Source organism: Exophiala spinifera, assembly GCF_000836115.1.
Source record: "Exophiala spinifera strain CBS 89968 unplaced genomic scaffold supercont1.11, whole genome shotgun sequence".
NCBI lineage: Eukaryota > Fungi > Ascomycota > Eurotiomycetes > Chaetothyriales > Herpotrichiellaceae > Exophiala > Exophiala spinifera.
In genome coordinates, this window is record NW_015622523.1 from 112663 (window position 1) to 234558 (window position 121896).

At 48.8% G+C, this 121896-nt stretch overlaps 37 protein-coding genes and 1 pseudogene across 38 annotated transcripts; 20 read left to right on the top strand and 18 right to left on the bottom strand.

Moving 5' to 3' along the window:
- Nucleotides 1–9977: 9977 nt before the first annotated feature.
- Nucleotides 9978–12520, bottom strand: PV08_11879 (uncharacterized protein; the record flags this gene model as incomplete). Its single annotated transcript, XM_016386187.1, has 8 exons — nt 9978–10458; nt 10564–10811; nt 10868–11275; nt 11333–11614; nt 11699–12101; nt 12168–12289; nt 12376–12399; nt 12455–12520. 8 exons carry the CDS (start codon nt 12518–12520, stop codon nt 9978–9980), a joined length of 2034 nt encoding a protein of 677 aa, XP_016229995.1.
- Nucleotides 12521–12868: 348 nt separating this feature from the next.
- On the top strand, nt 12869–14326 carry PV08_11880 (uncharacterized protein; the record flags this gene model as incomplete). Its single annotated transcript, XM_016386188.1, has 8 exons — nt 12869–12909; nt 12955–13136; nt 13188–13300; nt 13352–13468; nt 13521–13593; nt 13665–13768; nt 13888–14108; nt 14161–14326. 8 exons carry the CDS (start codon nt 12869–12871, stop codon nt 14324–14326), a joined length of 1017 nt encoding a protein of 338 aa, XP_016229996.1.
- Nucleotides 14327–24115: 9789 nt separating this feature from the next.
- PV08_11881 (uncharacterized protein) lies at nt 24116–24736 on the bottom strand (the record flags this gene model as incomplete). Its single annotated transcript, XM_016386189.1, has 1 exon — nt 24116–24736. One exon carries the CDS (start codon nt 24734–24736, stop codon nt 24116–24118), a length of 621 nt encoding a protein of 206 aa, XP_016229997.1.
- A 1459-nt stretch (nt 24737–26195) lies between these two features.
- Nucleotides 26196–27161, bottom strand: PV08_11882 (uncharacterized protein; the record flags this gene model as incomplete). The annotated part of the gene is made up of 1 exon (XM_016386190.1): nt 26196–27161. One exon carries the CDS (start codon nt 27159–27161, stop codon nt 26196–26198), a length of 966 nt encoding a protein of 321 aa, XP_016229998.1.
- Nucleotides 27162–28524: 1363 nt separating this feature from the next.
- Nucleotides 28525–29995, bottom strand: PV08_11883 (uncharacterized protein; the record flags this gene model as incomplete). The annotated part of the gene is made up of 6 exons (XM_016386191.1): nt 28525–28887; nt 28941–29348; nt 29399–29597; nt 29649–29673; nt 29733–29800; nt 29853–29995. 6 exons carry the CDS (start codon nt 29993–29995, stop codon nt 28525–28527), a joined length of 1206 nt encoding a protein of 401 aa, XP_016229999.1.
- Nucleotides 29996–31406: 1411 nt separating this feature from the next.
- PV08_11884 (uncharacterized protein) lies at nt 31407–33211 on the top strand (the record flags this gene model as incomplete). The annotated part of the gene is made up of 5 exons (XM_016386192.1): nt 31407–31417; nt 31473–31542; nt 31590–31670; nt 31718–32068; nt 32120–33211. The coding sequence occupies 5 exons, from the start codon at nt 31407–31409 to the stop codon at nt 33209–33211; spliced, it is 1605 nt and encodes a 534-aa protein (XP_016230000.1).
- A 1807-nt stretch (nt 33212–35018) lies between these two features.
- On the top strand, nt 35019–38230 carry PV08_11885 (uncharacterized protein; the record flags this gene model as incomplete). The annotated part of the gene is made up of 2 exons (XM_016386193.1): nt 35019–35997; nt 36045–38230. The coding sequence occupies 2 exons, from the start codon at nt 35019–35021 to the stop codon at nt 38228–38230; spliced, it is 3165 nt and encodes a 1054-aa protein (XP_016230001.1).
- A 907-nt stretch (nt 38231–39137) lies between these two features.
- On the bottom strand, nt 39138–42005 carry PV08_11886 (uncharacterized protein; the record flags this gene model as incomplete). The annotated part of the gene is made up of 1 exon (XM_016386194.1): nt 39138–42005. The coding sequence occupies one exon, from the start codon at nt 42003–42005 to the stop codon at nt 39138–39140; it is 2868 nt and encodes a 955-aa protein (XP_016230002.1).
- A 2564-nt stretch (nt 42006–44569) lies between these two features.
- On the top strand, nt 44570–46642 carry PV08_11887 (uncharacterized protein; the record flags this gene model as incomplete). The annotated part of the gene is made up of 2 exons (XM_016386195.1): nt 44570–45846; nt 45895–46642. 2 exons carry the CDS (start codon nt 44570–44572, stop codon nt 46640–46642), a joined length of 2025 nt encoding a protein of 674 aa, XP_016230003.1.
- Nucleotides 46643–46822: 180 nt separating this feature from the next.
- On the bottom strand, nt 46823–47764 carry PV08_11888 (uncharacterized protein; the record flags this gene model as incomplete). Its single annotated transcript, XM_016386196.1, has 3 exons — nt 46823–47011; nt 47097–47250; nt 47289–47764. 3 exons carry the CDS (start codon nt 47762–47764, stop codon nt 46823–46825), a joined length of 819 nt encoding a protein of 272 aa, XP_016230004.1.
- Nucleotides 47765–48881: 1117 nt separating this feature from the next.
- On the top strand, nt 48882–49727 carry PV08_11889 (uncharacterized protein; the record flags this gene model as incomplete). The annotated part of the gene is made up of 1 exon (XM_016386197.1): nt 48882–49727. The coding sequence occupies one exon, from the start codon at nt 48882–48884 to the stop codon at nt 49725–49727; it is 846 nt and encodes a 281-aa protein (XP_016230005.1).
- Nucleotides 49728–50357: 630 nt separating this feature from the next.
- PV08_11890 (uncharacterized protein) lies at nt 50358–51230 on the top strand (the record flags this gene model as incomplete). The annotated part of the gene is made up of 1 exon (XM_016386198.1): nt 50358–51230. One exon carries the CDS (start codon nt 50358–50360, stop codon nt 51228–51230), a length of 873 nt encoding a protein of 290 aa, XP_016230006.1.
- A 964-nt stretch (nt 51231–52194) lies between these two features.
- On the top strand, nt 52195–55407 carry PV08_11891 (uncharacterized protein; the record flags this gene model as incomplete). Its single annotated transcript, XM_016386199.1, has 1 exon — nt 52195–55407. The coding sequence occupies one exon, from the start codon at nt 52195–52197 to the stop codon at nt 55405–55407; it is 3213 nt and encodes a 1070-aa protein (XP_016230007.1).
- Nucleotides 55408–58167: 2760 nt separating this feature from the next.
- Nucleotides 58168–60065, bottom strand: PV08_11892 (uncharacterized protein; the record flags this gene model as incomplete). The annotated part of the gene is made up of 2 exons (XM_016386200.1): nt 58168–59123; nt 59174–60065. 2 exons carry the CDS (start codon nt 60063–60065, stop codon nt 58168–58170), a joined length of 1848 nt encoding a protein of 615 aa, XP_016230008.1.
- Nucleotides 60066–61484: 1419 nt separating this feature from the next.
- PV08_11893 (uncharacterized protein) lies at nt 61485–62790 on the bottom strand (the record flags this gene model as incomplete). Its single annotated transcript, XM_016386201.1, has 2 exons — nt 61485–61768; nt 61830–62790. 2 exons carry the CDS (start codon nt 62788–62790, stop codon nt 61485–61487), a joined length of 1245 nt encoding a protein of 414 aa, XP_016230009.1.
- Nucleotides 62791–63615: 825 nt separating this feature from the next.
- On the top strand, nt 63616–64769 carry PV08_11894 (uncharacterized protein; the record flags this gene model as incomplete). Its single annotated transcript, XM_016386202.1, has 5 exons — nt 63616–63775; nt 63830–63947; nt 64004–64322; nt 64373–64486; nt 64533–64769. 5 exons carry the CDS (start codon nt 63616–63618, stop codon nt 64767–64769), a joined length of 948 nt encoding a protein of 315 aa, XP_016230010.1.
- A 974-nt stretch (nt 64770–65743) lies between these two features.
- Nucleotides 65744–66584, top strand: PV08_11895 (uncharacterized protein; the record flags this gene model as incomplete). The annotated part of the gene is made up of 2 exons (XM_016386203.1): nt 65744–65871; nt 65933–66584. The coding sequence occupies 2 exons, from the start codon at nt 65744–65746 to the stop codon at nt 66582–66584; spliced, it is 780 nt and encodes a 259-aa protein (XP_016230011.1).
- Nucleotides 66585–67686: 1102 nt separating this feature from the next.
- PV08_11896 (uncharacterized protein) lies at nt 67687–69012 on the top strand (the record flags this gene model as incomplete). Its single annotated transcript, XM_016386204.1, has 1 exon — nt 67687–69012. One exon carries the CDS (start codon nt 67687–67689, stop codon nt 69010–69012), a length of 1326 nt encoding a protein of 441 aa, XP_016230012.1.
- Nucleotides 69013–71368: 2356 nt separating this feature from the next.
- Nucleotides 71369–71440, bottom strand: PV08_11897 (annotated as a pseudogene). Its single transcript has one exon. The product of its transcript is annotated as a tRNA-OTHER (tRNA).
- Nucleotides 71441–72163: 723 nt separating this feature from the next.
- Nucleotides 72164–73297, bottom strand: PV08_11898 (uncharacterized protein; the record flags this gene model as incomplete). Its single annotated transcript, XM_016386205.1, has 1 exon — nt 72164–73297. The coding sequence occupies one exon, from the start codon at nt 73295–73297 to the stop codon at nt 72164–72166; it is 1134 nt and encodes a 377-aa protein (XP_016230013.1).
- A 1886-nt stretch (nt 73298–75183) lies between these two features.
- PV08_11899 (uncharacterized protein) lies at nt 75184–77989 on the top strand (the record flags this gene model as incomplete). The annotated part of the gene is made up of 8 exons (XM_016386206.1): nt 75184–75387; nt 75480–75704; nt 75760–75800; nt 75862–76200; nt 76253–76479; nt 76541–76593; nt 76649–76770; nt 76822–77989. The coding sequence occupies 8 exons, from the start codon at nt 75184–75186 to the stop codon at nt 77987–77989; spliced, it is 2379 nt and encodes a 792-aa protein (XP_016230014.1).
- Nucleotides 77990–78719: 730 nt separating this feature from the next.
- Nucleotides 78720–80970, top strand: PV08_11900 (uncharacterized protein; the record flags this gene model as incomplete). The annotated part of the gene is made up of 2 exons (XM_016386207.1): nt 78720–79558; nt 79614–80970. 2 exons carry the CDS (start codon nt 78720–78722, stop codon nt 80968–80970), a joined length of 2196 nt encoding a protein of 731 aa, XP_016230015.1.
- A 1203-nt stretch (nt 80971–82173) lies between these two features.
- PV08_11901 (uncharacterized protein) lies at nt 82174–84053 on the bottom strand (the record flags this gene model as incomplete). The annotated part of the gene is made up of 3 exons (XM_016386208.1): nt 82174–83295; nt 83450–83750; nt 83818–84053. 3 exons carry the CDS (start codon nt 84051–84053, stop codon nt 82174–82176), a joined length of 1659 nt encoding a protein of 552 aa, XP_016230016.1.
- Nucleotides 84054–85553: 1500 nt separating this feature from the next.
- Nucleotides 85554–86234, top strand: PV08_11902 (uncharacterized protein; the record flags this gene model as incomplete). Its single annotated transcript, XM_016386209.1, has 1 exon — nt 85554–86234. One exon carries the CDS (start codon nt 85554–85556, stop codon nt 86232–86234), a length of 681 nt encoding a protein of 226 aa, XP_016230017.1.
- A 214-nt stretch (nt 86235–86448) lies between these two features.
- PV08_11903 (uncharacterized protein) lies at nt 86449–87171 on the bottom strand (the record flags this gene model as incomplete). Its single annotated transcript, XM_016386210.1, has 2 exons — nt 86449–87046; nt 87128–87171. The coding sequence occupies 2 exons, from the start codon at nt 87169–87171 to the stop codon at nt 86449–86451; spliced, it is 642 nt and encodes a 213-aa protein (XP_016230018.1).
- Nucleotides 87172–88131: 960 nt separating this feature from the next.
- Nucleotides 88132–88398, top strand: PV08_11904 (uncharacterized protein; the record flags this gene model as incomplete). The annotated part of the gene is made up of 1 exon (XM_016386211.1): nt 88132–88398. The coding sequence occupies one exon, from the start codon at nt 88132–88134 to the stop codon at nt 88396–88398; it is 267 nt and encodes an 88-aa protein (XP_016230019.1).
- Nucleotides 88399–89702: 1304 nt separating this feature from the next.
- PV08_11905 (uncharacterized protein) lies at nt 89703–91954 on the bottom strand (the record flags this gene model as incomplete). The annotated part of the gene is made up of 3 exons (XM_016386212.1): nt 89703–91175; nt 91284–91333; nt 91405–91954. 3 exons carry the CDS (start codon nt 91952–91954, stop codon nt 89703–89705), a joined length of 2073 nt encoding a protein of 690 aa, XP_016230020.1.
- A 1029-nt stretch (nt 91955–92983) lies between these two features.
- Nucleotides 92984–96913, top strand: PV08_11906 (urea carboxylase; the record flags this gene model as incomplete). Its single annotated transcript, XM_016386213.1, has 4 exons — nt 92984–93054; nt 93107–93226; nt 93292–96599; nt 96669–96913. 4 exons carry the CDS (start codon nt 92984–92986, stop codon nt 96911–96913), a joined length of 3744 nt encoding a protein of 1247 aa, XP_016230021.1.
- A 66-nt stretch (nt 96914–96979) lies between these two features.
- On the bottom strand, nt 96980–97850 carry PV08_11907 (uncharacterized protein; the record flags this gene model as incomplete). The annotated part of the gene is made up of 2 exons (XM_016386214.1): nt 96980–97667; nt 97723–97850. The coding sequence occupies 2 exons, from the start codon at nt 97848–97850 to the stop codon at nt 96980–96982; spliced, it is 816 nt and encodes a 271-aa protein (XP_016230022.1).
- A 694-nt stretch (nt 97851–98544) lies between these two features.
- PV08_11908 (precorrin 3B synthase CobZ) lies at nt 98545–100128 on the bottom strand (the record flags this gene model as incomplete). The annotated part of the gene is made up of 1 exon (XM_016386215.1): nt 98545–100128. The coding sequence occupies one exon, from the start codon at nt 100126–100128 to the stop codon at nt 98545–98547; it is 1584 nt and encodes a 527-aa protein (XP_016230023.1).
- An 822-nt stretch (nt 100129–100950) lies between these two features.
- On the top strand, nt 100951–101694 carry PV08_11909 (uncharacterized protein; the record flags this gene model as incomplete). The annotated part of the gene is made up of 3 exons (XM_016386216.1): nt 100951–101139; nt 101206–101413; nt 101483–101694. 3 exons carry the CDS (start codon nt 100951–100953, stop codon nt 101692–101694), a joined length of 609 nt encoding a protein of 202 aa, XP_016230024.1.
- Nucleotides 101695–102259: 565 nt separating this feature from the next.
- On the bottom strand, nt 102260–103684 carry PV08_11910 (uncharacterized protein; the record flags this gene model as incomplete). Its single annotated transcript, XM_016386217.1, has 1 exon — nt 102260–103684. The coding sequence occupies one exon, from the start codon at nt 103682–103684 to the stop codon at nt 102260–102262; it is 1425 nt and encodes a 474-aa protein (XP_016230025.1).
- A 2511-nt stretch (nt 103685–106195) lies between these two features.
- PV08_11911 (uncharacterized protein) lies at nt 106196–108132 on the top strand (the record flags this gene model as incomplete). Its single annotated transcript, XM_016386218.1, has 3 exons — nt 106196–106849; nt 106902–107022; nt 107075–108132. The coding sequence occupies 3 exons, from the start codon at nt 106196–106198 to the stop codon at nt 108130–108132; spliced, it is 1833 nt and encodes a 610-aa protein (XP_016230026.1).
- A 183-nt stretch (nt 108133–108315) lies between these two features.
- PV08_11912 (uncharacterized protein) lies at nt 108316–109851 on the bottom strand (the record flags this gene model as incomplete). The annotated part of the gene is made up of 1 exon (XM_016386219.1): nt 108316–109851. One exon carries the CDS (start codon nt 109849–109851, stop codon nt 108316–108318), a length of 1536 nt encoding a protein of 511 aa, XP_016230027.1.
- A 581-nt stretch (nt 109852–110432) lies between these two features.
- Nucleotides 110433–111164, top strand: PV08_11913 (uncharacterized protein; the record flags this gene model as incomplete). Its single annotated transcript, XM_016386220.1, has 1 exon — nt 110433–111164. The coding sequence occupies one exon, from the start codon at nt 110433–110435 to the stop codon at nt 111162–111164; it is 732 nt and encodes a 243-aa protein (XP_016230028.1).
- An 835-nt stretch (nt 111165–111999) lies between these two features.
- Nucleotides 112000–113874, top strand: PV08_11914 (uncharacterized protein; the record flags this gene model as incomplete). Its single annotated transcript, XM_016386221.1, has 5 exons — nt 112000–112414; nt 112476–112547; nt 112652–112708; nt 112816–113103; nt 113228–113874. 5 exons carry the CDS (start codon nt 112000–112002, stop codon nt 113872–113874), a joined length of 1479 nt encoding a protein of 492 aa, XP_016230029.1.
- Nucleotides 113875–114295: 421 nt separating this feature from the next.
- On the bottom strand, nt 114296–117760 carry PV08_11915 (uncharacterized protein; the record flags this gene model as incomplete). Its single annotated transcript, XM_016386222.1, has 1 exon — nt 114296–117760. One exon carries the CDS (start codon nt 117758–117760, stop codon nt 114296–114298), a length of 3465 nt encoding a protein of 1154 aa, XP_016230030.1.
- An 863-nt stretch (nt 117761–118623) lies between these two features.
- On the top strand, nt 118624–120000 carry PV08_11916 (uncharacterized protein; the record flags this gene model as incomplete). The annotated part of the gene is made up of 1 exon (XM_016386223.1): nt 118624–120000. The coding sequence occupies one exon, from the start codon at nt 118624–118626 to the stop codon at nt 119998–120000; it is 1377 nt and encodes a 458-aa protein (XP_016230031.1).
- Between the last annotated feature and the right edge of the window lie 1896 nt (nt 120001–121896).

Genomic DNA, 121896 nt, shown 5'->3' on the forward strand with positions numbered 1-121896 from the left:
TATATAAAACTTATATAATTTATTATTTATTCTTTTATAAAGAGGCCCTTCTTAATAATATTTTCTTTACACTCTTATTTTTTATCTTAATATTAAAAGTTTTTATTTTAAAGGCTCTTTATACTTTAAATAAGTTCTTTAAAGATTAATATAATACTATAAATAAACTTCTTAAGAGTGACTTATATATTCTCTATAATAAAATTATCTCTCTTTAACTTAAAAGTAAGCTTAATATATCTTTAATAAAGACTTCTAAAGATACTTCTTTTAGTTTATACTTACTATCTAGTTATAATATCTATAATAATATTTTTATTAGTATAAAAATATATATTCTATAAATTATTATTTTCTTATATATTTATCGCTAAAATATATATTATTAAATTTACTAAAGATACTCTCTCTTAAGGTTCTCTCTTATTTACTAAAAATACTCTTTTTTAAGGTTCTTTCTCACTATATAGAGATACTCTCTCTTAAGATTCTCTCTTATTTACTAGAGATACTCTCTTTTAGGATTCTCTCTCACTATATAGAGATTCTCTCTTCTAGAGTACTTTTTTATTAACTTTATTAATATAGTTAATACTCTTAATAATTAACTTAACTAAAATAATTTATTCTAAAGCGATACTCTTATTATTATATATATAATTAATATATAAGTTCTTTATAAGTAATCTTCTCTATAAAAAATCTATAAGCGAATTATTCTAAGGTTCTCTCTCTAATATATTATAATCTAAGCAATAAGATAGCCTATTAACAAGATTATTCTTCTCTTGTCTTTATTAAATACAAAAGTTATATATAGTTAGCACTTCTATTTAACACGCTTAATAATAATTCAAGAGTTTCTTTATTATAAATATCTCTAGCGCTTTATAATTAATAAATATTATTATACTAATTATAGACACTTTAAAGTAATAACATTATATCTTAAATATCTTAATAATTACTAATATCTCACTATCTTCTATATTATAGTTTCTCTCTATAAGATTTAATTTATATAAAAAAAACATAATAAGTCTCTATAGAGTATATTCTATAAATATCTTATAAACTTAATAAAGTACTTCTCTTATTATCTTTTCTAATATATTAATCTTAATATAAGATTATCTCTTAAGATTATAGTATATTAATATAAAGACTATAATAAAGTGTCTTTTTAATTCGCTAAATATATACTTTATATTTATAGTCTATATAAAAGTATCTATCTTTTTATTATTTTTTATATTCACTAGTAAATCTATAATAAGTATAATAATTTTAAAGTATTTATAAATAAAGTCTCTATAAAAGTTAATAAATCTAAGTAAGATCTAAATCTCTTAAAAGATCTTTAATATTAATTACTCTATAATTATAATCACTTTACTAAAATTCATTATAATCTCTATAACGCTAATATAAAATCCTAAAAAGTCGACCTTATTAATATTAAATTTATACTTTAATAACTTTATATAAAGTTTATAAGATTATAGTCTTTTTAATATTTTTTATATATAAATTATATACTCTATAGCGCTATTACTAAAAATAAAGATATTATTTATAAACATAATATAAATATTATTAAGAAGGCCTTTTAATGTCTTATTTATATAAGTCTAAAATATTATTAATATATTAGTAAACCTAAATAATATAATTAAGTACTTATAGTGACTATATCGCGTGCGAAATATTGTCTTTTAATAGTTCTTCTTAATAATAAATATATAGTAATATATATCTTTAAAATCTAACTTAGTAAAAATACTCTTTTCACTTAGTTAGTTAAGAATCTCTAAGATTAATAATAGCGAATATCGATTCTTATAAATTATTTAATTAAGTGTATAATAATTAATATAGAGATATAGATTATTATTCTTCTTTTATATAAATAGAATTAATGTGTCTATAGATAACTCACTAGATTATATCTATTCTTTTTATAGATTATTCTTAATATAGTTATAAAGAATATCTAGTTCTTTTTTACTAAGTAAATAAAGAGACTTATAAAGTATAGTCTCGCTCTTTATAATAAAGATCTAATACCTTATAATAATTTTTATCTCTAGAGACACTATATTAAGCTTATAAAAAATATCTTTATAGTCTTAATACTTTATAAGTAATTTAATATCTCTTTCTATAAAACTTATAAATATTATATTAGTCTCTCTATTCTCATTAAATTTAGAGATAATTATAACTCTATAAATCTAGTAATTTAGTGCTTATAGTATAGTATTAAGCGAGATAATCTCTACTTATATACTAACTTTAGAAGATATCTCTTAAGTATTATTCTCTTAATCTATATTAAGATTAGCTTCTTAAAGCTAAAAATATTCTAGAATAATATTATATCTATATATATTAATTATAGTGAATATCTATATAAATATTATATATATATCTTATATATTAATTATATAGACTTTAAAAATATACTTTTTATATATCTATATTAATTATCTATTTACTGTGTTTACTCTAAACTCTTTATCTATTAGCTTTAGCTCTATCTCTATAATATATAGCTATAAAATAAAGTTTATTTATATTTCACTATTATATAGCGCTTAAATTATATATTATTTATATATAATCTAAATCTCTAGACTTAATACTAGGGCTTAATAAAATTATACTATTAAGAATTTAAGTTCTAGTGTTACTATAGTACTTAGTGTACTAGACTCTAGTTTTTTAATTTTTAATAATCTCTTTATAACACTTATATAAGTTACTTATTCTTTAGATAATTAACTTTATAATAACTTTTCTCATTATAATTATAATAGTTTTTATTAAATAAGACTAGAGATATTATCTTTTCTATCTATTTTTTAGTGATTCTTATAAAGGCTTCTTATCTTATCTCATTATATCTAGATATACTATTTTTATATATATATTATATAAAAGTAGTGCTCTTTATATTTTTCTTAATATTAGGCTTCTAGCCTTAAAAAGAAATTTAATATAACTATTTTATCTTTTTATAATACTCTAGAATCTCTTTATAATAAATAGTAAACTTTATCACTTATTCTCTTAAGAGAATCTCTTAATATTTATATATAATCTTTATATAAATTATAGACTTTAAGCTATTAAGAATAATTTATATATATCTTTTATTCTCTATTATTAAGAGAATATTCGTTTTAATAGTCTTAATATAACTAATATATTCTTGCACTTTCTAATTCTTTCGCTATTTAGCTATATATAAATAACTAATTACTTAACTCTTATAAACTATAAGTATAATAATAACACCTTTTAAGTAAATAATATAGTCCTTTTATCTTATAAAGTTCTTATTATTATATTCTTATATTTCTTTTACTCGCCCTTCTAGATATATCGCTATAGTAACAATATATATTATATACTAATTTTCTATAACTTATAGTATTATTTAAAAAATATAGTTTTAGTTTATTTTATACTTTTAAAGGGCTTTAATTAATCTTCTATTAAACTTTAAGAGTTAAGTGAGTTTAATATATTTTAATAAGTAAGATTTATTATTTATTATTAACACGCTAATAAAACACTTATAACTTAGTAATATAGTGTTAGTAATCTCTATATATTAAGTGGATTCTATTTTATTAAGCTTATCTTTTATAGCTTAAGCTTTATATTTTAGGCGCTTTTTAACTAGAAGTCACTAAAGTTCTAAGTGCCTTATATAAATTATAATCTTCTTGTCTATAGATTAAAAAGCGCTAGATAAATCAATCTAATTAAGTTCATTTAGATTAAGGTTCTTGTTAGGAGTGCTTCTCTTAAGAGTCTCTTATACTTCTAAGTTTTTTAATGACTTAGTTTAAGGATTCTTTATAGAGACTAATTCTACGCTTTATATATTAAGTGTTATTATATTATATACTCTGACCAGTTTAGAGTGATATTTAGAGAATATTAAGAATGTCTCGAGAAACAAGTAGAGTGATAACATAATAAGGAATTAAGATATTTCTATCTAGAGATATACTCTAGTATAAGACTCTAAGCATAAGAAAGAGAAGTTTCTTATATAAGTAGCTTACATGAAAAGTGTAAAGCTTAAGAGTTCGCTAGACTATATTTATATATACTGTCTTGACGCGCGCTTAGAGATACACGCTATACTCTTTGCGTATCTATTGGAATACTTATTCTAAGTTATACTTATAATAAATAAATAGCTAAGTTCTTTTAATATAATTTCTAAATAGTTCTTATTATATTATATTTTTTCTTAGTCACTTTAAAGATTTACTTAAGACACTTTTTATAGATTATAAATAAGCTAAAGATAATTTAGATATTTTATTATATATTATTTAGGTTATTAGTCTCGAGATAATCTATATATATAAATTTAATCTATATATTGTAGTGAGTCGAGAGATAAATATCTCTCTCTAGAGAGATAGCTAGAATATAGTGGGCCCTAGGCTAAGCAAGCGTGTATCTAGGTCAAGGGGCCTAGGTAAGTGTTTCTTTTCCTCTTTTTCTTTAGACAGATATACAGACCAGACAGAGAATAGATATAAGTAGCCATAAATATCAGTAAGCAAGTACATATATATATATAATATATACACATAGAATCGATTGAGAATAAAGACTGTATACAGAGTGAAGCGCGACGACAGCGAAGTCTCAATCAAGTTTATAGTGTTCTCTACAGACTTCAGGTGCAGCGCGCGCTTTAGCGCATTGTCAAGTGTGGTCTGAAGTAAACAATTAAGTGCTGCGAAAGAAAGAAGAAGTGTTTCATAAGCGTCTCTTAGTTCTCGACTTATATTACAAGATTGACTACAGCCTTGTGCATCTGATGCTTCTCTCTTTACTTCTATTATAATATAAATATTATCTTTTATATTGATAATAATAAATAAGACCTTAGCTTAGATATTAATATACTTAATAGACTAAAGCTTAAAGATAATTTTGATCTAATTCAAGAAAATCTTTAACTTCTTCTTTTTATTATAATAGTAATCAATTTTAATATTGTCTTTATTAGTGATTCTCTCTATAGTGATTAAAGTGAATATAGAGGAGCGGACTAAGTTAATTAGTAAGGGTGATTAAACTGTTTTAGGGTTAAAGCTAGATATTGTACTGAATACTTTTAATTAAGAGGTAATTAAAGAGTTATATTTCGCTCTATTAAGAGTGTTACTATATATATAGTTTCTTGATAAGTGGGAAGTATAGAAGACAAGGTCACTAAGAATAAAGTACTTAAGTGAGTACTAGAGTAAAGTAATTATAGTCTAAAATGTATAGGTATAATTGTGAATGAAGTTAACTATATAGTAAAGCTATAAAATGATTATATATATATAGTTCTTCTTATTCTTACTTGTCTTAGTGTGTCTTAGTGATTCTTAGTGCCTAACACGCTAAGAGCCATTAATTATCACTGATTCTTATTGAGACCATCGCCCGTGGTCATGTGATGATCATTTCTCTCTTGATAGGCCCTTTTTCGCTTGATCTGCCATCCTTATTATAGACTGCCATCAATACTGTGTATATAGCCTGCACACAGGCTGATTCGTAATATAAGGTTCTCTTATAGTAAAGCTTCTATACTATAAATAATGACTTATTCTTAAGATTTAATAGGGTTATATATATCGCGATAACTCCTCTAAGATAACTTTTATTAGACTTAATAAGGCTATAAATATATACCTTTTAGAGCTCTAGCTACCCTTGTATATATTATATATAGCGCGTAACTTAAAGTGTCTATAAGCTAGAGGTATTCTATCCTTCTAGTAGGCGATACTATATCCGCAAGCTTAATAGGACTTGCTTCGGTCCCGGGTACGATCTGGATACTATTGGGTCAGGTGGTTTTTAAATGCTGTCTCCCCCTTTTTGGTCAACACACGTCGCGACGCGTTGTTTCCTTGATGTTGAAGCTGTGGACTCATCTTAGGTCACACTTTTTCAGTTCTTAACACCGAACACTATGTGAAGGTGTGAGCCCATCGTCCCGCAGGCTATTCGCCTGCGCTCTGCGTGCTCGCAGAGGGCTAGTAGGTAATAGTAACTACTTAAAAGTGCTTTGGCTAAGTTAGTTTCTTAGATACTTAACTAGTTAGATATCTAGGCACTTAGTGATGTCGCTCGAGATTTCTTTCCCTTACTTCTCTTACCGAGGTACGAAGCTCACGTCAACATCGTGCAAGTGGAAACGCGGGCAAAGCTCCATAGTTTCATTCTGGAGAAATCGTTCAAGCTGCATGTCATTACACAGACGTATGGTCCGACGATTGTCTCGGGATAACCAAATATAGCTTCGCCTGACGCGTATTATTTGTCAGAAGACATTGATGTGAAACCTACAGTCTCCCCCAATAGCTTCAGTCATCGTGTCGGGTTGTGCATCGAGGTGCTGGGTGACCTTGGACAGGAGGCGTAAGGTAGAATCAATGATGGGGCCTATGATTTCTGTGGGTACGGCACTGTTGGAGTCTTTGACCGCATGCAGCCGCGTGCATGCCTCGTGGAGAAAAGTGACATGCTCTTTCAGGTTGTGTGGTTCAGCGCTCAAACTCGGCCAGTCGGTTCCCATGGCCATCGCAACGCGTCCTTTTGGATTTGGAACGCGTTAATGACCACAGGGACCGATTGACATGAGCTACAGGCAGTTTAAAGCAATAAATTTACGTGTTTTTCAAAAAATTTTGTTCGAGCTTGGGGTGGTGTTTTTTAGACAGCCTTAACGTTCCTTCAAGATAAATCCTCTTTACCAGATGACATCCTCGAGAAGGTAGTGGCACGACTTGAAAAAGACGGGTGGGTTAGGCGGACAGCCGTTGAGGTCCTTCAATATCAATCCTCTTTGGCAGATGAGGTCCTTCTCAACCCTCAATTTTATTCTATACGAATTGGCTACGACGCAGTTTTGATGGACAGGTTCATGGATACCTCGGCGATCGTGGCTTTTCTCTTAACACCACAGAAGTGTTAAAACCTTTTCGTTCACGAGCGACGATAGCCTAGTTCGGTTTACAGAAATGCTTGAGGCAGTAAGGATACGGTTATATGTCCCTGCAAGTGGAACGGGACTCTAATTTGTTCAGACTACTGCTATTACGGTGTAGTACCTCTACTCACGCTTAAAATGTCACTCACACACGACAATACCGCAATCTAAGCTTGCGATAACGAGAATCCTAGGAGTACACTTATAAGTTCTAGTACTCTGCTGAAATACAGTTGCCTTGACTCACCTGCGCTCGCATTGTCCGGCACCATTATCCACAGTGGTGGACACTGGCATGCCGCTGTTAGTTATCCTCTCATGTTGACACAAAAATCTCAATCTGGGTGGCGATATGAAGAAGAAGCCTTTTTCCTGCAGGAGTGGAGATAAGAAATACTGTGTAGATAGAAACCGCGAGATTTCACTTCGCCCTTTAGCTATCTCATGTGCCTTCTTCTTTGGCCATCCCGTAGAGAGTAATGTCCTGCTGATAGATAACGTGGTGATTAGAGACTCAAATTTGTCCTATAGATATATAACTATCTCTTCCTTAGCGGCTGAAGAAGCTATGTGGTGACCACCGGGGCCAGAACCAGGCTGGAGGAAGAGTTATTATCGTGATCGAACGAGGCTTAATCGCACGGTGTGAGTCTACCAGAGTGGTCATAAGGCTAGGTTGAGACGACGAGAGAAAGTGAATCGTTTAGATACTCGCAGTGCAAGGGAAGAGCGTTAGACGACAGTGTCTCAATGGTCCTGCCGGGAACATTGAGCCAGTGCACCTTTGGTTGAACCCATGGTGTGAGGCTGCCTGCGCTGAGGAAGCGAAAGCCAAGGAGCATGTCGGCCCAGCCCTTGCCATCACGTGATATTTAAGCAACAGGGGGTACGCGTGCCATGGTGTCCGCCCTTACACCGCCAACACCTTCTCGTTGCGACCGATTCTCTACGCAAGGATCCACTGAAGGGCCGCTGAGCATATGTAACAGAACTGACCAGCGTCTTAATCTTTCCAACCAGCGATGTGACCTTGTTGTTGTTGTTGTACAAACCTCCTTACTGTGGTGCTGATGAATTTTGAGCGAGAACATGGCTAATACACATTGGGTTCCGGTCGTATCTCTTTTGCACACACCTTCGAAGCCCGCTTGGAATAACTAACAGTGCAATCACTATGGCATGTGTCTGTCATTGCGGGTTTCGCAGAAATCACCGACAAGGGTCAGGGACTGATTCAAGGTGGTTTCCAAGGCAGCTTAAACTCCATCTCCACAGAGGACGATTTGCTTCCGGACGGGTTCCACTTTACACTTTGCATGATACAGGATCAGATCAGCTCCTGCGCTTAATCATCCCGAAACCAAGCTTGAAAACTTAACCAAGGTAAGCCTATTCATATTATTTAGCAATTGATCCAGCTGCAAGTCAACTAGGAGAGATCCTGTGGAAGCAGCGAGAGCTGCGGCCATCCGAGACTTTGTATCACGAGTGCAAGGAGTTTACACCACAGTAAGGAGATTTATATAACAACAACGACAACAAGGAGTTTGTACTACAGCAAGAAGGCTTGTAGCATCTATAGAGGACTTGTGAAACTTGTGATCCAGGTCTGAATCTATCTATATCAGTATTCTAAGTCGCGAAGTTTTCGAGCCAACCCATCTTTCAGTTCAAAGATGCAATCTAGTATTAACTTACAACTCTTGTCCTTTGGTTTCATCGACACTCGAAGCGATGCCAGATATATATACAAGCCTGCCTTCAAGACCGCTTACCCTTCGTCCAGAGACGACCCCTCACACCGGAGCGAGATATCATTGCATAGAGCGGTCACATATTTGGCTACGAAGAGAACAGCAGTGACTTCCAGCGATGAACCGATGGGAGGAAGTGGACTAAAAGTCGAGTTTTAGGCGACTTCCTCATCTATGGAGAAGAAGAATCCACTTCAAGACAACCACAAACCTTCCACATGGTCGACCATCTAGGACAGTCAGAGGACGGTCAGGAACACATTTTTTTACGCGGTTCAAGAAGTCAAGTTTATGAAAGCGGCAGACGAGTTGCTGTTCTCATACTGCAACTTCACACCGGAAAATGAATGTAAAGCAGTGTGTCGTGGGAAACTATGGTGCGTACAAACCTGAGTCCTGCATAATACCTGTCAAGGCATGGCATAAGATGGCACAGCGCCCATTACAGCAGTACTGAGAGGTGTCAGGCATTTGAGACGCCTTTACTAAAATTGAAGGACTTAGTGAGAGATCGCGAAGGATTGCATACTTTTTCGTCCTTGACTACATCCACAATGTAGTGGATACTCGGCAACACACACACTCTCCTCTTCATTATTCCTTTGATGTGCCAGAACAGGTATTGTGTTACGAACCAGGCCTTTTATGAGGCCGCAGACCAAGCTGTGACGACAGCCACTCGGCGTTATTACCTCCGACGCACGTGAACCAGGGAGCCGAGGTCACGTGACCCAGCCAAAGACCATGGGCTCTGCTAAAGGGGACTAAGGGGAACAGAGCCTACAGAGCCCAAGAGAGCCATGGATTCTACGAGGTATATATACACGGTCATTACATAGACTTACTACGTAGTCAACTTCGTTCACGATCATACCCATACGTTTTGGTTGTGATCACTTCGCTCTTGTACTCGCTCAAGTACTTCCTTCTCCGTGGCTTCGCCTCCTATACTTCCCACTTATCAGGAAACCCATACGTGCAGTGACACCTCTGGTGGAGCGAATCGTAACATATTGATTGCACGGCTGAAAGCGAAGGGCATCCATACCCCAGTGGTCCAGCGGGTGGGGTCATTCTGTGCAGGACGATCCACCACTATCATTTTCAAACGGATGGGAATCAGATTGCTCAAGCTGAAGTTGACAATCTGCTGTAAATATAGGGAGATTTTTGCCGAGGCTGACTGATAGGCCAACACTTCACTGATAAGTCCACGCCATGGCGTCGTCATCCATCAGGTTCATGATCTGCTGGTTGCCATAGTACCACTCACTCAGGCTGTCCACATGGAAGTCTATCTCTCCAAGATCCAGCTCGTCCGCTCCAGGCAGTCCGTCGACGCCCGGACCGTGACCATCGTCTTGTAATCCAAAATCTGCTTCTGTAGTTGCGGGGAACGTCAATGTGGTTGGTGTGGGCAATGAAGATGCTGACTTTGTGGGGATAGAATCAGATTGAGAATGGTGCTGATGCTGGATCTGGTTGTCCACGCAGAGGCGTGCGGTTCGGCTGAGGAGTTCGTAGATTCGATACGGGTGGGATGGCGATGCTGGCAAGGTGGCTTCGGGCTTCAGCGATGAGGCGAAGTGCTCTATGCGGGCTAAATCGGATTGGTCGAGTTGTTGGACGGCTTGTGTGAAGAGAATGCTGAAGGGTATGAACGGTGTATGTAGTACAGCCCTTGAGGCACAATGGAATATGTCAGTCCGGGAACTTGACGATGTGATTGAATTGATAGAAAGCATATGGGATCGCCAAAGCCTTGGATAAAGCATTGGAACTCACCAATTGATGTACTTCTGCAACATGGCTGTGTTGCCCTTCCAGCTTTTCACGCTGTCCATACATTGCTGGTGGATGTCCATCACCTCACGAGCGACCGTCACACATTCTTCTGAAGCTCGATTTGCAGACTCCCCTGGTGCAGGGGCAGCTCGCAGGATCAGAGCGAGCGTAGACGAACTGCAGACAAGGTCGCAGCGCAAATACACGATCGCCATCGGATTGACATTCGGATCGAGCTGTTCAGCGTTCTGGCTATTGTCAGTCAATAATTCCTGCTATTCATGGTAGGTGAATGCAGGCGCACCATGATATCCACACGTGTCTCCTGAATGAGTTCTCGGAGCTCTAGAGCCAAAGCGTTGACAATCGTCCGCCGCTCATGATCAGACTTGGATAAGCCGCTGGGGCTGTAGAGCTGATCGTATACCTGTCCTTGAATCATGGATTGACGAGTGCGCAGAAGTGCATTCGGATTGACAGTCAACGTTATATCCCGATCGCGGATGTTAGAAGATCGGCTAAGCCGCAATGATAGTCCTTTGTCGAGATTGTAGACCAGCCAAAACAGGCTCTCTTGGCTTACTCGAAGGTATGACTCGTTCTCTCTGGCAGGGTCCTTTCGATGGTAGCCGAGTGTGAGGCAGAGATTCGCGGCATAGGAAATAAACGTCCATGCCAGTGACGACTTGGAGTTTTCGATTGCATTGAAAGCCTATAACAACAGTCAATCAGATGCAATGACCTTACCGTTGCTCTTTTGAATGCTTACACCTAGTGCCAGTACTGCAATGGACTCCATCGATTGCGGAAGAATTAGTGGAAGCCGTGCAAAGGCGTTGACGAGATTCTTCCAACACAGATTGCAATATTCATTGTATTCTTGGATTCCGGATGCAACGAAGTACTCGAATGAGATATAGGATAGGTAGCCATTTGCTAGAATGAATTCGAGATCATTGTACTCGTCCACTGCAAAGTACACTTTTTGACAAATTTCGGAGAACTTCTCGAGAGGGAGGATTCGAGATAAATTGGTGATGAGCGCGTAATGCTTGTGTACTGATGTTCATGTCAGTGCCGGAGAGACTTTATCGTCTTAACGGTACTAGCCTTTTGACCACCGCAATAATTCCACTGCTGCTTTCAACGGAGGTAGTAACGGCGAGACAGGAGATCTGTACCTGGCGAGCAGGCCACAGTCCGAATGTTGGTCCAGCACTCGACCATCCGTGGATTCAACTAATGTGCTCAAGGACGACACGGCTTGACCAATCTCGGGGTCGGAGTATCGCAAGTCGCAGTCCTTGACAACAGCCTTGACGAAGTCGACGATGTGAGAAGAAGTTTCCCAGCTGGTGGTGGTTCCCTCAGGTTTAAAAGCGGGTTGAATCTTGGGAACCGGAACTGGTGGTTCGGTCTGCTTTCTATAGTCTCCCTGGGCGTCACTAGATCTGGCGATGTCCGTACCAAAGTCCTTGCCACGGAGTAGTCGTTTGATATCCTCGATGCCTCCCGCGATACCATCAATCTTTTGCTCGCTAAAATGGATAAGTGCCAAGCATGACGGTGACCACGCATCAAAACAGAGCCAAGGAATGACTTACTATTGCGCTGAGATTAATACACGCTGCTTTGGAGCAATGATCTTTGGGGTCGGAGTCGAATGCGTGCAATCGAGCCCGGCCGATGTGCAGTTCCCACATGGTGAGGCCCGATCGCAGCCGATCTGTTCGGCAAATGCATGGTCAAAGATTCATCCGTGCCTTATTTCCCGCTCGATTGAGACTGCATAGTGCATCCAAGGGAACGTACCTTCCGAGACCGACACTGGTCGCACTTTCTTCGATGTCAGCATACACCCACGCAGAATCTTGGATGCAGTGAAGCTCACAGAGCGATGACGAATTGCTAAGCGGGCATTTGTTCGCCCTTGTCCTCTGTTTCCGCGGGAATCCATATCTGAGCAGTCTTATCTACACAAATGATTACTTGCCCAAGTATATTCCTGTCTGTTGAAAGGTCTCGGAGCCGGGTCAATGAAGGATGACAAATCGGTTTTGCGCGGGTTTCCGGCCAACCTGAGTGGACCCGCAATACAACCCTTGGCTGGGACCGTCTGGGCGATATGACTTCTAACCCCGTGCCGGCAGACTTGTCTTGCTGTATGCATAATAACTGTGAACGTTGGTTTTCAAATGTAAAGCCATGACGTAGGAACGATATTATTGAGGCGTAAATAGGCACAGTGTTCCCTTCCTGGAGGAAGGAAATCTGTGCAAGAAAGGAGATCTGTTCAAGATCCGCAATGGCACAACGCATTCTTCTCACTGGCGCCGGTGGCTATATGTAGGCTTTCAATGCCTCTGACACTGCTTCGCTAACTTCTTGTAGTGGAGGCACGATCCTCAGTCAGATCCTGTCACTCAAGGACAGTCCGATCCAAGTTAAGAACTTGACGGTCACTGTTCGCTCCGAAGAACAGGTTCAAAGATTGTCCAATTTGAGGGTTCACACCATTGCAATGGACCTAAACGACACTGAAGCTGTCAAGCAAGCTGTGCTCAGCAACAATAGTTCGTTGATGAATTGTTATGGTGAATGGGGAAACGCTCACATTCTATCAGTTGATGTAATCGTGCACATCGCGAGTGCTCTTGAACCTACAATTGCATCACACCTGATCAAAGCTCTAGGCGAACGGCGCAAAGTTAGTAACAGGGCAGCCTATTTCATTCATGTGAGAGCTCAATATTCAGTCCATAATCCAGAGATATTGATCATCCATTAGTCCTCAGTCACTGCTGTATTTTCCGAGGAAAATGGCTGGCCATTTGGAGAGGTAAGGGATACCGATCCTCTGTACGATATGGAAAAACAACTACCCCCCGGCCATCCAGTTCATGACGTAAGTCGCTTGCCTCCTATCTTAGCAGGTGATCATCCTAATTTTCCACTAGGCAAACATCCTCGTGACGGACTTGGCTAAGTCGGAAGGCGTCACAAGCCTTATTGTCGTTGTGCCTGTCGTTTGTGAGTGCCTGAAGAGCCGTTGCACGTTTGCGAGAGAACGAGGCAATTATGACTGATCAATCGATTGACAGACGGTACGGGAACTGGAGAGTTCAGGAGGATTTCCTCAAATCTTCCCTCATCCGTACGGGCTTCGATTGCCGCTAAGGTCGTGCACAAATTCGATAAGAATGCAGTGAGTTAGAAATCTCTCCATACCTAGACAATACTCGTGCGACTGAACAGATCCTGCAACAGCATCCCGCGACTACACATGTGTCAGATATGGCAGCACTATATATTCTTCTCGTCTAGAAAATATTGAAAGAGGAGGCAATTCCCACAGGTGAAAAGGGATATTATTTCGCCATGGCCCATAGGACGTCTTGGTGGGAGGTACTGCAACATCTGGCCGAGGCCCTATATAAGCGTGGCCTTGTGGACGAAGCGGAGGTGAAGATCTGGCCAAGCGATGAGATTGCCGCACAGGCTCTCGGGTGGCCACGACAGTTCGTGCGTGCCATGGGAACGTCGAGGTGAGTGCATTCCAAGTGACCGGCAGTCCACAGCCATCTGACCATATCTTAGCGGAGACATCATCCCTGTGAATGCATTCAATATTGGTTGGCAGCCAAAATGGACAGCGGAGAGCTTCCTTGGGAGCATGGACGAGGAGATCAAAGCGGTGCTGGAACAAGGAGACAAGTTCAAATCGACCTTATACAACTCTGTTCTGACACCAGCAGACAAATGAGAAGGGACTGCTACGATGTGTTTGGTTTGGGGTCTGCTAAGTGCGCGAAAAACATGGTGAGTTGCCTGTCAGAGGGTTTGTTCAAAGCTCAAAGAGTGTGAGCAAAGCGAAGAAGTTTAGACAAGGCTGTCAGTAAAACTGCCTTCCCTGGTCAAAGTCCTCAGCCATCTTGGTTCGCTCTTTCTTGCTGGACATATATTTAAGTATCGCCCTAAATGGAATAATAAAACACATAGTGTAAAGCCGCAAAATATGGCTATCAGCCGCAGAAATACAACTCAGAAATAATCAGGTGTCTTGTGAGAAATGCTTGTTCGCGTGCATAATGATGTTGCAAATCGTCGCCTACAAAAGATTGAAGAGCTTGATCAAGTCTCCCTATATCAACATAGCTATAGCACAGGAGCGCGATGAGCTGTCGTCGCTGGGTCCGCACAATGCCGACACCGTGGGGTTGACGTCTATCCTGTTCTCCATCATGTCAAGTTGTCTCCTCTCGGATGCCCCAACGGCCCCCGACACCGAGTGGTTCCCGCCCATACAGTGGATGACACTCTCGTCCGCCATATAGACTGTCTTTCAAGAAGCTGTCCCTTACCTCAACAAGAGTGTCGTGATGAATTATATGCGCGCCAACCATGAGCTCAATCTTTACAACATTGATGTCCTCTTCAACCCAAATAACACTATTCCTTTTCACAGTATTCTGAAATTTAAAGACCTAGAAAGCCACATCTAAAGCGAAACATCGTCACGCGTCGCCGACTAGGGAGACACAAAGAAGGCGACAAAGAAAGAGAGTGAAGCGTATCAAAGCACCCTGGCCATAATTGGAAGTATCTTCAACACTGTCCACGCCGGCGAGACCAGCTGTTGAACTAGGCTAAGTTGCGAGCGCTGTTAGCACCGTCTTTACAAGTTAAATACTCAGGCCTAGCGCCTTAGCGCCTCCAGCGGAACGCCAACGCCCTTCTTTTCTTTACAACTTTTGCAACATCATTAATTCACTGTTTCTAGTCATATATAACTATATTCTCGGACTTCACAAGGAGGCTTTCTCTCTGTCTAGAATGTCACCCAATAAAACACCACCTAAGAGCGACTAATAACTCTATGCGGCGCGCTGTGCGACGGCGAGAAAGCCCTCCCTTAGAGTGTTCCTTTTGTCTATATAATAGTTAGGAATCTCTCTTCGAGAGAAGGAGATTAGACTCGTCAATATATCCCATTTAGCCTCTAGATATCGCCTAGAATTAAGCGTTATATAATAGTTATAAGTCTAGTTATTAATTTCGCCTAAAACACTTATTAGTTAATACTCTAGTAAAATCTTATCATTATAAGGCTATCTAACTAAATATATCTAAATATATTAAGTCTCTATATATATTTCACATCTCAAGTATTTATATAGTAAGCGGTATATCTTGCTATACTTTCTTCACCATAATCCTTAATATATCAAAACTAAATCTCGAGTCTTAATCAATGAAATCGATTATAATTACCTTTTCTAAGTCCTTAAATTAAGATAACTAGTTCACTTTCATTAAACTATATATTAAACATCAAGGAATATAGAAGTATATTAATCTTAATATAAGTAACCCTTCTACTTTAAAGTATTTATCTATTCTAGATTTATAGAATTTATATTAAGATAATTAAATCTTAAAATAATAATGAATAAATCTTCGCTTTATAGAGCGATAATAAGAATAATAATATAAGCGATATAAAGATAAACTTAAAATTATTAATACTCTAGATATTTAGATAATAGAAATAGTCTTAATTAATCTTATAATATATCTAGAAGAAGAACACTCTTTTTATATAACTTTTTAATAGCTTCACTAAAGGTTTACTTTTATTAATTAAGCTAGAGAACTAGATATTCTAGCTAAATAAAAGAATATTACTAAGATTTTAAGAATTTATTAATAGATAAATAACTAGCTAGATAAGTAATTAAAGATCTATAATAATACTTAGTGTCTAAATATACTAATCGCTATAGAAAGGTCTCTTATTTATAAGTTCTTATAAGTCATTAAAATTCTTAACTTAATCTTCTTTATAATGAAGAATATTAAGATATTAAGCGACAATTTTATTTTTAACTTTTATAAGTTAGTTAAGTTCTTTTATTAACTTAATAGCCTTAAAAAAGACTTAAGAAAAGAGAATATTCTTTTATATAATTTATTTATATCTCTTAAAGATTAGAGAGCTAAGAATTAACTTTTAAAGTGTAAAATCTATAATCTTTTTTAATAATATCTATAATATTTTTATATAGTTAAAGCGATAAGGCCTTCTAGTTAAAAACCTAAACTTATAAAACTAGCTATTTATAAGAAGATAAAATATAACTCTATCTATATAAAACAATTTAAGAGAGTAATAGAAACTATTAAGAGAGAAGTATTTAAGTCTTTCTTTTTCTTTATAAAGAAATAGAAAAGAGAGATAATATTTATTATAATAATAACTTACTTAAAGTCCTTATACTTAGGATTAATTAATAAGAGTCTCTATAATGAGTAGATCTTAAACTTAGAATTTAATATTTATATATATTAGTTAAATACACTAAACTATACTTCTTAATATTCTTTACACTTTAATGAGTCGCTAATTTATAATGTTAATAAATATTTAATTGAGTTAATTAGGATAATTATTATTAATATAATGTCTTCTAGAGAATCTACTTATATTATATTTATAGATATTTTATATATTTAAGACTTTATAACTAAAGTGGTTTTCTTATTAAGAATTATATTTAAAGATATTTACTTTATAATTAATGTCTCTCTTAAAATAGAAGGAATATTTCTTTAAAATAGAATCTCTATTAAGTATATATATAACTATTATAATCACTTAATATTTATATCTTATAAATATATAATATTTATAATAATTATATAATTATATAAGAAACTCTTATATTTAGTCTTTATTTAATATAGAATCTTAAGACACTCTAGTCTAGATACTATTAAATATTTACTAAATATTATTAAGAGAGTATAAGTCTTAAAATAAAATATTTTTAGTACTGTGGAATATAGAATCTATATACTTATAAAGTCTAGATAATAAATCTTATAAAATCTCTATAATAATAAGAAATAAAGAGATAAGTCACTAAACTAAATAGTCTTTAATATAGTTTATTTTATTAAAGAATAAACTGTAAATTAATATATAAGCCATTTATAGAACTTTTATATCTATATAAACTATATATTTACTTATAATATATATTTTTAGACAGAAAAGCTTATTCTAGACTAGTTAGCTATAATTTAAATATAATTTTATAAGACACTAGTATTTCTATATCTAGATAATAAGATAGCTCTTAATAAAGAATTTTATAACTAACTATATAGACTAAAAATTATTATTAAGCACTTAGCTCTTTATACTTCTATCTAGAATAGCGTTATAAAGCGCTTAAAAGACATTATTATATAAATAGCTAAGGCTCTTAAGGTTTAAGGCTATCTTCCTTATTTTCTATAGCTAGAACTAGTTAAAATAGCTAGCTATCTTATTAATTAAACACTATCTAGATCACTAGGATAGAAGACTCTTTATAAGGCTCTTTATAAAAGAAGATTAACTCTCATATATCTTCACTTAATTAGATATAAGGTGTTTATTTATAATAAGTAAGTCTCTAGACTTAAAAAGCTAAAGAATAAAGTAATAATTAGCTAGCTAGTTAGCTATAATATAAGAAATATATAGCGTGTCTAAATATTTATAAAATAGAGAATTCTTTACTCTAGAGATATAATCTTTTATAATAATATACTATATAATTCTAGTAAAGTGTAGATTATAAAGTAACTCTATATACTTTTATAAGAACTTATTAAAGTTCTAGATATTAAAGTCCTTATTCTTGACAGTGAAGTTAATAAATACTTCTTTAACTAGGATCTTCTTATAGAGTCTAATGATCTTAACACTATCCTTATTAACTAGGGATTATCTTTATTATTAGAAGAAAAAAGAAGAAAGATTTAACCTAAGAGGATAAAAATCATTTTATCCACATTATATATAATACTTAAGACTAGTATAGTATCTAGTATATTTAGTATTTAATAACTTAAGAGCGCTTAATCTAATACTTAGTCTAGTGTTATAATAATACTAGAGATTTATAAAATCTTTATTAATTAGGAAACACTATTTATAAAGACTTTATTAGAATAGATAATTACTATTTAAATAGATAATTTATATGAAAATACTCTTATTATATCTTAGTATATAAGTGAAATATTAGCTAACTTAGATAAAAATAATATCTTTTTACCTTATAAGTAATAGCGATAATAGCTATTTAGATATCACTAAAATTATATTATATAACTAGTAAATAATTCTTATAATCTTCACACTTTTTATATAGTATTCAGCGAGACATTAAATAAACTATAAAGAGTTTATAGAGATAATTTTTCTCTTGTATTATAAACTTATCGCTAAATATAAGTGTATCTATATTAACACTAATTTAAGGCGACTATAGATATAAAATAAAGTTAAGTTCTTTAAAGTAAAATAGTTAAGAAGATAAAGTGTCTATATGCTTAGAAAAAGTAAGTTATCCCCTTTATATAAATATTTATATATAAATTCGATAATAATGAGTTTCTTACTAAATATAAAGTATATATATATATTTAAGACAATTTACAATATTTATAGAATAATATATATATAGTAATCCTTACACTTAAGACCTTTTATACTTTTATAATTATTATAGTATTTTTTGACCTTAAGATCTAGTAAATTAACACTATTAATGTCTTTCTGAACTTATTAATAGAAAAGAAAGTCTATATTAAGTATCCTTTAAGTTATTCTAGGCTAGAAAAGATTTTATATCTTCTTAAGACGCTCTATAATTTAAAGAAGTTTTTCTTACTATAGTATAATATATTCACTATAATACTTAAGAAACTAGAGCTTATAAAGATACTAAATATTAACTATTTATTTTATAACACTAACTTTCTAGTGTTTTTCTATATAGATAATATTATAATTCTCTATTATAAAAATAAGAAGACCTTATTTTATCAATTTATAATTAAGTTATAAGAATACTTTAAGTTCAAGATTATAAAAGATATAAATTAGTTCTTTAGAATTTATATTCTAAGAGATAAAATAAATAGAATAATTTACTTATCGCTTAATTTATATATTAACAAAATTATAGCTAAGTTCTATATTTAATAACTTAATTATTTATTTAATACTTCACTATTAACTAGTGAGTTATAACCTTATAAAGAATAAGCCTCACTATAGAAGATTTATATATATTAATAATATATTAAATCTATCTTATTTACCTTATATATAACTAAGCTAGATATTATCTATACTCACTCTAAACTAGTATAGTTTCTAGTTAACTTATTAAGTATATATATTAAGGCTATAAATAGAGTTATTATATATCTTTATTATATAAAATATTACTTAATTATATATAATAGCCTATCTATATAATACTTTTTATATATATTGAATATCTTCTTCACTAATAACCCTAAAATTAGGAAGAGCTTAAATGAATATATTCTTATATTATTTAAAGAACCTATTAACTGGAAATTAAGAAAGTAAAAAATAATTATAACCTTATTTATTAAGGCAGAACTTCTTATTCTTTTAAATATTGTAAGTAAGATAATTTAGTGAAAGAGAATATTCTTTAATATTAATCTAGATCTAGAATAAACTTTATCTCTTCTGTTTAATAATCTTTAAATAATTTAGCTACTAATAAAGAATGAGAAGTTATTAATATGGCTTCATTATATTAATATTTATCGTTATTAACTTAGGTAAGAGATCTAATAAGGATAAATTAATCTTGATTTGTTAGGAATGCCTTGAGGAACAGGCAGAGTGATAACATAATAGGGGGTTGAGATATTCCTATCTAGAGGTGCGCTCTAGTACAAGACTCTAAGTATAAGGAAGAGAAGTTCCTTGTGCGGGTAGCTTGCGTGAAAAGTGCGAAGCTCAAGAGTCCGCTAGACTATATTTGTGTGCGCTGTCTTGGCGCGCGCTCAGGGGTGCGCGCCATGCTCCCTGCGCGCTCGTTAGAACGCTTGTCCTGAGTTGCGCTCATGACATGATTAGATATTGACTAACAATATAATCGCTAATGGCCTTATAAAGTCCTTGTTAAGATAGAAATATAAAGTGTTTATAAAGTAACTTAACTTGACTAATATTTAGAAAATATTATCTTAATGATTCCTCACCAATAATAATGATATTATTCTTTAAGGAGGTGTGTTGAACTAAGCTAAGTTGCGAGCGCTATCAATATTGTCTTTATAAGTTAAATACTTAGGCCTAGCGCCTTAGCGTCTTTAATAGAATGCCGACGCCCTCATATTTCTTATAACTTTTGTAACACTATTAATTCACTATTTCTAGTTATATATAACTATATTCTCGGACTTTATAAGGAGGCTTTCTCTTTGTCTAGAATATCGCCCGATAGAACACCGCCCAAGAGCGGCTGATGACTCTATGTAGCGCGCTGTATAATGGTGAGAAAGCCCTTCCTTAGAGTGTTTCTTTTGCCTATATAATAGTTAGAAATCTCCCTCCAAGAGAGGGAGATTAGACTCGTTAATATATTCTATTTAGCCTCTAGATATCGCCTAGAACTGAGCGTTGCATAATACTAGTCACTATATATATATACAAGTAATAGTGTTTAGCCCATTTATGCCTTGATTATATATTGCGCTGCTAGCGTAAAAGAGGCCTCGTGTGATGGTTATTATAATATATCTTATGGTATTTATCAAGTATATCGATAGCTATTGATGGTTCCGGGGCCAGGTCAAGAAGGAAATTCTCGGTATTTAGAGTGCACTTCTGGATAGATGGTAGTGGGCTTTAAGGTGGCCTTTGACTATTCTGGCGAATCTAAAGTATATAAAGTCTAACTTAGCTATATACTATCAAGAATATTAGTCTAAGTTTTTATAAAATCAATAATATTAATGACTATATAATGAGCTCTATATAATTTTTAATGGCTAGCGTAGCTAATATCTATTATATTCTTTATACATAATAGAGAAGATTTCTTGAGCGAGTTTTATCATGACTATCGACTATAATAAGTGACCAAGATAATATTATTCTACTTTACACTAAAGAGTTCCCTAATTATTCTTATAAGGTAAATATAAGTGTTGAACTAGGCTGAGTTATAGACGCGGTCAACATCGTCTTTATAAGCTAAATACTCACGCCTAGCGCCTTAGCGCCTTCGGCGGACCGCCAACGCCCTCACGTTCCTTACAACTTTTGCAACATTATCAATTCACTATCTCTAGTTATATATAACTATATTCTCAGCCTTCACAAGGAGGGTTTCTCTCCATCTAGAACATCGCCCGATAGAACGCCGCCCGATGGCGGCGGATGACTCTAAGCGGCGCGTTGTGTGACGACGAGAAAGCCCTTCCTCGCAACGCTTCTTTTGTCTATATAATAGATAGGGATCTCTCTCCGAGAGAGGGAGGTCAGACTCGTCAATACATCCCATTTAGCCCCTAGATATCGCCTAGAACTGAGCGTTGCATAACAATAAGTTAAGATTTTTTTGGCGTTTTTCAGGTTATGAGGGAATCTCTCTCTTAACCTTAACTCTAGGTTTGAAAATATAAAACTCAGACAAAGTAAGAGATCTCTATCAGCGCAGACTTTATATCTGCTTAAGTCTCAGGTCACTCTGTCTGTAGTGGCTATTGTCATAAGCTGTTAACTATATATGAATTCTCACTATAGTTAGCGAGGCAAGGAACCAACCCCAGGGACCCAGAAGACTAAGCCTTGTGACTATCAAAGTCCACAGCCTCGCCCAGACACTAACTGGTCAACCACAGCCTCACTCAGCCAGCTAAGTTAAGATCATGACTCACGAGCGAAGGCTATGACTCACGAGTGAAGGCTATGACTCACGAGCGAAGGATATAACTCATAATGCTTGGTTTATTCGTCACTTGTTAACTATTTAAGGATGGCTTAACCCACCTTGAGATGAAGTCCTCTAAGCTTCACTCACAACACTCATTCATAGTTATCCTTGTATACAAGGCAATTCACGCTATTCCCTGCCATTATCTCCACCATTCCCCACTATAACCTGGTCCTCTTGACAATACAAAATGGCGGTGTGTATGGTTCGCTAAAATTGCCGATTTATGGATTTTTGCAAGGCACAATAACTAGTGTCGTCGTCCAAGCCCTTCAGCGCGCTTAGATAATGTTTGGAACCGGTTCTGCCGACTCCCCGGAGGCTTAAAACCACGGCGCCACTGAGCAACGCTTCATCACGAGCAAATTGAATCTTGAGTGATATTGCACGGGACTTGCAGAAGGTAAAATCTGGTAGTGGCTTTCTGATTCTCTGCCTCTTTTCAGGGTAATACCAGGCTTGCCTTGCTGACACCAGTTCGCTTTCCGGACTGGAAAGATGTGGTCTGGATGGTGGGTTCACAGAAGCTGGTAGAAAAGCGAAGGAGATGTCGCAACCTCGTCGGTGATGTGGCTGATGTGGCTGTAGTGGCCGTGTAGGCCTTCCATCGACCATCAGAACCAGCTCTGAATGTGGTGAGATAGTGCCCGAAAATGAACAGGACCTGCATCTAAACTACGACGTACCGCAGTATTACGGAGAGGGGGTCCAAACACATAGTGTCCGGGGAACGTTGAGCTGTACCGTACAATTCTGCTTCGGCAAATCACTACTGTCCCGGTGCAACATGCAATGAGATTCTTGGGAGTTCCAGGTTGTGCGAATCAGTGCAACTTCAAATGCCATTAATACTGCCAGCACCACTAGTCACGTCTCTTGGATTCTCTCTCAGAGCCTAGGCAGACTCGAGACAGTTTCTGGTCCCACGATACCATGTATTGACTACGTCAGAGACCGATGTACGGGATCTTTGTCTCTGGGGTCGCGGCATTATGTACCGTCTTCGAGACACCATGTCCGCCAGAACCTGTGCTAAAACGCTACCACGATCACCGTTCAACAACAGCGGGGGGTGCCTTTCAATCCGGCGTTATATATTCGAAACTCTCACGCTCTTCGCTGGGGTTTAATACGACGTAATGTTTGCCAAGTAACCCATGCTTTGTCCTCTGTCTGGTATTGCTGTTCGGGTCTCGCACTCGATCCTGGACCACGGCGTCCTTGTCATTCTAACCTCAACCGTTGGCCCAGCCTCAGGAAATCCTTCAAGACCTCGTCCCATACCTCCACTGGAAGGATTTCCTATCATGATGGCTGTCCCCTTTCGAAGGTTGTACCTTGACTGTTGGCTAAACTTTTGTGTCCCATCGAGGCTCGTCTTCAAGCCGTGTCAATGTACTCGCCTCGGGAAACATGTAAACCTGTCTTACTCATTCCGACATGGACATAAGGCGGTGGGGCTCTGGCGAACTCTCGCGTTCGGCGCCAATGATGCCATGGGTGGAAGAGACACACGGGGAATCTACCGACGTAATATCCATAGTTGACCTCACAGCAGAGTCCTGGAGGGAGAACGCTCAAGAGATCTCGGAGATTCGTGTTAACAGCACCAAGGGTCGTCTCGCTGGGCTTTAACAAGCCGGCGGTCAGTCAACCTGCAGGACGGCGCAACGGTTGTTGACGGCTGGTACGCTTCGGCCTTCGGGGAATGTATTTGAATCCTGAACAACTCAGACGTCTATGCCAGACCTCCGGATGACCGCATTCGAAGGTAAAGAGAAGTTTCGCCAGTGTGCCGACATTGTGGTGCCGCCCCGACGCCTATCACGGACACTGTATGCCGTGTCTATAGTTTCAACCTTGTTGTTGCCCAAGCGGCTGGGAAAGAACGGCCTTGTCAAGCCACGATCAGGTAACGAAAAATTTGGAGCCTCAGATCGATGAGCGGCGGAACCCGTTCTCTGAGCACCCCCTGATCCACGAGCATCGTGCTCATATTCCTCGGCTCCATTAGCGAGCTTTGCTGCCTCTTTTTCGGAGTCGAGGTTTTGAGAATCGCGTCTTTCGTTGGCCAAGGAAACCGAACTGCTGGTTTGGACCGAGCCGGACGAATCGCGAAGACCGCTATGTCTTTCGTACGTGCCAGGAAAACCAGCCATGTGCGACACTGAGGGCCTTGGAAAGTAAGAAGTGTCGTTGGACCAGCCGTTGTTCGCATTGTTGTTCAGATTTTGACGGAGCGCAGCCGCTGGTCGAGCGAATGGGCTTTCGCAGACTTCCTCTATAGGCGATAGAGCCGCTTGCTGGTGATAAAAGCCGCCTGGCAGGTACCTCTCCCATGGTATTGGCATGATCGAATGTTCGATGTATGTTGAGTTGGACTTTGCCACCGTTGTCGAATAACTCGGCCTAATAGGCTGCAACCGGTTTATAGCATGGCTGTCTTGAACAGTATACAAGAGTTAAGTCGCCGCGTTCGGTGTCCGTGTGGCTGTATGACTTCTGTGCATGGTCTGGAAGTCGACTTTGCCTACGATGTTGATGTTGAGGTTGGCAACATTTGCATGTGTCGTCCAGCCGTTTCTGTGTCGGGATGTCATCGAGATCATAAACTCGGTTGTGACATATTGAACGTGTCCAGAGCAGGTCAATGCGCGGTTACTAGAGGCATGGTGTGCTGCATCCGCTCGAGGTCTCCGTCTTGAACGCCTTGGAAGAGACATAATCGTCATGAAATGCGTCTGAAGCCGAGAGTCCGCTACTACATCTTTGTGGTGAAAGCCGTTAAGCTAAGGGATCAGGGAATCCTAAAGCGGTAAGAAACTATCGGGTGTCGGGGTACACCGTGCTGTATGTGCTTGAGTATTGAAATGGTGCGCAGCGCTAGCAGCTGTAGTGTCGAGATCCTATGGCATGTAAGTGGGTGCTTGTCCGCTCATAGTCGCTACATATTTTTGCAAAGACCAAAAACCGGCCTGTGCATCAAAATGCAGCAGCATCGTCCATGAGGTGATCAGTGCGAGGGAAACATTGATATGGCCTTTATAGGTGAACTCGAACCTTTGACCTTGGAACAATGCAGAAATATAGTAGGTAATGTCATGCTCTCGAAACCTGTGTCAATGTGCATAGCGTCATACTTAGACTTTCATGTAAAGTTGCGAAAACTGTAAAGGACCAGGATGCGTTCTCAAAGATGAATGAACTATCTGACAGTCCTTCAGGGTTCATAGGAAACAATGAGAGAGGTAGCCTGAATCCTGACTCAGGTTGGATTGATGACGCGGCATCTGGAGGTATCTTCGAGAAGGCGTTGCTGACAGGGACTGCCAAAGTGGAACCATCTGAACTGGAGCATAGAATGAAATAGTCATTGTCATTTTGCAGGACAGTAGCAGCCAGTCGTCCTGGGACGTGTTTGTCTCTGCCTAGCCTTTTGAATAGTCATCAGAGATTATGTTACAGTATGATTTTGGTTCACGTCCACCGTCGTGAAAGACGTAAAGCAACCGGAACCTCGAATTTTCAACTTATATCTCAAGCCACAAAGGCAGAGAGCATTGTCAGCGCGAAGTTCCAGCACAAGAGTGATATAGCCCATATAGCCATGCCCTGGCGGGAATATGTGGATCGGAGCTCGCTGATTCAATCCAGCTTAGATAGCACCGGATGCGCAACGGCACTCAGCAGTGATCGGGACTCGGCGAAGAGTCGGAGTTGTTGTCTGATAGCAACGAACTAGGTTCGTTGCTATCATAACGCGAATTCAGCACACAACTCGGGAGAAGAAGTCTAGCTGACGCATCCGGCTCAGTCCAGTTCCATCCCGTTTCCAGTCGCCGTAATGGGTTGAGGGCTGTTCAAGCGGTTGAAGTCGGCCCAGTTCTCCATAATGTTGCGCTGTGGCATTTGATTCGGGGCCGCTTCTGGACCTGGAGTTCTTTCTGCCCGGAGTACCTCTTGACCTTCGAAGACCACAGGCTGTGACCGAAGGTTTTGCAGGCAGGTGCTCCAAGAACGCCCAACAAGCTTGCCTTCAAGTAAGTCCTCGCTGAAGAGGAAGAAGCCTTCCTGGCAACCCACCAGGTAGGCATTGAGACCCGAACTCTTTAGCAGAATCTCAGCACCATGGATGTATCTTGCATAATGATTTTCCAAGTATCTTGCCCAGCCTCTTGCCGCGGCCTGGATAGATTCGTCTTCTGAAGCCATTTTGGTCCAGCCAATGCCGAGTGCCAACGTCGCCTCGTCGAATTCGGGTCTATCGACAGCCGTCTTTGGTGGACTAGCCGGGGCTGAAGCGACTGAGGTATCAACCGGTAGGCGGAGGGAGGTCTGAGATAGCCTGACCGACTTCCGGCTGGTAGGCATTTTGGGCCTGAAATTCGCCGCAGCCACCTCCTCTTCCAAGTGTTTTCTGTCCACCTTTTCTTCGTACCAAGTTCCCGTCTGGCTTTCGGCTGAGATCGACACCCCGGTCTTTGGATTGAGTAAGACCATGCCCTCGCCGTAAATAGGCTCCTCCTCTTCGGGAATCGGCGTAGGTTGGTCCACTGGTGCGAAGTAGGAGCCGTCGGCCTCATGATCAAGAGCTGTATCCTCTCGCGACCGCTTTCTGGAAGGGTTTGTGGACACGGGCGTCATGCCATCAACGGGCGTCCAAGTAGTAGAGTGATTGGCGTAGGTGGTTGGAGACGGCTCGTCTTGTTCCATGGCTCTGGGTGTGTTGGAGGGAGTGGGAAGTTGAATCTGGTCGAGCAGCGGGACGGAAGACATGCTTGCGCTGGCGTGAGCCGTGTAAACAAGGCGCTGGTCAGAAAGAGCAACGTCGACAAAGGTCTATACGTAGGGGAAGAGTATGCGCCCAAGGTATAGTCACGGATCAGAAGAGGTGAAGGGAGGGTGTCTTAACAACGGCGGTGCTATAGTTGATTTCAATGGATGGGTGGGATGCGAAGGAAGGAGGAAGGGTGAAGGGAAGAGGCGAGGACAGAAGGTGAAGTAGAGGTCAAAGACGGAGGGTCGCATTTGAGAGCACTGGCAAGCTGAGAGCAAAGAGGAAGACGAACATGGCCCTGATCGACTCTGGATGGCCATGGAGCGGTGGAGACGGAGACGAAAAGGCAGAGAGGGCGCGCGAGAGACGTAAAGAAGGTCTGAGCGCGCGGCGGCATCACGGCAACGCACATGAAATTCTGTCGGATGGCCATTTGGGAGGCTTTTCGGATTGCCAGGAACGCCATCGACACCCCAGGCGATCGGGCGCTGTCGATTGGAGCAAACAACTGAGGCGCTCACCTGCATGGCGTGCATAAGCAGAGAGAGGAAGCCGTCCACCAGCGAATGGAACAGATGCGGGAGGTTCCTCTCCTACAGTACTGCCTTTTACGCTCACGAGTCACGGGTCAAGGGACCAGCCAGTGGGTTGCAGGGCCCAACAATACAGTGCAATAGTTGGCTCGATATATTGATCCACCACTCCATCAGTGGTCAGCCCAGAAGCCACAAGCGAGAGACGGAGCAGGCTTTGCCTTTTGTGGGGGAACAAGCTACGAACCGACAGCTCAGAGGTGCTGCCACCTGAGGAGGGCCTGGCCAGCGGTAAGCCTGGCCTGTGCCCAATTGCCTGAATCTACTCCGGGAAGTAGGCAGGATAAGAACACAGTCATCATTCGGGAGGCAGATACGAGCACTCCGACCAATCGCCCCATACGCTCATACACTTTGCATGGATCGAATGCGTCGTTGTTGCATCATCTTGTCATTATGAGGCCAGCTAGTAGTATAGATAGGTTGGTTGCTACCTGGTTGCTACCTCCTAATAGCACGAAATTTTGCAACTGACCCGGGATCCTTGAAATGCTCTACCATGCCCTTATTGCACTGTGCTGTACAGGACGTGTGCTCGACCTTGTCTCCGGTTCAACGCCGGCATTTCATCCCATCTATTCTTGCGTATCCAGACGCCAAATGCCCTCAACATTTCATACTGTACAAGTCGTAGAAGGGTGGTGGTGACTTCGCGGCAGAGCTCAGACGCACTGCCTAGTCTCTATCGTCATATGCTTGGAAATAATGTAAAAGTCTTCGCGACGAGCAGAAAAATCAATCGCTCATTCGACAGTATGGCACTGTCAACTCAAGATCCCATCCCGGAGCTCAGCATGTCCTTCAGGTTCTTGGTCTGGTCTGGCGCATAGGTAGGGGCCAAACCGCCGAGGAGAATGAACAGAGTGATCAGGACTAGGCCAAACACGAGAGCCTTGCGCAAAGCTGGTCGTTGGACGCCAAATTCAGACCATGAGCGACCCATGTGACCCACGTAGCCTTTGAGTTGCTCGGCTCCAAGTCTGTAGTACAACAGACCTCCCAGAGCAATGGCGTATCCAAAGAATTGGGTGCCGGAGACGGGAGTGCCCCAGATCATCATGGAACAGGCGACCAGAAGAATATCCTTGAGGATGCCGCAAAGGGTCAAAACCAGAGAAGAAGTCTTTCCGATCTACGATAGTGGTTAGCAAAATGAGGGATACCCATTCGTGTTGCTAAACTTACCAAGAAGACTACGGACACATTGAGTAGGAAGGCAACCATAGCGTTTGCGATGAGCATGAAAATGCCAACATCATAGACGTTGTTCATGCTCATTTGGGGGATCTCAAGGAGCAGTGCAGTGACGCCATTCATCACGGCGCAGACGGGCGCAAAGTAGTAGAGAGACACAAGAGGATCCATCTTGTACTCGGCGGAACTCAGCAGCCGTTGGACCAAGACCAAGCGGGTAGCTTCGAAGGTGATACCGCCAGCTTGGTAGATAAACCCGGTCAGGTTAAACGCGATTTCTCCGTATGAAGCGATGACCACTCCGACGACAATGAGTGACACATTGCCTAAAGTTTTCAGACTCGGAGAGTCCACTCCCATGGTCCAGGAGGTCAGGAGGACTGCCACCGGCATACAAGCCTTGTCTCCCATCAGCCTGCGGTCTTTTTGCCTTGTGGGCGCCGACTTACCTTCAACATTTGAATGAAAGCAACACTGAGGTAGAGGTAGGCTTTGTTTCCGCATATCAAGCTCAAGCTGAAGAAAAAACCGATGGGAAGAATGGCTCGGAGGTAGACACGACCAGTCATCTTCACAGTCTTGCGCCCGTCAAGGAGGGTAGTGGTTCGCGCGAGGACCTGAGTCATGATTGTCGCGAATATCATGTGCCTGCAATACAATGAGCTTCGCAAGTCAGAAAAACCTCAAAGTATTTCATACCATGCTGTCAGAGTAATTGGGAATTCTGTGCGATAGTTAATACTATTATTATGTCTGAAAGCGGGTAAGGGATGTCCAACATACTGAATCCTAGAGTGTCGAGCAACCATTTGTTGAAGAGAATGACGCCGCCGCTGAAACCAATCCATGTCCTGTCACGATCTTGTTAACCCTGAGTGAGGCTTCACCGTAACAATGACCTACACCACGTAGACCGCAGGGTGGAGAGCTGGTGCGGGAGGAGCTGATTTCTCGGCGGCCGGATTGACGGTAGGAAGAATTGTCGCAGGTTCTGCCGCTCTGGGCTGTTCACCGGACAGGCGAACCTTTTTCTCAGCGTCGGCCATTGGAGGGAGTGGTAGAGAAGCGCGGGACAAGGTGTCTCGAAAGGAGAAGGGTCGCGAAGACCTGGAGAAGGTTCGTGAGTGCAGCAGGTTGGCGAACTAAGGCAACATTAATGAAGCGATGGGCAGTTGTCCGAGGACGTCGGAGCCAAAGATGAAAAGGTAGGTGCTCAACAACAGCAAAGGGTGATGGTAGCTTTGGTTGTATGATGAAGAACAGCGTGTACAGAGACAGAGTTGATTGTCAGCCGCGAGCACGGGAGGCGACGAAAAAGGGCCGCATTAAAGTTTGCGCAAATTCCCAGCGTTGGAGGCCCGCGCTTAAGGCAACTTAGCCGCACGCTAAGGGAAATTGACCAATGTGCGACCTCGTTTTCTCCCCTAAAATGTCTACAGGCATCATCGTTCCCAGTCTAAGCCCAAAGAGACACGCGTACAGTCCCGTCCAGACCCAGTTTGTTGAACCCCGTAGTGTTGACAGATGGCAAACGGCGGAGGATAAAAAGCATATACCCTGGCTCAGTGGCGTTGCAACAGACTGCCGGTTGTCCATACGAAGCCACCACTCGACAAGTTCACCCCGAGAAAAAGCACCCATAGGCCAGAATGCGCCTCTCCGATGGTGGGACAAGGTGAGCAGCGTTTGTCCCTCCGACGTCCGCATCTCGGGATCGCTTGTACCACGAGGAAAAGATCATCATACAACCCTGATCCGAAACAGCAAACAATCATTCACTGATGACGATCCTTTCATGGTGAAAACCCCTGAAGATAATCTGTTGAGCGGACACGGTGTTAAAGAGGCATGTGAAGAATCAAGGACAGTGGCTGCTGACATCTGGACCAGGGAACTCGGCCAGGAATACCGCACCTGTACCTTGACTCGATCCCCTATACCGAGATACACACATGTAGTTTGTGTTGTCCAATAGAGTGCGGGTTCTGTGATGTGCCTACTAGGTAGTATCTGAAATCCATTGTCACAGATAACAGTCGTGGACCTTCAAACTGCTTGAGGCAAGGCTGGGTACGGCATTTGATAGGGGACATTTCTTCATAGGGCCAGTGACAGAGACGTGACACGGTGACACTGTGCACAGGTGGCCTCCTGTTATAGATTTTATGTGAAGCGAAGAAAGGAGCTTGCAACGGCCCCTGCCAAGCCACGCTGTCGCGAACCATTACCCCCAAGTACTCGTCCTTTGTATGGGCACCAAAAAAGTTTACGACCCATGCTAGCGGATAGTCACCGTGGAAGATACTAAACAGCCATTCTCCCTGCGCAACCTTCGATATAACCGTACTCGAACTGAGGTCATCGCATTGCTGTCGTCGTCGCGTGCACAGCTGAACTGCGCTATTCTCTCTTTTTGGTGGACTGAGTTCACCACTTTCTTTAATTCCAGTCGCCATCATGTCTAACATGTATGTGTTCACCGAGTTCGCCTCCACAGCGCAATCCACTAACATCGGGCATCAGTTCAGTCGATGTGCTTGTTATCGGTGCAGGCCCGACTGGCTTGGGTGCTGCTAAGAGACTCAACCAGATCGTATGTCGACCCTAGGTCGGTGAAACGCATGATCTGACGAGCCGCAGGATGGACCATCTTGGTTGATTGTTGACTCGAACGAGGTCCCAGGAGGTCTGGCCTCGACTGATGTGACCAAAGAAGGCTTTGTACGAACAATCCCACATTCCAATGGCGCGCTGCTAACATGGTCCAGCTCTACGATGTCGGCGGCCATGTCATTTTCTCTCACTACAAATATTTTGACGATTGCATCGACGAAGCGCTCCCCAAGGAAGATGATTGGTACACACATCAGAGAATATCGTATGTCCGACTGAAGGGAAGATGGGTGCCATATCCTTTCCAGAACAACATCTCTATGTTGGACAAGGAAGACCAAGTGAAATGCATGGATGGACTCATCGATGCGGCCTTGGAGGCCAGAGTGGCCAACACTAAACCCAAAGACTTTGACGAGTGGCTGCTGCGCAACCAGGGTGTCGGCATCTGTGATCTGTTCATGCGGCCTTACAATTTCAAAGTCTGGGCAGTCCCAACCACCAAGGTAAGCCGGATCAAAATATCCTCGCAGGAGTAATTTTGACGCTTGGTGTAGATGCAATGCGAGTGGCTCGGAGAACGTGTGGCTGCACCTAACCTCAAAGCGGTGACGAAGAATGTCATTCTCCAGAAGACTGCTGGCAATTGGGGTCCCAATGCGACTTTCCGTTTCCCAGCTCGCGATGGCACTGGTGGTATCTGGATCGCTGTTGCCAACACCCTACCGAAAGAGAAGACACGCTTCGGCAAGAAGAGCACGGTCAAGAAGGTCGACGCAGATAAGAAACAAGTTCTGCTGGAGGACGGCACTACGATCCAGTACCAGAGACTGGTGAGCACCATGGCTGTAGATGCGCTCGCTGAGGCCATGCAAGACCAGAAGCTGGTTGACTTGTCAAAGGGCTTGTTCTACAGCAGCACTCACGTCATTGGCGTGGGCGTTCGTGGCAGCCGTCCCGAGCGGATAGGCGATAAATGCTGGCTGTACTTCCCCGAAGACAACTGCCCGTTCTATCGAGCCACCATCTTCTCAAACTATTCACCGTACAACCAGCCACAGAAGGACGTCAAGCTACCTACTCTACAGCTCGCCAACGGGTCTCGTCGTCAGAGCATGCAAGCAAAGGAAGGCCCCTACTGGTCGATCATGTTGGAAGTGTCGGAGTCCAGCATGAAGCCTGTCGACCAGGAGAACCTCCTGAAGGACTGTATTCAGGGACTGGTGAACACCGAAATGCTACGGCCCGAAGACGAGATTGTGTCGACGTATCACCGACGATTCGACCACGGCTATCCCACTCCATCCTTGGAACGTGAGGGTGTACTCAAGGAGTTGCTTCCTGCTCTGCAAGATAAGGGGATCTGGAGTCGAGGCCGATTCGGTTCGTGGCGATATGAGGTTGGCAACCAAGATCACTCTTTCATGCTCGGGGTGGAGGCGGTCGACAACATCATCAACGGTGCGGTGGAGCTCACGCTCAACTACCCCGACTTTGTCAACGGGCGACAGAATACGGAACGACGACTGGTGGAAGGAGCGCAGATGTTCGGCAAGCGACCAACTGACAATGTTGTCGTCGGACGCCGCATGACAGGAGGAAAGACCGAACTAGGGGGGCGGGTGGAGACAAGCAGCCGGTCTGGCTAAAGGCAAGATTGTCACGACCAGGGAGCCTCGGAGGCCGAAGCGAATACTACGATTGGAAGGGGCACAGAGATTCGAACAACGCACGATAGACATAATGCGGTGAACGGTGTTTAGATTTGTGGGCATTGGCCATCTTCCCAGACAGGAAGAAGATACATAGACCGGAGAGTCAGAGAGTCAGGAAGCTGCAAGCCTCATGGAAGGTTGATACAGGGATTCGTCCCCTCCGTAGACAACAGTCAGAAATGCGGCCGGGTTCATGTTTCTCTCTTGATTGTTGCGTGACGAGTGGACGCATTTCGTTAGCTACGAGAGGGTGGTTCTAGTACTGGGCAGGTAATAATCTAGCCCGATGTTGTACAGTGTCAGTAGGTCATGGTCCCTGGTCCTGGGAGGACTCGAGGAGTTGGCTTCTCTCCACGCTTTGAGCCAGGAAAAAGTGCGGGGGAATCGAGCTAAGATCGAGATCATTGACCAAGGGCCAACCAGTAGGACGAGTACTCGTACAATCAATCTTTGCACGATAAGGTCCTGTCCCATACGATATCGGGATGAGAAGTCTGTTGGTGATGATCAGGTAGATCCCGACTTCGACGAGATCTGCCTTGGAGTGCTGTACACTCTGGGTTTCTTTTCCTGCTTATTTGCACCAGCTAACAAAAATAGGGTTCTAGGTGTTCTTTTGAGAACAAATGAAGGTGGCCAGACCAGGAGAAAGAATAACAAGAGGAGTCGACCAAGACAATGAGGACCACGTGAGGGGAATGGATTTTCTCCCTCGGGACGGCGTGGAAGAAGGTGTCTCATACCGGTGTTTGTGGGGGAATTTAATGGCGCATTATGATGTTTTGCAGTGGGTAACGGGAGAGAGTAGTGAGTCTGTGTGTCTTTGACCTGGAGCTTGTACAACGCGTGTCAGGAAACCGGAGGACCAGGTAGCTGGCTAGGTACCGAGTAGGGAGGCCCTGGGGCGAGGGATTTGAGCATTCATCGGATCTTTCTCCTGTTTTTTTCTCCAGCGGTTTCCAGCGTTGTTGAAGCGTCCTGTGGCAGAGAATCATCGAAGAGACGAAGACGACGACGGAGATGAAGCCATCCATCACGTCACATGAGTGGGAACAGGGCGCAGGCTGCGGTTCCTGAAAAAGCGGCCGCCACCAATCGCTGCGGCGCAGATTGGGCCACCATCGCCCCAGCGCAGCCAATTCCTCGCATCTGACTCGCCTGAGGGGAGAATTTTGCAGTGCTAGAAATGCTGTCCATCGTTGTTGTTGGTCTTGTGGCCATTGGGCGGTCCAGACTGCATCATCAAGACACCGCGATCCCAAACGTGAAGCGGTTGAAGGGACTTGACAGAAACAATATTACTGCATGGCCGCCCTCCGGCTCCTCAGCTTGTCCCCTCCAACTCTGTTACAGCTGAAGTACTTGCTGCGTCCAACTCGCTAAGCCCTGTCTGTTTCCTGTTCTCAGTCCGCACCTCCTGAACCTCAAACCCGCACACCCTCACACTCACGCTCTCACATCTTACGACCGTCTTCTGCTTGCATATACTTTGTCTTAATCTTTGTTTTCCCTTGTATCACTCATTCTCCAACTCGGTACGTGCTGCCCATCACCGCGAGCTTTCTCCAACTCCGTGCCATATCCTTATCAGCGTCATCATCTCGTCCCTCGTGGTCCCGCCAATCTGGTCTGTTGGCGGTGAGGGATTTCTCGATTCCCACTCTTTCCTCCATCATGCTTCGTCCGACCAGATCACTGACAATACTTCTCGCAGTCGACGTCAAGCATTGACTTGCCCAGTATGTCGGCCCAAGTTGCTCCTACCATTCCGCCGCGGCCGACCAGAGCCCAGCAGGCCGCTGGTGCTCGAGGCGCCAACAAGCTCCCGGACATTCCTCCCCGGCCGGTCAACAAACGCCTCGATCGATCGGTCTCACCCGCGAACTTCCCTCGCTCTCCGCTCAACGAACCATGGACCGGTAGTTTGAGCCGGCAGAAGACCAACGAGTCTGTCGAAGCCCTCCCCCGTCGTCCCAGCATCCAAAACCTGCCATCGATTGGCCAAGAAGGGATGGAGTATGCTGAGGTCATGAACATGCAGACGAATCTGCAGCCGCCGTCATCGTCAATGGCCGCCGACGCCGCGGCCCAAACCAGAAATATTGCTCAAGACCTCAAGCTGCATGCTCCAAAGCCGTCTCTGCCCAAATCAAGCGCAGCTGCGCAAGTGCAGGCTGTCACGCGGACCGATTCTTCTCAAGCCGCCCAACATGGCTTCGGCAAGCCACCGACCCCTGCTCAAGACGACGGCGAGAGTCTTTCTCGCATCGGCACGAGGACAAGCTTTTCGCGTCCAGGATCGACCGTGGGCGGTGAGCGGCGCCCGTCGTTCCAGGAAGAGACCGGTCCCGCCGAACTCGGTCTCCGAGTGCCCATCAATCCATTGCTGGGTGATGTACAGGCCCCTTCTCCCGCCCCCGGAATGAGCCCATCCCATACGGGATCGAATGGTGATAGGAGGCGTTCGGTCCACGGAAGGACCAGAAGTGCCTTGGATCTACTCCCACCCGGAAGCTATGGTCTGCATGGACACGGTTTGCCTCCGCAGGACAAATTTGAAAAGGACTGGTATGCCAAACATCCCGAGGCAGCTCAACATGAGGAGACTTCGGGCCACGGCGTATATGAGAGCATTGGAAGTGGCCGGGGCGCCTTTGCCTTGAGCAGAGATGACTTGAACAAGATCGTTCGCGAAACTGCTAGCCGTGGAGCTGGATTTGGTAGGTCCTATCAATCATAGAGCCCCGATCTTTACTGACCTTTGCAGGCACCTCCGGTGAAACTTATGGAGTTCCAGATGAACAGATTGGCTACGCCGCGTCGGAAGTGTACATCTCACGTTCCCAAGCCAACACCCCAAACAGTCTTGCAAAGACCGTGACCAATTCCTCACAACCCGTTGCCGAATCTCCTCTGAGAAAGGCCAGTTTCCCGGCCGACGAATCCATCCCCGCTGAAGTTCGACGTGGACGGCTCTCAGTGTCCCGTGGCTCCGACAGCCATGAAGCAGTAGACAGCGAAGCTGAGCAAGAGGTACATATCCAACCTAGCCGAAGATACAACAAGATCACCGGCGGTGAGGAAACATTGAACGAGACTGTTGCGAGCAAACCTTATGTTTCTACCGATGATGAGGGAGACTACGCCATTGAGCACGGATATACAGTTCCCATCCTAGCAGCAGACGAGGTTGCAAAGGAAGTTGGTGTTGAACATCTCCAACCAGCTATTTCTCCTCGAGCGGAGCGCCGCGAGAGTCTCTACGAGGAGGCTTATCGAAGTGGTGACGCTACTCCGTCTTCTCGTCCTTCTAGCAGACCGACCAGTGTGCATGGAGCGTTTGGTACCGCCCATACGCTTTCCAGATTTGTTTCACATCACGACGAACGAGACCATATGCACACACCTCTCGAAGACGTTGAGGAGTACGAGCCACTCTTCCCCGACGAGGATGACAAAAAGCCCCTGAGTCACGCAGAACGTTTCAAGCAGAGACCAAACACCCTCAAACAGCGCTTTCCCAGCCAAGACATTTGGGAGGACACCCCGAGCAGCTTATATTATTCTGCCGAGGTGTCTACTCCCGACCTTCCGGCCCAGGTCGAGAATCCAGTGTCAGACGAGTTTGAAAGCCCGGAGCAAGAAGCTGCCCGGAAAGAAGAGCCGTCAGAGGAGGAGCGGCAAAAGCTGCTTCCAAAGGAGGAGCGTCTTGCCAAATCTCGTTTTGCTCCCCATCTGCGGGACGACATGCCTACCAGACCCGGGCTGACTCCAAGATTTCCAAGTTCAGACATCTGGGAGGATACCCCTGAGAGTCATCAGCTCGTCACGACTGTCGGATCTCCTCAAGTTGACAATGAGGCCGAAAGCCCGACCGAAGCTCCTGCCAAGCCATTCGTGCCTCCACGCCCAGTAGGCAAGAGCCGACTAGGCGAAGGCGCATCAGAGGCACAAGTCGGACCGAGTGTTCCTCCTCGTCCCCAGAAACAGTCGACTACATCGCCAACAGAACTGAAGAAGGTGCCGAGTATACCCGACCGACCTAAGCCGCAAATACCAGCTCGTCCAGCCAAGAAACCAGACGCAGCTGTTCCGTCTGACCAAGAGAAGGCTTCTCCTCCTGTGGTCAAAGCGAAGCCTCAGGTGCCGGCAAGGCCTGGCGGGGTCGGCAGTAAAATTGCCGGCCTTCGAGGAAACTTCATGAACGATCTAAATCAGAAGTTGGGCCTTGGGCCACCTAAAGAGAAGGAGAAGGTACCGCAACCAGAAGAAGACGCCAAGCCTTTGGAAGATGCACGAAAAGGAAGGGCTCGTGGTCCCCAGAGAAGAGCACCTGCCAAGTCTGCAGCCGCTCCTACTTCCAAAACGTTTTCATTCGCTTTGTCAACGCCTCGCTCGTTATGGTCCATTGATGAGGGTGATGATTTGACAGTTTCGTCGTATGACTCGTCAGCACAGGAAGCAACCAGTGTCGCCGGTCTGTCAGACGAAAAGGCTGAACAGGTCGATCACTCAACCCCGGCAGATGCGCCTCTACCGTCCACGATCGAGACCACTGACCAACAAGAAGCAGCCTCAAAGGAAGCGCCAGCCCCGCAGGCTACTGCACTGGCTGTGAACACCGCAGGAGAGCTTGCAGATCCTGCCCTTAAGTCAGGTGGAGACGAAAAGTCAACACCGTCGAGTATTCAAGTGTCGGGCGAGGGCGAGGGCGAGAACGGTGACCTGTCCAAGGAGATTACTGCGAGCAGTGGTCAGGATTCTGGTCCTGAATTGGAGAAGGAACAAGCAGAGCCAAACACGGATGACGTTTCGGTTAGTAGACAAACCACTGTGAGTGCAAAGGATGTGGGTTTACCACTCGAAAAGGTTCCATCACATGAAGGGGAGGATCCTCGTGCCACCAAGCTACCCGAGGGTGAGCCAGGCCAGGCAAGCGCAGAGGAAGTATAGTAGAGTGTAGAGCTTGGTTATCTTCTGGAATGCATTGAACAACTCGGAGAGATGGTGATGATGACGATAGGACAGCGTTTGTGCACAGAATCGGCCGGGGCCTCCTGGCATAAAGGGGGTTGAGTTATGCGTGGCTGCCCGTCTTGGGGTATAAAAAGCCGTAAATTTCAGGGTATATGGGATATGGGGGAGACCGGGGACGTGGGCATGGAGGAAAGACAAAATGGACTCTTTCTTCGATTGGATTACTGGATTGTTTTTTTTTCCTTTTCGTTTGGACAAGTTCGAATTGATTGGATTTTGACGCGGTAGGTTAGTGGGCTGGGATTGATTTGATGATTTTGACCGTCGAGAAAGTTGATCTTTTTGAAAACAAAGGGCGGCTTTTGTTCGATCGAGGTTCCTCGTTGTTGATTGTTGATTGTTGTTCTTGGCTGTCCCGAGGCACATAGACCATGTACATAATGTAATGCGTCTCTCTCACATACAGTACAACGACAACACCCACCAGAAGCGGTGAGTTGAGGGTGATACTAACTAGTAAGTGAGGATACGTATTACTCGGGAGGGGGGGGGGGGGGGGGGGGAGTGAGAGGTATAAAAATAAGCCTCGACTACGGAGTACAGTAACCCACTCTTGTGTGTGTGGGGGGGGGGGGGGGGGGGGGGGGGAATGTGGTTCTGTGTAGACCCATGATCGCACTCCCACCCTCATTCTCAACTGTCACTCTCGCTGTTCGGGACGTCATCGTGATTGCAACTGTTCTAGTCCATGTACTCGTTATTATGCAGTTGTACAGGCCCTTCCTTGCACATGTACCAAATCAACGTGACGTGGGTGGTCTTGAGTCGACTCGTGTCCCGTGTCCCGTCATGTCCCTCTACTTCAACTCTCACCCTTCCACTCTCACTCAAACATGTCGTCAAAGTCTGCCGCCCTAGGACGTACGCGACGACCAGTCTGGGAGGTTTGAGGGAGTTGAGGAAAGCTGGTGGCGGTGGGGTTGTGTGGCAATACTCCCTTGGCCTTTCCCTGGGGATTCAGCTGCTGTTGCTGTTGTTCTCTTGCGTTTGCGTTTGCGTTTGCGTTTGCGTTTGCGTTTTTTGATCCTGTCCCTGTCTCTGCTCTCGGCGTGTCCCTCGCCTCGCTCAGCTCTTGTCCTTGGTCATGGTCATGGTCATGCATAACAGTGTCCTTCCCCTCTTCCTCTCCCTCCTTCTGTAGCTGTTGATCGACAACGATATTCTCCTCGTCATCGCTGCTATCCAGCATAGGCACACCGTCGAGGTCTTCATCAGGCTGAACAACAACGATGCCGTCATTGTCATTGTCGCTGTCCTCGTCGGTATCGTCCATGGGCCGTCCATCCATGCTCGTCGTTCCCTTTGCCATGGCCGTGTCCATGTCCATATCAATGTCACCGTCTCTATCTCTGCCTCCACCTCCATCATCAACACCCACACCCACACTCACACTCTTCCACTTCGTGGCTCTGTCCTTCTCGGCCTTTTCGGCCCTATCTTTCTCGACCCTTTCAGCCTCTTGCTGTCTGCGTTGTTGCTCCTCTTCCTTCGCCGTGAGAGGAGGATTCAGGAAACCCTGAACAAAATGCTCGTGCGCCGCGGACGGGAACACACACCAGCCTTCCCAGAGCGAAAACACACTCTGAACGCTGCGTCGCCACTTGTCGGCTTTCAATTTGCCCCAGTTGAGATCGCGTGCGGCGCGGCCCAGCGTGGGAAAGACACCCTGGACACGCAGCTGGGTTTCGAAGAGGGAGCGGTAGCGCCACGCGTGGCGGACACCAGAAGACGCCGACGACGAGAGAATATCGGAGATGACGTACAGTCCGACCAAAGACGAAGGAGTCATGTCTTGAACCTTGGACGTCTGGACGCCTACGTCGTCTCCGGTTTTACTAAGCTCAGCCTCCCCAGGGGCTCCAGAAGCCGTAGTACCACCGCCACCGCCACCAGTGATAGGGACGGCATCAGCAGAAGGCGCGGGGTTAAGAGATGGAATATTATCGTCAGGGTTCTGATCGTCGTAGCCGTCGTTAGAAGCGGGACCGGATGATAATGTGTCTGGTCTTGTGACCGTGTGGCAGAATGGTTTGACGACGTTCAGCGTAATGAGAGCGGCGACTTCGTCTGCTCCGGCGCCGGCGTGTTCAATGGCAAACCCCGTAATGCGGGCTACATCACCTCTGCGTAGCTTTGCGTTGGAGTCAGGAAGTCGAGACAGCAAATGAACAAGTTTCGTCTTGGCCAGAGGGTTCAGATAGCCTGTGCCGTCGGTATCGGTGGCATTCTCGGGTGCATTGCCGCCGACTTTCTGATGGTCGTGGTATCGTCTGGCGAGGGTACTTTCTTCGGCATCCTCTTCGTCTGAAGAATTGTAGTCTTCGTCGCTGACGAATTCTTCCACTTTGGTCGTGTACTCAAACTTGAGAGTTTCTTCCGGCGGGACCCATACGCTTTGACCTTCGAAGATGGTGTCGCCTTGAGCACGAGTTACAAAGCCTGCTCGCTGGCGACGTTTTCGGGACTTGGCGTTGGTGAGAATCTCCCAGAGCCGCCAGCGGTAGTAGACTCCTCCTGTCGACCCGGACTTCCACAGCCAGGCCCACTGTTCATCTCGCTGGATTTCCGGTCGAGACATGAGTAGAGCTTCAAATTCAGGTCCGTACGTCAAGAGAGCCTCGATAGTTTTGTTGATCAGGCGGATCTGTTTAAGGTCGTTGGGAATCTGGACAGTCACCTGGGTTGGTGGAACATTGGGTCTAGATCCGTACGGAGTCGAAGAGGTATATGATGCCGGGGGAGCGAAGCGACCTGGCCCTTGATTCGGTGGAGGGGCTCGAGAGAGTGAGGTGTGTTGAGGGATTGGCCGTGCACCAAAGGGAAGGTTGTTGATGTTCGTTGGTGGAGCATTTAATAGATGCGAGCCTGATAATGCTGCGGACGAAAGGTGTCGGGAGATAGAGAGGTTGAAGCCAAATCCGAGATACTGATTCTGCAGATGGGAGATTACGGTGTCAATGTCAGTGGCTGGAGTCTCAGCGGCTAGTGTTACGATTGCCGAGAGAGAATTCCTCTCGTGGAGCGATCCTGATGCTTTTGGTAGAATGCGCACATTGTCCACATTCAGCGGAGAAGCAGCGAACAAGCCCTTTATGACCGCTGTAGACGTTCCTGGAGGAAGGGAAGAGAGATGTAGTGTTGGTTTTGCCGCAGCCTTCATCTCCTCTACATCCTTGGACTCGTCTTCTTCCCCTGAAAATGCGGGATCTATTGTGTTGTCTCTCCCGCGATCGCGATCGCGATCACCATACGAGAACATCCTGTCCCTTCGATCTCTGTCGCGACCGCGGTCCTGGTCGCGTTCTCGTCCTCCAGAGTAGTCATCGTAGTGTCTTTTCCTGCCATAGCTTGGCGATGGTCCCAAACTCCCAGGGCCACTCTTTGGCAAAGACGGCGCTGGTCCCAGACTGCCAGGCCCACTCTTCAATCCTGAGCTTGTGAAATGTCGTTTCCCTGGGCCAGGTCCGAAGGTGCTGCTCGGAAGTCCGCCTCCAAAGCCACCTCGTTTTGTGGTAAAGGTATTAGGATTTCCATCGTCTTCAAAGCTTTTGACAAAGTCCTCGAGGACGGCTGCTGTCTCTGCTTTTTCTCGAGCCTTCTTCGCCTCAGCTTCGGCCTTTTGTCGCTCAAAAATGGACTTTTTGCTGGAGCCGCTAAGTTTGAAGGACGAATCTGGAGTTCCGGAAGTCATATCGACAGAGGAGAACCGGGAGCAGCATTAGCTGAATGGCGCATGTCGGTCCGTATGCAGTGAGCGTGGTGGAGTGAATCCCTTGATGGGAGTGTCGCAGACACAGAATCGCCAGATGAAATGCGGCGCCAATAAGCCGAGGATGAGCCGGGCGTGCACGAGGCTGCGCGAGGCTGTGGCGACACTTCAACATCAATCCTTCTTCTACGAGTATCATTGCCGAACCAACATGGGTTCAACGCTAACTCTTTGGAGTCCTTGGTTCAAACCAGGTGGACTGGGCGTGCCGACGGAACGAGACTACGACTCTTTTCCAACACTACGAGCTCGGAGTCAAGCCTGGACCGCCGTCGAGCCTACAACAGGTCAAGTTCCGCCAAGTATAACAATGGCACTGGCGGCAACCTCGCATTAACTTCAACATTGTACGCGTACCAACAAATATCTGCTACCTAGCACCACTTCGCTTCACTCACTGAGGAGCTCCCCAGCACCGAACGACCAATGAAACTTCCAGATGCCAGAGCTTGAATAGTCAAAGGTTATATTTTTGAAAGAGTCAAATCTTCTCAACAATTCCTCGTGGCTACCCGTGTCACCTGATCCACCGCGGACAGATGGCGTAAGGGGATTTCACCAGACATGAGGCAGTTTACTTGGGCTAGCCGTGAATCCTAGAGGCGACACCCTGACACTAAGGACCCCTGCATAGGGCGAGGTGTTCCCAGCGAACATGGCTTCTACGCGTGAATGACCTAGCTGACGGAGTAACCTGACGACTTCTCGAGAAAAATCCCTGCGTTGGCAGGGATTTCCCTCGACCTCAACGTCAATCACCCAGCGTGTGATTGGCCTTGAGGTTAGAGTTTTGATGCTCGAAATAAATGATTTTTTTTGTGGCAGCATAAAGACTTGTATGATTGCTCTTGGATCATTTCATCGAGTGAGAAGTCGTTCTTTCAGAATTCGAACCTCCTTGTTGAAATTGTGATAGAGTGAACAGCGACAATTCTGTATCTGAATGTGACAAACGAAGATGTAGCATATCCAGAACTCATGATACTGCATACCTCCACGATTCGACCGCCGGCTGGTTGTGTTATGACCTTCTTCGTATTCGAATTTAGCCAACAGGGCAACACCACCTCCCGAGGCAAAGTTCTCTTCTACGAATTCGTTCAGACGACTCTTCGCAAGCTGCGATGCCTTGATAGCCAAGCTATGGGGTGTGTCCCGTGTCCGGACGCAGTCGTCAACGGAAAAAGACACAGGTATTGATCTCGCACAATTGGGTATTGCCGACTGCTCGTGGTGGGTAAATGCCCCTCGTCGCAGGAGAGGTTGACTGAACAATTGCTCTCACGATAGCCTAAAAATCTGGCTCTGGTGGCGCCGCGAGCTGGAAGCTTTCCGAGGTTGAGGATGTAAGCCAACACTGCCCAGAGGGCTTACGAGATCGCCACGGAAGTATTTGCCAATGACACCGATGGCATCAGAGGCTCCCGTTGACCACCACCTGCTAGCGGTCATGGTGACTCCAAAAGGGCTCTTGATTACTGACAAGTTGAGGAACAATGGCTGTCACCATGGAGCAGTTACGTATGGATCAACGATACGAGGAGTATTTACAGGCCGCTCGGTTGGGAGCGAGCCACAACTTCCTTCACGATCGAGAACTGTTGGATCTTGGTCCCAGCGGCTTTTGACTTTCCTCAAAGCATGCCTTTCGAGCGATTCCTTCAGTGCATCCAGAGGTAAGATCAACGTCGCATTTCCTTGTTTGATCAAATTTTCTTCCGCGTGAACGCACGATTGTTCTGGCCCTAAGCACAGCCCATATGCATCAACCGGCCTTCCGCACCAAGGGCCGTGCTAAGGGCCATGTTACGACCCGCTGGATCAAGATAATCCGAAGTACCGGAAAGGCGGCGATTGCAAAGGAAGGCCATAGCTAGCACATGTGTGGGACATCTGGGTGCTGTCAATTGGCTCGAGGAGCTCGCCAATGGCAAGTACTACACGACGGGCAGCCAGAGCCGAACTGATCTACGTAAACAAATTTGAAGTACTGAACCTCACAAAACCAAACTAGGGCCGTCCTTATCCTGGCGTCCTTCGCATGGACGATTCGATCCAAAAGGTGTCCAGACTTGGTGAGGCGAGCCGCTCACTGAGAAACGGATCCCCAATATGTTGATTATCACGAAGTGATTGGGCCTCCTGGCCGGAGGCTTGACTCGGTCAGAAGGACTTTGACGAGAGGCGGTTGATCGATATTGCTGCCATGTCAAGACGATTTGACGGTTTGATGAAAAATTGGAAGGCCATGGGCACGATACCCGCGAATTTGTTTGGCATAGTGCCAGAAATGATGAAAGCTGAAACCGGAACGGAGCGCACAACGCCGAAACGCGTGAACGTATATGATGTGACCACACAGTCTGTCGAAAGCGGAGATCTAGCCTCGCTTGCTGATGTTCCGCCATGGACCAACAACTTGCCCATGGTGACAACATGGGGTAATACTCAGCGACACTGCCACTTTAGCATCGAGGTGAGTGCGGATGTCCTTGATCCCTGGCAGCGATGTGTTTAGCTCTTCGTTTTGCACTGCCGATGCTCGTCCCGTCTTCGTTATCAACCCCACCTTTTCAATCAGCCTGCGAGAAACTGGTCGATCTGAAAATGCATTTCTCCAAGTTACTTTCTATCAAGAGGGTAGGAGTTTCTTGAGCGACTTGGCAAATTCAGGTGCAAAAGCTCATCCCATCGGGGAAAGCTTATTCCACAACCCCAGGTTGTATCTCCTCCCCACGTTCTCTCAAAGGCTGTGGCATTTTCATCCGGGGGTCTTCCACCCCGCCCAAGACTTCAAGAATCTTCTCTTCTGGATATTCCAAGCCCTCAAAGCATACTCTGCTGGTTCTAGGGATCGAATGGCGTCTGGCACGGACACCAAACTCCTCTTCATTCCGTACCGACCGCCGAGAGGGACCAAACAAACCCCGGCTGTTTCAGGCATATCACCGCAGAAGCATGCTGCACGCGAGTATCATAGAAAAGCAAAGTTAGCCCGACTTGCTCGAGCATATGCAAACAGCAGCCAGCATATGCGTGAGCCGGGTACAGCGCTTCACGCCGAATCAGGGCTACGATCTCAGCGACAAGCCGAGAATGAAACCTTGACAAGCAGATTGGACACGAGGCTAGACAAAGAGAACGCTTTCCCCTTTAGGACAGAAGGCTCTCATCTTTCATCACCACTCGATGTTGGCGTAGGCCAACTAGACCCATTCAATGTCCTAATTCGACCCAACGTGCCTCATTATGTGCAAGAGATGCTAGACCATGCTGTCTCCCACCAATGGCCTGTGTTCTCCTGTTCCATCGCTGCTACAGCAATTAGTGAGATCAAACACACGATCCTAGCAAGTGCGATGCGTTCGCCTGCGGTGTTCTACACCATCGTCTTCGCGGGCGCCACGCACAACGCCTTTGCCCACACCGGCATGCAGATCACTCGTGAAAACCAAGTGCTCCGTCTGACATACAAGACCCACGCAATCAGAGCCCTGAACCAAGAAATCTCGCGCACACAGAAAAGTGTCTCAGACGAGCTTCTCCTCTGTATGGTGACGCTCGGATTCCATGGGTCCGGCGAGACTCTGATGCCCAGGGCTCAAGCAGCGAACGACTCCCCATTACTGGTCGCGCAGAATTTCCATTTCTACGGCCATATGGACTGGGAAACTGCACACTTGAACGCTGTCAAGACGATGATTAAGCAAAGAGGTGGATTTCATACCATCGAGCAGGAGTTTTTGTCGAATGTCATTGCATTGTTAGTTGCCTCCCAGTAAAGACTTGAGACCATGCTGATTTTATCCAGAGCGGACGTGATAGACGCTTTCAAGAACCTCACTGCTCCAACATATCCATTACGTATCACTACGGCAAGATTGATGGCCATCTGGCCTTATCCGGCTCCCAACACCGTGCCACATGTACTTCGAATGATGACGACCGGCTTCGCCACCCTGCCACCATCAGTGCAGCGGGACCCTCTCATGTGGACAATTGAAACCATCCGCGACGTGACTATCGGCTACGATCTGTCCAGGCGAAACGACCCAACTGCCCCTCGTCATATCCACGTCGTGTGGGCAAGGAACACGCTGCTGCACGATCTACTACGCCTTCCGGATAGGACGTGGGACAACCCGCGGAGTTGCGATTTATGCGTCTATGAGATCTGCCGTCTCAGCACATTGGCTTACATGCTCCTGGTGCTGTTTCCTCTCCCTCGGATCTCAGGGCTGCACTATGCTTTGGCACAGCGGATTAAGCATGCTCTCGATGGCTGTCTCATTGTCGGATTGTGGGAAAGTCACCCTGAGCTGTTCCTATGGGCAACAATTCTCGGTGGCATTCTCGCCGAGGCAACAGCCCTGAGACCATGGTATGGCCAACTTGGAGTCAAGCTTTGCCAGGAGCTGGATCTGAGTTCATGGCATGATCTGAAGCGTATATGCTTGACATTTTTGTGGTACGACCAAGACTGTGAGAGACTTGGCGAGGAATTTTGGGGAGACTTGGGCATGTATACATGGCCGAATCTGGGGTCGACCGTCGCCTGACAAGATCTGCTGTTGCCCTCTCTACAGCTGTCGTGTTGGCCACAGCTATCCTCTTGACAGGATTTGACCTCAATAAGCCATCATCGTTGCGTGGTCAGGACGTCCGTACACACTGTTCGGTCGATCATTAAACTCTCCTTCGGTTCCGTCCCCCTTTTTGAGTCAGATGTTCCCTTTTCTCTACCACGGAATCATCTTTCCATCGTATTGATTTGGACCTTCGGCATTCTCCCAACCTGGGACAAGAATGTTTTGGAATGTACCGTTGGTATTTTCCGAGGTACTCTTGAAGATGACATCGAGCGTCGCCTCCGTACCGACCTCGACGTCCAAATCGGCACGCTCAGACCCCATATCACTCTTTAGCCACTGCATCGAAGGGCTCGTCAGCACCATACCACACGCAACCCGTCCAACAGTCGACTGAACGCAAAGGAAATGTGAATACACGTACCCCAGGTGAGAGTGCAAAAATGGTGAAGCCTTCCTTGGCATATTCCTGTGCATACTGCACTGTCAACATGTTCAGAGCGGCTTTTGAGATTTTGTACGACGGTGTTGGAATCCAGTTGTACTTCGGCGCCTGAGCTATCGAACCAAAGCTTGTGCTTCTATACATTGGATCAGTCAACCCACTGCGACAAACTCAGAAAAGCCGATGAGGGGCGGGTGCAGCGGGCCAAGGCTCCGCGGGTATACTTCCATGTTGACCACTTTTTTCCCCTTGCCTTTCTTCAAGAGGGGCATGAAGGCCGCCGTGGTCTCCTGTGTACCCTCTAGATTGACCTCGAGGGCATATCGCAGAGTGCTCATCTCCACGACTCCTCGGACGTCACTTGGCATGACTCCGGCGTTGTTGATCAGGACATCGAGACCTCGGCCGCCGAGTTTGTCTTCGACTTCTGATGCAGCTCGGTCGAGACTGGAACGATCGGTAATCACCATCGAAACGTGCACGACTCGTCCGCATGAGCTGTCGATGATCCTCTTTAAGGTGTCGGACGCTTTGCCTCGGGTAGCTGCAAAGACCGTAGAGACGTCGCCCGGCGGTTGTTTTGCGAGCTGCCTGACGAGCTCGAGTCCAATGCCCCGGCCAGCACCGGTGACGAGGTATGAGGACATGTTTGTGTTTGTGTGGTTTCCGAGGAGGAGAGCACGACCACTGTTATGGGATTGACCTGTCGATGTCGGCCGATGCAAATCTCTTTGTGCTAGCGAACGAACACTCATCAAAGACGGTGTGATCCCCGTATTGTCAGTCAACAGTAGAGTGTGCGTCGGACGCATGGACAAGAGGGATTGCACATTTTATACACTTTAATCCTGAATCACTGGGGAGGTACGTGGAAAATTCCATGGATGTACTCGCACATTGAGCTCCGTCTTAACTCCTTGTACAAAGATTTACGAGGCCGGAATTAAAGTGCTGTGGTGGAACTCTGATATCTGACACGTCTTATCGCCCCTATTAGCTAGAGGTATCGATCATAATAGAGGTATAGCGACCCTGGAATACTTGGCTCTAGGACATAGGGAGTTCAGAGTATATGCTGTGTTGTACGGAGGCGTGCTCCAAATGTATTTTCTCTACGCTAAAGCCCAATTTGGGCTAGTGTTGAATTTTCGAACAATCTTGTTATAATGACGGAGGTTTATTTCTGAAGCCCTGACTAGGCCTAGTATTATACTTAAGGCAGTGCCTAAGTTCAGACTCCTAAGTCACTAATCTTAGCTAAAAACTCAAGGCTCTTACACTATTGTTAGGCATTGTTTACCTGGAAAGCCCACAAAATTATTAGTCTTTTGAAATATTATTTATTACACGTGACTCGAAGACTTAGCGCAGGGAAACTACATTTGGAGCACGCCTCCGTACGGTTGTACGCTATTGATTACCGGCCGTGGTATCGCAAACATTGGGGAGTATGTGTGACCCATAAGATCTCCCTAAGCGCCCCCTGTACTCGACAGATTTAGTAAGCATTGTCACCCAGGCTAGTGAGGCCCAGTTAACGACCAAGGCAATTGATTGCTTATTCATGCCTCGCTTACAGACTAAAAAGTGCCCACAGCGCGTATAGTAAACACATGTGCTGTTAAGGCAAGTGTATACTCCGTAGCGGCCCAGCCTGATGACTCGTATCTTCCAACCGGCATCTGAAATCCTGCTTCGCAACATTCGTCCTTTCTCCAAGAAACACCTTACCGAGAGCACTCAACGATCAGTAACAGAACAGACATGGCCTCGGCATCGTTGTACGCGCACGAGATCGGCGAAGGGGTACCCGTGGTGATAGTGCACGGGTGGGAGATGAACGGCAAGGTGGAGGAGGTGGACTTTGAGCCGATTTTCGAACAATTTCCAGGCTTTCGTCGCATCTACGTCGACCTTCCGGGCATGGGCGCAACACCTGCCGACGACGTCAGAGACCTGGATGAAATGCTGGGTCGCTTGGTCGGATTCGTCGGCGCTCGTCTTGGGTCGTCGAGGTTCTTGGTGGCCGGGTCATCGTGCGGCGCTTACCTCGCTCGCGCACTCGCCCAAATATACGCCGCACGGGTCGATGGCTTGTTGTTACGAGTGCCGCTCATCGAGCCCGAGAACCGTCTGCGCGACATCGATCCCTTCCGACCACTCGTCACAGACGAGGGAGCCTTGTCGGGCATTTCGGGCGAGGACCGTGCACTCTTCGAAAACGTGCTGGTCCAGACACCTTCTTACATCAAAGCTCTCCAGTCGAAATACGACAAGGCCATCGTCCCTGCACTTAACGCGGCGGATAATGAAGTGTTGGACCCCATCCGCGCGGATCCAAGCCGATACAAGCTCTGTCTTGCCCTGGACGACAAGGAGGGGGCCCGCGTGGTGGCGCCCACGCTGATCGTATGCGGAAGACAAGATGAAGTCGTGGGGTACCGTGATAGTCTTCGCCTGCTGGAGCTCTACCCGCGCTCGACATTCGTCGTTTTGGATCGCGCTGGACATGACTTGCCCGTTGAGCAGGACGGAGTCTTTCAGGCCCTTGTGCGGGATTGGCTGAGCCGAGTCATCGAATGGCGAGAGTCTGAGAGTACGGATAGATAGGATGCTGTGTCATGGTCACGGTCTTTCGACGAAATTCTGGATAGACTCCCGCAACCTTGAAGAACTTTGCTAGCGAGGGGTCAAATGCAATGGGACTGCCCGACGAGCCCGATTAATATGGTAGTCAACCACTTCCTAATGTGATACAACGGCGGGCCCCTGTTTTATGCCTCAAAGCCGGACCACTGAGTCAGCCTAGACTTTAGTATAACCGATCTGGCGAATACTGGGAGTAACGAGTTGCGAATTCTCGAATTCTCGTATGGAGTAGGAGTACAACTACTGCTGCCAAGTATGATCTGCCCCAATATGAGCCCCGACCTCATTTTCTTTACGCTAGTCTTTTCATGATTCCATAATCTTTGATATTTCATCAACTCACCAAGTTGTGCATGCAATTTTTTTAATCTCTCATCCAGTACCGCCGTGTGGCCAGGGTGGTTCGGGCTCATTGTGCCGATCAATGTTTGTTGGCGTCGTGTCTTTGAAATGGGTATAAAGTCGACACGATGTGTTCGCTCTCAGATGAAAGCATTCACCTCAGCAGCACAAAACCAAATCAAAGGTTGACAAGAAACAGCCAAAGCTCAAGTACTTATCGGTAGCAAGGTATACCAAAAAGCCAACATAATGTCTACTGATAGGGCGCCGAAGTTCACCATCTACTCATCCGAAGCCTCTCAATGGGCAATGGTCCCTCTCCTGGGCATTCAGGAGAAAGGCATCCAGCCCCACGAATATGAGCATCGAGAAATCGATCTCATTGGAGCTGGCAACTTCGATGCGGAATATCTCAAGATCAACCACAACGGCACCCTTCCTGCTCTGACCACCCCGTCTCTCGACACTCCACTGGAGGAAAGCGCCGACATTCTCGAATTCCTCGACCGCCTCGAACCGTCTAGAGGGACAAGCCTGGCGCCCAAAGATGCCGCGACCAAGGAAAGAGCCGCAGAGCTGATTACCCTGGTCCATTCAATGGACCTCAACAGCAACTTGATCCTCTTGACGGCGCGGGACACCGAGGAACTCGAAAAGGTCAAGGCCACCTTTTACGACTTCATCACCACCCGCCAGCGAGTCCTGGAGGAGAACGCGGCCCGCGACCCAAGCCATCCCTTCTACGGTCCCAAGGCCGCAGACAACAACGGAGTGTACAAAGTGTACACGACCTCATCCACGAGCCCTGAACATCACGACTTCTTCAAGAGCACACACGAGGGGTACAAGGCGTTTGCCAACGCTTTTGGCCAGCTGGAGTCTCTGCTCGCCCTGCCTTACGCTGCTGGTGACCATCTCACGTATGCTGATTTGAACATCATTCCGTGGCTCAGCCATGTGTTGTGCTTTGCGGGGGCGAAGGACTTCAACGACTTTGCTGCTTTGGAGTCGCTGGTCAGGAAGACGGTCCCGGGGTTCAGTGTCGGGCCTGAGCTGAGACAGTGGTGGAAGACGATACAGGAGAGGGAGAGCTTTAAGAAGATATACCCTGTGCTCCATTAAGCAGGTATCGGCTTTGGGTGATGGGCCATCGAGGAGCTAAGATGGGGGGTTGACGGTCAAACAAAATACTTGATCCGGGATATTTATGATCTGTAGTGTTGATTGATGATATATCGACATCGATCAGTGATCCCAGATAGCGCTCTTACCCGGCTTGAATTCGATCTCATTACCGCTCGTGTGCAGAGAACCAGCCCAAGAGTAAGGGAGTCATATCTGGGATGAGAAAGACTTGTTCAAGTCAATGACCATGTCTGAAGCTGAGGCTTGCGCATGTCTCGAGCATCTTGAGCACTTCTCGCTTATATTGGCTGACTAAGAAGCCAATGCCACGGTTAACTCTAAGCCTAAACAAGTATAGCGCACGACCCGAGCAAGTCACGGGATCAGCTGGTGAATATTTCTCGCCCGGAAAGAAGGGTTCGACTTGGGAACGGATTTTCCTGAGGTGAAGTGTAGACATAGACTGGATGAATGAGGCATTGCGTCCGCAATAATCATGGTGAATGGCGCCTGAAAATAATTGTTGTTGCGATTCGAACCCTGGAACCGGCTGGTGGTGGGCGAGTCTTGGCGACGGGGAAATTAACTATTGCTCCCCCGCCTCCTTCGTCGCGCAAATTGTCGACCACTTTTTCACTTTGTCTTCATCGGCCACCATCAATTAATTGTCTCTCGCATCATCATCACCATCGCTATTCGCTTCGTCCTCCGATCCACCGACCCTGCCGCTTTGGGCCATATCGAATACTTCTCAGGAGCACAGCACATCCAGTATCTTGGGGACAAACTGCTCCAGCCATGATCGCGGAAACCCAGACATCTTGACTCATTCATCCTTCATCACCCAGCAAAGATCGTGGTCACGTGGTTGACCATGTAACACTACACTGTCGACACTGCATAGAGATCCCCTTCCTACATCTTCAACTGTCCAACTACCAGCTGCAAGCACCCTCTCACAATGCCTGCTCTCAAACCACCTCCGCCAAAGCCTCGTGCCGGTCAGCACAGAAGAGCCATCCCGCGTGGTCGTATCGAAGGCCTAGGTAGTCCGGCCCCAGTATCAATCCGTGCAACCACGCCTTCCTTTCGCCGTGCATCAACACCCAGCATACAACGCCCGGCCGGGGGAAAGGTTCTGAAATGTACCAACCCGAGTTGCCCGAATCCTCACATCGTTGAGAGCGAGCAAGGTCTTATTTGTGACACTTGCGGTGCTGTCGCTTTGGCGGAATCTGGCCTTGTCAGCGAACAAGGCTTCGGAGAGACAGATTCTGGAGCAATCACCGCTTTGGGTGTTCGTGTCAATGAAAACCAGACCCATCAGCGCACCTACGCCCCGGGTGGTGCTCTGGGAAATGCCGGTCGCGAACCCACTATCAATCGAGAACGATCAGAACAACAAGCCAGAACGATCATGCAGTCTTTCCAAACTCTGCTGGGAGTACGACAGGCCGAGGTGGATGCAGGTCTACAACTGTTCAAACTTGCTTGGGGTTACTCTTTCGTCCAAGGTAGAACCATCGATAGTGTCGCAGTGGTCTGCCTCTACCTTGCCTGTCGACGCAAACACGAACAGATACAGAACGAGCGCCGTCCGATGTACAGTCTGATGCTGATCGACTTTGCGGAGAAAATCAACATCGACGTCTTCTACCTCGGCAAAATGTACTCAGACCTTGTTCGCAAGTTGTACCTTCAAACAGATGGCACTATCAAAGGAGACGTGTCGTCTGACCTGCTGGCCATGGGCCCAGAAGTGCTTGTCAGTCGATTTGTAGACGAGCTTGAATTCGACAAGTCTCATCGTGACAAAATCAAGATGGATGCCATCAGAATTGTTCAACGAATGAAGCGTGACTGGATGTCTACGGGTCGAAGACCTTCGGGCGTATGCGGTGCTGCAGTCATTCTCGCAGCTCGAATGAACAACTATCGACGAACCACAAGAGAGGTGGTCTTGACCGCGAAGGTCACAGAGATCACCATCAACAAACGTCTTGAAGAATTCCAGGATACGGCCAGCAGTAAGCTTTCGGTGTCCCAGTTCAGGGATAACACGGTACTCGATGCCCAAGTTGCCTCAGACCCTCCTGCCTATCAAAGAGCCCACAATCCCAAACCCCCAAAGAAGAAGCGCGGTCGACCCAGAAAACACCCTTTACCACCAGCAACCCCTGAGCCGGAGACTGGTGTTTCTGTTGAGGCTGAGACTGGTGATGGAGAGCCACCTTCCAAACGTGCCAGGGTGGACGCAGATGGATACAAGATTCCCGATATTCCTCAGCGACCAACACCAATCGACCCTGCTCTGACCGGGACTGATGCCTCTGCTCTTCACGCTGACCCTTCATCTGAGGAAGCTACTTCGCAATCCTCAGAAATACCCCGCCGAAAACGGACGTTTGTGGTGCCTCCGCCTTCGGAAGCCGAGCTCGCCATTGAGAGCGAGATTGAGCAAGACATACAAACCGCCTTTCAGGAGAATCCTGAACTCGATCCAAATCGAAGTCAAAATAACGACACACAGCCTTCAGGCCCCAGCCGCCAACCTGCTACTATCTTACCAGATGATGATGGTGATCCTTTAAATCCTCTTGGTCCGCATCGCAAAGACAAAACGCCGGGTCCTCGCGTCGACTCCAACGCCGGTAACACAGGTTGCGTGTCACTATCCCCAACCATCCGAGCCGAGGAATTCGACGGGGACGAAGACGTGTCAATGTGTCTTCTCAGTGAGGAAGAAAGCAAAATCAAAGAGACCATCTGGCTTCACATGAACGCGGACTGGATACGAAAGAACCATTACAAGGTGATCAAGCAGGAGCTGAAGGATAGGGAATTGCGTGCACGTGGTCTCGATCCTGCCAAGGAAGCGCTAAAAGAGAAACTGGCCAAAGGTAGACGCAAGGATGGTACCAAGAAGCCCGGTCGCCGAGGCGATGTGAGCTACTTGGACGAACAGGCCAAAGGGGAACCAGGGGGTGGAGATCGTGACAAACGTGATGCTGCCGAATCTGTTCGGAAGATGTTCACAACTCGAGGCGTCTACTCGAGGCGAGTCAACTACGATGTGCTTGACTCCATATATGGTATCCCTGAAGGAGGAGATGCCGACAGCGATTCGAGAAGTGCTAGTCGAAGCCAGAGCGTGGCTAGCGATATGCCCCAAGACGCAAGGGAAGGGAGTATTGCGAGCGTTGCGAGCGTTGCAGCAAGAGCAAGCCTCGGACCTGAAGGAATCTTCCGCGGCAACAGCGGTCGAGCAGGCAGGGACAGGAGTAAGACTTCGTTGGCCGCAGAACGGCGGGAAAGAAAGAAGCGAGAACAAAGCAGCAGCCAAGTGCGAGAGCTGCGTGAAGGAAGTACCGCTTCGGATCGGAGAAGCAGAAGCATTCGAAGCCCGAGTGGTACACCTGGCGTCGAAATACGCGAAACTGTCAAAAGAAAGCGGGAGACAAGTGGACCAAGTCCTGAACCTGGATCGGCTACCGTGGTTGATGAGCAGAGCAATGCTGAGTCTGGACTGTCGAAACCGCAGGATCAGGGGGGACCTCTGTCACCACCAGCGACGCAGCATCAAGGGCCGCCTCCAATTCGTATTTCAGGTGCCATACCGACGGTTGCGTCGTCTTCGCAAGGTCCTCAACAACAGCGAACTCCTCCGGCCACGCAGAGTGAGGGCACTCCGCCCAGTCATATGACTACAAGCGGCGGTATCCCGACCGTCACCTCCTCAAGTGAAATTCCCTCGGTGGCATCCACGCAGAGCCAAGCACTACCACCCAGCATTCGCGTCACGTCTGACATCCCCGTAGTGAGACCATCTTCTAAATCTAAACAGCAGCCTCAAGCGACGTCAGCAGCCTCTCCTACAACACAAGCTCAAACAGAGACAGATACTAAAGCGGCAATTGTCAAGGCTAGCTCTTCTAGTTCTGATCGTGACACAGACAAAGCAGACGATCAGGATGGCAATGAGGATGAGGATGATGACGATGACGAGGACGAGGAGGAAGAGGAAGAAGAAGAAGATGATGATGATGAGGATGAGGATGACGACGACGACGAAGATGAGCAAGATGGTGATGAAGATGACTACGTCCGGGAACTAGATGACGGTGATATCGACGCCGCGTTTGAGGGCCGGTTCGGCGACGATGAAGATTACTAGTTAGACAGACGGGGGTTTTTGGTTTTGGGTTGGGGTGTTGGCTGTTTCAACAGCACAGCAACCAACACAGGACAGCATTGATTTGACCCGATTTGTCGAAAACGGTTACCAAGCTCTAGGTAGGTAGACAGGTAGGCCGACCTTTTCTACGTGAGTCTGTCTACCAACCTAAGACCACCTATGAAATATGGAAATACTACTAGCAGCCGTCGTGAAAAGGCCGAGCAAAAGCAGAGCGGTGTATGAGTGTGATGAAATAATAAATCAATGACCCATTGTACACATAGAGCTACCTAGCCGGGTACATGAATAAGAATTCCTGGACTTGTGCGCTTCAGCTAGGTAGGTAGTTGGGCTCGAAAACTGCGGTTGAACCCTGTGTGCCTCTCTCTCTCTCTCTCTACCTTATATGTCTCTCCTCTCATCTCTCCTCTTCTGGTCGAGTGGTGGAGTTGAGTTCTCGTTGGGCATGCAGATCAAGAATTGAGGCGGGTAGGGGAGGAGGACAATGTGCATATGTGCCTAGGTATGTACGAGGGATCCATAACCCATACCAACCCATAGTTCATCTTATGATTCATACCACCTGGTAACCTAGGCAGGTCATAGAATCTGAACGGCAGAATCCACATAGGTCCGCGAGATCCGTGAGGGAAGAACATGTTGCATCACATCCCACTCTTGCCTCCGTCCGTGTCTCTTCCCTCGTCTTGCTTGCCCTGTGGGCACATAGTATGGTGTCTGGGATCGAGTCCAACCAACCAGACAGCAAACTGTCTTCACACCCTTGTATTCCCGTTGCCTCGATATCGGACCAGGTGATGGGTAATGAATGATGTGAGTTTTGTATTCGCCTTTGGACAGACCCCAGCGTATGTCTCTGCGGATGGAGAACCTTGACAACAGGGCCGGCCTTATTCACCACTAACACAACCACCACCACCACCTCCTCCTCCTCTGGAGACCGAAGCCCACGCACACAACCCGAATTTTTCACCTCCTTCTACACTGTCTCCAGTGTCCCGGAGGACTTGGCAGCGGATAGGGTGTGCATAGTTTGTTCAGCTTTCACTTGAATTCGTTTTGCGTTTCCGTCGTCGTCGTCGTCGTCGTCGTCGTTATGGTATCCTTCAACAAACTTGTTGCGCGTGTCAAAATTCGCTTTACGCAACATTGACTTTGATCTTCAATCTGCGCATATGCTTTGTTCCCGTCATTCTCTGGATTGCACCATACGGTGTCGTACCCGATGCAGGAAGTTTTTTCCAAATCTCATGTTCTGATTCTCTCCCTTTTTCACCCCGTCCCCCTCGTCCCCCTCCTCGGCCGCCTTTCATCCTTTTACCTGTTTCATGTTCATGTTCATCATGTCTTTTGTCTTTCCCTCGTGTCTCGCGTCGGTGTCGACGGTGGACTTGCAGCAGTGCCCGTGACCAGGTCCACGATACTCATCCGTCTCGCTCTGTCTCTCATGCTCGGGGCGCGCGGCCGATGTTCGCCCCTCGCGCGGCCTCCAAAGAAAGGGATCTCATGGTATATGACTCGGCCGACGTAGAGACATGCGTCGTAGACGATTGCGAGGATCCACGGGAGGATGTTGACGACGGCTAGCAATAACTACAGATGACGACAGAGAAGGTTTAGTCAAAACGCCGGGTTCATCTGAAACTTTTGAAAAGAAAAAAGGGACGGAGGGACGGACGACGGGGAGGAAGAGTGACAGGAGAAGAGGGGCGCGCGAAAGCAACCTACAAAGCCTCGAATGATCCAGGTTTCATAGACGGTCAAATGCGCTGGAAGGATGGAGTACCACGCCATGCCGACCGTCTAGGCTTTCCAGACCGAAATGATGGTGGACCTGTGCCCGTACTCGTAGAAAAGGTCGTCGGGTTTGCTGGTTTCGTAGCTGAACTGGTGAAACTGCGCAACAACAGCCACGAGAGCCGGAGAGCATGGCCTTGTTTGTTCTCTCATTCGAGGAGCCCCGGCGGCGGACGCGGAGCGAGTCTCAGGCCGGAATGCGCCGGGCTCTGAACAGCGGTTTCTTGAAAAGAGGAAGAGGATGCCTGGTGATTTCTAAGACCAGGCCAGCGTCAAGGTGAGTGCAGAGTGGAAAGCCTAAGCAGATCGTGTATATACGGTTGAAGTTTCGTCGTGGATTGGCCTCTGTTTTATTAGCACAAGTGAGCACATGCGACTTTGTCGAATCTCAGCCTCGTAGCCTTGTCGGGCGTGAATACATCTGACATGGGCTGTCGACATCCTCGTATCGTCTACAATAAACTTCGCACTCGAACTCACAGAGGTACAGTCTTCATTTAACATAGTTTTTTCATTGATCATCAACGATTGCTCTCATGATATCTACAACACCCCTTTTGAAGCCAGCCAATCCCAACTGAAACACTTTGACCTCTCCAGGCTTGGAAACGATTGAATAGTAATGAAAGTAACATCTTTCCTGACCTAAAGCACGCCCAAAGCCAATGGTTTCGAGGTGCTTCTCGTCAAAGCTCAAAGCTCCTATTTCCTTCTTGTTTGTTTTTTCTCCTTTCCTGCGAATCCGAAAACCCAATCACGGAGCATGAAAAAATGGCCCGCCCAGATCAGGGAAGTCAACAGGAAATAATACCTTTAATTTAGATCAACGCCACATGATTGCTTCGCATTCGTACATGGCTCGCCTGAAAAGATAGGTCCGCCGATAAAAAAGACTCAAGACATGTTGAAACATAGATGTTCATGTCCACCGTAATCTCATCAAATCATTACCCGGCGCCGTTTTGAAGAAGCAGTGGGAGTCGATGCTTCGGGAGTTTGAGGTTGGGTAGGATCCCACATCCGTTGCACTGGGGTCACGCCCTTGTAGTGCGACGAAGTGTAGGGAGACGCGTGATTCTTGCGCTTTCGCCTGTTTGGGGTTGGGGTTGCAAATGGTGAGTTGAACAATTCAACATGACTTCGCAGCTTGGGGGTGTTGTCAAGCACGGCAAATTTGGCTTCGGCATCACGTCGGAATGCCATGATGTTCTTGCTGTTGAATGGTGATGACTGGCTTCTGACCTCACCCGAAGCAGAGAGCTCGAGTTTGGGAGGTATGAAAGCTGGTGAAGTCGGCGCATCACTGTCATCCGTTTCGTCGTCAAACTTGATCACATCGTGAAGATCCATCACGTCTTCTCCAGACTCCACAATGGGACGAAAGTTCTCCTCCAAATCATCTGGATCGATGGCGAAGTCACCAAAGACGAAGCTTGGGTTGGGATAGAATGCTTCAAGAGGCCCAATAGCCTGACCAAGGTTGGCGGGGTCGTTGATGGCAGAGTTGAGACTCGCCAGCATAATGTCAGCACTTGGAGCTCCAAGAACTCCAGCATTGGCTGCGTCAGCATCACCGACATCACTATCTTCGATGAGTTCAGCAAAGCCAATGTCTGGGCTCGATGTCTGGGAAGCTCCGTAACGACGAGCGAATTCTTCACCTAGCAAATGTGGATTGGTCATGAGAATGATCTTTCCCGAAGAATCGAGAATGCCGGAGGTCTTGTTGCCATCGTCAATGAAAATACCACGAGGCGGCCCCCGACGACGAGGCGTCTTCTTGGACGCCTTCTTGGCTGAAGGAGAAGTGGATGGCGAAGATCCCTTTTTGGAATCAACATCGTGCTTTTTCGGTTGATGAGCTTGCTTTGGCAGACAATCATCAGTCAAGTCGGCTACGTTATGTCAGTAACAGATACAAATGCACAAGTAAATGGCAACATACAATCATCGTCGTCGGCCAAACCAATGAATCGCCTCTCTGGGATCTGGCTGGGAGCACCAGATTCCGGAAGTGCCGAAGGAAGCAATGCACGAGTCATGGTCGGAGACTCCGACATACGCGTCAAAAACAAGCTAGGGTCATTGTCTACGGCGAAATGCACATGACGCTCGACGCCTGTATCACCGCTCTCACTCTGTGATGACGGGTAGCGCTGAATGCTGGCATCGCTGTCATCACCGAAGCCATATGCAGACAAACCATCAATCTGGTTCAAAAGGAAGTCTGCATCACTATTGCCTTCTTCCGACAACATGGCGAGCAGCTCTTGTTCTTCAAGGCGGCCCTCGTCCATTTCACCATCAGAGTCGCTGATGTCGTCGACCGCTTGATAAATGTCATTTTCCTCATCGGATTCATCAAACACCTGGTGTTCGAAGCGTTTACGGTTTTCCTCGGGTGAAAGTGTGGGGTCGTCGTCTTCTTCATAATAGTCTGCAAAATCACCAAACATGCTGTCGACGCTTGCAGCAACAGAAACGTCATCCCGTCCAAGAGATTGAAAAGTGCGCCCCGCCCCGTTCAGTGTGCGAGAACGAGACGGGGCCGAGACCGCTGGCAGATCATCTTCATCATCAGCCTCCTCTTCGTCGCTTTCCTCATCCGAAGCCTCATCTCCCGTCTCGGTTCCGAGATCGGTCAATGACGACTCGGAAGATGTGCTTGCAGCTCGCTGGCGTTTCTTGTTGGTCACCGCATACTTGCGAGTGGGTTTGTTCTTCTTTGCATTGGGAGCTTGGTAGGCATCGACGAGACGTTGCTTGAGATTGGGGAATTTTGGCGCAGCCACCATCGGCTGGCGACCACGATTGCTGCGGTTGTGGAGACGAGACATTGTGGTTGAGATAGTCTTGGATCAAGGGATAAGAGTAGGTGATGGGGTGGTAACAGAGAAGTGAGAGATGTTAGAGGAAGGGTGGAGGGTGGTCCAGCGGGTGAGAAGTCGTCCGAAGCACCTTTAGTCACAGCGGACTCGTGGGGTGCGTTCTTTGGTTGTGTGCAGTGCAATTTCGAGAGCAGTGGTGTGTAAACGAGCTCCTACGCGGTAGAGCTCCCGAAAGAGGATGGATATCGTAGACGAGGATTTGCTTGGGCTGCCTGGTGAGAAGAGATCAAGAGACCCTCAGACGGACTGAGGGCCTCCCGAGTCATCTAGAACGCAGCGGAGGCCATGAGCAAAATGTGATCCTCGTACGATATGTGATTGAGATAAGGATACTGGTGCACTGGACTAAGAATATGGACTGGCTGGACTGGTGGTTGTTGTGGTTTGTAGAGAGAGAAGAGAGAAAGAGGAGAGGGAAAAAGAGGTCGACCGACATACGAGGGTGAATCAGATACTGCAGACTTGCCCCCCCACTGGCGTTTAGGCCCTCACACCGCTATTCTCTGAGCCTCAGCTAGGACTCGATTCTGCCACGCTGGACCGTCTCGATTGGTTCGCTATCTACACGGAATATGTTCCTCTACATCCGCTGTCATGCCGGTGACTCGTACACCCTGGACTCGACTCATTTGCCCTTGTTTGGGACCATGTTGTGCCTCTGCTCTCAATCCAAAAAATTCAGCGGAAAAAAAGTTTCCCCGGCGAGAGCGGAACGGCATCACGTGCAACCCGGTTCTCCCGCCAATGAGAACAGCTGGGAAAATCTGAAGTGAGTCGAGGTTGCGTAGCAGGAAGTTTGTTAAAGTTACCTAGGCAGATGACTAGAGAGCGACTAAAACGAACAGGGTCCAGGGTTGCAGTATTGAACCCCTCGCCAGTGCGACCACCTGCCAGGCCACCTCCCCTACAATCCCCGTATCGACGGCTACAAGGCTGAAAATCCACGGAGCAAGTGTGCATTGCCTCGAGCTATAGCTGCACAACTGATTGTCTGAGTCAATCTGAGTCACAGGTTCCCCCAGCATTGTGTCTCTGTCTCAGAGACAGTCACCATGGTCCTGGCTGGAACATCCGTGTCAAACACCGACCCCGCCAACTATCGCCCATCGCCCATCGCCGTCGCCTATCGCTCGGCACCCACCTCCCCAGTTGAAAAATCTGAACAAGAAGAATTACAATACTACGACCATATCGGAGGTGGAGCCCAATTCAACGCCATTTCTCCATGATCGACTTTCAATCGTCATAAAATAACTCAGATGATCGTACTCGTACACAAAACTGCGTCGGCCTCAGATGCTATCGTTGCTCATTACTCGTGAAGGGATCAAAAAGATTGTCAAAGCCCAAGCCCCTTTCTCTGTTCCATCAAGGGACAGTGACCGGAGGAACAATGGCCGGATCCACTGGCTTCTCGTTCACGGCATCTTCCTCCAGACCTGCTGCCTTGAGAGCCTCGACTTCTCTGACTCCAGCCTGGACTTCTTCGATGGGCGCTCCCGCTTCTGCTGTTGTAGTTGGAATTGCGTCGCCATGTTCGGTTTTGAATTCAGCATCCAGCTTTTCCACTTCCTCTTCCGTAAGGTTGCGCTCTTTCTCGAGTCGTGTTTCCTTTCCCCTCTTGTAACAGTACCAGAAAACGAAAAGTAGCACTGTGCCAGTCATGTCAGCAATGGATATCGGTCTTGACGAAATGCACAGAATGCCACTTACCAAACAATGCCAGCGACCATAGCACGTTAGCTCCCATAAAGGCCGGAAACCTTGCTCGCAAGTAGCCGATGATGGAGCGAAGCATTCCCGCGATCGCGGCAGGCTTCCCCGTCAACTCCTTGAGCGAAGGTGTCTTGAACCCGAGTTTCGAAGCAGCAGCAGCAGCTTTGCCAGCGTTTTCCACGTTCATACCACTCTTGGAAGCTCTCTCTGCCGCAGCCGCCATGATTTCTGGAGCAAGCCCTTTAGTCATCGTCTCAGGCAACTTCTCAATGAGCTTCTGCAGAAACCCAGGCAACGAGTTGAACGTCTTCTGCAATTGTCGGTCACCATTTCTCAGAAGCTTCTCCAGATCATCGTAAGCCGTGGGCACTCCGTTGATGAGGTCTTTGAAGACTTGGTTGAATTTCTGGAGAAGTTCTTGGGTTTCGTCACTAATGGAGAAAACACGATTGTTGATGGCAGCCAGGTTGAGCCTTTCCAGGACAATGGTCATGTCCTCTTCTTCTCTCTTGGCCTCCTTGACCTCTTCGCTCTCTTCCTCGTCTGCCTTTTTGAGATTGGCCACAATGTCATCGAGTCCAGCTGCGGTGGCTTCACGTCCCTGTTGTCGGATTTCACGACTGTCACGCCGAAGCCAGCTCCAGGTGGCTTTGGATTTGGATGTGGGTTCGGTGGCATCTGCACCTCCTGCACCATCCTGAATCATCAAAGGCTCTTGACTAACCTCATTTGGTGTTTCTGGTAGAGGGATGTTCTGAGCGCCATCCAAAAGGGCTGTCTGAGCGTCCTTGATCGATGCTACGACATCCGGCCGAGCAGGCAAGGGCGGAGGGTTCTCCGCTGAAGTGATTCGATCCAAGAACTGTTCGTCTTCTTCGGAAAGCACAGGCGTCTCCGATGGTTTAGACGTCGCCAAATGCGCCTTGGCCTTGATGTAATTGATGTATTGCATAGCCATAATTGGCCAACGTCAGCCCAACACAGAGAGTAGACAAAGTTGGGAACGGGGGTTCGACTACGACCAGGGGGCAAGTAGAAATAGTAGCAATGGAAGAAGAACAAAGCCCCGGCTCTGAAGTAATTGAAATGAAGTCTACATACTACTCCTGGACAGAGGATGCAGGGAGGACGAGGAGGTGAGAGACTTGGAAAGCGGGACGGGAACTGTGGTTTTGCGCCACAACAACGTCATCACAAAAGTCCAAGGTTTGGGAGGCATCGCAGTCTGCCCTATCTGCACTGCCACTGCTACAGGCCACATCCTTGCACAACAATGCCCTTGTCCAATCAAAGCAGACGGAGACGTGGTCTCCAGCTGGTATCTCATGCAGCACATGCTACAGCTCAATGCCGTCACGGAGAAAAGCATGCAATGAAAACTACCTGGGCTGCTGTGATGAGGTGCTGGAGCGTAAGGTATGTTTGGCATGGTGAAAGAGACATCTGCGCCTGGCAGTGATCAGGGCGTGAGGGTGATGAAGATCAATTGACTGCCTATATCGAACCAGGCATACGGAAATATTCATGATAGTGAATGCGACGAACACATGTAGAAGAACAGATGATACATCGGCTTCGAGCACCTTGCACTTCACTGCCTCGTCAACTAACAACAAACATCTGCTGCCTCACACCTTCTCACCTGCAGTCAAACATATCACTTCTATCATTCAGTTTCGTCTTCTTTGCATCATCTTTCGTTGTCCTTTGCACTGTGTCTTGCGTCGCTCTCTCAGCTTCTCCTCGCCAGCCAGCATATCTTGGTCGTGAAGAGCGCGACAACATGAATCTGGGTGCGCAAGCAGTCATTCCCATGAGGCCCACGCTAAAGCCGGCCAACTACCCACGGAAACGTGACATGCCTGCAGTAGTCACAAAGCAGAGTAAATACCCACTGCCATACTTTGCTCATCAACAGCTCGACACTGCGTACTTTCCCCGGGGTAACGTCCTCCTGGTTCGCCGCATTGTCTGGGCATAGGGCTAACAGCGTGAAGACATTGGCCTTCCCGTGGGTCGCCCGAAGGTTGAAAACGGCGAAAATGCTGTCTGGGATGATGACGATAGCGATAATGGTGCTGATCTCGAATCGGACGCCGGAGAAGCAAGTCATCCGTCCGAGTGCCCTGACAAGATCTTCCACTGACAGCTATCTAGAAGCCAGCACGCAGATCCAAGACCCGCCGCAAGCCTGACTTTATTGGCAATGACTTCAAAGCTTCTGATGTGAAGAACATGAAAATACGGGGCGGCCGTCCCGCAATTGCCAAAAAAGTGTCAGCCGATCTCGATTCGGACGACGAATTGATTGTTCGCATGAAGGAGGCACGATTCTTGGAGAAAGACATTGCGCAGGCTCTTGTTGACCAAGGTCGCATCGCCTACAACCCAAAGACCATTGGTACTCGCTGGAGACGCATCAAAGCCAAACTGCAGAAGAGACAGGACGATCTGTTGGATGCAGACTTGACCGACTGGCATGATGGAGATGTATGTACGCCTCGTCGTCGACAACCTGGCGCGAACTGACAAGATGGTAGGACGATATCCTACTCCAGGCTGTGATCAAGGCAGACGCAGAAGTGGACAGACTCAAGGCGGAAATCGACGGCCGAAAATGGCGCATGGTAGCTGACTCGATGAAGAACATGAAGGTGAGAGCATTCCGCGATGGAGCATGCTTGTGTTGATCTGTAACAGCCTGTCGTCAACTTCTCCCAAAACGCCTGCCGTTCTAGGTACGACGCGCTCATGGCTGGTAATGCAAAACCTACCCCAGAGTCTATACCCAACCCAACTCCCGAAATTCTTGAGCGAATTCAGTCCCGTCTCGACAAAGAAGCTAGACTTGCCCGAGATCAACAGCAGCCGAATGGACAACAACAGACGAACATTGCAGGCAACGCTTGGAGTTCCCGACAGCGTCACTACTTCTAGAGAGGTTGCAGTCCGCTAGCAAACAATACACGGCTCGATAATCCATATGGAAGGGAGGCGGCGCGGACAACGTTGCTATGAATGGTTTGGCCTGAACGTCGGAGTGCGCTGGCGACATCTTATTCCGGGGGGCCGCATCGCAAATGAAGGCGAGCAATCGATACTTTGATACTTCTACAGCGAGGGCCTGGCTGACCGCAGATTGCGGGTGGTGATGTTGACCTGGTCATCTGATGCTACAGGAGAATGGACATTGTGTGTACGTACGGCGCCCAACAATCGAGGCCTGAGGATGACAATCTCGAGAGAGCATGCAGAGCCTCGGACATGCGGCTGACGCGCTTTTTGGAGATTCTCGGACGCGTGCTCTCAGCATTAATAGTTGCCGTCATCTGACCGTGTCAACAATGATGAATCTTCCATCGAAGCTAACCCGGCTGCTTCATCTCTCCCCGTCCCTCTTCGACTCATCGTGCTTTTCGCGGCTTCGGCAAGCTGCATAAGTGCCTGGGGTGTGCATGCAGCTGGTCGATCATGATTCGGCCACGCATCGTCGTTTGTATGGCTGCCTTCGCCAAGGCCCCCAAGCGCCTGCGCAGCGCTCGGTAAGGTATATATTGTATCAGCCTCAAGACCCTTTCGCTCCTCTTCTCCTTCGCTTCTTCACGCACCGAGCAGGCAAAGTCTACGCGCGTTTGGTCACCAACTGTCCAAACTCGTCAAGTTCTCTAGTGTGGTCTTCATTGGCTGTCCGGCATCCTTCATCCGAATGAGGCTGGCAGGCGAGGGAGTCATCCTCGAGAACTTCGCAGCTCAGACATCACGAGGTCATTTGTGAAGCGTCAATCTCGAAAAACCTATCACGCTCTCTACTAAAGTCATAGGTTCTTCAGCCGTTCCTTCTTCCTCTTCCCGCGCCGTTCGTTGATTTCAGAGTACTCGACAATCGTTATCCCATGCGCTCTTTCGACAAGATGTTCAAACGATCATTCAACACCCGCGATGGTCGCATCATCAAGTCGAAGCCCATCAAGAATACCTATCCCGAACATGTGAAGAGAAAGATGCAGGACACAGTGGACGAAGGCTCGGCGGTGGCTAGGTAGGAAGAACCACCCGAACAGGCGCACGGAGACAGTCACTGACCTTGACCCTCGTTCTAGTACGTTGACGAGTCCCATCGCTACTCTTGTGGTGGGTCATGAACAGCGCCTCTTCGCCGCTCATGAAGACGTCCTCTGTCATTCCGCCTACTTCGCTGCCGCCTTGAAAGGCAACTTTCTCGAAGGTGGCTCGAAGCGAGTGGAACTGCCGGACGAAGAACCTGAAATCTTGTCCTGCGTGCTCGAGTTTCTATACAAGGGGGACTACTATCCTCGCTTGCTGCACAACAAGCGCCGAAACACTTGGGATCTCGAGGATGCTGTGCAGGATCTAAAAAACGGTGGTCGCGGAAACGCCGCTTCGACAATCTTCATTTCCGACGTGGGCGATATCCTCCGGGATACCGTCATCTACTGCGCTGCCGACAAGTATGGTCTGGAGGAACTGAAACGCCTTGCTCTTCGTAAGCAAGGCCTCCAGTCCGGAATCCAGGTCGACGTGATCTTACGCTCGGCTCGGTATGCGTACCAAAACACGCCGGACACAGAATCGCGCCTCCGCGCTCATTACCTTGCCCTGATCATCCGAAGTCGCAAGACTTTCAAGAGGAGTGGAACCATGCAGAAGGAAATGGAGCAGGGGGGCAAATTGTTTTTCGACCTCTTTGTGGCCATGTGCAATCACATCGATGACATCGTCGAGATCAGGTAAGGACAAAAGGGTTACTTGCTGCTTCACCTTGCTTTGTGTCGCGTTAGCGCTGTCCTGTTGCTCTTGCATTGTGTGTTTGGTTTACCCAACAGCTTACCTGTGTTTTTTCCGTACAGCAACAGCCGTTCTCCCAAAGTCATCTGAGTGGTTTCGCCCATGCCACCGAGACAGGATCGACATTGGTGCTGATGTAGGAGAGTAAATGTTGTTTCTGGCAGATTGTGTTTGGAACAGAGTTGAACAAGTCACCAACGGATATTCGACTGGGTTCACAAGAAGAGAAAACCACCTGCTTTGATAGCAGCGTTTCTCTTGTCTATTGACTCCGCTTCTCTTGAGGTTTGGCCGCCAACTTAACCGCACGGTTCATCGAAACCCTACTCTTTCTAATGAGTCCGGCCCCTTTCGTTAGGGTGCCTGGCTGGTGCAATCTGCTTTATTTTCGGCTCTTTTGAAACAATGGTCAAAACTACACACATAGTTTGCGACTACAATTCGCAACTCCTTTGTTTGTATCGATTGGTTTCTCGACTCGACGTCGATCGTTCTGCTGATATATGGGGAAACTACCTTTTTCATCTCGGGTCTCGATGACCTGGAGATGGAAAGACCTCTAGTGATCAGATATAGGAAATTGAGAGATTCGGCCACCTCTTATCTATTTGCTTGCTTTAGGTTCGAATGCTGTGATCTCTTTTTCGTGATTATTGACATCTCTACCGCAGGAGATATGTGTATGGTCCTGCTCTTCACTTCTCTTCACTACCTACTGGCAGTCTTCCAGAAGCATGTGAGAGTTGACTACCTTCGCATAAATTGTAACACGGCCCGTCGACTTGGGTTGTTTTTCCTCATTCACTCTCAGCATTTTGCTCGAGGGAACAGGTTCTCCTATTCCACCATTCATTTATCACTCAACCATTGCTATCACTGTTACTTGCTTCGCTTCACTTGCCATCAAGCTTACCCTCCAGATCTCACACTAGCATTTTGTTACAGTCTGGCTTCTTGATAGTCCTTGACACCTGCTTGCGTTCCTCTATTCTCTGATCTCTCCTTCGTTGATCTTCTCTCCCCTTCGGCGTTCTCTGCCATCAGCGTGATGTCCTACCGATCCGACAGACTACCGGTACCAAAGCGTATGCGTCATTCGAGCGATTCTACCCCGTCATTGTCATCGCCATCACCGTCTCCGTCCCAGACTGGTCATCGAGGGACCCAGGACACTGAAGCCGACGCTCTATTTTTCGCCGACGTTTCCCAAACCCTCTTCAACCGCACTGTCGAGCGAGCTCGGCAGCCTCGTGTAAACATGGCTAAACTGCCGCCTCCCGACGCTGGACATCGTCGAGTTCCACCTCGCCTGTACACCTCCTCCGCCGGGAAAACATCACAGCACCCCTCACCCAGGGTTCCTGTAGAGCCCATGGACGACAGCAAAGAGGATATCTACGTGCACGTCAAGAGCGAAGAACAACAAGAATCCATATCCCGCATCCCCGTTGACGAGCGTGTGTCGATCTTTGTAGGCCAACATAATACGGTCTTCACTGTATCGCTGGAAAGTCTCGACAAGTCGCCCACGCTGAAAGCTCTAGTGTCCCGACAAGGCGACAGCGTCCTTGGTGGCGGCAGTAACGGCCAGGGTACCACTACCGGCATCGACTCCGGCACAGGCACAGAAGGGGCATTCATCATGCACCCCAAGCTGACGAATGTCGACCCGGACCACTTCGCCGCCGTTCAACAGTTTCTCCTTGCCGACGAGTACATCCCGGCCATTGTTTCCAACTTTGTCGGAGAGAACAGCGGGAGGAATTGCGCCAAGACCCTCGACGGCGTCAATACCAGAGAAGACTACAGAAGGGAAACGATCCGAGCGGCAGAGCTGTACGTTCTCGCGAAACGCCTGGGCATGACCGGCATGGCCCACCTAACCAAGAGAAAAATCGCAGAGTGCGGGTACACGACGGGCTCGGTGGGCATCCAGTGCTTGCTCGAGGTTAGCATGGTCGTCTTTGCGCGACCGGATGATGCGGACGGCGGGAGGATACAAGTTGTCAAACCCTCGTCATCCTCTACCCCGAGCCTCAGCCACGGTAGTAATGCTAGAGCGAAGGGGAAAAGGAACGGGAACGGTCTGGGGAAAGGCACCGGCCTCGGCACAGGTTCTGGGTCTGGGTCTGGGCGTGGGCCTGGGCCTGATGGTTCGGGATTGGAAGGTACTGCAGACGCGCTTGAAGAATGGCTTATTGGCGTTCTCGCGACGCATTTCCAGGCCGTGATGATCTCCCACGCGCAGTCGTTCTTCAGCATTGCGTGCCATGGCGCCGCGGTCCGGCGACAGTTCCAGAGACGAATACTTTGGAAACGTATTGAGGAGCTGGAGAGGGCGGGTGAGGCAGTCTTGATTGAGGATGATGAGTGATCTGTCTGGGACATGACATGAAACCTCGTCTCTGCCTCTCGTCCTCATCGTCATCCTCATCCTGTCTTTCTAGAATGTGAACGTCGGAAAGGGGCGATTGAGATTCTGGACATCAGTGGCAGGTATACAACGGTCAAGGGATGCGTTTTGCATCGTGAATCAAGGCCATTGGGTGGCAGCAGGGAAACGGATTAGGCCCATTCGGATCCGCTGGCAGCTTGGATCAGCCTTTGAATCAACTCGAGCAACTGCACCCTTGAGTTGTTAGGTAGTTCGTGGGACGGGTGGTGATGGTGATGATGACGCAGGAAGGCATCCGCAGATTTTGGAATGTCGTGACTCTAGGAATATCTTTTTGGGTTTCTGCTTCTAGGACTTTTTTAGTATATGCCATTTTTCAGGGCATACCTAGGTAGGTATCAACAGAACAATCTTCAACCTTTTGAAGTAGCAGTTCATAGTCTCGTTCATAGTCTTTATCACGCTTGGAATGTACATTCTCATACTTGACAGTAGGATTTTTCTAGGTTGTAGCCCGTTGGACGATGGCATGCGCATGTGACTACACCATCCCGTATGTTTCTGGGTACAGATTTCTCGCGGGCCCTGAGTCTCGAGGCATTCTATGACACGGTAGTCTTGAACGTCGTTGTGGCGGGGGTGTAAAGGGGGGGCAGTCCAACTTTGTTCCACCGCAGGCTATGGTCATAGGATGGTATTGGTGTTAGTCGATGTAAATGTAGGAAAAGGTAGCCCACGTTCCAGTTGAGTGATGTATACAACGTGGACGCAGGGTCGGTTGCGGGCGAAGAAAACGACCCGGCCGTTGCGCATATGTAGAGATACGCGCGGGAGATACGGAGGTTTCGAAAGAGTCGGGGTTAATGTGCTGGAGAGAGAGAATGATGGGTTCTCTGAGCCTAGAGGTAGAGATTGGTGATTCCGCACGGTGCAATGTTGTGATGCTGTCTGCTGAAGATATGGATCGATGGTGTTGAAAATACGCTTGTTGGTCAGGTACCCCTGTTGCAATGTGAGTCGGACTGTAAGACTAGGCATATCCTGTAGGTCAGGTAGACTATGCACCTATGCAGCTGCTCAACAACAACAAGATGGACAACTGCGTGCCCGGGGCGCAGGTAATAGTGGTGAATTCGTGGACTGCGCTGCGCGGTAGAAGTAGGAGTACATGGATATCAACGATTCTACCAGTCACGAAATCAACAGGCACTGCAGACGTGGTATACGAGTACACTGTACCACCTACTGTTCAGCCATGTAAGGTACCCCATACAACCGAGATGTCTGGTATCAAGAACCATCCCAGAGAATTTTGCTCCTCTGCCTAACTGGACTCCTTTTCTGCTCCGGTACCTGGCACAATGATCATCCCAGAGGATAGTAACTGCTCATGAGCTTTTCCTTCTCCGCTACCTGGCACAAGACCACCATAACGATGAAAAAAAAAGGTCTGCATAGCAGAGGTGAAAGAAGCCTAGAAGGAAGAATATTCAGTTTAGCATAGTGTGAACGAGGGCGGGAGGGAAAGGGGAGTAGATGATACCAAAAAGTCATACACCAACAATACAAACTTCTCACAGAGGAAACGTTTGTCGCTGTTGGTTGGTGGTGGCAACGATCAACATGAAGGCGCCGAGGAGTCCGCATGAAAGGGTCATCCAAGCTTCGTCTTGGACCGCTCTAGTCCTCGACAGCCATCACGGTGCTTGATCAACCTCGAGCCAGTCAGGGCGAAATGGTCTGCACCTAACAATGCGGTATGCCCGCATGCCTTACAGTGAGAGGCCTCGCTCCGGCAAGGAAGTACTCTGGAGAAGACGAGTATTCCTGGACTGCCGTCCTCGAATGACCCCCGCCAGCCGTGACGTCCTCGAAGCGAGTAGCCTTAGTGAAAAGGCGCATGCAGGGGTTCGACTGTAACACCAACGTGGGTGAGAGCAATACGACCGCCGTGATGCCGGCGGAGCGGTACTTCGCTTCTGGTCACGACCCCCTCGTCGGCTGGAACAAGACATTGCGTCTCACTGATACCCTGCACATGACCGGTTTTTTCCCGCCTAACACTCCTCGAAAGGAAACGTGAAGGAGGAAAAGGGCCCGAGGTTTTGTGTCCCTTGTCAGCGTCGGGAACTGGGAATCCCAGCCGCGCGTTCAGAGAACGCAGACTGAGAACCCTCCGCAGCAGGTGAAGAATCTTGGACTCCCTCTCACTCGGTCGCGAGAGAGAGAACGTGAGAGAAAAAGAGAGAGTCGACAAGATTGTGTGTAGCTGGGCCGCCTCTATCTCCTTGCCAGGGAGACCAGACACTGGAGCAAGTTTGATATCTATGTCCAGCAACCCAGGGGAGAGTCGAACTCCCGTCTCGGTGCCGAAGCACCGCGTCCTAACCAACTAGACGACTGGGTGACAGACTATAGTGTGTGTAGCTGCCAGGTGCCTGCACGAGACGCGAGGAGAAAAAAAGAGAGGAAGAGAAATGCAATCTCTGGGGGGAAACGCAGGTACTTATAGGAATTCAATCCCTGGAACTGCCGGCACTTAGAAGGCGGTCAGGAAGCAGAGATAGGGCGGCAATGCGTAGGCAGACGTGGTGAAGATTCATGGAAAGTGGGTGTTAATGTTTCAACTCCAAAAACAGGAACAGTGAAGTCGTTGCGCAATGAGAAGTTTCTGCTTGGATTCAATGCGCGGTTCGCGCTGGGAATATATTCACGCGCGACGAGGCTTGCCGTGTTATAGTGACGAGGCTGCGACTCCTTGATTCCGGGAAAGTCTCGCCCAGTGTCGACTCCAGCCAAAAGTATGTTTGGTTTGGCTCGGCTTCAAAACCACTCAATGGCGAGGGAAATGCTCGCTTGGCACTGCGAAACTTGCTCAGACATCAGCCATGCGTATACCCTGCGCTCCACAACGTTTCAGAGTCATCGGACACATTTCTCACAAGGGAATTGTGATAAGACTACCGCTGTACGGGGTGCTTGAAGGATTGATGTGGCCTGCCATTACTATACACAGGGATCTAGGCTATGTGGTTGCACTCCCTCGAAATGTCCCGTTCATGGGTCTCCCTGCTTTGTCACGGCTCATGCGGGTTTCCAGCTTGCTCCTCCTACGTTGCGACTACAGCCACTAGAAAAGGAGAGCAACTGCAATGCCACCTATCAAGGTGCTGATACCAACACTCAATGGCATTGCTGCCAGGCCGGTGGACGTAGCGCTTGCAATGCTAGGGCTGGCGGATGCCGTGCTCGAAGTTGAATCATTAGTTCCCGATGTCGAGGTGGCATTCGTTACGGTGAACGCAGGCAGACCCTCCCCGTCAGTACCATTACGGGGAGCAGCGAAGTCAGCAGCAAGGGGATTCAGGACATTGTCGATGAACAGGACAACACCACCAGCAACTGCAAGGTCAGTGTAATGGATTCCCGCTTGATTGATGAACCACTCTTCGTCGGGGGTCTGAGTGACAGTCAAGTTCTTTCCTTGCAAAGTAGTCACTTGAGACACTTTTTCCAACAGCTCGAAGTCCCAAACCTTGCCGGCCACAACATGATATTTGAGAACCTCAGCCAGCTCCTCCGTGCTGAGTTTTGAGAGAGCATCCTCGACGGCATCAAACCCGTCATTGACCGGCACGAAGTATGTAGCATCGTGGAGTAGATCAAATTCCTCTTTCAAGCCTGCCTTTTCGAGTGCGGCGACGAACGAACTGCCGTTGAAGTCGCCCGAGGTGACGGTCTCCGACATGGACGGGGGAATCTGCAAAACACCATTGAGGACATAGATCCATCCTTGATCAAAAGGAATGGGTGTATGGCTAGCCTCTGGTGCAAAGTCATTGCCACCATAGAAGCCGACAACGTCTTCATCGTCGTCCCAGTAAAAGCCAATGTGCTGTCCGCCAGTCACGTTCGTATAGTTGCTCGAGGTGAGGAGTGTCGGCACAACAGCATAGTCGGTAATATTCTCATAACCTCCGTCGATGACATGGTACAGGACCAGGTTCAGAGCGTAGTCGGCGCCGCCATCTTCGAGTGCCTGCCCGGCCGGTGAAGCGAGAAGTTCCGCAATAGCAGTATCGTTAGGGGCGAGAACGGTGATGTTTGTCTTGCCAGCGATGGCTTCTAGAAACCCAGGAATCTCTGCAAGAACCTCACTAAAGGTGGCAGTGCCATTCGTCGAGTTGAGAACCGTGACCAGGTCGCTTGACTGGGCAATAGCGGTGCCTGCAAGGGCGGCGAGAAGAAGGCCTGTGATTGTCATTCTCGCGAAAGCTTCAAGGACCTAAAAGCTGAGAACGAAAGTGGAAAGTTACGACGAGATGAGACGAAGAGCACCACTAAGTACGAAGGCAGCACGCCATGTATTTGAGCACTTTGGAGCCGGAGGCTTCCACGTAACATTTTCTCATGTCCTTCATCGCTCCGACGTCAAGCAGAATGGTCATGATGAGGACATCGGCAGCAGAGGAGAGATGACTAGCGAATATTCCAAGGCCCCGGCGCTGTTCAAGCGTGATCAAGAAAAAATTGGCAAAATTGGCATCGACCATGGGACGGATCTTGTCTCGCGAGACTTTTGCTCCCAAGAGTTATAGTCGGTGTGAGGATTCTTGTTTGAACTGACCTTGCCAACAACGACTTAGGTCTTGAGTACCCATTGCCACATCTTGGGGGGTTTCCCTTCTCTTCCCAGAACGGAACCCGGTTATGGGAAGAGCCTCGATTGCTCCGAGTCTGTTCCGGGAGTGAGCACGGCGCGAGAGCTTGTGACTCCAAGCTTTCACGCGCCGAAACCGGATTGATAGTTCGATAGGAAAACTTTACTGGCCGAAGAATCCATGAGGACAAGAAGCATTAAGTTTACGTACATGAAAAGTTGGGACGAAAATTGACTGTTCCGGCCTTAGACTGGCTGTTAGGGTGTTTTTTGCGCAACTTATCAGATAATGATTATCAGATAAGATTAGACATTTGTGCGCCGACAAAGAATCCACAACGACAACGCATGGCCAGAATCACGCATTGACGCCCCCCGGGGTTGCCTGCTTCTCGCGAACATCGTCCAGAGAAACTTAGAGAACTCCACTAGATGATCCCATCCCCTCTCAGCTCACCTGCCGGTTGAAGATGGGCCACCATGTCGCGGTGATGCCCGGCCTTCCAGCCTTCCACTGTCGCGCGAGCATGGTCCGTTCCCGCACGAGCGGAAAATTGAGGAAGCCGCTGAAAGCCAGGAGCATCGATCGTGTCAGTTGCCCGACACAATGCATGATCGCGACGAAAGTTCTTCAAACTCTGATGTACAAGGCACTCGCTAAAACGTAAGGGTCTGGCCATGTTCGTTCTTGGATGGAGTCATTACTTCCGCGGTCAAACGAGACCACAAACGAAAATGCACCACAAGGCTCGCTGTCTCTGAAATAAGCGTGTCGAGCATATGGGAATTAACTCGGTCAAGCTCATAGAAAGTTGTGATACTACCTCTCCTGGACAGGCCGATAGCAACTCCCAGCCTTGGGTAAGGTAGTAAACCTCACGAATGCAAAGTATCGCTCTGGATAACCCCTTTGGGTAGACTATACTATGTCGATCAACGCTAGTTAGTGCAGCAGCAAGGCCAGCAGCTTCGAATTCTAACAGCGACGATATCTTTCCGGTATCGGTGTTACTACTACTCCATTCATGCGGTGGGATTTCCTCAGAACTTGCAGCCGTAGTTTTCAAAAGCATAATAATGCAGCAGGAAATGCTATCTCTAATCAAGTCTCATTCGCAGAAAAGCCCCAGGCACATGCATACTGGGCCACCCGGCTAACCGAAAGCTTGAAGCTTATACCTAGGTAGCTCCTGGCGATTCGTGAAATGCTTCCCAATCACACCACTGGAAAAGTCTATGATGGTGCTTGCAGAGCCATAGCGTTTCTCAATCGGCTCTGCGCTGATCTGGAAGAAGCTCGAGTATCGGCAAGCATGTCTGTCAGGCCTGGGTAGGCACCCGGGGCAGATTTTGCATTGATCAAACCCGCCACAAAGGTTGAGTTTATATCATCTGGTAATCCATGCATGTCTACTCGAAGGGTTCTCTCTACCATTCTGTTGACCTATCTTCTCATACCATTGCCAGCTTGACCCATACCGACGTTCGAAATGAGATTGTCAGCATTCCTGCTGGTCCTCTCGGGCCTCTCTGGCCTGACCGTTGCATGGGATGATCCCAGTGGCTGTGTTGAAGGCATCAGAACGGTTCTGGCGGAAGTTACTTTCAATGCCAGTGATCCCGCAGATTACTGGACGAATTTGTGCGCTACAGATATGATTGTGAGGTCGTTGTGGGTTGCCGCAAAGCTATACGTACGTGTGCACTACCATCAATCTATTCTTATCATCTGGAATATGTCCAAGGTCATATATGCCAGTCGAAGTGGTTTTCTGATATGTTACAGTGTACTCCTTTCGAGATCAAGGCCGGCGGACGAACTTTTGGAGGGTATTGCGAGGAGTACGGCTCTGTCGAATTGACGCCGTACTCTAAAGTGCGCCCGGAGCTCACGGACGAGTATATAAACTCCCTTCCTCTTGTCGGATACAGTGACATTGAGGCTCATACAATTTGGAATACATCTATTCGACTGTCAGAAGAAGTTGTCATGTCTGGTGTCCATACTTATGTATGAGTTTTCGCAATCACGATTTACTTGGTAGCTGTTGGTTAATGAACAATAGGTTTACTTCGAATATGAATACATTCTTCATGAAAGATACGGGTGCGACTCTCTCTACCTAATCCCTTACATGAAGGATGGCTTTACTGACTCGTCTGTCTAGCTGGGCCTTGTATGGATTCTGGGGAGGACTTCTCCTTGTTGGAATCATCAACCGCCTCATCACACATTTCAGCCAGTCCCGTCGTGCCAACACCTCGGCTGATCTTGAGGGTGGTCAACAAGTCTCAAAAGCTTCGAAGCCTATTGCTGTTGTCAGCTCGATCTACCACTGGTTCAGAGCAAACTTCATTATCCCTGCGACATTCGGATCGCACCACAGTCGGCCGGTATTGTGGTCGACCATCCCTACACGTCTCGAGACGTTGGTCGTCGTATTATTCTACATCTTGACATTTATCATGTGTTGTGTGAGCTACTATATCATCTATCCAAATTTCTAGTGAGTTTCTACTCCCGCTGTCCTACCTTGATCTCCACTGACCATATCTCAGCTACACGAAAGCACAGCAAGCCTGGCGGTATATCGCTGATCGCACCGGCATTATGTCTTATGCCTGTCTACCCTGGCTGTTCATGTTTTCTGGCAGAAACAACGTCTTCTTGTGGCTCACTGGTTGGAGTTTCGGGACCTTCAACATTTTCCATCGCCACATTTCCCGTGCTGCCACTATTTTAGCGATCGTGCACTCAATAAATTATTCTGTCTTGGAGGCTGGATGTAAGTGCACCCGGGAAGACCATGTTGTATCGGAAGACTAGCATTAACAACGATATCTCAGTTGATTATTACACCGAGTCATGGAAAGAGCAATACTGGTATATGGGGAACATGGTAAGCCCATTCCGACAGACTTGGACCATGAAGAGCCGCGTTGACCTGAGAACAGGCTACTATTGCAATGAGTTTGATCTTATTGTTCTCCATGATGTGGTTCCGTGTCAAATCCTATGAAGTGTTTCTCCTGATTCACATTGCGCTCTCTGTGGTCACACTGGTTGGCCTGTTCTAGTAAGCGTGCCCGTCCGTGCCCAGGAGCAGATGCTGACGGACGTCCAATAGCCACACAAAGATCTTTGATGGCGAATACAATGGTTATCTCTGGCCTCCAGTGGCAATATGGTGCTTCGACCGAGCAGCTCGTATTGTCCGGTGGATGTACTGTAATATCCATGTGAGGTCAAATTCCGTCCTAGCGACCAAGGCTTTGGCGACCTACAATAAGGATGGCGACTTTGTCAGGCTCGAAATTGTCCCTGGTTCTGATTTCTTGAAACCAGGGCCGGGTCAGCACTATTATCTCTATCAACCGCTCAAGTGGAAGGGCTGGGAGAACCACCCTTTCACCTTGGCAGCGTATGAGACCATCGGAAGGGCTGGTGCAGCGGCCGAGGTGGAAACGAATGTCACTAAGGAGGCTATCGAGAAAGAAATCCAAGCTCACCCCGAGAGCTCGGGCTCGGACACTCCTACCCGGAGCATTTCAGTTCGGTCACAGCATGACGTTACTGCTTTCCCTGATGCCGTGGGTCGGCAGAAGCTCACTTTCATTGTACGTCCGTTCGGTAGTTGGACAAGGAGACTGAAAGAGGAATGCCTCAAGTCACCTGACGGGGTGATCGCGCCCAAAATCTTCATCGAAGGTCCTTATGGCGAACGAAGCCCGCTCCTCTCATTTGAGACTGTCGTCTTCATCGTCGGAGGCAGTGGTATCGCTGGAGCACTGCCCTATATGCAGCAACATATCAAAGCCAAAGAACAGGGTGGTGAAGATGCAGGCGACGGCAAGAAGCTGACCACCATCACAAGAGACATACATTTCATCTGGACCACCAGGCAATCCACCATGATCCGTGATGTGGCGGCACGCGAGCTGCAGCCTATGCTCGGACGCGATGACGTTCACTTTCACCTACATGCCACATCCGGGAAGGAGGCCATCCATGGCAGTGATTCGGACAGCCAGGCCAGTGCTGTGGTTGAGACTAGAAAGCTGGCTCCTGTGATAAGCGCCCGTGAGAAAATCAATATCACATATGGCCGCCCTGATATCAAGGCTTCCATTTCCGAAATCATCGAAGAGGTCAATGATGCCGGTTCAAAGGGTGGCAGAATAGCCATCCTCACATGCGGACCGGCAGCTATGGCGGACGATGCCAGGGCTGCGGTGCATGCCGCTCTGAAGCAGGGCAAGAGAGGTGTCGAATATTTTGAGGAGACGTTCGGGTGAGTTCTTTTCCTGCTTGGCTTTGTTCATGAACCGATGCTAACGGCTGCAGATGGTGAAAGAGATGACAATAGACCGGAAATCAGTCGTACTCGTACTCGTACTCGTTTTGGATGATAGATTCAAGTCGGAACGGATTATCTGCTCGGAAGAGAAGAGGCTCCAGATGGCAGGCCAATCATGTGTAGAGTCTGAGACTCAAAATAGACATCCAATCAACGCGTTCTCTACGCGCCTGCGCTCAACTTCATCTCGTCCGTCTCTTTCTCTGCATCTTCGCTTCTCGTCCCTCGATTGGTTTTCGTTTCGCCAATGACTGCTGATGCCGCCATTTCAGATGTGATGGATCTGGACGACTTGCATTTCCTGCTATCATTAGCCTCTAGACGCCAGCCAAGGTACCTCTTCTCCCATTCCATGCCGATTGGACGCAGGCCCTGGAGACGGGGCATCCCTCCTTCGGCAACGCTGAATTGGATTCCCCTCAACATGCTCTTTACTGACCCTCTTCTTACAATGTCCTTTTCCTTGTTCTCATTCTTGTTGCTGTGTCCATCCTCATTTTCTATTCTCTGCTCGGCTGGTCCACCGTTCAATATTGCTGTTTTGTTGCTGTTTTTATCGTGTTTCTTTCTGCTATCGCCTCTGGCAGCTGGTCTGCCACCTTCGGCGGTTTCTCTCCCAGCCTGATACTCGTGAGCTGGGACGGGACGCAATAGACCAGCCTTGCACCATGGCTTCTACACAAGGCTTTTCGCTCTTTCCGACGACCGTGCCCAAGATCGCCATACCGAACCCGCACAAGAAGAACCCAAGCTTGCATCGAATCAGCATTGTCGCTTCTCCAGAAAGTACCGTCTCAAATGCTGAGTCGGTGGTGATCAAGATGGAGCATGAACAACCTCCCTTGCCTGAACTTCCGCCGCACCTGAACGAGCGAAGAGATTCGTCTCCATCGCCGGAAGACATTGGACGGGCAATTACCACCAGCTCTCCTATTGACGGCAAAACCCCGACTCAGCCGTTTACTGCTTCGACGAGTCTGGCCCAATATACACCTTCCTTGTATCAATCCCCCGAAATGGGCCACGCATCGCCGCAGGCGTCCTTTTCTGTAGGCACAGGATCATCAACGACACTCGTCCAGGTGCAGACACAGCCTCAGCCTCCAAAAACGCCCCAGACGGAGACACAGACAGCTGTTTCAATCAGGCCTCCAATCGATCCTTCGCCAATCGTCCCTATCAGGTCCATGTTCCCTACCTACAACCCATCTGTGCCTTTAAAGAAACAGCCGTACGCCCCTCAACGCCCGCTTCCAGCTCATCTGTCAGCTATCACCCCTTTTGGTGCCCTCTCTCGGGATGACTATCGAAGCAGTCTTTCTCTCCCATTCGCAGCTTCGACGCACAGATCAGCGCCACCAAGCATTGTCAATTTCCCCTCGGACGTAATGAGTGTGAATTACGGACCTCGTATCTCAACGCAACGTGACCTTGAGAAGTTGTGGGAAGCATCACATGGAACGGAACCAGATGCCGCCATTAGATCCTTTACACTTGAAATGGCTCGGTATGTCGCGCTATTGCCTAGATGTATGATGCAAACAATGCTGACGCTTGCGCAGAACAGAGGAGGCCACATTTGTTTTTGGCTCTCACGCCTCTTTACCGTTCTACACCCTTCAAACATACGATACGAACGAGATTGCCGTAACCAAAACCTGTCCACGGAAAGCCACCTCTACGCGAGATGTGGTTTTGTGTCCCTTGGAACCACCTTCCCGGCGTCAACCACCCAACGATGGCCTCGTGGCCTTTATCTTTCCCAAACTCGCTGCTATGCTTGCAATCAATCAATCTGCATCCCTAGCCCGCGAACACAATCTTGCCCCAACGGACCGTGACGACATCGAGGCTCAAGCGGTTCGTCGAGCTGCAAAACAAGAGGCGTGCTCTTTGCGTTTCAATGCTCGTAGTGGCTTCTACGAACTAGAACACCCTGCCATCGGCCGCGGCTCAATGGGCGGTGACTTTGCAGCAGCCGATACCCCGACTCCCGCTTCCCCAACCACTGTCCGCAGTATGAGCGGCAAGCCTGTCCTGCATATTACGGTGTCTCTCGAAAGTTCTCTCCCGACTATATATGTCGTGGACCCAAGTGGTGCGCAGCGTGCTAGGCTCGGGACCCCGCTAGCCTCTGCAAGTACTGGGATCAGAAGACTTTCCAACATGCCTCAGGTAGACTCCAATGCGGCGGTGACTGCGAGTTCAGAGACGCCTCCTCTGGCAACCCTTGATCTTACCGCACAGACGCTGTTCATTGACGCAAACGCCATTCTCGAACTGATGCCCTCGTTGTTCAGCATAGACAGCGTCATTAGCGCGCTCCTTGCAGTTGCAGTGGGCGACTCCACCGTCAATCCAGCTATGGGCGGCATGGAAATATGGAAGCCCCGCCCGGCTCCTGCATCACGACTTGGACCGAGCAACAGAAGCCACAGCATGCGCACTACACGAGCTGGTAGTGTCAAAAGTTACGCAGGAAGCACATTCTATGCTACAATTGCCGAGCGCGAGGAGGCCGAGGAAGAAGCAAAGCTCATGCGCAAAGAACATGAGAACGATGTTCGAGGGAGCCGATCAGCGCCAAAGGGGCGATCATGGTTTGGCCGAACGCCTGGGGATGTTGACCACGATGACGAAGCCGACGCTGATGAAAAGAGGACAACTGGAAAGAGTAGAAAAGGGAAAAGGCACAACGACAAGAAAAAGGTCACAATGGCAGAGTTTGATCTCGAGAAACTAGGCCACTATCAATCTGGAGACCGCAAAGGCGAGGAATTGCCTGTGCTTACGCGTTCTGCCCTGAGTTTTCTCATAACGGGCCTCAAGCTGCTGGTATGGGTTTTGACGACGATTGTTCAGCTACTTGCGTGGGTCCTGGTCAATGTCTCGAGGGCGGTCACGAGTGAGAAGTTTTAAGTCTGAAGGGAATCCGGTGGGATGATATGTATTTTCGTTTCGTCACATTCCTTGCATATAAACATGGAACCTTTTCTGTGAGCACAGTCACCTGCTATCAGGATTTCGATGTCCAAGGATCAAGTTTGGGAGGGGAATGGTAATCGGAGGATTTTATCAGGGGGTCGGTCGGTCGGTCGGTCGGTCGACTCAGAGGACGCCTCAGAGAAAGTCACTGCGCCAGCGCCAGAGAATGGTGATGAAGGTCATGGACGCGTCATTGCAAATAATTCCCCAGATGTCGCCCGTGTCTCGAGGGATATATATAGGTAAATAAGGTATTGTTTTCCCCTATGCTTGCCACGACGGCGAAATGAATAGAACATTGAGGGAGACCCTCGACTGTCCCTGTACATATTCCTTTTGTCTTGAGGTTGATATCGTCCGTGTGCACTTTGAGTATAGATGGACGATTATCCATTTCTCTCTTAGGGTTGATGTTTCGTCTCGATCTTGAGTCTTAAGACTGACGATTCTCGCGGGTAGACAGACCATGACATAAAGTCCAGCATTGTGGCAGGGTAGCAGTCTGACGCTCTCAGTTCTCAAGATTGTGAGAGATGCACTTGACATTTTTCTCTCACAACTTCAAAAACGAAATGGAGGAGGTGTTGGTGTCGTCGTCGTCATTGTTGGTCTCTCCGTGTTCAGTTCGTCCTGCTTCTGCGCGGGCACGATACTTCTTCCATGCCTGGGGCCATATGCCTTGTTTACCTGGCGATAGAATGCCGTTTGGATCCAGGTTGTTCTGTAGAGAGGAAGTAAGTAGGGGGAAGTAAGCAAGTAAAAGTGTTAACGAAGTAAGTGTGCCATATCCCATACAAGTTAACGACGTAGAGTCATCCAGATAGCCCGACCCATCCAAGCATAGATCGAGCCTGGTCAGGGGCAGATCAGGTGGAATGTGACCGAGAGATCTCAGATACCTACCCAGAGTCCACCACGACAAAAACCCAAAAACGAAAGGGCGGAAAGTGAACGATGAAAAGCGAAACAAAACAAGTAAAGAAACAACCCCCAAAGAGGAGACATACCTTGAGAGTTTCCACGAATCTCTTGTACGCGTGATTATTAAAGTCGAACACATTTTGACATAGATCTGTGTGTGAGAGAGGGAAAAAGAGAGTTAGTGAGTGAGTGAGACAGTGAGCAGGTGTAAGCATGTCAAGTCAGCCAGAATATGAGATGGAGATGTTGAAGAACAAGAAGAAGAAAAGGGAGATGAGGGAGGGAGGGATAAATATCCGTAATCATACCCATATTGTCCAAGTGAGATCTGTAATTCGTCAAGTGATACTTCTCCGCAGCCTTCGCCAGATCCCTCCACATTGCGGGTAGACTCGCGCGGTGCGTCGCGCTCGAACTGTCGTAGAACATCATCTGGATGGTGAAGGAGTGTTTCTTGAACACGCGGCCGCCCAGGATGGCATTGAAACCATGCGAGACCATGATCTTGCGCGCCTCTGTGAACCACTGCAGGATGAAGGCGCCGTCGTTGGGCATCAGTGGCACAAAGTCCGTGTGTGCGCCGTGGCCATGCCCGTCACGCGGAAGGGCGAAGTTGATCATACTCGAGCGCGACGTGCCGACGACACCGACCGGTTCGCCGCGGCCGTGCTCGGCGATCTTGCGGGCCTCGAGGACGGCGTCACCGCCACCGCCACTACCGTTGGAAATCCCGCCGTCGCTGTCGGTGGAGGGTTCGAACAACCGACTCGTGAGACGCATGGAAGGGCAGTACTGTTCCAACACCTCGCGGCATCGCTCGAGACGCGCGAGGATCATGGCTTTCGTGCCGTAAAAGTCGAAGATGGCCGTCCAGGCGCCTAACGAGTTCTTGACGCGGAGCGTCTCGATCACGTCCTCCGGGATGGGCCCATCGCCCTCGTAGAGTTCTGCCGCAGTGTTGAAGATGGACAGGTGGCCTACCACGTCGCCTATGAGCGGGTTGCTCTGCAGGATGTCCTCGCGGTGCAGAGCGCCCAGGGCGTCCACGAGCGGTGCAATGTCCGCGAACGCGTCCACTTCGACTTTGACGGACATGTAGGCCTGCGGGCGCGGCTGGAGCCAGAGACTCATCTTGGTCACGATGCCGAGGTTGCTCTGCAGGAACAGTCCCTCGATCGAGGGGCCGAAACTGTTCTTGCAGAGGTGTGCCGTCGGCGCATCCGTCGCTGCCCATTGTCCGGTCCGGACCACGTCGCCGTTGGGGAGGACAACTTCGAGGCCGCTGATGTTGTGCCAGTGGTCGCCGAGCGCATTGTAGCCAATGCCTCGATCGAGGGCCTAGGGGTGTCAGCATTTTGACCATTTTGAATACGTTGAATGTGAGCTGACACTGTCGGAACCAGATCACGTATGGGAAGAGGGAAGAGGGAAGAGGGAAGAGGGAAGAGGGAAGAGGGAAGACTAGTACGATCCAGAGAGGAATGCGGCATACATTACCGATTACACTGCCCCATCCTATTGACGGTACATTCGGCCACACGGATCGTTTATTTTCAAGACAGTATTCTGACAGGTCGCGAAACGTGACCCCGGGCTCGATGACGGCATAAGCACCGCGCTCGTTGACTTCGAGAATCGAACTCATACGGTGTAGTGAGAGAACGATCGAGCCATTTATTTGAGGTGCTGGACCACCGTAGCCCAGATTCTTGCCGCGTGAGCACACCCAGATTGGGATTTTGTGGGTGTTGACTAATTTCAGAATCTGCTGTATCTCGGCGACCTTGCTTGGACTGATAGTTTTGGCTTGCGTTAGATTGAGACACCCCCAGACGAGGAGTAGGCGAGAATCGAACGTACCATACTGCGGCAGAGGGGACGTGTGAGGAAGTGACAGAGAACGGGTCGATGAAACTGACGAGGTTGTCTCCCGTTATCACGTTCTCATCCTCGCAAATGTGTCTTAGCTGATTGAGGACTTCATGAAACGTCTCCTTGGATGTACTTGGTGGGAGAACCTCTGGAGGACCAGTGCGACCAATGACGAAGAAAGCGTCGTGGGCTTCTTGTTGCAGGGGGTCAAAGTATTGCTTCATCTTGGGTGTTACGCGTGTCAAGAACCTTGGCTTACTATCTTCCTCTTTATGCGAGATGCTAAGTATGTCTCTGAATTGTGACCGAAATGTATTTTCATCTCCCCATATGAGAAGGAATTGAAAGTGGTGCCCAGTATCCGACGCAGAACGCTTGTTTGGGAAATCTGGGGTAACCCCACTCATCCACCACATACGCCGTACTCGGGGGGTCTGAGTTGGCTACTGGCCTGTTGATCAGGATATGTGATGCTTGTTTCGCCTGCCGAGGGATCGTTATGGTCTCCGAATTGAGGGTCTGATGCGTTCTTTTGCGGCCTCTTATTTTGTTGGCTAATTAGTCGACGTAGGAGCCATGTGTTATGCATGGTTCATTCGATAACCACATCTCCAGAAATACCGTAGACGTAGCTTGGGTAGAATAAAACACCAAGTTCTGGATATTTTGCCAAGATCTCGATTAATCTCCTGGTTGTTCTCGGTTGAAGCCGACCGTTTGCTCGTTCTTCTCGCTGGCGTCGTTTCTCGACCTCCTTTCGTCTCCAAGAACAGCCTTTGAAGTATACCAGCAATAACAATGAGAATATACACACATCAGTATTGCTGCCGCTAGAGTACCTGACCACCCCGTACCAATGGCATTGATCAGCGGAGTCGCAAATGAAGGGACCCCAGCACCTAGTAGACAGTGAACAAGGTTGCTAGATGCCATTGCAGTCAGAGAGCTCGGGAAATACAGATCAACAATAAACATGTTCGGAGAGCTAAAGCCCTCACGATAATAAAGGAGAACAGGACAACTAGTGGTCCTGCGAGGATAGTCTTGTGCTCCATGACCCAGCGATATACCAACTTCGTGACCTAGGCCATAACGATTGCAAGACATACCTGACGATGTGACCTTTAGATGGGAAATTTATCAATGTCTCATTGCCTGTTCTTGACAATGGTCACTCCTTCCATATTCACGATGCGTGTGAATTTTTGTTCTAAGAAGATTTCCAATGACCATCGTGAGGTGAGACTTACGATTTCTAGTATAGGCCGATTTTGAGTGCGGTGAGACCATACCGCTCTGTCAGCTGAGAACAGAAATATGCTGAGGACCAGATATTGTTCCGCGCAAACGAGTCCGCCGTAGATAATAGTGATGGCAGATTCTGTGCGTGTTGGTACCTTGTTGTTGATTGCAAGTACACCATTAGATTATGCTGTCGTGCCGCTTTTGTCTCGACCCTCTTGCGTTGGAGGTGACATCAAAGCGGCAACCATCACAATGACTTCACTTGTACCACTTCGAATGTCGTGGAACCATGGCTGGACAACAGAGATCATCAAAAGGATGCATTAAACGTCTAGCAATCGATGAGAACCTGCGTCTTCAATGCACATACCGGCAGTTCTCAGATATCTCGGATACCTCTATCGTTGTTGAGCCATGCTCAAACATTAACGTCGTAACAGATACAAAGATTGCACTGTGAGGACAAGCGAAAGAAAGAAATGTCTTCCCATCATCACCATCATGACCATGGTCACAGCCATGGCGACAGCGGTGGGCATGGCCACGAACATGGTCACGACCACTCACACGATCTGGAGCCAGCGCTTCAATCTAACCTCTACAAACAAATAAACTTCGAAAGCATCATCACTTTCAACGAGGCCGAACCGCGTTCTGGTGCCGCCATCGTCCAAAAGACCTGGGACGAACGTTTGAACGAACAGCCTATTCTTGAAAGCGACGCGGACGAGCAACTCCTCATGCACGTCCCATTCTCCGGCTCCTGTAAACTGTATTCCATCCTCATCCGCACCTCCGATTCTGACTCGGCACCAATGACGCTGAAACTCTTCCGGAACCGCGACGACATGGATTTCAGCATGGCCGCCGATCTGACCCCGACTCAAAAGTTGACCCTTCCAAAAACAAACGATGTCGCTGAGATTCCTTTGAACCGGGCTCTCTGGAACGGCACGACCTCCATCAACCTCTTCTTTGAAGACAACCACTCCGGTGGCGACGAGGATGTCACTAGGGTAGCCTACCTCGGCTTCAAGGGCGACTTTATGGCTCTCAACCGCGAACCCGTCAGCGTCTTGTACGAAGCGGCGGCTAACCCACAGGATCATAAATTGATCCAGGGATTGACCAACGTCAATCAGTCCATGCCAGGACAGTAGCGGTCCCCAGCAGTACTAATGCCAGGTGAAGGAGCCAATCACTGCCCCTCGGAAGGGCGATGGCGATATTTATCAATTGTGATGAACCAAGTGCAGGCGGGTTGCGGTGGGCATAAGCCTGCTTCGAAATTCCTCCTCTTCTTCATGCCGGCGGAGTCCATAGAACAAGGAGTAAAGAACCCCAGTGTAGTTGTGGCGTCAAATTGTCCGTATTTCATGCCGCCTCGAGCGCAATTCGTCTCTGCTTTGCCCGTTCTTTCTGCTTCTGCAACCTTTCCAGTTCCGTTTGCGGCGCATCAGGCAGGCTTCCTTCTCCCAGGACGGTCTTGTTGGGCGCATCAGGCAAGGCGCTCACGCCCGTGATTTCTCTCTCCATAGCCTCGAGTTCATCCTCGACTTCGTCTTCGTCCTCATTCGACATCTGCCCGGCCAACGCCTCGCTGATCTCTTCTTGATACCGGCGTGCCTCTTCTGTGTCGGCCATCATCTTCTCCACGCCCTCGAGGCCGCCCATCTCCTTGTGTATCATGTTCAGCACCTGCGTGCCTTGTTGAAGGCCGAACAAAACGTCTTTCTGGACGAGTGCGAATTCGACGCTGCTGGTCAATTTCTCGAGCTGCTCGAGTTGCGCGTCTGTCTTGGACAGGAGGGATTCTTGGTACTTCTTACGCCGCAGCGCGAGGAGGGCTTTGGACTTATCGCCCCTGGCCAGGCATTCTCGGGCGATTTCGGTCTCGCGGTTCGTTATCACGGTGATCCGTTTCTGATATTGACGCAGTTTGTCACGTTGGTTTTTCATGTCCAGGATGGCCCTGCGGAAGTCTTCAGCACAGGCAACTTGTCCCTGAGGTGCAGCACGATAACTGGAGCTCAGAGGAGGGTAGGGAACATACCTATCCTGCGCGGAAATCTTGTGCGCACTCTGAGAATTTCCCATCTTTGCTGCATGTTCCTGAGGAGGTACCTCTGATTATGAGAGCGATCAACAGTCTGGAAATGAAAATGATAATGTGTTATCGCGTGCCTCGGACAGTGACGTTACCGGTGCCCGGAGCTGTAACCCCCAACTTCCCACATAGATGCCTATCGTGGCCTAGTTTCGCCGCCCGTGAGTTAAGCATCTTTGGCTATTGGGGGTTGTGAGAACTAAATACCTGACTCGGCACAATGCAGCCTTCTACAATAATCTCTGCCGATACTTCTCAACATCTACCTGATGATAGCATCTCTATGGCATGGCACGTCTAAGCTGACAGCCTTCACCAGGTAAGGAAAATAGGATATCGCCTGTGCCTCTGACTCCCAATCACAAATGACCCATGGAGTAACACGGATAAATCAAGCAAACAACATCACCAGACCACTGTACTACTCGACATCCTTGCATGAGACAAACAGAGGGCATACAGACCTAGGAGCGCACTGGCTAAGGACACATAATGGCTGTTGGATGGACAAACCCCAAGGGCAAATCCGCCTACTGCGCCAGTCTTGATCACCATATCATTGTCCCAACTATGTGCACTTCCCAGGTAGCCACTGTCTCTCTTGGAGAGCTATCTGGATGGTAAGAGTGTGCTCGGCGAGTGTTGTCCTACCCCCAATTACAAGCCTCAGCACATCCATAGGTCAGGCGTTGTCGCTTTTGTTTCTTTGTCCATCAATTTGTCTTGATGCTGGTCAATCTGTCTGATTGATTCCATTGCATCTTGGCAGGTTGTTTGTTTACGAAAGGCATTCTCAAACGAAGTCTTCTGGGGGCAAGAGTCATAAGGACATCCCTCCACAGGTATTTCAAGGAATCAACATCTTCCACAACGGCAACCAGTTACACCAGGGTACAACGAGACTATCAACAATCTCCGCCCACACCAAGGTCTAGCCGAACAGGTTGACAATGGACGTCTTCGATCAATTCTTCAGAGGTCGGAGGGTCACGATAGAACGAAATGGGCGATATGATCCGGCCAGATTGTTCTACGGTCCTCGGGTTCGCCTTGCTGCACTTGCCATTCCAGATCGACGTGGACGGCCTCCCCGGCCTCCTCCGCCTCGACGGCCCATCATGTACGACGACTATGATACAGATTATGGCTACGATTCTGATTCTGAGCAAGTTGGAACAATCCGCGTTAATCCATTCTCCAGCGCCACTGACAGATAATCCACAGGTTTTCCGACCCCGGTTCTGACTATGACTATGGCCGTCCACGAGGCCGTCCTCGACGACCATGCAATTGTCGATACTGCCGTCCATTGCGACCTTCTTACCGCTCTCGCGTCACTTTGAACAATTTCATTTCAATCCTGTGAGACGACGTTGTGGGCTACGTAGAAGATTCAGCAATCGATTGCTCTCGCCATACAGGACCAGGACAGAAGCGCGTGCGGAAGAATAGGAGGAAGTTCGAATATCTGCATGGATAGCGGGAGGAGATATTCACGGTCGCTCTGGACGGGATATCGTGCTGTTGTCCAAAGAGTTATTCTCGCCTTCGTGTTTTGTGGACTCAGAACTTGGAAGTGGAAAATGAGGAAACGACAAACTTCTGGTTAGGGGACAATTACATGTGCTGCTACCAGATCATCCCATAGTTACCTACCTACCTAAGCAGAAAAGAAGTCTATCTTGATGTATCTGGCACTCGTCTAAGTACCTACTGGAAGGCCTACCTTATTATCTTCAACAGGAACACCTTCCTCATCCAGCCTTCACAGTCGTCTTTCGGTCCAGCATCCACCGACACATCTTTGGGCTATTGTACGCCGCGGTCTACTGTAGCTATTGTGCATCAAGTCCAGGTAGCTCGGAACCTTGATACCCCTCGTATTTGCCTTTGCGCGTATCTTTCCATTCGTCAGTCATTTGATTTCGCGCCGTTGTTGCCAAGAACCATTGACAAGGAAAACTAAAAGAAGAGCCAACCTTTTGATCAATGTGATATTACATCTATGGAGATGAGGACAGGTCAGCCAAAAAAAAAAAGGAAAAAAGAAAACGACACCAACAGGACTTGAACCTGTGCGGGCGAACCCTATCACGTGTTAATTGAGGTTGATGTCAGGGTTTCTGGGTGATAACCTACCATGTGATATCGAAACTCAAGAACTTCGGAGGGAGTTCAATAGTTCTAGTCACACGCTGTGGTAATTGTCAGAATATGGAAAAGCTGTTTCCGAAGGTGGGAATCGCTTACCCTTAACCACTCGGCCATAGTGTCGAGAAATGACGCCTATTAGAGACGATTTGTTGAAGGAAAATCGGTGGGTTATATACATAAATCCCAACAAATTGAACAAAAGGCGAGTGTCCTGTTCGGCTGATTTGCCCCACTATTCCGGGCGCATTGGGCGTCGGCTAGTGAAGCAGCTGTCAGTGAATGCGCTACGTTCAAGTACTCCGCACAGATGGCTAGGGAGGCTCAATGAACAACGTTGATTCGACTTTGGACACGTTGGTTGCAGCTGTCACTTCTCATCTATCTTCTCCATACTATTTTGGGCCGGAGTGGTATTTTCCGACGCACCCTTGGCATCCCTGCTCGTAACGACTTCGCTGATAGCCTCTGCAGCATATACTTCGTCCTTCTTGAACCAACGTTTGACAATAAGCGCCATGACTTTCCTTGCATCCCAAATCGGCAGAAGTGTAATCGCTCCGGCGGCGAGGAAGGCGACAATGAAAAGAACCGCAACCCAAGCCCGGAAGAACGGCTTGCTGAAGATATAGTTTGTCGCGTACATCGGTATGGGCCAGAGGAGTGTGAGCACCAGCGTGAGCACAATGCTGACGCCAATGGAGCGGTTTCGGGCCCCGAGCAAGATCCTCTCGTTTTCATCTTCGTGTCGTTTGCGTTCATCCAGAACTGCTTGAGCCTCGGCATCATGCGTTGTGACAACATGGCCGTCCACCGTCACATGTTCGTCGTCACCGCGCTTGATCTGGTCCTTGAACACTTGCCAGTCAAAGTTGTCCGGCTTGATGTAGGTCAGGAGCGGTGTGAGAACAATGGGTCCCGTCAGCGCCATCATATTGCCAGCCACAAGTGGTAAGTTTTGGTTGAGAGTGGTGATGGAAATTTCGCCAAAGTGCGTGTGTGCAGTCAGGAACCATGCCAGAATGGCTGCGGCAGAGCTGGCCAAAGGCGACACGATAACAGCGAGTCTCGACTGCTTTCTCCACATGATGGTGCAGGCCATCGGTATGATCGCGCTGTCGACAAAGATACCGATGGCGGTGATCAAGAAGCTGACGCTGAAGCCACCGTGGTTGAAGGCAATCGCGACCGCGGCCGCTACAATGGCGAAGCCGACCGTGACACAATGAGAGAAAAACAGCAGCTGCTTTCCGCTGGCCTTTGGATTGATATATGCTTGGTAGACATTGTAAGTCAGGAGGGCTGTGGTGGCGACAGTCTCGGACGACATGGCACTTGTCACAGCCATGAATACCATGAGCAGGATCGCGATGACACCACCTTTGCCGTTGACTGCTAACGCTGCGTAAGGCATTGCCATACCTGAAGAGATCTCGTACGCGTTCATGCGGTTGGGGTAGGTAGGGAAACTGGGCAAGTGCTCCGTCGCCGCGGCGGTGAGACCATAAGTGCTAGCCAGGACAAATGGAATGGTGAACCACGACAAGCCACCGATGATGTAGCCTTTCGAGGTACTGCGTGGGTCGGCAGCGATGGCTTTCTGGAACAGTTGGCTATCAACAGCGGCGGCGAAGCCTGCACCGATGAAAACGAGACCGATGTAGCCACCGCCATCTGAACCCATGGTCAAATATTCTCCATGGGCATTGCCTTCGATAGGATGCAGCCGTCCGGCTTCTTTGAGAAGTTCCCACATTCGGTCGGGTGATCCGACAACGTCGGCGGTGACATAGATCCGGAAGAGTGAGTACAACATGATCAAGTAAATAATCACGGTATGTACCTAGGGGATCAGGTCAGTACTTCTCCTTGGAATGGTCTTCCAATCCAGCATTGTGCGATAAGGTGACAACGAGGCTGGAGTTCTCAGATCGTGAGGAAGAATACTCACCCAGTCAGTGATGAAGGTGGCTTTAATCCCACCAGCGAGCGTATAGATCACTGTGCAACGTCAGCGAGATCATCAAGAGCGGCATTATCAACGGTGTGATCCTCCACCAGGCAAGACTTACCCACCCCGATTGGGAAGAGAAAGCAAGAAGCATCGCGATTGACGCCGGTCATGGCAGAGTACGCAGCGGATCCTCCCACCAACAAGTTGACAGTCGTTATCAGCTGATAGACTTGGGAGTAGGCGCAGAATACCAGATGAGCCGCTGTGCCATATCGCACTTTGACGACTTGTAGGAATGTTTGTGCGTTTGGAGCCCCCTTTTTGAGTTCGATGGCCGCTACCGAAAACAGCAGGATTTGAACAGATGCACCTGCAGCATACCAGTATGGACCGGAGATTCCATAGGAATATCCATAGGTCGTGCTTCCGAGAAGCGTGGTCGCGATTGTCCATGAAGACACGACAGCTGAGGCAATAAGACCGGTCTGGACGGAGTGTTTTGCTGTCATAAACATCTCCGAGTCCTGAATCTCGTTCATATATCGACTGAGGAACCATGACAGTGTCGACATGCCAATGGCAAAGGCGGACCCAATGCCGACGAGGAGGCCATACCCAAGTCCTGACGACAAGGGTGCGGCAATCTGAAACCCGCTGCTTTCGGCCATGTTTACTCAGAAGTGGAAGAACAATTTCTTACATTCAGTAGGCGTTGAGAAACATATCCCCGAGCATAAGCACAGAGAGGAGCGACCGTTTGACTTTTGTACATTTTTATGGCCACCAGTGCTATCAGCACCACAAGCGATAAAACCTGAAGCAGACTCGTCCTGCTACTGATAGGCTTTCGACATCTGAACATACCATGTCCACATGAAGTCAGGGATCACTGACCCACAACGAATCCCTGCTTATCACGTCTGGTATCTTGGGAAACATGCACCTGGTGAAGCTATGCTTGCATAGCCGAAGTGATGGGCAGCGAGGTTCAGGGCGGCCCAAGACTCTCCGTCTTGATCGCTCAAGACTAAGCTGGATAGGTTATGTTGCTGACGCTCTCTGAGGATAGATACGGACGAGGCCGTCTCATCATTGCGATAGTCGAAAGTCCTGTGTCTGGAGCTAGACTGTATGAGGAAGGAAGAGTACTGATCAAGGGATCCACCAGCGACGTTATGTTCCATGTACGACTGGGTGGCCATGTCCGAGGATAAAGTTGGCCGATATTCTCCGTGGTGGTGAAGTATTGCTTCTTCTTCTTCATTGGCCACTGTTTGGATATCGCGATAGCATATTTCATTTGATAGGGTTGTTGGTCTTGGAGATCGGCAACCAATTAAGCAACGGACCAGTGGGACTCATTCTGACTCACCACTATGGGTTGGGATGGACATTCAGTGGGAGATGATGCGCCCAGCGCCGTGTCACCAAGGCTTTATGCCAAGGGGCATTGCATGATCAACAGGAACGATCCTCCAACGCTCGCCAATCCTCGGGAATGAAGCCGAGTACCAAGACAACATATCTCCAAGTTTCTAGCGGTTGGACCAACTGCTAAATAGGTAGGAGAGCATATCTGGTAATGTGTGGACGTCTCCGCTCAGGGTGGAACAGTGTCGGCATGTCCCAATATCTAGTCCTTGTTCTTGAAGGGGCCAGTTGACAGGTCTCTACATCCATGCAACACCTACATCACCATGCAATCGCTCAAGGTGTTGTTGATCGCTAACAGGGGCGAGATCGCGTGCCGACTGATCAAATCTGCAAAGTACAGTTCAAAACCGTGTTGTCAAAGATTCCAGACGACTAACCGTGACCAGGCAACTTGGTATCCGAACCATTGCTGTCTACTCTGAGTCTGATGGCGCATCTCAGCACGTGTTACTAGCGGATAAAGCATGCCTGCTTGCTGGCGAAGCGAGGTCGGCCTATATCGATGGGTATGTAAACATCCTGCTAAGCATCTCCATCTGCGTCTAGGCTTAGACTGATGATTTCAATTCAGAGACCAGATTATCAAGCTCGCCATCGAGAATGGAGCTCATGGTATCATTCCTGGGTATGGTTTCCTCTCAGAGAATGCAGATTTCTGTCGTAGCGTCAATGCTGCTGGAATGGTCTTTGTTGGGCCATCTGCAGAAGCTATTGAAGCATTTGGCCTGAAGCATACAGCTCGAGACTTGGCTGTCAAGGCTGGAGTCCCTGTTGTGCCAGGATCCCAAGGGTTGCTGGAGACTGAAGATGCCGCTCTGGATCAGGCTCAAGCTATTGGCTACCCTATCATGCTCAAAGCCACCGCGGGTGGAGGCGGCATGGGATTGATGGTTTGCCTGAATGAGGATGAGTTACGAAAGAACTTTCAAACAGTCAAATCACGCGGCGGCGCCCTCTTCAAAAACTCTGGCGTGTTCCTTGAGCGCTATTACAACGTCAGTCACCACATTGAAGTCCAAGTATTTGGTAATGGGCTCGGAAAGGCGATTAGCGTCGGAGAAAGAGAATGTTCAATTCAAAGACGACATCAGAAAGTTGTCGAAGAATGTCCAAGCCCATACATCACTCAGGTACATCCCGAACTTCGAAAGACACTTACAGAATGTGCAGTTCGACTTGCTGAGAGCATCAAATACGCGTCAGCTGGCACAATCGAGTACCTGGTCGATCATGATAGCGGCGATTTCTTTTTCCTGGAGATGAATACTCGTCTCCAAGTTGAACATGGCATCACAGAGATGTGTTACAATGTCGACTTGGTTGAGCTGATGTTACGACAAGCTGATTGCCAGCTCAGTGGAGTTAGCGGTATTTCTTCACCAGAACTGGAGCAATTTCAGGCACGACTCTTAGAACCAATTGGCCACGCAATTGAGGTCAGACTATATGCCGAAAACCCTGCGCGGAATTTTTCCCCGAGCCCAGGGCTCTTGCAACAAGTCGATTGGTATCAATTGCCGGGTACCAGGATCGACACTTGGATCAGAGCCGGGCAGGCTATAACCCCAGAGTATGACCCTCTCCTCGCAAAAGTGATGCAGCATGCTGGTACTCGTGATCAAGCAATCGAACTCCTGCGTCAGGTCTTGTCCAAGAGCAAGGTCTGTGGTCCCCCGGTAAATCTCGATTTTCTTCTCGATATTGTCAAAGCTCCAGAATTCCAGAAAGGTTTTACAACCACCAAGTTCATTGAGACACATCAGTATAAGCCAGCTGCGATTGATGTCATATCGGGGGGTTCGTATACCTTGATACAGGACTTTCCCGGTCGACCCACTGTCGGTCGAGGGTTTGGGCACTGTGGTCCTATGGACCCTATTGCTTTCCAATCTGCAAACATTCTTGTTGGAAATGAGGTTGGTACAGAAGGGTTGGAGATTACCCTCAGAGGCCCTGAGCTCCTTTTCTTATCGCCAGCCGTTTTCGCTCTGTGCGGGCCAGCAGTATCTGCGAAACTAGATGACAAAGAAATCCCACTTTGGCAAAGGATTTACGTTTCAGCGGGTCAAAAACTTGCCATTGGGTCAATTGACACGGGTTGTCGTGCGTATCTGGCGGTCTTTGGTGGCTTCTCGAATGTCGCAACCTGGTGTGGCAGTAAAGCAACATGCCCGATGGTGCAAGTGGGCGGTTACCAGGGACGTGCACTTCGGCCGGGTGATCTCCTGCACATCGTCAATGAGGAGAAACTTCCAGGACGGACTAAACATTCGCCAGAGCCAGTACCAGAGTTTGTTCGACCACGCTACTCTCACCGATGGGTTATTCAGGCCATGCCCGGACCTTACGAGACAGGGTACATAACAAAGAAGGATATCGATATGCTATATTCTCACACATGGAAAATCAGTCACAATGCTGCCCGAGGCGGTATCAGGCTTATTGGGCCTAGGCCAGAGTACGCAAGAAGTGACGGGGGAGACGGTGGTGCCCATCCAAGCAACGTCATCGAATATGGGTATCCTATCGGAGGTCTTAACTGGACTGGCGATGAACCGGTCATTTTTCCAGTTGACTGCCCCGATTTTGGGGGGTTTATCTGCAGCTTGACAGTGGTCACCAGCGATTGGTGGAAAGTCGGTCAGTTACGCATGGGAGACGAGCTCAGATTCTGCCGGACTAGCCTGGATGCTTCTCTGAAATGTTCGCGATCGAATGCTGAATTCTTGAAGAACGTGGCTAACTTCGCCGAAACCAATTCATGGGGAGACCTAGCCGCGTTTGATAATAGCGAACCCACACCCGAACCTTACCTCGAAGGGGCCGATGTCTTGAAATGCTTGGACGAGTCCCCAAGTCGTCCAAAGGTGACGTATCGAGCTGGAGGTGACAGTTTTGTTCTTGTTGATTATGGGGTTGGGAAGGCCAACCTCAATATGAAATGTCGCGCCACAGCACTCAAGAGAGCGCTCGAAGCTCGCAAAGGCCATTGCACAATACAAAAACACGGAGGCACTATCTTCAATATGGTCGGCTGTGGTAACTCTCTGTGCATCTATTACGACAGTTCGAAACTATCGAGAGTTGAGCTTATGACGACACTCCTGGAGATCGAGGACTCTCTGGGATCGATGGCCGAAGCGAAGCTTCCTAATCGAAGGTTTAAGCTACCTGCGGTCTTCCAGCACAAGAAGCTTGAGGATGCCATTGAACGGTATATGGTCAATCAACGCCCTCGCGCAAGCTACCTGCCGGATCCGTTCAACTTCGTGGCGGAGAACAACGGCATGACTATTGATGAGCTCAAAAAGCTCTTCTTGAGCGTCGAGACGGTCGTTATTGGAGTTGGATTCTTCCTTGCCCTTCCGCAGACGTTGCCGTCAGATCCTCGTCATCGAATCAGTTGCCCGAAGATGAACCCTAGCCGTACGTTTACCCCAGAAGGAACCTTCTCGTGGGGAGGTACTGCGATCTCAATATATGCCACAGACTCACCCGGTGGGTATATGCCCACGGGGATGACTATTCCCGGGGTCGACCTTTTTGGCCACAAGGCAGGCTTCACGCCAGATAGACCATGGCTTTTTGAGGACATGGACGTGATAACGTTCTACGAGGTCACAACTGAAGAGTACGACTCAATGATGCTGCAGTTCAAGGCAGGCTCGTACCAGTTTGAATACGTTGATAGCTTCTTCGACGTCGGTGCTCACAACAGGCTCCTAGCCGAGACTCAGGAAGAGGTCAAGTTGTTGAATGTGAAGAGATCAGAGGCACAAAGTCGAATGATAGCACTTGAAAAGGAGCTACTTGCACAATGGGACGAAGAAAGAAAGGCTGGAATCGTGTCTGTTGATTCGGTAAAGTCTATGCTTGAAGGTAAGAGAACCTGGCGCGGCTGCGCCCCATTGCAAGTTGGCAAAGCTCCCTTATGCTAACATGATACAGACCCTAATGTAGTAGCGATTGAAGCTCCAGTGCAAGCAAACGTCTGGAAAGTGGTAGGGGAGGAAGGACAGCTCCTCCAAGAAGGCCAAAAGATCACTATCCTCGAAGCTATGAAGATGGAAATCGACGTGGTCGTCCCAGACAAGCTCAGCGGCGCCAAACTTGAGCGAATACTCATCAAGCCTGGCGACACAGTGCAAAGTGGGCAACCAATCGCGATAGCAAGGGTCGCGGCCAAGGCATAGCAGGCTCTCTTCTCCCATTAGCTTCATTGCTGAAGACTGAACCTAGCATGGGTATTCTATGACTATTCACAAGCCCCTTTTCTTGTTGAACTCATCTACGATTTCCTTGGTGGCCTTGACAATCTCCACACAGCCAGGAGAGTCAGAGTGACAACAGATGCTGATTGGATAGTCTTTGACTGGGAGATCCACAACCTCGCCCGTCACAGCAGTCACGGTGCTATGCTCTAGCTGCTGACGAACATGCTTCTTCACGTCCTCGGTGAGCCAGGGCTTCTTCTTCCGGTCGACGATCAGAGATCCGTCCGCCCGATACTTGACGTCGCCGTAGTACTCGGCCACGAACTCCAGACCGGCCTCTTCTGCGGCTGTTTCCATATTCGTCCCAGCGAGGCCGAACACGCGGACACCCTTCGGCACGCCGGCCCACACTGCGCGTGCGACGTCGATGTTGCGCACCATCATACCGTACAAGATTCCATGGGGCTTGACGTGGTGCAGCTCGACGCCTTCTCGAGCGAGGAAACCCTGGAGCGCGCCGACTTGATACACGATGTTCGCGGTGTGCTCTTCAGGCGAGAGCGTCATCTCCCTACGCCCGAACCCCTGCACGTCGGGAAGACCTGGATGGGCTCCGATTTTTACGCCGTGTGCTTTGCAGAGCGCTACTGTCTCAGCCATCACCAGGGGGTCTCCTGCGCTGCAGAGAATAGGCCCGGTTTCAGTGTCTTGACATACAACATAAACCATAACACTTTCGATGAATAGAAGTAGGGAGGGAGGGATGGATGGATGGATGAGATACCTACTGGAACCCACATGCGACGTTGGCATGGTCTATCATTGGGAGGAGCTCCTTGTCCGGACCACACACGTAGTTCCCGTATGCTTCTCCCATGTCAACATTGATCAAGGCCTTGTGCTTGGTGGGCGCCATGTTATGAGGCGTGATTGGGAAATAGAGCAATTTAGGCGACTCTTTGCTTTGCTGGTGGTTTCTGCGGTGGTGTTGCTGTGCCGTACTCGTCGGAATGGATTGAGACGTAAATTGGTAATACCAAGTCTGTCGTCTCTGTCACTGGGTGTCATACCAGGGGTGAGGACACAAGCGAGGAAGAAAAGCGAGACAACCCTCGCCGTGACTTGCTATGACTTGGGAGCTTGGAGACACTTGCAGATGATAGCCTAGGAGAAGTTCCGGATGTGTTGAGAGACTCTTCGGCTCTCACCTTGTCCTCACATTTGTACTATCTCTTTACTTGGTCCGACTTCTAGTCTGTACGCTCATACTGAAGCCGTGTCCGGAAAGCCGTGTCCACTTTTTCCAAGACCATAACCCCATCTTTTCAGCGCCGGTTACGTTTTATACATGAAGCTAAATGCGCCATTCTCCGTTGATCGGCCACGGGGTAAACCGTATCAAAATCGCACATCTCGGCCTATCCTTTAGCCTGTACATATGTTTGTTGGCCGATGTCTTACTCCTTATCTGTCTCGTCTTGCCGTGACATTGCCCGTTCGAAGACTAGGAACATGGTAGATGCCAGGTGGTGTGTCTCCAGACTGATCGGCATGACGATGGACATCACCTGCGTCGACAAACAAGTAACTCTCTGCTACTGATGGCGTGATTACAGTCTTGGACTTTCTTGAACCGCAGAACCGCCGTGCAAGACCTCTGTCGCCGCCGCAGTACCCGCCCGTCTACCAAAGACTGCCCCCGAGGTCAGCCCACTGCCCCCAGGGTAATTCTCGTAGAACAAACCCCCCATCATCTCTCCGACGCAGTAAAGACCCGGAATCGGTTTCCCAGATTCGGATATGACTTGAGCAGTTCCCGCGACGGTCGACAAACCACCGAACGTGAATGTAATGCCGCATGTTACCTCGACTGCCATAAATGGACCCTTATCTAGCGGAAGCGCCCAGTTCGTCTTCCCGAGCGGTAGTTTCATGGCCGAGGACTGCGTAGAACAACCGTCCCTGACAGCGGGATCCCACTTCGTCCCTGGGTTCTCCTGCTGAAAAGCATACACGGCCTTGTTGTATGCTTCCATATTGTCAATGAACGCCTGTCGATCCACGAGCCCGCACTCTGCGAGTTTATCGGCCATTTCAGGGATTGTTTCTGCCATGACCCTCCTTACGCGCTCTTCACGATACTCTTCTGCCCGTAGCCAAGAGATGGTTCGTTGGTCCCATAATTGAAACACCTTCTGTCCCGGTTGACCTAGTATGGCACGGCCAAATTTGGCGTAAGTGTAGTTCCGCAGATCCACGCCTTCATCCACAAACCGCTCGCCGTTAATGTTGAACATCAAACCCAACGGGTAGCCTGATTTTGTGAATTCATTGGACGCCACGCGATCTCCAGCATGAGCTGGAGCGTTGGCATCCCATGCCACTGAATGACAACCAGACCAGTTGCCGGCTTGTCGGGCTCTTACGTCTCGCATCGCCATCTCTAGGCAGTCTCCGGTGTTGAAAGGGGTACCGCGAACCTTGGCAAGGTCCCAGCCGGGGCCTAGCAGTTGAGAGCGCATTCGCGGATTGGCTTCGAATCCGCCAGCTGCCAGAATCACTGCACCGGCCTCGATCTTCATGGTCTTGCCGTTCTGCGATACCACAGCTCCCGTGACCGCTCCAGTATCTGGGTCTGTGATAAGATTTTGTAGTGCGGTTGAATAGTGCACCGAAACACCGTGCTTGCGAGCGGCGGCTTTATGATCTTCAATCATACCCTTCCCGCCATCTTCGGTTTTCAGGGCTAGGCCACCCCAGAACTTCAGCCGGCCATCAATCTCGTAAGCCTGTCGGTTGAAGGACAATTGAAAACGAATGCCGTTCTGCCTCAGCCACTTGATGGCAGAGTTGGAGTCTTCGACCAGAATTTTACTCAGTTCAGGATCAGATCTCCCAGCACATATCCTCTTCATGTCGTTTGAAAAGTCTTGGATAGTGTACGGTTCCATGTCGATCTTGGCCGCTGTTGCCTCGTCGACATTGTTGACCAGCGGGAGAAGGTCGTCTTTGCCATGGTGGACCGTTCGGTATGCTCCTGCAGTGAAGTAGGAATTACCACCCGCCCATTCTTCGGGACATTTGTCCACGAGGATTACCTCGTTTGCTCCCGCCTGCTTAGCAGCGACGGCAGCCGAGAACCCAGCATTGCCACTGCCTGCTACCAAAATTTGACAGGATAGCGGCAGGGTCATGATGCTGTATTTTTGATGTTCGAGGCTGTCCTGGTTCAAAGGCTCAGATAGAAGTACCGTCTCGTCACGATTCACTCACCGCGATAAGTGTTGAAGCAGTCAAAGACTCACCCGACATAGACGGCATTTGGCCGGCTCGGGTAGTGAAGGAATCAATGCGGAGAGGAGAGCTCACAAGCCTCGTTCTCCGCATGATAGCGCTGCGCCTGAGGTTTTGAGGAGTTTACCCACTACACTAAACGCAGGCGAGTTGTCAGTAGCAATAAAAGCGGAAATGTAGCTGTCGACGGAGCATCAAAGACAGGGAACCATTGCTTCCTAGATTATTTGTCTACATAAGGCCCCGAATTCAGCTCACTCCTCTTCATCAGAGGGGGTGCCACAAAGAGCAGTCGCATGAACCTGCGGAGAGAATAGATATACAATCGAAAACGTTTTTCAAAATGGCACGAACGATGTCTCAAACGGCAATGCAGTCATTGCGCCTTCTGCCAGAGAAGGAAAAGGAACATGTTGGGAGGCACAATGCATGAGAAGATCGACAAACCTGGTTAGGGGTAAAGGGGCAGATAAGATTAGATTCGCTCTGTGGCTGAGGAGAACGAAGCCACATTCACAGCCACTCAAGGATAAACTGCTAAAAGTGCGGAGTTGGGAATTAAACTCGGTGCAAAGGACACCATCGGGTGAATTACTTGTACGCTCTTTATCTCAGCACCACAGCGCGAGGTAATCTCCTTGTCTCCCTGTGTCTGATCTGAGCGTTGTCTCTGTATTGTTTATTTATTCCGTTCTTGCGTGTTTTCATTACCCTCAGACACGATGCGGTTGGCAGCAATCGCAGCCTTTGCAGGCTTAATAGGGGTATCCCTTGCACACAACATCCAACTAAAGGCGCACACGCGAGAATGCTTTCACGAAGAACTACACAAGGATGACAAGATGACGGTCACTTTCCAAGTGGGTGACCGGGAGTTTGGAGGTTCGGGGAATCTGGACATTGATTTCTACGTGCGTCCATACACCCACGTCTTCTCACCTGCGGAAACCTCGCTCACAGATTGATGTTCGTTTTAGATCACCGACCCAGCTGGCAACTACGAAACCCAGATGACCACGGTCTCTTCTGGCGACTACTCCTTCGACGCCCGCATGGACGGCAGATACATTTACTGCTTCAGCAACGAACATTGGTCTGCCAACAGCAAAGAAGTCTCCTTCAACGTCCATGGAATTGTCTATGTTCCGGAGTCTGATGCGCCTGCTGATCCGTTAGAAAGAGAAGGTAAGTTTACAGCCTGCTCGTCTTTTGTTCCACAGGGCATGATACTGATATGGCTTTTCTGGTGTACAGTGCGCCAGTTATCCGAGCTCCTTGCGCAGGTCAAAGATGAACAAACCTACATTGTTGTCCGAGAACGCACGCACCGAAACACTGCCGAGAGCACAAACGCAAGAGTCAAATGGTGGTCATTATTCCAGCTGGGTGTCTTGATAGGAGAAGGAGTGTTCCAGGTCTGGTGGTTGAAGCGTTTCTTCGAGGTGAATGGCCGTCCTCTTCCATAAATCCTTGCATTTGTTCTCTGCCCAGATCATCTGTGATGACTTTGTGGACGATCATCACGCGCCGGATTGGATCGAGCTGATGGCTGACAATCTTGTTTTCAATAGGTCAAGCGCGTTGTATAATAGCTGTGCATGCAAAACCCCTGTTTGCGGGACCACCTGATGATGATGGCCCTCTGGTTGTGGTCGGCTAGTCCCAGACGGCTCCACGTTCAATGATAACATTGGAACCTATTCACGAGCCCTGACGGCGGCTGGAAATCTCCATGGGCGGCAAATGATCTACGTTTCGTGAGGACAGTCGAACTAAGGGCGCCAAAGGCACGCTACGGTTCAGTGCGAAGATCGTAAGATGTCGAGGCCGATTTATACCAACGAAGCAATTGCAAGTGTCCGGACGAAGCAGGGGTATGTGCGAAGAAATCAGACTCATTCCTCAATACAGTGACAATCTTGACCTCGTGAACCGCCTTTTTACATCGGATTTCGTCGACTCACCCTGTTCCGAGTCCTTGACGCGTTATATATGTCACCACCGGTACCAGCGCCTGCTAAGGTATCCATGTCAAGCGGTCTTGACTGTGTGCCGCCCCAGCACATTCCTCAAAGCTGCAAACAGCTTGTGGCTCATACCAGCAAGCACCCCTCTCAACAAGCTCAAGATGCCAGAAAAGACCACGTAAGGTATACTGACACAGGGATCTGCGGAAAGACCACTAGCCAACCGCCGCATGTTATAGTAAAAGACCTGACCAGCCAGACTAGCACCGATCATCTTCGCTGGGGCCATCTTGGCCATCCACATCCCCCTGACCTCATGTGGCATTGCCAGAGCCTCGTCGTCCGGGATCGCCCTGTTCAGAAGAATATCTCTCGGGAGCGCGGGTTGCAAGACGGCAGTCCGTCCCAGGCCTATCAGGTCGCAGGCGCCGCTTTCGAGAGCGTCGGCCATCCCGTTGCGCGAGCGGAACCCGCCGCTCAACTGTATGGGCACTCTGCTGTGTAATTGCTGTACCTTTTCCGCGAACATGGTGAAGAATGCTTCCCGAATACGCGTGCTTTCTCGCTTTGGCGTTTTGGTGAGGTTGTACTCGCCAAAAGTATTCTGCAGCTCACACGCCGTACTCTCGGCGTTTCCGCCGCTGATCTCGATAAAATCGACCATGCCGCACTCGACGAGCCATCTCACCTGCCCCAGTGCTTCGTCCTGCGTGAGGCCACCTTCGGCCATGTAATCTGCAGAGTTCAACTTGACACCCAGGCAGAACGGCGGCGGACACACGGCGCGAATCTCCTCGATCAGCCGCTGGACAAAACGCAGTCGCCTCTCCGGACTGCCGCCGTACTCGTCTGACCGTCGATTTGTGTGCGGTGACAGGAACTGCGAGATAAGGAAGCCGTGCGCCCCGTGTAGCTGGACACCCGCGAAGCCAGCCATTCGAGCGACACGAGCGGCGCGGACAAAGTTTGCGACTGCTTCGTCGATTTCAGCGTGGTCCATTTCTCTTGGTGTGCCGAGGAGCTTGTCGAGCATGATTCTGTCCAGCCAGCCATCACCCATCTTCACCGGCACGGCCGACGGGCAGGGGGGTTGCATGTCACTCGGTCTGACACCACCTCCTGTTGGACTCATCCGGCCGGGATGCGAAATCTGAACGACACATGGTGTGCCGCCCTGTTGGGCTATTCTAGCCCACTCTTTCCACTTGGACAGCACTGGTTCAGTGAGCGATCCCTGGTGGCAGCACACATCGCCGGGGATCGAGAAGAAGCGCATATCGACTTGGACTTGGCCCGTCAAGATCATCCCGTAGCGAGCGGTGGCCCATAACGAGTACAGCGAGCGGAACTTCTCGACGGGCGGGTCAAAGTGAGGGGCCTCCGCACATGTTTCTTGCATGGGACATTTTACCAGGCGGTTGGGCAGGGTGAGGCCGCAAGGGAGAGTGATGGGTTCATTGACGATGTCGATCGAGGGCTTTTTGGACATTTGAAGCTCTGGACCTGGGATAGACAGCCAGAGTTCACGTGGACTGACTAGGGCCAGGAGAGACGGTTAATTCGGAAGCCAAAATTGACGAGATGGACTGCCCAAAGTGGGAGCAGGCAAGGGGTGACAGAACTGCACAGGTCGAGTGGTTTCAGGACTGCCGGCAGGCTAGCTGGCTGGATCTAGGAAGCAGGCCAGAGTGAGATAGATGGAGATCGAGGGAGGCTACGATGGATCGCTTGCTTTATAACTAAGATTGGCGCCATCTCTGTTCGAGCTGGACGTACCAGCCAGCGAAGAGCTGCTCCTTGTTCCAACAGAGAGGTGTCCTAACACAATGGGCCCCATCCTCAGTTCTTATCACCCCCCTGCCTGTACGGCTGTGTGCTGCATGAGTACGGCAGTCCGTTGTGGTCTGAGCCTCGATCAATACGAGCCCTAGGGCCTGCTTGATGATGGTCTGGTGTCTGTACGGAGAAATGGTGGCCTCCTCGCTTGGGTTGGTTCTTGGGTTGGGTGGTGTCTGCGAGTCGTACGAGGGGCTCTTCCTTAAGCGATCTCGGATTTCCGGTCCGACAACACACGGGCGTTACAGGGGGATACAGTTAGTCGTTGTTCTAGGCCTCACATCGCCTATGTTGGTCGCGGAGATTTTGACATTGGGCACTAACATTGCTGGCAGCTGCAACTGAAATGCCGGGACTTACTGTATCTATGCGAACTGGCATCATACTGGCCACCGTATCCCTCGATTCGAGGCTGTTGACTGGGGTGGACTGAGATGGCTCCGGTGGAAGGCGAGAGATAGCCGGCTGTATCATGCTCAATGAGCGAGTTTTGTCCGTACAAGTATCCCATGGAGAGCAGTCGATGTGGACTCGACGACCGTTGAACCTATTGATGCCCGTGTGTGACCCTCCGTGCATAATACCCTTACTGCTACTCCGTCCTAGTACGAGGACGGGTGATCATCATGCATCAATGGCCAAGATCTACGTATCAGCACTGGTCATCTCACTCGTCTCCCCTCGATTTTCTTGTTTTGCTGGCGTAGATCTTTGAGGCGACATGGTGAAAAGGTATTATTGTTTCCAAAACGAGAGGAAGATCCTTCGAAGGCTCCCGGTTGATAACGCGAGCGATTGAAGACTCTCGAGAAGGGACTAACTTAGTCTAGCTGATCAATGGATCTTGGAGATAAGACTGGGATTTCTGCGTTTAAGCCATCGTCAACCATTAGAATCATCCTTTCTCTTCCCTCATATTCGAGCTCATCTGGGTGGTGAATGGTGGACTCGCTCACCTAACAGGTCTATTTCACGCGCAGGACAATTACCGGTTGAAGCGATAGATAGATGGTCCGCGAAAATCGTCCCCAACGACTAACTCGTAGGCATGAGAACGGAAAAGCGATAGGAACGACGGCCTCATCTTTAACCAGAGGCTGAGCCACCGATGTCCCCCGCAGCTGCCACCATCATCGTGATGCACCCACGAGTATGGAAACCCTGGTGCGCCCAGGTACAACGCGAAATCGGGACCAATAAGTAGTGGAAACAAACCCTTAGTAAGGTACGCAGCGACCCGAACGGCGAGTGCTTGATCATGATCTAAGACGTGCACGGTGCGTTCTCATCTGAAATCTCGAGTCAACAATTCTCACGCAGGCCTTCCAAACATACGTATCTGGACTCTCGCCAGCATTGCTACTCCAGGTACAAATCAGCAGTGGCTAAAGCCAGACCTTTGTTTACTCTAGAGGATTCCAATTCAGTCAAGACTCCCTGGATTGCGCTCCCACCCCGTTTTCGTTTTCGTTTTCGTAACTTGAACAAACGTTGTAGGTACGAATACGAGCCAGAGCGAATAAGGCTCCGCGCGATACGAACAATCAGAAGTTCTCGAACATGGCGGCATCGTGGCTCACCTGTAGCAGGTATTCCACCAGACGCCGAGAAACCAAGGGCAAAACCACCTCTCCACGGGTACACCGCAGTCTTCTCACCCCTCCCCGCCGAAGATGTTTGACACCCCTCCATCGACCCCGGCGGCGGCTACACCAACTTCGGCCACGAGATACGGAGCAGGCCAAGTTGGGCATAGAATACGAGCATCGCTTGCGCACTGTCTCCATCCATCACACAACCGACCCTCGACCCGGTTGGCCACGTCCTTCTCCAAACTTGCCTCTGCCTTCGATGGTCCCCCTTCGCTTTCGGCTTCCATCGAACCTCACGAGTCACGGCCCTCCAAATCAGATGCTTCTTGCGCCGATGGATTTCGGATGGCTAGATATCCGGAGGGGCGAGTGGTGGCAAACCTTCCAGGGTACGGATCAAGTATGTACATCAACGCGACTCTGTCCCTTGCACTCTCTGGCTTTCTACCCTCAACGCCGGGTTCCAAAGGACGGTGATCGTTATTGCGCCTGTGTCGGGGTGACGATCGAGTGTTCATTTAGCTACAATTTGCCTAAAATCCTGGGCAAATAACCGAGGGACAGCGACAAAGATGAAAGTACCGTGGTCCAAGTCGAAAGACGCGCAGAATTCAACCACCTCATCGGATTCTGGCAATCATGAAGACTCTGCGACTACCCGCACCGAAGTTACCACTTCTACCGATATAGTCAACCATGACGAGAGACCTGGCAATTCGGATGCTATCATATCTACTCCGCAAGGTCAGCCAGAGTCGGTGACGGCCCCTGCTGACCCGAAGAACCTTGTCGAGGCAGAGAAGCACGAAGAATTAACTCGTACGGCCACCACGTCGACCGACCCAGGTCAGGCAAGCGAGGGTGATGAATCCAAGTATGCAACCGGTCTACCTCTTCACCTTCTCACGGTCGGTCTTGTGTTATCAACGTTCGTCGTGGCCCTCGACAATACAATCATTGCCACTGCCATTCCGAAGATCACGACCGTTTTCAACTCATTGGACGATGTTGGCTGGTATGGCTCGTCTTATCTCCTGACCACGACATCACTCCAACCGTCCTTCGGGAAGATTTACACCTACTTCAACGTAAAATGGACATATATGCTCGCACTGATCATCTTCGAGTTTGGATCGGTGTTATGTGGTGCCGCAGTCAACTCGACGATGTTAATTGTCGGTCGGGCGATTGCTGGATGTGGTGCCGCAGCCCTGTTCTCGGGCGGTGTAAGTGACCTGCTAGCAGTCCAAAATCAGATTGCCACTTACCATTTTACAGATGACTATCATAGGATATACGGTTCCCTTGCGCAAGAGACCTTTGTATATAGGGCTTCTTTCGTCCATGTTTGGTATTGCCTCTGTTGTAGGACCACTTCTTGGAGGAGCTTTTACCGATCGTGGGTTTTCATGCCCGTAGACCTGAAATCGTGTCGCTGACCTGGTCAACAGGGATAACTTGGCGATGGTGCTTCTATATCAATCTTCCAATCGGCGCCATCGCCATTACAGCCGTTTTCTTCTTCTTCACAAACCCGGAGCGCCGACACAGTAGTCTCACATTCAAAGAGAAGATTGCTCAAATCGATCTCCTTGGCGCATTCTTCTTGATTTGCGCCATCGTTTGCTTACTCCTTGCTCTTCAGTGGGGTGGCACGACATACCCGTGGTCCAACTCCAAAGTCTGGGGGTGTCTCCTAGGCTTTGGACTCCTTATTGGCGTATTTACTGGTATTCAAATCTGGAAGGGCGATCTCGCAACGTTGCCTCCTCGAGTCATGCTCAGACAGCGGACTGTTTTCACATGTGCCTTTTTCTCGGCCTTCCTAGCCATGGGTCTCTACACTCATATCTACTATCTTCCGTTTTACTTCCAGGCCGTCAAGGGAACTTCGGCAGAAGGGTCCGGTATTAGGACGATTCCGTACCTGGTCAGCATCACTCTTTCGTCGATCGTGGTCGGCGGGAGCATTACTGTTCTCGGTCCTTATGTGCCATTCACATGGTTCGGTTCTGCTGTATTCGCCGTTGGCTCTGGTCTTTTGCACACGCTGAAAGTCGATTCATCTACCGGGACATGGATAGGGTATCAGATCCTCACAGGGGTCGGAGCAGGAGCATGCGTACAAATCCCGTTCATCGCCGTTCAGGTCGTGCTCACAAAGAAGGACATGCCAGTGGGGAACGCAGTCGCCATCTTCTTCAACTCACTGGGTGGTGCAATTTCCATTTCCATTGCGCAGAACATCTTTTCCAACGGACTGGTCAAGGAGATCCCCAAGTACTCAGAGGGTGTCGATCCTTACACGATCATCAATGCTGGTGCGACGCATATCCGCGAAGTCACTCCGCCATCGCAGCTTGCTGGAGTACTCAAAGCATACAACATTGCTGTGACGAACTCCTATATCCTAGCGATAGCGTGTGCATGCATTGCGTTCCTGCTGTCCTTCGGCTTTGAGTGGAAGTCTGTCAAGGGTCGGAAGCTCGAATTAGGGGGCGGAGCATAGTTGCAGAGTCCATTCACAGATGTACAACTTATAAAATGTTATGTGCTAGTTAGATCAGTCGCGGAAACCAGATTCAGTCAAGGCTTTCGCGGCTCCAAAAACACAGAAAGTCGAAGTCGATCGCCGACCTCAGAAGCGAAGCCTAGCAGGAATGTTAGGGGTTGATGCTTACAATGGGATGGCTCAAATACTCACGGCATGCACAGGGTCAAAATCACCAATGGCCAGTGAGAGGCGTCTGATGGGAACGGTAACAATTTCCATGGGCACTGTGGGTCGATATGGCCATACTCTATAGTCAACGAGGAGAGAATCTGGGGAAGCCCCAGTATGCATTCCCACCAAGCGAATACGGTCTCCTTCGGGGATATCTGCCGATGTGATTGGTTCGCTGACATTTCTTTCCTCAACCCATACCACCTTCATCGCGATAGCAGCTAGTATTCGGCCATCCGTTCCACACGAACGGAGCAATTCGATTGCTCTTCTTCTTACACTGGCGCTGCGATATCGAGTGGCAACAAAGAACAAGACCGGGATTAGGCTGGGTGTGGTGGAGAACACCCGTAGGTTGCAAACAATGACCAGTTGTTCGATGTTGCTCAAGTAGACATCGAACGCGGATTCGTTGTTGAATGGGGCACACCGGGACAGGGTGTCCAGACTCAAATGGTACAGTCGGAGTATTTGGCGTTCTTTCTGAGTGCCGACCTCGGACGAGCAGAAGCGATGGAGCCAGTCGTTGAGTCGAAGGGTGAGGTTTGGAACGACATGAAACCGAGAAGCCGGCGGAGAGCAATTCAATTGAAGACGTGCGCCGTCGATCGCAATACGATGTAACGTGTTGACAGCCTCGTCGACAGATCCAAACTTGAAAAACAGCCGTTCACTTGAGCGAGTTGGTACGGCGCCGCTTTTCAAGATCTCAAGCGATCGTCCCGTGGCAATATGATTGATCTCTCCTGTATGTAGTTCCAGCCGAGAGAACATCCGCACTATTTCAGCAATGGATGTGTCGCTGTAGCGACGATCATTCCTGGACATGTACGACGTGATCATTTTTCTTCCCGACATCAAGTGCCGCAGTGCTCCATACTGGTTCTCTTGGAGCTCGTCGCAGAGCATCAGGATCAGACATGCCATTAGTATGACCCCGGGATCGGGAGACTCGGCCCGGCCTAGCATTTCCAGGCCCTTTCCGTAATGCGAGAAGTAATTCAACCCTGCATTGGGTGAATCGATACCCGGGAGAAGTATCTTTGAATTTCGAATTCCTGCCCAGGTAGTAGCCATGATGAGATGGTTGATGCCCTCATCGTGGTGGCACGCCTGGAGCACGAGCCGGTTCCAGAAATGTTCACCGCCGTAGTTCAACAGCGTTGGTGCGAGGAGTCTGTGGTAGCAGTCGAATATTCTCAGGTCGATATACCGAGCGTGAGGCGGAGGCGACCGGGGAACCTGAATCACCAGGAGATACGCCGCGGGTGGCGGTGGTGCCTGCTTGTTGTAGTAGTCACATTTCCTCCCTGTGCTGGAACAACGGGTACAGCTTGGGTGGCCTTCGTCGCACTTTACGCGTCGAATCCTGCCTGCGATGAGCATGACGACAAATCTCAGTGGTCCATCAACGGTGTATACCTGCATGTTACGCAGCCGTTGGTGCTGCGTCGGTGTTTTTTCAAAGGTGGCATCTCGCTGATCTGCCACTGCGCGGATCATTTCTTGTGTCCGCAGTGCCTCGTCTGTACCGTCAGACGGCCCGGTGAGGGTGAAGGGGGAAGTAGGGAAGAGCAAATTGAGACCGACATGTGCGGAACTCACGCCTTCACCTGGTGTCGAGAGGGAGGAAGTACGGAGTATCCGGACGCCAAATAAGAAACCGACTTGTGGTACTCCTAGTTTCCGGGACTGGATGTACTTAACTCCGTCAAGATGTGATTGGGTCGCTCGCTAACTAACCACTAGCTGCATATTAATTGAGCTGGCCGCCTTTTGCACTTTGATCTGAATCACCCACGAAAATCAATTCTTTGCTCGAACCCAAACACTCCACCAAGAACAACCAGACGATGTGGACTACACAAGCCTAGGTAGGATTTTAGATTCGCGGACTTGGTCACCATGCACTCCTCTCCGTCCGTGGATGTGGGTAAATCCGGTGAAGTGACATGCAGAAGCAAAGTATAAGTATCGCGTCTGCTTCATCAAGTCTCAAGACAAGTTGCGTTCTTCAAGATTTCATACCAGAACATCCACTAACCTTGTATACTCTATCTTCAATCACCTGGAGTCATTCAGTGATGTCTCCTACCGTCGTTCTCATCACCGGCGCCAACCAAGGTCTTGGGTTCGAATGTGTCAAGAAGTTGGCAGCAGAGCAACCGGACTACCACATCCTTCTCGGCTCCAGAAACGCCCAGAGAGGCACGGACGCAGCGGCTAAGGTGACCGATCTTGCACCTGGCTCCAAGGTAGAGCCCATCCAGCTTGACGTTACAGACGACGAATCAATAGCCAAAGCCGCCAAATACGTGGAACAAAAGTTTGGTCGTCTCGACGTTCTCTTCAACAATGCAGGCATCAGCAAATCCCCAGGCAAGTCGTTCCGTGACGAGATGAACGAGATTTACAACACCAACACGACAAGCGCAGCTTGCGTGACCGAGGCTTTTCTGCCATTGTTGAAGAAGGCGCCAGTGCCACGCCTCGTCTTCATGTCGTCTGGTCTAGCCTCTGCCGCAAATACTTTGGACACAGCACTGCCCTTTTACGGTTGGATCTTCAAGGCGTATTCGGCTTCCAAGGCTGCTATGAATAACCTGGGTCTCTCTTATGCAGTCTTGCACGGAAAGGAAGGCTTCAAGGTCAACATGATCGACCCAGGATACCGCTCTACGAACATCAATGGGTTCAGCGAAACTGGAGGCAGGGCCGAAGAGGGAGCTCTGCAGGCTTGCAAGATCATTGTCGACACTGACAAGGATGGTCCTCACGCTACGTTTACGAGTATTGAAGGCACCGTTCCATGGTGAAACGGAGATCGGGTATAGAGGCTTCTAGATCGTACACAACAAAGATAGATTCTCAGTCTTCAAGTTGCGAGACCAGGCAAGGCTCATTCTCCCCAGCTATTATGATAGCAGTTGACAAAGTAGTGTTTAGAGAATCTAGCAGTGCTTAGGCTCATTGTTGTGGCCGCGGATGATGGCTTCTTTTTTGGCCCCTGAAATGTCAAAGTCTCGGCGTTGAGGCTCGGCACAAATTCGCATGGCCTGATTGTTTTATTTCTGAAAAGAGAGTCTCTTTCTTTTCTTTCCATCTTTTCAAATTCGAGGAGTCGAAAAGCTCACACATCCACATGAACAACTGCAGCGCGAGATTTGCTGAGGTTGTCGATGCAACGGCCGCCTTCGTTGTCTGCCGATGTATATGATAGAGGCAAGGAGAAAGACCCGTCTGTGATCTTGGGAGTCTTCTGCACTGCTCATGCTGTCTGTCTGACATTCCCGCACGCACTTCTAACGCATTGCTTTGCGACCACAATTGTCCTCTTGCCATACATACGACATTGAAAGAACAGATACATTCCTGAAAGGTGAAGCTGCCCTTGAAACTACACAGGTCCAGGTCCAGGTCCAGGTCCAGGTCCAGGTCTAGGTAGGCACCCATGACACCGACCCCGTCACCACCGTCCAGCCTCATCGTCGTTGACAATGTGTCGAGGCCGCCCTCGATATCGCCCTCCAACAACCCCCCTTGTCACTCGGACGTTCGCCAACGCTCCATCAACACCGTGATGGTGCTTTACTTGCTATACCAGCCAGTTGAGCAGCGGTTTCGCCAAGCGATCCGTTCAGGGCGGTGACCATGCCGGTGATGACCTTCTTCCAAGTTCGCACATTCTCACCTTCTCACTCTCCTCCATCACCATCACCAACGCTCGTTCGAAAAAACCCTCGCTTCATCAACATTCGTTTCCATCCCATCACTCTCACCGTCACAACCTACCTTCAAACGCCATCTTTCAAGATGTGTTCCCCGTTCACTATCCTGTGGTGGCTGTTCTTCGTGACGGTCATCCAGGCAGCGAACACCACCACTGGAACTGTCACTGCAACAGTTTTTACCACGGTCCACCCTCTCCCTGCTGTCTTGCCTCCTGTCTTGCCTACTACTCTTACGGTCTCCCCACTGCCTTTGTCGCCATCGGTTCTCACTCGCTACACGAACAGCAACAATACCACGACCACCTGCGCTGAAGTTCACAACTACACCGCGACTGGTGAGTTTGACAAGTGAAAACATGCGTCGTCCAGTTCCATCTCTGACTTGGAAACCCACAGTCAACAAGACCGTGGTCGCCACTGAGACTCAAACTGCGCTGCCTGTGTTCGAATCAAATAGCACCCCGATAGGTGAGTTTTGAGGAAATTGAAATCTTCAATTCATGTTTTCGCGACGTGTACGCGTCGCGGGATACAACAGCAACCAACAACCAACTGACTCTTGAATTTCACAGTTTATCCACCCTCCCAGTTCACTACGTTCACTACTACCCATACGCTCTTCAAAACTGGTATGGTATTCCTTTGATCTCTGCAAGACTGTTCCACAAAAGAATTGAAAGGAAATGAAGACAAAAGTGAAGAAGAATCTGAATCTGACGATGAATGCATGACCTAGTCACAAAAGGACACAATGAGACCACTGGCAGCACTGAACCTTCGTCGACCAATGCAGCTGTCCCAATCGCAAGTGGTGCAGCCAATGCCACCTCTACGACTTCAAGCATTGTCACCTCTACGACAGCAGGCAATGCCACTTCTACAGCAGCAGACAATATCACCTCCACGGCCACTGGCAGCGCTGGACCGTCGTCGATCAATGCAACAGTCTCAATTCCACCCGTTTCAGGCAATGTCACGTCTACGACTACTGTGCTCGTCACCAAGAAGATTACATCGACTCTAGGTGCGTTTGCATTCCCCGCTGTCCTCTCTCTCTCTCTCTCTCTGTGTGTGTGTGTGTGTGTGTGTGTGTGTGTGTGCGTGTGTGTGGGGTGCTATTGGAAACCCACTGACTTTTAACACCGCAGTCCTGTCCAACATGACCAGCACCGAGGTTGAGAGTGTGATCCAGACGACCGCGCCTCCATCGTCTCCTACTACTACTACCGCCACCACGTCCTCAGCCGTGGCTTTTGTTGAGACCACAACGACTACCATCACCATCTTCGACAATGGTAACGATGATGGCAACGGTACCGGCAACGCCAACGCCACCACTCGCGCCAACTTCAACTTGACGGCACCTGCGATTGCTGTTCCCACCGGCATCTGGCTCAACGTGACTGCAACAGCACCACCGGCTCCACCGTCGAATGGCACCTCCACCTCCTCCTCCTCATCCTCCTCTCTCAACGGCACCACCATGACCGACGTGACCACCATCACGAGTTCAGCCACCGCCACCTTCGGCGTGGGTGTCGACACGGACGAGAATACTGCCGCCGCCGCCGCCACCACCGCAGCAGCAGTCAATCACACCACCCAGACTGGCCGCCGAGGACCCCAACCTTCCTCGTCCTCGGCTTCGGCTTCGGCTTCGGCTCCAAATCCAGTCTTTGGCGGCCTCACTGGATCATCTGCGACCGTCAGATTCACCCCACCGCTCAAGGCCCTCGTCTTGGTCACTTGCACCAGCCTGGTCTCTTTGGCAATCGGTGCTTGCGTCTTGCTGTGAAAGGCAAAGGGTCAAAAGAAGACGACAACAACAAATTCCCGGTTCTGTTCAGGAAACACCAAACAAGAAGAATCCTCTTCTTCTTTTGATTCAGGATCCAGATTCTTGACTATGTTACGGGCTGACTTTTGCTTCATGTCCATGCTTTTTCTCCGCGTACAGAAAAAATGGGAACCACTCGCCATTGACATTGACAGCAGCACCTAGGTATCTGACTATCTGTCATGACAATTGGTTCACATAGAAAACCAATACAATCCAAAAGGATACTTTCCATACTCATACATGTTGTCTGTCTACTCATGCTCGGTAGCGTTCTATTCAAATATGCCCAATCGTGCCTAACCGCCATACACTTCCCTCGTTCCCCAATGAACCCTCCCGGTGGCTAATCGTCTACTGCCCTGGCCTCCAGTTCTGCCTAGTCCTGTTTCAGGTGTATCTTTGGCACTTCCAGCCTGTGCCCTTGACTGCTATTCTCAATCTTCCTCAATAGCCCTTTTCTGGCAGTTTCCAACTCTTTCCCAGGTTGAGTCTCAAAGTTGGTGGTGCTGTCTCGAAGCTCAGTGCTCAACAACCTGTGTAACGTCTCATTGCCTTCGCAAACTTGGTCTGTCCACTCACTCATGCTGCCTATGTCAGCATCGCTTCGGAGCGCTGAAAGACTACCAACGCAGTCTTTGTATACTTGGGTCCATGGTTCAAAGTTCAAGGGTGTTGCTTCACCCTTGGTCATCGGTGTGGTAGCCTCACATTTGTGGCCATCTTTTGCGGCGTCCGAATCTGAATGACCACGAAAGTGGTCTAGCCCTGGAATAGATTCAAGGTCCGGATTCTTGGCCTTCAAACCAAGGCTGATACTGCTTCGATGACCGTATTGGCCGATATACACCTTGAGATCCGAGCTGCTGCTTCTGTAGATTTTCTTCCATTTTCCGACGAGACCTCGGCGGCTTTTCTTTGCACGAAATGCCGGACTCTGGTCGATAGTCCGGGGGAGAGGCATGCTTCTCGTCTTTCCTTTGTCCATGCGACTTTTGCGGCCAAAATATAACAGTTTCAGTGAACCTCTCGGCGTTTGCATCCCTCGGGATGTCAAAGACCCGTCCCATGCCGTCTCTGGTGTTGAATTCGGAGCATCAACATCATATGACACGCCTTCGGCAAAATCCCTGACAATAACACCATCATTGGTCCCTGCTGGTCCACATCTTTCATTTCTTGTATGACTTGGAAAACGACTCCAAGCTCCAAACAGATCTTTCAAAGGTGTACTCGAGCTCAAGCTACCTGGCTCATCATCTGCGGAACTTGGTATGGCAAACCGTTTTCCAAAATCAAGTAGGCTCTTTTTGCGATTTTTTTCGATCGAAAGGGCCTCAGCCGCTGGTCGTGTCTCCTTAAAGGCGATGCTTCTCTTCGGAAGGATTCCTTCATGATGCCGTTCAGGGTTATCTCGGGGTATCTCTTCAGACACAGAAAGTCGTTGTCGTGACCGAAGCGCATTGACTGCCCTTTTTGGGGCTGCTGAGGGATGGGCGGGGATATCTGGATTTGAGTTGCTGTTACCGAGACTTGACCTTACACTTCTTCTCCTTCCATCGCGGTCAAACTTGGGTGCGGTGAGGAAGGTGCCCATGGGATAGTCAGCCGGCTCATCTAGAGCACGTTTCAGAGTCCTCCTCCAGATGTCGGTGGTTGATTCATGCAAAGTAGGCTTATCGCATCGACCATCAAGTGGTACGTCAGAAGCTGTTGAGCATTGTCGGGAACTTGACCACAATGGTAAACAGTGAGCCCCAGAACGACTCTCTGACCTGACTAGCATGTCCTTTTGTGGAACTTCGATCTCGCTCAGTCTCTCGTTGAAGGAGTCCTGAGCCTCCTGCGCACTAATCTCCGTGAGTTGTTCTCTTCTGGCATCTTGCAACTTCCCGTAACTGATTTCACTTAAAGCTTCGTCAGCTTCGGTGGAGTCCTTTTGTTGTCTTGCGGCAATTGTTGGCCCCGTTATTCTTCCTTCGGCAGTTTTGTCTGGCATACTTACGCTTCTGTGGCGGCTGATGAGTCGACCAAGTTTCTGCTCGTCGATAGCACCTCGTTGCTGCTGTAACGAGAGCCTGCCAAACCAGGCACGCTCCTCGGGCAGAGTGAAGTGACTCATGCTGGGATTGGTTGATCGAAGAGGAAGACTCATAGATTCTGACCTACCACCAATTGCGATGCTGTTCGGGTTCCTCCGCGGTAAGCTACCGTTTCGTTCGTCCAGTTCGCCATCTTCGTCATCACTGCAATAGCAGGAGGAGGCCTCGCCTCGACTCACAATTGGTCGACGTCCCCCGTATTGCGAGAGATAGGTACTGGACGTGCTAGGTCTCCATACCTGTCGTTGTGTATCTCCAGTGGTCTCATTCTCAAAGAGACGCTTCGTTTGTGGATCTGACGGGAGGCGATTGTGTTCGGAGGTTGTGGTACCTGCCGTGTTACTAGATGGCGAACTCAGATGTGGACAGTGTTCTATCGAGTTCTCGTTGGAGAGATTCGTAGTGGTGTGGCTAGTATCCGGGCGAGAGCTTCCAGCGACAAATGATGGGCTTGCCAATCTCTGCGAGATCCGCATGTTGAAAAGATGGATGGAATTGCAGTCGGACTCGTCCACGCAGGCGACGTCCCTGCCTGACCCATCATCTTTGCTGGGTATCATGGCGGTACGAGAGGAAGATGCAACACCAGTGGCCGGGTTTGCCTGATCCAGGGTGACTCCTGGCCTCTCTTCTCCAGAAGCTGCAATCTCTGCTGACCCGGGCTCCCCAAAATGAGCTATTGCGTTGATCAAGCTCGTGTCGAGATTGGAGACCAGGCTGCTCCGGTTGTGGTCTGCCGTTGAAACACCACTGGCTCCTTTCCCAACGTCAATTATATCGCTCATTCTTTTCTGAAACCCTGGAGCATCTTCATCCTTGTGAAGGTCCAAGTTGGGGGCCTCGAGGTTGACTGAGTCCAATTCGGTGGTCGCGCAAGCGTGCAGCCGAGGCAGGTCGACGACACCGTCGTTGAAAACATCATCCGACTGCTCAGGGGGCTTGTTGGTAGAATCAGTCTGTCCATCCAAAAACAACAATGACCCAGAGGGAGTGGAAGGTGATGTGCATCCAAGGGCTGAACGTGCGGTCGGCTTCGTAGGAGAACTTCGTACGAGGTCATGTTTGATGGAGGACTTTTCGGAAGGAGTGCGCAGTAATACCTCCGCAGCTTTTGGGCTCAATTTGAGGGTCCCGTCACTACATTTTAGCATTGTACTTTGGATACTTTTGGCGTCGCTGTCGTAGCCACCTTGACTGCCTGATCCGGACATGAGTAGCTCCAGGAGTCCCGTAGAACGTTGACTCAAGGCTGCTTCATGGTGCTCTACTTCCAATGGCATTGGCTGGGGTAATTTGGCCAACCGACCAGCATCTTCCGATTCACCTTGCATTCTAGAACTGCTCTTACTCAGTCGTGACTCTGACATTTTCTGCCTAATGTGTTTTCCAAATTGCTCGATGCGGCCTGGCTGCTTGTGATCATCAGAATGCCCGGCTCCGAACTTGAAATCGGCGTCGAATGAAGATTCTCTCGGACGTGAACGTTCATGTCGTCTGGAAGCAGTCTGATAGCCTCGGACGGAGGAAGATGACCTGAATATCTGCCGCAGAGCATCTGTATCCGCAGCATGCGAGCCGGAATGGTCAACCGAATGGGGCACGGTGTTCGCTGGCAAGGATATTGACGAAGCCGAAGCAGGATGGGGTAGTGACTTGAGGTCGGAAGCCTCGTACTCATCCTCATGGCTGTGGACACCGAAGCATGATAGCAGGGGCGAAAGTAGTTTCTTGACGGTTCGCATTTCAAATAGTACTTAAAATGTAAAATGGAAACGTGATGAGCGAAGAAGTGATGCTGGTTGTTAGCTCTTGGAGACGATTGAGGGAATGATCTTTCGAGGAGTAAAAGAGGGGAGAATTCGGTTGAAGGAACTGTCGGCAATGCCAGGATAGAGGAAGCTCAAGTAGGAATCGCAAGGAAAGAATCAATGCGGCAACGAGGAGGAAGGGGCACGCATTCGATATGAAGGGCAGGCAGGAACTGCTCTGCACCTGCTCTTGGTTCGCATGATTCCCATGGTGACAGCGTCAGCACTGGGTCGCGCAATGGTTTCTCAGGATGAGTGTGGACGTCGCGAGATGACTGCGAGGGAAGATGAAGTTGTCCATGTTGGAAAAGGTTGCAAAGCAGACGTGATAGAGATTGCTGTACCTGCTCTCGGCTTCAGCTTTGACATTCCCAGGGAGGGCCGGCTGTCTGATGCACTCTAGGCGCATCGCTATTTGTGTCTGGCAATTTCAAACCCCAGCATCAAGGAAGCCTCATATGAAGCCTCATAGAGAGTGTGGTCCAGACGTGAATGTTGCAGTGTGCGTCACGTGGGATGCCACCAGAATACGGCGGAGCATTTAAACCCCAGGCACCCCTGCTGGACATCATTACCGACCGTTGCACATCACCCACGCGTTTAACATTCGCCAATTTGAAAGTGCGGTTAGAGGATGGCTCAATTGTCGCACCCGAAGACCTCAAGCTGCGTCTACTAAGTCTCCACTGGATATGCTTGAGGGACGGCCGGGCCATACCATATGAAACCTCGATGAACCTTGACCGCTACACACGTATCGAAGCACGAATACGTTGACCAAAGGCCACTCTGCAAAGATGGGTTCAGATATCAGGACGCATGAGTTCCGTATTACCGAGCTTGATAATGATGGTATCCCGTCAGCCATCTATGAGATTGACTCGGCGACAGCTCAAGTCGAGAAGCGATTACCACAGAGGTCCATTCCCAGCACATCCCTCTCGATTCTTCAGAAATGCATATCACCTTTCCTCCCGGCTGGCTATCCTTCCACAGTGACACCCGACTACACTCCCTATCAGATCTGGGACTCACTCCAAGCATTTGCCTCCACTATCGCTGGTTTGCTGGCGTCGAGGGCCGTCTTTGTCGGCATGGGCGTGGGATCCGAGGATGCCTCATTAGTCACTACGATGTTGCTGTACATCGCGCAAGAAACCATTGGCAGGGTTGCCACAATTCTCTTTGCGCATCGGTTTTCTCAGCGTATCGAAGCTGAAGTCAAATTCTACCGATTCTTCGCTGACATTGTCAATGATATTGCTTTCGTGCTGGACTGCATGAGTCCTGCTATGCCCCTCTTCGCACGGGTCTTGACTCTCTGCGTCAGCAACGCGTGTCGAGCCATGTGTGGAGTTGCTGGTGGCAGTAGCAAGGCTATCTTGAGTTCCCACTTCGCCAGAGCAGGGAACATAGGTGAGCTCAACGCGAAAGATGGGAGTCAAGAGACTGTGATTAGTCTAGTAGGAATGTGGGCAGGAGGCCTGGTTGTCAGCAAAGTCCACGGGACAAAGGCCACATGGTGTCTCCTGGTGCCGCTGTTGGTGCTACATCTATGGGCAAATTGGCAGGCAGTGAACAGTGTCCGCCTAAAGTCATTAAACCATGAAAGAGCGACCATTTTCTTTACAAGCTTCGTTGAAGGCCGGATCTTGACTCCGGACGAAGTGGGTGAGTCTGAATCTGTACTTCGGCGAAATGACCGTGGGATGGACATTCGAGTTGGCCTTGATTTGAATTCGTTCCTGCAATTCATGCAATCATCGTTCCTGGGAGAATCCGGATCTTTTAGGGAGTTCAAGAATGTGGTTGACGTGTTTGCGAAGGAAGATTACTTGCTGTGGGTCGACTCAAAAAGAAGAATTGGTGCCCTGATGTTGAAAGAAACAGCAACTGCCGAGACTCAGGTGAAAGGGTTCTGGCAACTAGTTCTATGCTTGCATGGTAACCTAGCCTTGACTGAGGATCTCAAGGGCAAACGAGAGTCAAGTTTCGCCCAGTCTGAGGCCTTGGATGCGCTTGTGTCCTCTTTGCACAGGACGCATGAGGAGTGGCACAAACTCCGAAGTCAAGCTCAGCAAGTTGGCTGGGATCTCGATGCGACCAATTTAATCAAGGGCCACGGCCACCGGATCCGGGTAGAAATTGCAGTTGAGGACAAGAAAGACAAGTGAAGAGCCAGACTAGCATCCACACCGGGGTGGAGATGTGGTTCGCGAGAGTGCTACCCAGAACGGAATGCGACCTCTTATGGCAGGCACATAAGGCACGGAGCGTGCCATGTTTCCTACAATACTCGCCCAGCCGGCCAGTGCAAATTTCGATGAACGGGCGCCTCGCGACGTCTGGTGAGGATTGGACAGAACATCAGGTGGCTGCAGAAATGAATTTCCACCAGCCGGAGAAGCATTGACACACAGATTGCCAATTTAGGTAGGCTTCTGGAAGTCTCTGAAAGCACTGGTAATAGCTCTCTTTCTCCGGTGTCAAAAGCCTTAAACGCTGTCACTAGCATCACAAGCATTGATCATCCCACTGGCAGCAGAGTAGCCCATCGTGCGGTGGAAGGACTGTTGAAAAGGTCTTGACCGCCAGCCACTGTGCAGGCTTGCAAGATGCCAATCACGGAGCACACGGGACTTTAAATGGTGATTGACCCGGGTCTCACATGCCGTTGATTATAATTGAACACTTCTATTCGCTGTAACGCCAGTGTGATCTGTTTCCAAGGCGGAAAGGATTTTCAGATTGATGGGCAAAGGGGATTGCGGTCACCAGGGTCCTACGAGTCCATATGTACTGTAGCCTGTTGCGTCGATATCCGTTGGGGGCAGTCAAGAGGTCACACTCCGATGAATGATAGGGAGTGATATGCTGCGATGAGCGACGGTGGCCACATCTCGTCGTGGGCGGGTGAATTTCAACTGTGGCCACAATCAGTGCAACCTGCCACGGCGCATCAACGTCGCACGCTGTCAACAAGCTCCACCGGACGGAGTGTTGAATTTCCCACCTCGCAGGGGAGCAAACAATCTACAAGTGACAAGTAACAAGAAACAAGAGGGTATTGAGAATGTCATACTCTGTGTCGCACATGCGTTGTCCGCTGACGAGTACGAATCTGCTCATCCACGTAGAGTCTCCCAGCGCCCATGCAAATGATGATACGCACCATCTGAGCCCAACACGGCAATGATTAGAGGAATGCGTACCTTAGGTCGTGCCCTTGGGCTTGCGCAGGAACCAGTCGGAAGGCCTGAAGCCTCCCCGGAGGAACGAGTTTCAGCCCTTCAACCCGGACAAGGGCAACGGAGCCTAGTGGCCTCCGCACTTGGGCAGGACGCACACGAAGCAGAAAACGAGGTGATTATTCAGTCGAGCAATCACGAGCTGTCGGAGGCGGAAAACGGAGAAGTGCTTCATGGGTCTTGCAAGGCAGAAGGATATCGGCTCACAAGTCGGAAAAAACCTGAAGATGTGCCTGAGACAGCGAGGTTATGCACAATATGCGGGGCAGATGAGGTGGTCAGAAGTTAGACGTTTGCCCATAATGTGCTAATACTCGTATTACGAAGCAGCGAGGCATTTGAAGAGTCATTCCTTGCGTGCACAAGACACTCTCACCACGGGCGGTGCAGCAATCACTTCCCTTGCCCAGCCGTTAAACACCAGCTACAACACAAAGACTGACGTGTGCCAGCACCGAAGATCATGCCGAGGGACAGCCTTATCGAGATGGAATCATTCTGGAAGCGGCGTAGAAGGCCGAGAAGGGAGGACGAAGGCGCCTAGAAAAACGGTGGAAAGCGTAGAATGCGCCTAGAAGAATCCGAAGAAAGGATCAACCGGCCCCTCGTCATCGTTGCCAGGCGCGCGTCATTGCCCCTTTGTTCAGCCTGGTGGCCTCCCAATCCTTTATACCTGCGTCCCATATGACTCTGAGTAGACCCGTAGGGGCACAGTCATACACCATTGCGTAGCGAGGGTCCTCGGGTCCTGTTGCTACTGTCGGCGCCACGAGCATGACGATGTCGCAGTGAAGATTCCTCGCTTACCCGCGACGCCCTGCG